The 144,179-nt window shown below is 33.0% G+C and overlaps 1 protein-coding gene across 11 annotated transcripts; it reads left to right on the top strand.

The window, feature by feature from the left end:
• Nucleotides 1-11,885: 11,885 nt before the first annotated feature.
• Nucleotides 11,886-106,642, top strand: LOC143249958 (nephrocystin-4-like). 11 transcript variants are annotated; one of them, XR_013028054.1, is made up of 20 exons: nucleotides 11,886-12,061; nucleotides 20,607-20,747; nucleotides 25,509-25,678; nucleotides 28,016-28,074; nucleotides 38,042-38,206; nucleotides 45,491-45,684; nucleotides 47,113-47,255; nucleotides 48,203-48,335; nucleotides 49,253-49,483; nucleotides 49,769-49,896; nucleotides 50,417-50,525; nucleotides 52,521-52,603; nucleotides 53,014-53,201; nucleotides 54,260-54,334; nucleotides 60,204-60,318; nucleotides 61,263-61,406; nucleotides 63,446-63,632; nucleotides 64,533-64,601; nucleotides 66,469-66,656; nucleotides 66,769-66,830. XR_013028054.1 is itself a non-coding variant. In XM_076500594.1 (17 exons), exons 2-17 carry the CDS (start codon nucleotides 53,149-53,151, stop codon nucleotides 105,055-105,057), a joined length of 2,109 nt encoding a protein of 702 aa, XP_076356709.1. In that variant the 5' UTR covers nucleotides 52,521-52,603; nucleotides 53,014-53,148; the 3' UTR covers nucleotides 105,058-106,642. The 11 variants fall into 11 exon arrangements, 4 of the variants coding, with proteins under 4 accessions (XP_076356709.1, XP_076356708.1, XP_076356711.1 ...); XR_013028049.1 differs by lacking the exons at nucleotides 11,886-12,061; nucleotides 20,607-20,747; nucleotides 25,509-25,678; ... (6 more) ...; nucleotides 49,769-49,896; nucleotides 50,417-50,525 and adding exons at nucleotides 75,763-75,961; nucleotides 76,998-77,078; nucleotides 80,404-80,545; ... (4 more) ...; nucleotides 104,993-105,415; nucleotides 105,601-106,642 and having other exon boundaries at nucleotides 66,769-66,995; XR_013028050.1 differs by lacking the exons at nucleotides 64,533-64,601; nucleotides 66,469-66,656; nucleotides 66,769-66,830 and having other exon boundaries at nucleotides 38,015-38,206.
• The last annotated feature ends 37,537 nt before the right edge of the window (nucleotides 106,643-144,179 follow it).

Here is a 144,179-nt window from a genome sequence, read left to right on the forward strand (position 1 = left end):
CAGGGTGAATACCCCATTGGTGCAAACGGTTTTAGAGAGAGAGAAGTTAAAGCCGTTTGCCGTGGTTCACTTCAGCAAACAATTGAGGGCACTTTGTAGCTACCACTCAATATACCTCATGTTTGATGACTGACGAGAAAAGATGACTGTAAAAAAGAACAGGAAAATGTTGAACCCACACAAACTTAGAATATCCTGTCCATTAGAAAATTTTTAATAAAAATGGGCAAATGGCCACGTAGCCTATATATATGGAGGCCTCACAAAATGCCATACCTCCAAGTTGTATCATAAGCTATCTCAATGTCAAAGAATACTGATACAAGATGTTGTCATTTGAGGAAGGCTTCAAGTCAAATCATGTGGACCATGGTAGAGCACTGTCGTCGGAACCCCCACTGGGTGGGTGAGAGGAGGTTGTTTGATTCAAGGAACCAAATGAGATAAGCATTAACCATTCTCTCTAAGGTCTTACAGAGACATCTCATCAAAGCAATTGGATGGTAGTTTGAATGAATCTTGGGATCCTTCCCAGACTTAGAGAAAGGTAGAACAAAGGTCTGGTGCCAGGCACCAGGAAAAACATTCTCCTGTCAGATTTGGTTAAAAACAATCAGAAGAATAGTAAGAAAAGCAGGAGAGAGATGGAGCAGCATTTTATAGTGTACATCATCAGGTCCAACCCATATACTGCCAGACTGATGAAGAGCTAGTTTTAGTTCCACCAGCGTAAAGGGACGATTACAGTCATAGAGACATTCAGCTTGAAAGGACAGAGATGATTGCTCTGCCTGAGTCTTGATGGCTAAGAAGGTGGAGGAAGAAGCAGAAGCGCTAGATACTTGGCAAAATCTTTCACTTAGAGCAGTAATTCCTAATCTTTTTTAAGCCCCGCACATCTAAAAAAATTTAATATTTTCCCGCATCCCTCACAGTAATTATTTGTTTAAGAATAAAGGTGAAGGTGGCCATAACAAATTTTTATAATTAGTTTTTTAATGATATATAAATAGAAACGAAACATTTGGAAAAGAAAAAATATTATAACAAATTAAAAGTTGCATAAACCCTACAGGGTCTACAAAAATAAATTTTCATCCACGCATGAAATGAAATTTCTTTAAATTTAAAATGTTCAAATGTCCATAAACCAATTTAAATTTACTGACTATTTTGTTCCTGTTTATTTCTTACGAGTTTTTCAAAGTGTGGCACTTTGTTCCTGATAGCAATCCGAAAGTCTGTCTGTGCACTCAAATGATTTCTAAATTTTGTCTCGATTGACAAAAGAGCACTAAATCCAAACTCACATGAGTATGTCGTCGCGAATAGGATGAGCACATTTAGTGCTTTTTCACAAAGATCTTGGAAACATGTCCATTGCCGAACACCAATATTGTTCCAAAGTTTTACTTTCAAACTGCATTTCAAGAACTCGATTTGTGACCAGTTCAATAAAATCTTTCTTCAGTTTTTCATTATCTAACATATTATCCAAATTAAAGGAGTATGGATTCATAATCCATTCTTCAGAAGTTTCCAGTTCTCCTCCAAAATATCCATCAAATGACTTTGTTAGTATTTCCAAATGATCCACAATTTTTTCACACACACATGGATTTAGGGACTCATTCCCACCTACTATTTCTTCGAGTGATGGAAAATTTGAAAAATTCCCTCTTTTAGCTCGTCGACACCAAAGATGTAACTTCTCTTTGAAAGCATTTAACTTTTTGCAGCATTTATGTTTATGTTTTTCCCTTGAAGAGATACACTCAGGTCATTCATACGAGTGAAAATATCACTCAAATAGGCTAGCATTTGGTTGAATTCTTGTGATTCTATTTATTCGGGCACATCATAGTCACGTTCCTTCAGAAAAGTTTTGACTTTTTCTCGCAGTTCAACGAAGCGCGTTATAGCTCTCCCACGTGACAGCCAGCGGACTTCTGTGTGGAAAAATCAAAACTGAATGCTCACTTTCAAAATCTTCACAAAGCGACTTGAAGAGGCGGTGGTTCAAAGCACGACCCCGAATCCAGTTGATGATCTTCACAGAAGTTTCAAGGACCTTTTTCAACTTTGAAGGCAATGTTTTTAATGCCAAAGCATGTCGATGAAGAAAACAGTGAGTACCTTGCAAGTGCAGAATCTCTTGTTTCATCAATGTAAAAAATCCTGATTTATTTCCTAGCACAGCAGGGGCACCGTAGGTACACATAGAACCAATAATTTGGATACCTTAATCATATTTTGTAAAGAAGCCCTTCACACACTGGAAGGCATTTTTCCCTTTGTGGTTGTTTTCAGATCTTCACAGAACATGAAATCTTCCATTATGGCACAATCATGGACATACCTCACTAGTGCGATGAATTGACTGCAATTTCCAACACTAGTTATTTCGTCCAATTGGAGAGAGATTTTCAAGGGACTAGCGCTGATATCTGCGATAACTTGGTCCAAAATATCCGGACTCAAATCACCAATTCAGTTTTGAATAACATTATTTGATAACGGCACTAATTTAAGCTTGTTTGAGGCTTCTTTTCCCAGAACAATTGTTGCCATTTCTAATGCACACGGTTTTATCACTTCTTTTTGCAATTGTATGGGGCTTTTTTGATTGGCTACTTTATACGCCACGTGATAGGAAGCCATCAGCAGTGGTTTGTTAGTAGATATAAAACCTAATTTTGAAAGGGTTGCTCGAGAATCAAAGCGAGCCCTTCTATCTTTCAACGATTTAACATCATGGCCTGCAACAGCTGCTCCACCATGCCGGTTGTTGAAGTGTTCCTGCAGCTTAGATGGCTTCAAATTTGCGTTTAAAAGGACAGCGCCACAAAGCATGCACTGGGGTTTTTGCAGATCCCCTGTTGTTTCGATGCAAGTAAAACCAAAATTCACATAATCATCATTCCATTTCCTTTTCTTTGACATAATGAAATTTTCTTGCACGAACACAGAATCATCAATGCACTGACTATCATAGCATCACGCATGGGTTTATATACTCTGCAAAACTTTCTAGAACATTCTCGAATATACGTCACATGACGTCATCGATTAATTCTGAATACTTCTGGAAGTTTCTCGAGTCACGATCACGTGAATATATAACATAAATAAATAATAGACACTTTAAGACGGCGTTCACGAACGTAACCTAATTAGTTGTGCCGAGTATTTAGGTCACGTTTACGTTTCGTGTGTTGTTTGTTTACAGTTGTACATTAAGGTTTCGGTCTCCGCCAATGACGGTAGAAACGATAGTTTATCGTTACAAGGTAAAAAGCTACGTCTGTAACAAGAAAAATAAGAAATAAAAATCGAACGTAATTTTTGAATATATAGGACAGTACCCTTAATATAAACAAAAAACTGAAATGTTATCTGGAACGCTATCTTGCACCCTTGGTTGGGAACCACTGACCTAGAGTATCAGAAATGCTCTAGGTATCAGCTATTTCCTGGCCATCAGAGAAAAAGATCAAGAGGAGAATGGAATGATAATGTCCACTGACCTTTTGAATTTTGTCCCTATGACTATGGAAGTGGTGGGAGAAGACATGCTGATTGTGAACTTAATCCAAGATTCTTGCTGGCTTTGATGTCTCACTTACCAAGCACGTGCACGGGTCTGCTGGGAAGCAATGCAGTGCAAGTGTGTGGGATACCTACAAAAAGTATTGCAGTCACGTTTGGGCCTTCCATGCCATGTGGAAGACAGGATTCCACCGCGTACGAGGATATCACGGAAAACATGTTGAGGTTTTAGGAATAGACTGAGCAGCTGCCTGTATATCACAGTCAGTTATTGCTGCCACACAATCGTCTATTGAGGCTTACAGACAATGGCAGGATCAAGTTCTGTGAGAGCAGTGAAAGAGGGCCAGTTTGTTTGGTCCAACTTTCACCAGGGCACGTGGGTTGGGTGGCATCGACCACGGCCAATCTTTCTCAAAATTACAGGAAAATTATCACTGCCTCATGGATTATTGTCAATCCTCCAAGAAAAATGGGAGAATAGTGAAGGGGAGCCAATTAAGAGATCAATAGCAGTAAAGAACTGACTAGGTGCATGAAAATAAGTAGAAGAAACAATAATGAAATGAGAAAGGTTGTGATCAGAGAGCATACACTCTATGGAGCAATCTCTCCTATCAACGTCATCCCAGAGGGATGATGTCCATTAAAATCCCCCAGAATTAAAAAGGGAAACAGCAACTGTTCAAGGAGAGCATCAAGGTCTGACTGATCATATGTCTCTCCAGGTGACACGTATAGAGAACAAACAGTGATGGTATGACCCAAGAAAACACGGATGGCTACGGCCTCCAAGGGTGTGTTGATTGACAAAAACAGGGTGGGTATATGCTGATCAACCAACAGTGCCACCCCTTCATGCACTCGTCCATCACACAGCTTGTCATTTCTGTACAAAGAAAACTGCCAAAAGGTGACTGTATCAGCAGGTTTCAAAAATGTTTCCTGTAAGGAGAGGCATACAGGATGGTAGGAAGCAATCAGTGTTTTGATGTCATCCAGATTAGAACTTAAATTTAGAACTCGACAGTTCCATTGTGTCAAAGTGGCCATTTTTATTAACATGTAGGTGATGTGGGTGGAGAATCCGTTTGTTTACGACCACGTATTTTCACTTTACTGTCTTTATTCGAGGGAAGTCGATCGACCTCCATGGATCCTACCCTAGGTCGATTGGGCAGGTCTATGCTGTTGGAAGAGGGTTCCGGCGACTGAGAACGTGCACAAATGATCGTTTTGCATAATGGGGTGGGAGAATAGGATGTGGAAATGCCTGTACCCAAAACCAAAGGAAGGGGATCTTGGGATTTGTTGGAATGTATGGAAGAGACAGAGATGGATGTTGAAGTTGATTCATCAACCTTTTTAACCATGGAGGTCAAAAGACTTCATTTGTTTTGAAAACGATTCTTTTGGAGCAATAGAGAGATCCTTCTGCACTCCAACTGTAATAGTGGAATGGATTTCAGCAGAATATGTCCGAGATGAATTGGTGGACAGCAACTTGCGAGCCTCAGGATAAGTAATGTTATGAATTGTTTTCAAACGTTGCACCTCTTCTCTTTTTCTTCCAACCATTTAGGGCAAAGAACGAAAGTAGGACAGGTGAAAGCCATTGCAATTGATACAATGAGGGTCCATTTTCCACTTGTAGGTATCATGAACCTTGTCACCACAACGAGCACACATTAAGGAACCACGACATGACGTCTTTGAGTGACCGAACTGCTGATACTGGAAACCTTGAAGAGGGTTTGGAATCTATGGCCGTACTCTGCAATTAAGATAACCTGCCTTGATGGAGGCAGGCAGATGTGGTAATGTAAATGTGAGAATGAGAACATTGGTCAGCATCATAATTCCATCTTTGCCAGTAGATACACGCCTCACTGCAGAAACTCCTTGAGTGGAGAAACCAGCAAAAATTCTCTGACTCAGGGATGTTCATCAAACTCCTTTCAACAATAACTCGTCGTGATGAATTCAAAGTAGCATGAGATGTAACCTTAATAGATATATCCCCAATTGTCATTGAATCTAAGAGGAGTTCACTGAGTTGAGATATGGATGTTTCCACCAATATGTCACCAGATCCATGCTTATTTACTGACTTTGGAGAGCCAACAAGTCCCTCTAGTCCCTTTTGAATGAAAAAGGGAGACATTTGCCCTAAAGGTTTGTATGAAAGTGAATGCAGTATAAGAAAATGAGTAACAACAGGTGATACAGATGGTGATGATTGCTGCTCAGAAACTTCAAGACTTGGTCGTTTACCTATAGACTGTTTTTAACTATTTTATTAAGATTTTTAATTGGAGTATCCATAATAAAAAAAAGGAAAAGTTTGGTGCTCAATGTCCCGACCCGCCATGGGACACTAGAATGTCAAACAAGGACACTGCAGCAATGCCAGGGTTTCGTGATCACTATATCCAAACACCAGTATGATATACAATGTATGTCCACAACACCTGCTGAGAACAACCAACACTGGTACTTGGTTGACCTTAGCCCAAATGGACCAGCCGATTGGCCTAAGGGGGGGGGCGCCCAGCTACAGGAATTCAAAGCCAAAGTGGTGTGTTAGGGTTGGACCCCTCAACCACCAGGATCCTCTCCTCCCCTTCACAGGTTGTCATGCACAGCAAACACGTGGGTGGATGTTTAGACCCCAGAGGAGGTAAATTGAAAGAACAGAACCTTCCCTGGGAGGTCTTCTCCCCATGAACAGGAATCCACACCGAGGGATCCCAAAGTGGAAAGACATGAACAGGGTTACAGTACATTAACCATATCTCAGCAAAATAAAAACATAAGATTTTTATTTTATGTTCTAGCTTGTTAATATTGGTAATTTAAATTTCTAACTTATACAAAATTATTGACATGGTATTTTGACATCACAAACATCTAGTTTTAAACAGTGCTGCATTCAACATACCATGTGACTCACTAAAATCTCTATTTAGGTGTGTTCTTTTAATATTTACTTTTAAATTGAGAAATTATTTCATATATAATATTAAAGTTTGAATTATAATCTACAATTTGATTCCAAAGTTACTGACATAAATTCATAAAATAGTAGCTCAATAAAACTTTGAATGCAAGTCAATAAATGTGATGACATGGCTTTTGACCCGTGACCTGGCATGAAAGGGTTACCACAATAAAAAAATAAAATTGTCACAATTATATTCGATACGAACACCTATGGGCAAGGTTAAACCGCAGAATTATAAATTGATGAGCAAGTGTTCTTCTAACTGAACTGAAAAATTAAACAAATATCTACAGCTGGTATAACACTTTGTGTTAACTTAGAATACAAAATCTATTCTACTTTATTTGATTTTGAATTTCGCACAAAGCTACTCGAGGGCTATCTGTGCTAGTCGTCCCTAATTTAGCAGTGTAAGACTAGAGGGAAGGCAGCTAGTCATCACCACCCACCGCCAACTCTTGGGCTACTCTTTTACCAACGAATAGTGGGATTGACCGTCACATTATAACGCCCCCACGGCTGGAAGGGTGAGCATGTGTGGTGCGACTGGGATTCGAACCCGCGACTCTCAGATTACGAGTCGAACGCCTTAACACGCTTGGCTATACCGGGCCGTTTTCGTGTACCCGGAATCTTTTTCAAAACATAAAAACATTGATAGGCTTGGGGGAACACGCACACAAAATCTCAAATTCAAGGATTAATAAAATTTGAGAACCTCATAATATTTCCACTACCATATTTTTCACCCAGCAAATTTTCCATATGTGTTGTTTAATATTTTAGTAATTCGTTAACTCTTCAAAGTTTTTATCAAACTACTCTTCCAAACGTGGTGTTTAATACTTTATAAACTCTTTGAATTTTCGAAAATACTTTTTAACAAGATAATCCTCTGAAGATATTGTTCGGTATTTTGATAGCTCTTTGGGTCTCCTCTAATATTTTTCAAGCTAATTTTCAGAATGTGTTGTTTAATGTTTTGGTAGCTTTTTGAATTTTTTAGAATACTTTTTATCAAGATAATCTTCTGAAGATGTTGTTAAATATTTTAATAATTCTTTGAATATTCTAGAATACTTTTTATTAAACTAATAATTTGAACGTGTTGTTTAATACTTTATTAACTCTTGAATCTGCTAGAATACTTTTTATTAACTTTATTAACTCTTGAATCTGCTAGAATACTTTTTATTAACTTTATTAACTCTTGAATCTGCTAGAATACTTTTCATCAAGACAATCTTCTGCAGGTTTTTTTTTTTTGTATTTTAGCAGTTGTTAGGATTTTCCATCGCACTTCTTTTATCAAACTATTATTTTTAACGTGTTTTATTAGTATTTTAGTAGTATTTTGAATCTACTAGAATACCTTTTATCAAACTAATTATCTGAAGATGTTTTTTAATATTTTATTAACACTTTGAACCGTCTAGAATACTTTTTATCGAGATAACCTTCTTAGGGTTTTTGAAGATTTTAGTAGTTATTTGGATCTTTTAAATTGTTTTTATCAACATAATGTTCTGACAATGTTGTTTAATATTTTAATAGCTCTTTGGATCTCCTGAAACATTTTTTTTTCAAGCTAATTTCCTGAATGTGTTTTTTTTATATTTAAGTAACAAGCAACTCTTCGAATCTGCAAACACGGCCTGGCATGGCCTAGCGCGTTAAGGCGTGCGCTTCGTAATCTGAGGGTCGCGGGTTCGCGCCCGAGTCGCGCCAAACATGCTCGCCCTTTCAACCGTGGGGGCGTTATAATGTGACGGTGAATCCCACTATTCCTTCGTAAAAGAGTAGCCCAACAGTTGGCGGTGGGCGGTGATGACTATCTGCCTTCCCTCTAGTCTTACACTGCTAAATTAGGGTCGGCTAGCACAGATAGCCCTCGAGTAGCTTTGTGCGAAATTCCAAAAAACAAACTGCAAACATATTATATATATTTTCTAGCTAATGTTTTAAAGGTGTTGTGTAATATTTTTCTGAGCCTTTGAAACTTTTAAAATGATGTTTTCCTTGCTGATCTTCTGACTATGTTGCTTAATAATATTGAGACTGTGAAGTTTCAGTTCACTGAATGAACACAACGATTGGAAAAGGTGTACAGCAATTTTTACTGAATTTGTCATTAATATTAATTTCACCTCTACATACTAGCTGGTGTTTATTTTTCACCCTTACGATACTCTCGACTCTAGCTGTAAATGTAAACAGATGTATTTTAAGTCATCTTTTATAACTATACACCAGATTCAACGAACATATAAAGTCAACTCATATACTAAGGGTAGAATTAAAAAAAAATTACCTACGTAATAATTTCAAAAACCCTGTAGCCTTAGGTCTGTTTTCGACAAATTCTGGAACTTTCGCTTTCAGAACTGACTTCATTCAATTTCCTTTCCATTAATATAGTGTCTGCAGGAAATAAAAAACCTATCGGAAAAATACTTTTAATTTTTAGGTGAAAGTCATTGTCTTGCTCAATCATTATATTAAACGTATAGTTGCTATGTGGAGCTGTTTGTTTATGGTATCTGACACATCTGAAAACACTTAACAGTAACTTTTTAACATGGTTGTGATCTAATCTGCGACCGTTAAGACAAGACGATCCATTGTATCCTACGTCATTTCCGTTTCCTCAGAGGGAACGTTTCCGTGCTTAACACGAAACATTTTAGTAAAATCGTATTTTACTGACTATATTTTTTGTGACCCAATAAAATATTGCGTTTTGTTTCTATAAGTTACGACTTTTTTTTCAGTAAGTAATGATGTAGACAAAAATAAATTATTCATATATACTTTAGATTTGGATTCGGTATTTCATGGTACAGCAATCTAGACTAGAAGAATTTAAATTCGCACAACGTAGAGAGGTTAATGCAAAAAAAAGAAAGAAAGAAAGGAAGAAAGGAAGTCACTCCAAAACGTAACGATAAAATAGAAATAAACTGATTTAATCTAATGACGTTTTTAGCAACTGCTCGTCATCAGGTTCAATATAAAAACAGAATTCATGAAAAGTATACTTTAACTTTCTTTTGTTTAGTGCAAATCTAAACAATGTGTTGTTTGTGCTCTTGGAATCGAATTAGCGTTTTAATGTTCTAAGTTTACAAACTTTTACTGACTCACCAGCTTCTCATTTTAATTAATGTACGACTGGAGACAGACAATATACATTTAACAATGAAAAGAAACATGATATGCCTTGGTTCTTATATCGATAAAAATTGGAATTTGATGGGCAGAACAGAGGTAGTCTATTATGTTGTTTTGTATGCTAACAAACAACAAAATTAAAAACGAAAAAACATTGTACAAATTAAATAATGTATCCAATATACATACGGTATTTTCGGTATATGAAGATGGAGTAAACGAACACTAAAACAATAGACAAAATATTTATTTATATATTTATGTAAATAGTTCGTTATAGAAAATAGAACAATTCGTTCACGTTGTTTGGCACTTAGTTTAAGAATAAATTTATGTTCGTTTCTTTAGCTTTTGGCCATGTTTGATAAGGCATATTTAAGCAAAAATACTGATAAATAGTTAGGGAGGGGTTGTTTGAATTTAGATATGGAAAGTAAGATTTTGATGATATATTCTTAAAGGATATTCACAGAATCGATTCCTATCTGTATGAAGTTTCTTCGATCTATAGTTTATTGCATTTGGAACAGATAGTGCAGCAAATGGTACATGTTGAGATGCAAGTGAATTATTTTTGTAATTTTTTTTTAAAACAGGGTTCACTTAGGTCCTGATACTGAGATTTTTAACTCAGTAATTTTAGAGACATTTATTGCATTTAGAATGAAATGAATTTTATTATTATTATTTTTACTTCTGAGCGAGGCGAGCTAGTAAACTATTGAGACTTGGTTAGCAGATGAAATAGGTTAGATACCTATTATAGAAAAAAATCTTTGTGAGAAGATCGTTAACGAAAACTTTAACATCTTTGTAGATTATGCGATGTTAAGTAAGTGATGTCATAAATAAAAGTATATGATCTATAGCTGTAGCTTAGAGTTTGATGTCGAGAATGTCACTACCATCACGGGAAGTGTTCAAAGCATCTGACTTGGCTGTGGGCAAGATACTTTATATAGAAAATTCCTATAACCCCAGTGCGTTATATCAAGGTGCTAATTTGACGAAAACGTTAGTTTTTTGTTGTTGTTATTTAAACAAATGCTTTTGAGCGTGAAAATAAGTTCAGATGCATGAAAATTGGAAGTTCTGAATTTGTAACTAAAGTACGAGTACACACTGTATTTTTGTCACTTCGTAAAGATTGTTCATTCCGTTTTATACTTTTATCTAGTGTCATTATTATGTTTCACACTGAAATAGTCAAATAAATGCTTTAGTGATACTCTGTAGCTGAAATTTTCATAAAATGTTTAGCTATTTAGCGGACCGTTCTCCAGTCAGACAGCTGCGAATTTACAAACATTTTGGGATACGAATTGTGACACAACACATAGCTGAAGCAAACATACAAGTTCAGCGAATCTATTCTATAACTCAAACGTATATCCAATTTTATCTACACTTAAGATGTTTGAAGAATCTTAAGGGATTGAATGAATAACGTACCGTTAAAAAATATAACAATCTTAATACAGGTGTCTTATGACAAATGTATTTCATAAACATGTTTCGTTATCTTAGAAAAACTTTTACTCCATAATAATTAGAAATTCACGAAGAGAAAAGCTACACAATGGGTTATTTCTGCTCACTATTGAAATCTGGTTTATAGCATTATAAGCCTACGGACTTATCACTAAGTAATTTGGGGTGGGGGCATAAATATTCTAGAAATAATGTTTGTTCTCTTGGAAAATTTTTAGTGCATACTGGTGGACTTTCATACTTTGATAACAGCATTAGAAAAAAAAAATACTTTTACACTCCAGATAGTTACAAGATATTTTTTAAACCGACGATTCTCCTTTGGACTTCATCGGGAATAGATTATAAAATTGTATGATATTAAAATATTTGTTTTGCACAGTTACATACGAATATTACAGTGTCATACATTTTTATGTACAAAGTCCTAAAGAGCCGCAAATGCGAAGCGTCAATTAAAATAAAAGTTCACTTATAATTATTTAAAAAGGATTTTTGTAACATTTTACAAATAATGTTTTTAAGAATAGTTCATAAAAGGCAAAACGTTGGTTAAAATAAAATTTCACTTATAATTATTTGGAATGGATTTTTTTTAACATATTTCAAATAATGTTTTTAATAATAGTTCACAAACATTACTGTAGATGGTGTTTCCGTAAGTTTATTGTTTACGTAACGGCCCATCAAAATATGGATGGAGTTGATAGAATTGTCAGGAATTCTGAATTTAGACCTATTAAATTTTTACAATTTCTTCGTAACTTAGACGATGACAAAACAAGCGATAGCGAACCAATAGGATTTTGTTTTTCATTTCATTCTGTTACTGGACTACTTGTAAAAGTAAGCTTATTTCCACTGTAGCTAGTTTTGAATGTTGCACAATTTTATTTTTTGTATGACGTGCACTTACAGTTACACCTTTTGTACTCCAACTCGCTAGAATTAATTAGAGATGTATTTCAATGTTGTTAATACAACATTGCCTGAAATATTGTATCAACATCAGTATCTGTTAAAATTAAAGATGTATATATTTGTGATTAATGCCTTGGTGGTCATATCTACAACATATTTTTTGTTTTTCTCTTTTATCAACCATTATATGCAGTTTATTATGCCCTTTTATGTTTTAAAATTTTTTATCTCATAGAGATCAGTTGTCTTTCAACTTTTATTTTGAGAAAATTGGAAACAGATAAACTTTATTGAAGTCTATAATATTATTTGGGTGACAAAGGCATCTGATAACTTTACACTAAATTATGAAGACATCAGGAAGAGATGGGTTTAAGATTAGTAAAAGATAGGTCAAACTTGAATAAAGATTTTTTTTAACAGGGCATGCAGGTTTAATGTTGATGTACCAAATGGTCTCTTGTTACCTGTACATAAGAATGCATTCATTTTCATGTCAAAAGTTCTTCAAAATGTCAGTGTTAAATGAAATAACAATTTCTGTTGGACATAGGTTTTAAAGAATGCTATTTTTGTGTAGTGAGACCAATTTCAAAGTCCACTGACTATTATTTTACAAGTACCATTTTCTTGCACAACACTATGTATTTACTACTAAGAATATGATATAAAATCTAAATAGCTTTTCCAAAACCTATTAATATCAATAATGTTTACCATGGTAAGTGTCATGGACATTTGTAACTGAAGGTTAACCGAGTACAACTGTTTTCTAAGATTTGTGGTAGGATCCCCAAAGGTTAAAGAGTTTTTCTTACTTTTATATTAAGCTAATCTTAAAAGTCCTCAAAAAAGTAATATAGTGTTTCCCCTGCATAGTTTTGTAGATCTGTCTAAGTAGATCCCAGTATGTGACAAGAGCTCTTTTCTGCCTAAAATTTCAGATGTTCACAACATATGACATATGGGCCAAATTTGGTCTATCAGCTTGTTTTATACAGTCATTTTTATGAAATAACAGTCTGCAAAATTAAATTTGTTTTTTTAACTTGTGGGAAATATTTTTTGTCATTATATTTAAGAGATCTTGCATCACAACTTAATAGAAATTTAGTTAAATAGTCTTTAGAGTTAGTAGAAAATGCAAAAAAAAAATTTCAAAAGAAGAAATATTATGGCTCTCCATTTATCAGTCACGTTCAAAGTTGGCCCCAATAAAAAAGTTGAGGTGTGTAACTATGGCCTAAATGCTTAAGCATAATAGGTCTACACATAATATGCCAAAGAGATCCTGAAAGATGTGTTTGCTTTTTATCCTTTAATCTCCAAAGTAGTGCTGTGTATATGAATAGTAACTTCTTGGTCCTGCTGCTACTGTCATTATTACCTCCAAAATGCATTACATAAAAGAGTATCTTCATTTAATTCTTCCATCTGAACTAATTGCTCTCTATAGATAATACTGATCTTTAGAAACTGATAAGCAATTTCTAGTCAGAGTTTTCCTGTCCACTTCATTGCTTTATAAATATTAATTTGATCACAGAACTTCTATGCCAGAAATGTTTGCTATCTCCCATTAACTCTTGTGCTTATAAACTGCTTTGTTAGTTTGAAACAGTTACCTGTGTGTGACTTTTACTTGCTTCTTTATTCCTAATCCTTTATTTATCATTTACAACTTTTAAACTAGAATAATCTGTCATAGATGACTCCATGAAAGTCAAAATGAAAGTGTTAAACATCTACATTTCAGTGTACTCACTTTGTTATGGTATAATTTGTTTTTTTCTTCTAAGTATCAGGTTATCCCATAAGTAATGTCTGAAAATTTAATACACAAAGTGCATCATCATTTTTGTCTTTGCAGAAGGCTTTAATGATGAAAATATGTAGTAGGATGTATACAAAAATGTTCAGACAAATAAAAAAAACAAACTCAATGTAATTTTTTCAGATCATTAATCAAATAAACTCTTATGAAGATGGATGTGTCTGAGGATCACATCAGGCATGTAATGCTTCATGAGTTCAAAAAGGCAATAGTGCAGCAGAAACTACACGAAACATTCAAGGTGTTTATGGTGCAAATTCTCTCAATGAAAGAAAATGTTGAATGTGATTTCAGAAGTTCAGATCAGGGGACTATAGCTTTGGTGATGCACCACATTCAGGTCATCCTGTTGAGTTTAATGATGACTTGCTGGTGGCAGCACTTGATGAAGATTGTGCTGTAACAGTTGAAGAACTAGCACAGAAACTTAATTCAACCCATTCAACAGTTCACTGTCATCTGCGACAGCATGGAAAAGAAAGTGTCAAAATCTGGAAAATGGGTCCTCCATAATTTGACAGAAGCCAACCTAAGAGCAAGAGTGGACATTTGCAATTCTCTGCACTCTCATGAATGTAACTCACTTTTTTTGGATAGGTTAGTGACTGGAGATGAAAAATGTACATTTTATAAAAACATTAAGCACTGCAGACAATGGCTTAGTGCAGGTAAACTGGCTAAAGCACAGCCCAAAATGGATCTCAACCCTAGGAAAGTCTTGTTAAGCATTTGGTGTGATATTGTTGGTGTGATCTACTCTGCACTGCTACTACTCATCAGACTTCTACTGTCAACAGTAGGACTGCTTAAATGTTGCATTGAAGGAAAAGAGGCCTGCTTTGATCAGTCATAAAGGTGTTGTGTTACACCAGGATAATGCACGACCCCATACAACAAGGATTACATTTGCAAAGATTGAAGAGCTAGACTGGAAAAAAAACTTCCACATCCTCCTTATTTTCCAGATCTTTCCCCATTTGATTTTCATCTATTCCATAGTTTGCAGAACTATTTTGATGGAAAATGATTGGGAACACATGAAGATGTCAAAACTACCTTCTCTACATTCTTTTCCTCCAAACTCCATAAATTTTATAAAAGTGGTATTCAGAAGCTTGTCAATTTTTGGCAGGAAGTACTTAATAATAATAGAACATACATTATTGATTAATGACATTCAAAGCATTTGAAATCCCTTCTTTTTTTATTAACCTAAAATAGGACATTACTTAACAAATGACCTGATATATTGTAGTATAATTTTTTTCCAATCTACTCAGTATATTGTAGTATACTTTTTTAAGCCTACTTAGTACATTGTAGTATAGTTTGTTTCTGTCTATTCAGTATACTGTAATATAATTTGTTTTCAGTCTACTCAGTATATTGTTCTGTAATGTGTTTTTGTCAACTGGAAAAATTTTAGCATAATCTGTTTTAGTCTACTCAGTACATTCTAGTATAATTTATTTTTAGTCTACTCAATGCATTGTAGTATAATTTGTTTTTAGTCTACTCAGTATATTGCAGTATAATTTGTATTAGTCTACTCAGTATATTGTAGTATAAAGTTTCAGACTATTCAGTATATTGTAGTATAACTTGTTTTTAGTGTATTCAGTACATTGTAGCATAATTTGTTTTAGTCTACTCAGTATATTGCAGTGTAGTTTGTTTTAGTCTACTCAGTATATTGTAGTATAATGTTTCAGACTATTCATTACATTGTTGTATAATTTGTTTTTAGTATACTCAGTGCATTGTGGTATAATTTGTCTTAGTCTACTCGGTATATTGTAGTATAATTTCTTTTAGTCTACTCAGTATATTGTAGTATAATTTGTTTCAATTCACTCAGTATATTGTAGTATACATTTTTAAGCCTACTCAGTATATTGTAGTAACAATTTTGTTCCATCTATTCAGTACATTGTAATATAATTTGTTTTTAGTCTACTCACTATATTGTAGTATAATTTTAGTCAACTCAGTACATTGCAGTATAATTTGTTTTAATCTGCTCAGTATACTGTGATATAATTTCATTTAGTCTACTTGGTATATATTGTACCATAATTTCATTTTTAGTCTGTTCAGTATATTGTTCTATAATTTGTTTTAGTTTACTTACTGCATTGTAATACAATTTGTTTTAGTCTATTCAGTATATTGTTCTGTAATTTGTTTTCATCAACTCAGTAATTTTAGCATAATTTGTTTAAGTCTACTCAGTACATTCTATTATAATTTGTTTTTAGTCTACTCAGTATATTGCAGTATAATTTGTTTTAGTCTACTCAGTATATTGTAGTATAATGTTTCAGACTATTCAGTATATTGTAGTATAACTTGTTTTTAGTGTATTCAGTACATTGTAGTATAATTTGTTTTAGTCTACTCAATATATTGTAGTATAATTTGTTTTAGTCTACTTAGTATATTGTTCTATAATTTGTTTTAGTTTACTCAGTACATTGTAGTATAACTTTGGTCTACTCAGTATATTGTAGTATTATTTGTTTCTATCTACTCAGTATATTGTAGTATAAATTTTTAAGCCTACTCATTATATTGTAGTACAATTTCTTTCCATCTACTCTCCCTTCAGTGTGGGTTTCTGTACATGGTGAGGGGGCCTCCCAGAGAAAGTTCTGTTCTTTCAGTTTACCTCCTCTGGGATCTAAACATCCACCTACGTGTTTGCCGTCCATGGCGACCCATGAATGGGAGGAGAGGATCTTGGGGTTGAGGGGTCCAACCCTAACACACCACTTTGGCCTTGAATTCCTGTAGACAGGCAGCCTAGGGGTGGTGCTCTTGGGTCAATCGGCTGGTTCACTTAGACTAGGGTCAATCAAGTACCAGTGTTGAAAGTTTTCAGCAGGTGTTGTGGACATTGTATCTGATGCCAGTATTGGGTATAGTGCTCACAAAACCCTGGCTTTGCTGCAGTGTCTTTGTTTGACATTGTAGTGCATCCCCTCGTAGGGCTCCATGGTGGATGGGGTCAGTAGGCACCCAAATTTTTCCTTTTTTATTGTGGATCCTCCAAATAAAAACATAAATAAAGTAGTGAATAACAGTCCATAGGTAAACGACCATGACTTGAAGGTTCTGAGCAGCAATCTTCAACATCTGTACAACTTGTTGTTCCTCATTTTATTATCCTACTTTCTCTTTCAGAGAAACCTTTAGTGCAAATGTCCCCTTTTTTTATTCAGAAGGGATTTGCTGGCTCTCCAAATTCAGTAATGAAGCTTCGATCTGGTGACATATTGGTGGAAACATCCACATCTCAACACAGTGAGCTTCTCTTGAATTCAAAGGCAATTGAGGATATACCTATTGAGGTTACAACTCATGCTAATTTGGATTTATCACGACGAGTTATTGTTGAGAGAGATTTGATGAACATCTCCGAGTCAGAGATTCTCTCAGGTTTCTCCATTCAAGAAGTTTCTCCAGTGAGGCGTATCTCTACTCCTAAAGATGGAGTTACATTGCCGACCAATATCCTCATTCTGACATTTACATCACCACGTCCACCTACCACCATCCAAACCCTCTCCATGTTTCCATTGTCATAGGTTCGGTCACTGAAAGACGTCATGGTTGCCTGACGTGCTTGTTGTGGTAGCAAGGACCATAATGCCTGTGAGTGTGAAATGGACCCTCATTGTGTCAATTGCAATGGCTATCACCCTACCTTCTTTTGTTTTTCCCATAAATGGTTGGAAGAAAAAAAGGTGCAGTGTTTGAAAACGATTTGTAACATTACTTATCCTCAGGTTTGAAAATTGCTGTCCACTGCTTCATCTCAGACATATGCTGCTGCACTTCATTCCACAACTACAGTGGGAGTGCAGACAGATCTCTCTGTGCCTCCAAGAGAATTGTTCTCAAAACAAATGAAAATTTTTTTTACCTCCATGGTTAAAAAGGTTGATGAACCAATTTCAACACCCATCTCTGTTCCTTCCATATATTTCAGCAAATCCCAAGATCCCCTTCCTTTGGTTTTGGTTACAAACATTTCTTCAGATACATCCTCTTCTCCCATCCCAGGTGCAAAACAATCATTCATTCGCATCCTCATTTACTGGAATCCCCTTCCAACTGCAAAGACCTACTCAATTGACCCAGGGAGGTCGATAGGCCAACCTCAAACAAGACGTGGTCGTAAACAGGAGGGCCCTCCACCTAATTCGCCTACACATCATTAAAAATGACCATCCTGATACAATGGAGCTGTCGAGGTTTATGTTCTAATCTGGATGACATCAAAACACTGATTGCTTCTTACCATCCTCTATGTCTTTCCTTACAGGAAACATTTTTGAAACCTACTGATACAGTCACCTTTTGGCAGTTTTCTTTGTACAGAAATGACAAGCTATGTGATAGATGAGTGCATGATGGGGTGGCACTGTTGGTTGATCAGTATATAACCTCAACACACCTCTTTGTCACTCAACACACTCTTGGAGGCCGTAGCCATATGTGTTTTCTTGGGTCATACTATCACGGTTTGTTCTCTCTACCTGTCACCTAGAGAAACATATGATCAATCAGACCTTGATGTTCTCATTGAACAGTCGCTGTCTCCCTTTTTAATCCTGGGGAACTTTAATGGACATCATCCCCTCTGGAGAAGTGCTGTTATTGATAGGAATGGTTGCTCTGTAGAGCATATGCTCTCTGATCACAACCTTTCTCTTTTCAATACTGGTTCTTCTATGTTGGCTCCTTTCTTAGCATATTCTCATACATGGACAATAGTTGTCGTTTTGCCATTTCCAAATAGGAGTTGGCCACCTCTACTTATCAGCTTTCCTTCTTGAAGCTGTACAGGTAGGATGGTTGATCACTTTGGAAAGGTCCTTCTTTTGTTCTCCCCAATACTTATTACATCTATGTGTTTGTTTCAACACCTATCTCAGTCATGTTCCAGTTCCTCTTCTCAGACTCCATTCTATGGAGTAGGCTATGTGGACTGACCTGTCTGCTCCTTTACTTCCTGCTGGCAAGTTTCTATATCTTTGGAGAGTTAGTCACCTCTGACACCTGTCATACCCCTTGGAACATTCAAATGCAGTTCACCTATTTAACTGTATACCTTCTTTCTACTCTTGCATGGATGTTACTACCTAGAGAGTAAGGTTTTGAAGATTGAGTAAACCAAATACAAAACTTCTCATGCATTTTTTGGGTTTTCCATCTTTTCCTTTTGATTGCTCAGATGATCTTTGTGGCATGTTTCTCCCTCTGTCCTGGGTTTTTTCTTATTGTTAGATTGTTGACAACCTATGTCATTTCAGACTTGTTCACAGTCTTAGGGGTCGAATGCATGTGATGGTCTTCCTTCAGATTCCAGAGGACACATTGCCTGGTTCCTGGTATTAGGCCACCCTTTTTGTTCATGAAGTTTTCTGAGAGGTTTCCTGTGGACTCTAGGAATTAAAGTGAAGATGGTATAGGTCCTCATTCTACCCTTGTGAGATTATGGATGTAGTTGACTTTGTGAATGTAGTGTGCCATGCCCTAGGCACTCTACATGTTGGTGCATATCATTTCTTATCCACCTTCTGTTGAATTGAGTGATTCTACTTTTTTTTATATCTCATGTGCTTTCTTCTTTATCTACCATTCTGATCCTCCTAATCTTATCACTTTCATGGTGAAGAGATATCTGGCTCAGATGTGGTGCAGTGCCCCTCCTCAGATCTTGTTATCTCTTCTTTTCAATTAAGGAGGGTTCTTTGGATTCTTACAGAGGATATGCCTGAGCTTTCTTCACATTGGTCCTTTCTCCAATTCAGTGTGGGATTCAAACTAATCTTGTGAGCAGAGAAAAAGTATCATATTGGAAGTTATAATTTTTGTATTTGAAAATGTGTTTCCAATAGGTACTTCCCTCCACTTACACTTTCCATCCTTCCTTCCCACTATTTTTCAGTGTTTCCAATAGGTACTTCCCTCCACTTATACTTCCCATCCCTCTTTCCCACTATTTTTCAGTGTTTCCGATAGGTACTTCCCTCCACTCACACTTCCCATCCCTCCTTCCCACTATTTTTCAGTGTTTCTGATAGGTACTTCCCTCCACTTATACTTCCCATCCCTCTTTCCCACTATTTTTCAGTGTTTCCGATAGGTACTTCCCTCCACTCACACTTCCCATCCCTCCTTCCCACTATTTTTCAGTGTTTCTGATAGGTACTTCCCTCCACTTACACTTCCCATCCTTCCTCCTCACTATTCTTTGGTGCTTGCGTCTTTTGCCAAACTTTGAAGTGAGAATTCGGTAGAGATGTAAAGAGGGAGCCATGTGTGTAATATGATGGTGTTGCTCTCCTGTTGGTGGTAATTTGATGCATAATGATTTGCATCAGAGATGTGTTGGGAGTTTGGATTCCAACCAAGAGAGGGTAGAAGGCTTGTGACATGAATCTAAAAAGTTTGTAAGTAGAGGGCAGCACAAAATGAGAAAGCTAATCGTGTGAGGAGAGGGAAGTAGTTATTAGATATTCATTCTCATTTAGGAAAATTATAACGTTCATAGGTTAATGGGTAATTTTATATAAATTTGATACCATTGAGCTCTGATACTATGAAAAAGTGGTTATTTCTTTTTAGAATAAAGAATCTCGTGAATACCAACTTAGAGCCTCACTTTTTGATGCAAGAAACAATCAGTTTTTTGGTAGATCTTGGAAAAGTCCTCAATTTAAAGCCAGTGGAACTAACAATCAACCAACAAGAATCATCTTTAACCAGGTATGTAAGTATTGTTTGCCGATTAGAAATGTGGAACACAGAGACTGTATAATGTATTGCTGCTACTTTCTTAAGCTGTTTCGTTAATCAGAGCTCAGCTTCTTCTTGGAGAATGGCATGGTTTTCTGCTGTGTACTTAACATGTATTAACACAACTAGGTAAGATTAATACCCTAAAGTGTAATGACGTGTCTGAAAAAGAAAGTTTACTGTTGTATTCTCTACACCATTAGATTATGATCTACACAAGTAGTGTAACACCTTAACACTTTCCTTTACAGCTGGTCTTACAGTGTATAAACTGTGATATGAAATCCTTTCTGTGACGTAAGGCTAAAAATCTAATTTTAATGTGCATTCTAAATTGGTATTTGTGATGTATCTGTATTAAACCCATAAAATTAAAATATCTCTTTATCAGTGAGAGCCATAAATTGGGCTTGTCTCTTTTTGATGGAACCACCCCATGAAATTTTGGCTGAAAATATGATGCGCATTTTTCCAGTTTGCTAATTTTTATATTAAAACATTGTGGATATGAGTTCCATATATTTTCATTCAATGAGATATTTTGTTCTACATATTTTTCATTATTCAGTTCTTTTAGTTTTTCCTTATCCAAGTGTTTATCATTTTTCTCATTTGTATTTTATGTTTTTTGTTTGCAAAATGGTTTTCCTATTCACCTTGGTTGCTTTGTTTCTGGCTAGCACTTTTATTTCTGTTTTCAGATTACTAAAAATTTTAATATAATTCAAAATGTAATTTAAAATTAACTTTTATACAGTTAATTTTATTATCTGAAAAAGAAAGTTACAATATTGTAATATATATACTGCATTTTTCTGATTATTTAGGCATTATGGTGTTTATTATATGTTTAATATCCTTTTATTGATAATGTGAATGTTTGCCCTCATGGCTATTCTGACAGATGAGGTACAAAGTGATTTTTTTGGGTATTTTTTATAGTTGTCTTGCTATTTTTTACTATTTGTTTTCTGTTTAAAAAAATAACAAATTTATATATTATATAATAAAAGTCTGAAGGCCAGACATTTCTTTCAACTGATTCAGTGGTAACTAGAAGTAATTTATCTATTCGTGGATAACATTGAGTTGTTATTCTTTTAGCTCACTGTGTGTAACATATCTCAGATTTTACTCCTGGTGAGGTATTGTTGACATCATGGATAACTTCCACAATTTTATTGAGTTGTGATGAACCATATGGTACCAACTAGTTAACTAATGATGTTCTCACTTTTGTGCATCAGACAGTTTGTTCCCTTCCAGTTTAGGTCCCTAATCGATTTTTTTCTCTGCATTCACTGGAACCTCTCTTACTATAAACAATGGCCAGCCCTTCAACTTCTGGCTTATTTTTTTTTCTAACCTGATGAGGAACAGGTACCTCCTCAATTTCTGTTTGTCGTAAGTTATGTGGTATTCAGTTTTTTTTTATCTGTATCTATTTGTCTGTTCAACTTTGTATATCTCTTTCTCTCCAAAATATGCATTGTCCCATATTTTGTTGTTGTTCATCTCTGATGTAGCCTTAGGTCATTATCCTTTGGTATTTCTTGATTCCTAGTTTTTGAATCTTGGGATGCCCTTTTCTCTTCTCTTTTATTTTTCTGCTGTCTGTTCATTTTAGTCAATCTTTACTCTTCTTTACTTCTTTAGTCTTTACTCCTTTACTCTTTACTTCTTTACTCATTACTCTTCTTCTTATTTCTCTTTTGTTAATTTCTTACTTTTATAAGAGAAACATTTAAAGACACTTTCAATTCCTATTTTATGAAATTTGTTCTCTAAGTTCGTTCTCTAATGTATTTGCCACCCATATATGAAATACAAAGTTTAATGTAGATTAGTTATTATAATATACATGTTATAAAGGCAGAGTATAATTTTTATGCCTTCAGTTTCCTTTGTTTAAAAGACGTAAATTAGAAAGTCAGAACCACTTGCATAGTCTCCCCTATCACATCCCCTCTCTCTTACAAGTAGCTCTGGCATTTTACATTATTTATAACCAATAGAAATGCAGAGTTTTAATCTATTAAATAATGTATTATTTTGTGTTTTAATGTTACAAATAAACAATTTTTAAACATCAAAATTTGTTTTCGTTTTTTAACTAGATACTCAGCTTTACAGCTTTTTCATGAGCATTCCACTAAGATGCAAATCATAACCAACAAGGATCTTTGGGGTGTGTTCTCCACATCTTGAACTCTAGAGAGGAATTTTCTTAAACTTCTTTAGTTTTCTATTTTACCCATTTCTTGTGTATCTTTTCATATTTCTTGGTTCCTATTGGGCACATCTTTTTTTACCTTTAGTAATGTGTGGATTTTCTTCAAAACCAATCATTGGGTCACTCAGGTTCTTACGCATTTTTTTTTCTTCCTTGTTTTCTTTTTTCTCATTGTTTTTCTTCACCTTGTAATTCTTAGCACTTCCACAATCTTGAGGACACAGATCTCTTGGTTTTTGACTGCCATATTATATATCACATAGACTTCTCTTGTTTATTATTTGTGTCTCTTCATTATCCCTTTGAATCCTCGTAACTTACATCACCTCATTGTACTTTTATGAACCACTTCTGATGATTCCCCTGTTTTAGGTGAATGGGATTACTTCCTCATAATAGGTTATTTTCTCTTGGCCTTTGAATGAAGACATTCCATGGCTTGGACACCTTTCTTTAAATTCCAATAGCCCTCCCATCACAACATTCCCTTTCATTTGTCCATCATGGTACAGTTTGTAATTTCAGGCTATATTCTCAGTGTTTTATTTTTTAATTTATATCAGTCTTTTTAGTATATTGTAGTATAACTTATTTCAGCCTACTTAGTATGTTGTAGTATAATTTGTTTCAGTCTACTCAGTATATTATTGTATGATTTCCTTCTGCCTATAGCTTTCACTCATTATGTCTTTATCCAAGTCATAAGGGCCTTTGCTTTTCACATCTGCTGTCACAGCCTTCATTTCCATTCATTCTTGTGCACGTCTACTCAGTGGATCTCTTCTATATCCACATCCATTATCCTTCAAGTGGCTGTTAATCTGGAATATGATCCTTGCTATCTGCCTTATCCCATATCTTGGCAATATTCTCCAACACTTCTTATCAAGTCCTGTTGCTAGCACCTTATTGAAAAGCTCTGTCTTGGTTTTCTGTTCTCTACCAACAGGCATCTCTTTGCCTTCCATCTTCAAGGTATCTCTTGCTCTAACTTTCCATATCATTCTTTCATCTGGAAGTATTGTCACTTCATCTTTATATATCGGATTGCTCATTTCTTCCTTCATGGCAATTTCTAATATTGCTTTATCATCCATTTCTATTGCTTGCTTCTTTCTTTGATGTTCTCTGTTCCCTGAAACACCACTCTTTGCCTCCAAGTTGTTCTTCTGTTGCTTGTCATTTGACTTCTTTATCACTCTTTTTGACCAGCAATTGTTGATATACACTTTAGCAGGATATTGTCAGCCATCTTTTGACCTTTACTATAGTTTAATCTTTTCTTATCTTGCTCTTCTACTGTATTCCATTCCTTCCTTCCTTTTTCTTATTTGGTCATTTGGTTGACTAGAGCCTTCTTGTTGTTCTTTACATTTTCATCCAGATATCATTTGATTCCTGGCCACTTGTTTCTTCTTTCACTTTTCTTTGAAGTCTTCTCTTCTTCTTCTGGGTTTAGGTTGTTGCCATTCTGATATTTATGCCTTGTATGCTTCCTGTACATTATTTCACATACTGTACTCCCTCTTGTTCTATGACACATGTAGGAAGCTCTTCTGTCATTTTCTCAACCAGAGTGATTTTGTGCCCCATTTTGGGTTGCTGTTCCTGCTGTGTGGCTCTTTCTTATCCAGGGATCTTTAGTTCACTACTCTTATCAGGTCATTTATTCTTCCCTAAAGGATGACATTTTCAGATTATATCGTGTCACTTCTCATAATATTTGTTCTTTACCCACTCTGTCATTTCTTGGTGGGAATTGGAAAAGATTTTAAACACAGGAAAATGGGCAACATCTAATATACCTTCTTCTTCATCTGATAGTTTCCTATCCATTTCAACTTTTCCTTCTAGTCACCATTTTTCAGTTTACATGCATGTTTTAATGGTGTAAGTACTTAATTTATTTCTTTGCCTACTTTAGTTAAAGTTTCATCTCTTCTTTGAAACCTATCCAGTATCCATTGTTGCCTCACAGAGCATACATGTTCATTCTAGACCATACTTTCTGTTGACTACCATGGGAAAAGCTAGCACTGGAGGGAAAGCCTGTTCAGTTTCCTGATTCATGCATAATGACTTTTCAAAATACTGCACTTTCTTTAGTAAATGACCTTTGCTTTGCTAAGGTCGAATTGTGTGCAGCCACTTATTCAAAGCATCAATCTCCCCCAGTTTTAAGAGTGAAGCACAGAAGACTCTTTCCTACACATGTGCTGTTTTTATCACCACTGATTAATCAGGTATCCTTTGTTTTCAGGCTTCAACCTCTAGGGTAGTTGACTTCGAGAATCCTTTATTATTTGTGCAATATTTATGTATGTGTAGCAAGATTGGAAATTGTTAAATTGTCAATGGACCATGTAGTAATTAAACCAGATGCTAACTTTTTGTATTATTCTTCATGTTGTTTATCCACTTTGAAAAATAATGTTATTTTGGTGACAAATTATGGAGTAATTAAATTATATCATTATAAATTATTCTTTCTTTTGTAGAATGTCTATGTCTGTGTAGAAACCTTGGAGGTTGATGTTACATTAGTGGTAGAGCTTGTAGGAATTAAGCCAGACAGACAGATATCTGTAGCATGGGGATTCATTTTAAACTGTTTTCATCCTTCCCAAGCAGTAGACCTGCTCAGTGGTATACCAACTCCTATACAAAAGTAGGTGTTCTTGTTCCTTAAACACACAGGTTTTTCTCTATAAAGTGCTCAGGTTAACATATTTCTTGAAATGTAAACAATTCATTTATGTACCATTAAATACTTCTCAATTTGAGCAAATGGAGACTTCTTTTTCTGTAAGAAAAATGGAAAAGTGTCTTATGTGGTGCTTTAGAAACTTACAAAATAAATGTTAACATGAGCAGTTTCTAAAGTATTTAAAATCTTACACTCATTTGGTATGGTTGTTGATTTAGTACAAAGAATATTTGTTATCAGTTTATTCTTGTAATGTTTTACCATGAAGGTTATGTAGTTTATTAAAACATGTCAATATTAAAGTTTCATAGTGAAATGTATTAGGTGTAGTAATTTTCAGATTGATATAAAATAATGATAATTGCTTTAAGGACTTCTGTTATAAACACATTTTCTCTCTTCATATTGGCTAATTCCTCATAACTGAAGCTGAAAATGTGTAATTGTACATTGTTACTTTGGTTGTTTGCTAATGTTTCTTGTCTTACTAATATTATGATCAATGAAAAATTCTGTGCAATAATAAGTACTTATGTTTCAGTTTCTTATGTATCAGTGATATCTTAGTGCATAAATGTCAGCATTTGTCAGTTTCATGTAATGTATAAGCATTGTCTGGTGTTTAAACATTACATTTCTCAGTTTCTTTTGTATCAGTAATGTCTTATTGTGTAGATTTCAGTATTTTTCACTTTGTTGTTTTGTATGAGTAGTGTCTTAGTGGGTATATTTTGATATTTTTCACTTTGTTGTTTTGTATAAGTAGTGTCTTAGTGTGTATATTTCACTATTTTTTACTGTTGTTTTGTATGAGTAGTATGTATTTCAGTATTTTCCACTTTGTTGTTTTGTATAAGTAGTGTCTTAGTGTGTAGATTTCACTATTTTTTACTGTTGTTTTGTATGAGTAGCATGTATTTCAGTATTTTCCACTTTGTTGTTTTGTATAAGTAGTGTCTTAGTGTGTAGATTTCACTATTTTTTACTGTTGTTTTGTATGAGTAGCATGTATTTCAGTATTTTCCACTTGTTGTTTTGTATAAGTAGTGTCTTAGTGTGTAGATTTCACTATTTTTTACTGTTGTTTTGTATGAGTAGCATGTATTTCAGTATTTTCCACTTTGTTGTTTTGTATAAGTAGTGTCTTAGTGTGTAGATTTCACTATTTTTTACTGTTGTTTTGTATGAGTAGCATGTATTTCAGCATTTTCCACTTTGTTGTTTTTTGTATAAGTAGTGTCTTAGTGTGTAGATTTCACTATTTTTTACTGTTGTTTTGTATGAGTAGCATGTATTTCAGTATTTTCCACTTTGTTGTTTTGTATAAGTAGTGTCTTAGTGTGTAGATTTCACTATTTTTTACTGTTGTTTTGTATGAGAAGTATGTATTTCAGTATTTTCCACTTTGTTGTTTTGTATAAGTAGTGTCTTAGTGTGTAGATTTCACTATTTTTTACTTTTATGTGATTAGTGTCTCTCTTTGTAGATTTTAGTATTTTTCTCTTTGTTAGTTTGTATAAGTAGTGTTTTGGTGTGTAGATTTCAGTATTTTTGACTTTCTTGATTTGTGAAGTAGTGTCTTGGTGTGTAGATTTCAGTATTTTTTACTGTTGTTTTATCTAAGTAGTGTCTTGGTTTCTTGATTTAAGTATTTTTCACTTTCTTATTTTGTATAAGTAGTGTCTCAGTGTGTAGATTTCAGTATTTTTCACTTTCTTATTTTGTATAAGTAGTGTCTCAGTGTGTAGATTTCGGTATTTTTGACTTGATTTGTGAAGTAGTGTATCAGTGTGTAGATTTCAATATTTTTCACTGTTGTTTTGCGTAAGTAGTGTCTTGGTGTGTAGATTTCTTTTTTTTTTTACTTTTTTTTCATATAAGTAGTGTCTTGGTTTATTGATTGAAGTATTTTTCACTTTCTTATTTTGTACAAATAGTGTCTCAGTGTGTAGATTTCAGTATTTTTCACTGTTGTTTTATATAAGTATTGTTTCAGTGTGTAGATTTCAATATTTTTGACTGTTTCATTTATAGCTGATGACTTCTTGTGTAAATCACAGTATGTTGGTTTGTTATGTGTATTTAGTGCTCTGGTATAGGAACATTAGTAATTTTCAGTTTGCTCTTCTATTGAATGAAATAATTTATTTGTAAATATTAAAGTATTTTAGTTTGAAAACTTGTACAATACGTGTCACAGTATTTTTAAATTTTAATTTTTTTTTAGTTTGATGCGTGTAACATATTTTGTCTCAGTACTTATACATAGTACTTTGCTGACGTTTTTTAAACCTATAGGTTACCATTGTATTATGGAACACCAAGAGTATTACTTCTAACCAAACAACCTATTGACAGTAAGTTATATCCCATATTTTTAGCCAGTTCATGTACATTGAGTAATAAATTTTTAACCTTAAGAACAAATGAGGTAGCTTGATGTCACTAATAACAATTCTTAAGTAATATATGTTTATAAATTGTTTTTGGTTTATTAATATCACAACATGAGAACTTGGTTTCAGATAGGTCAAGATGTTTTGATCATTTTAGTAATGTACTTGTGCATATAAGCATTAATTCTTCTGAGGTGTAGTTTGGTAGATTTATATGTAGTCACATGTAGCTGTTACTTGATATGCCACAGCTGTGGAACAAAATATGAGATTATAGAATCAATTATGACTGTTTTGTTGATCTCAACATGAGGTTGGTGAATTATAGGATCAGTTACAAGTGTTTTGTTGATCTCAAGATGAGGTTGTTTATTATAGGATCAATTACAAGTGTTTTGTTGATCTCAATCTGAGGTTGGTGAATTATATGATCAGTTACAAGTGTTTTGTTGATCTCAAGATGAGGTTGTTTATTATAGGATCAGTTACAAGTGTTTTGTTGATCTCAAGATGAGGTTTATTATGGGATCAGTTACAAGTGTTTTGTTGATCTCAAGATGATGTTGTTTATTATAGGATCAGTTACAAGTGTTTTGTTGATCTCAAGATGAGGATGTTTATTATGGCATCAGTTACAAGTGTTTTGTTGATCTCAATATGAGGTTGTTTATTATAGGATCAGTTACAAGTGTTTTGTTGATCTCAAGATGATGTTGTTTATTATAGGATCAGTTACAAGTGTTTTGTTGATCTCAAGATGAGGTTGTTTATTATAGGATCAGTTACAAGTGTTTTGTTGATCTCAAGATGAGGTTGTTTATTATAGGATCAGTTACAAGTGTTTTGTTGATCTCAAGATGAGGTTCATTATGGGATCAGTTACAAGTGTTTTGTTGATCTCAAGATGAGGTTGTTTATTATGGGATTAGTTACAAGTGTTTTGTTGATCTCAAGATGAGGTTGTTCATTGTAGGATTAGCCACAAGTGTTTTGTTGATCTCAATATGAGGTTGTTTATTACAGGATCAGTCACAAGTGTTTTGTTGATCTCAATATGAGGTTGTTTATTATGGAATCAGTTACAAGTGTTTTGTTGATCTCAAGATGAGGTTGTTTATTATGGGATCAGTTACAAGTGTTTTGTTGATCTCAAGATGAGGTTGTTTATTACAGGATCAGTTACAAGTGTTTTGTTGATCTCAAGATGAGGTTTATTATGGGATCAGTTACAAGTGTTTTGTTGATCTCAAGATGAGGTTGTTTATTATAGGATCAGTTACAAGTGTTTTGTTGATCTCAAGATGAGGTTTATTATGGGATCAGTTACAAGTGTTTTGTTGATCTCAAGATGAGGTTGTTTATTATGGGATCAGTTACAAGTGTTTTGTTGATCTCAAGATGAGGTTTATTATGGGATCAGTTACAAGTGTTTTGTTGATCTCAAGATGAGGTTTATTATGGGATCAGTTACAAGTGTTTTGTTGTTCTCAAGATGAGGTTGGTGAATCATAGGATCAGTTACAAGTGTTTTGTTGATCTCAAGATGAGGTTCTTTATTATAGATCAGTTACAAGTGTTTTGTTGATTTCAAGATGAGGTTCTTTATTATAGGATCAGTTACAAGTGTTTTGTTGATCTCAAGATGAGGTTGTTTATTATAGGATCAGTCACAAGTGTTTTGTTGATCTCAAGATGAGGTTGTTTATCATAGGATCAGTTACAAGTGTTTTGTTGATCTCAAGATGAGGTTGTTTATTATAGGATCAGTTACAAGTGTTTTGTTAATCTCAATATGAGGTTCATTATAGGATCAGCCACAAGTGTTTTGTTGATCTCAATATGAGGTTGTTTTTTATAGGATCAGTCACAAGTGTTTTGTTGATCTCAAGATGAGGTTGTTTATTATAGGATCAGTTACAAGTGTTTTGTTGATCTCAAGATGAGGTTGGTGAATTATAGGATCAGTTACAAGTGTTTTGTTGATCTCAAGATGAGGTTTATTATGGGATCAGTTACGAGGTTGTTTATTATGGGATCAGTTACAAGTGTTTTGTTGATCTCAAGATGAGGATGTTTATTATGGGATCAGTTACAAGTGTTTTGTTGATCTCAAGATGAGGTTGTTTATTATAGGATCAGTTACAAGTGTTTTGTTGATCTCAAGATGAGGTTGTTTATTATAGGATCAGTTAGAAATGTTTTGTTGATCTCAAGATGAGGTTGTTTATTATAGGATCAGTTACAAGTGTTTTGTTGATCTCAAGAGGAGGTTGTTTATTATAGGATCAGTTACAAGTGTTTTGTTGATCTCAAGATGAGGTTGTTTATTATAGGATCAGTTACAAGTGTTTTGTTGATCTCAAGATGAGGTTCATTATGGGATCAGTTACAAGTGTTTTGTTGATCTCAAGATGAGGTTGTTTATTATGGGATTAGTTACAAGTGTTTTGTTGATCTCAAGATGAGGTTGTTTATTATAGGATTAGCCACAAGTGTTTTGTTGATCTCAATATGAGGTTGTTTATTACAGGATCAGTCACAAGTGTTTTGTTGATCTCAAGATGAGGTTGTTTATTATGGAATTAGTTACAAGTGTTTTGTTGATCTCAAGATGAGGTTGTTTATTATGGGATCAGTTACAAGTGTTTTGTTGATCTCAAGATGAGGTTGTTTATTACAGGATCAGTTACAAGTGTTTTGTTGATCTCAAGATGAGGTTGTTTATTATAGGATCAGTTACAAGTGTTTTGTTGATCTCAAGATGAGGTTCTTTATTATAGATCAGTTACAAGTGTTTTGTTGATTTCAAGATGAGGTTCTTTATTATAGGATCAGTTACAAGTGTTTTGTTGATCTCAAGATGAGGTTGTTTATTATAGGATCAGTTACAAGTGTTTTGTTGATCTCAAGATGAGGTTCATTATGGGATCAGTTACAAGTGTTTTGTTGATCTCAAGATGAGGTTGTTTATTATGGGATTAGTTACAAGTGTTTTGTTGATCTCAAGATGAGGTTGTTTATTGTAGGATTAGCCACAAGTGTTTTGTTGATCTCAATATGAGGTTGTTTATTACAGGATCAGTTACAAGTGTTTTGTTGATCTCAAGATGAGGTTGTTTATTATGGAATCAGTTACAAGTGTTTTGTTGATCTCAAGATGAGGTTGTTTATTATGGGATCAGTTACAAGTGTTTTGTTGATCTCAAGATGAGGTTGTTTATTACAGGATCAGTTACAAGTGTTTTGTTGATCTCAAGATGAGGTTTATTATGGGATCAGTTACAAGTGTTTTGTTGATCTCAAGATGAGGTTGTTTATTATAGGATCAGTAACAAGTGTTTTGTTGATCTCAAGATGAGGTTTATTATGGGATCAGTTACAAGTGTTTTGTTGATCTCAAGATGAGGTTGTTTATTATGGGATCAGTTACAAGTGTTTTGTTGATCTCAAGATGAGGTTTATTATGGGATCAGTTACAAGTGTTTTGTTGATCTCAAGATGAGGTTTATTATGGGATCAGTTACAAGTGTTTTGTTGTTCTCAAGATGAGGTTGGTGAATCATAGGATCAGTTACAAGTGTTTTGTTGATCTCAAGATGAGGTTCTTTATTATAGATCAGTTACAAGTGTTTTGTTGATTTCAAGATGAGGTTCTTTATTATAGGATCAGTTACAAGTGTTTTGTTGATCTCAAGATGAGGTTGTTTATTATAGGATCAGTCACAAGTGTTTTGTTGATCTCAAGATGAGGTTGTTTATCATAGGATCAGTTACAAGTGTTTTGTTGATCTCAAGATGAGGTTGTTTATTATAGGATCAGTTACAAGTGTTTTGTTGATCTCAATATGAGGTTCATTATAGGATCAGCCACAAGTGTTTTGTTGATCTCAATATGAGGTTGTTTTTTATAGGATCAGTCACAAGTGTTTTGTTGATCTCAAGATGAGGTTGTTTATTATAGGATCAGTTACAAGTGTTTTGTTGATCTCAAGATGAGGTTGGTGAATTATAGGATCAGTTACAAGTGTTTTGTTGATCTCAAGATGAGGTTTATTATGGGATCAGTTACGAGGTTGTTTATTATGGGATCAGTTACAAGTGTTTTGTTGATCTCAAGATGAGGATGTTTATTATGGGATCAGTTACAAGTGTTTTGTTGATCTCAAGATGAGGTTGTTTATTATAGGATCAGTTACAAGTGTTTTGTTGATCTCAAGATGAGGTTGTTTATTATAGGATCAGTTAGAAATGTTTTGTTGATCTCAAGATGAGGTTGTTTATTATAGGATCAGTTACAAGTGTTTTGTTGATCTCAAGAGGAGGTTGTTTATTATAGGATCAGTTACAAGTGTTTTGTTGATCTCAAGATGAGGTTGTTTATTATAGGATCAGTTACAAGTGTTTTGTTGATCTCAAGATGAGGTTCATTATGGGATCAGTTACAAGTGTTTTGTTGATCTCAAGATGAGGTTGTTTATTATGGGATTAGTTACAAGTGTTTTGTTGATCTCAAGATGAGGTTGTTTATTATAGGATTAGCCACAAGTGTTTTGTTGATCTCAATATGAGGTTGTTTATTACAGGATCAGTCACAAGTGTTTTGTTGATCTCAAGATGAGGTTGTTTATTATGGAATTAGTTACAAGTGTTTTGTTGATCTCAAGATGAGGTTGTTTATTATGGGATCAGTTACAAGTGTTTTGTTGATCTCAAGATGAGGTTGTTTATTACAGGATCAGTTACAAGTGTTTTGTTGATCTCAAGATGAGGTTGTTTATTATAGGATCAGTTACAAGTGTTTTGTTGATCTCAAGATGAGGTTGTTTATTATAGGATCAGTTACAAGTGTTTTGTTGATCTCAAGATGAGGTTTATTATGGGATCAGTTACAAGTGTTTTGTTGATCTCAAGATGAGGTTTATTATGGGATCAGTTACAAGTGTTTTGTTGATCTCAAGATGAGGTTGTTTATTATAGGATCAGTTACAAGTGTTTTGTTGATCTCAAGATGAGGTTTATTATGTGATCAGTTACAAGTGTTTTGTTGATCTCAAGATGAGGTTTATTATGGGATCAGTTAGAAGTGTTTTGTTGATCTCAAGATGAGGTTTATTATGGGATCAATTACAAGTGTTTTGTTGATCTCAAGATGAGGTTGGTGAATCATAGGATCAGTTACAAGTGTTTTGTTGATCTCAAGATGAGGTTCTTTATTATAGATCAGTTACAAGTGTTTTGTTGATTTCAAGATGAGGTTCTTTATTATAGGATCAGTTACAAGTGTTTTGTTGATCTCAAGATGAGGTTGTTTATTATAGGATCAGTCACAATGTTTTGTTGATCTCAAGATGAGGTTGTTTATCATAGGATCAGTTACAAGTGTTTTGTTGATCTCAAGATGAGGTTGTTTATTATGGGATCAGTTACAAGTGTTTTGTTGATCTCAAGATGAGGTTGTTTATTACAGGATCAGTTACAAGTGTTTTGTTGATCTCAAGATGAGGTTGTTTATTATAGGATCAGTTACAAGTGTTTTGTTGATCTCAAGATGAGGTTGTTTATTTTAGGATCAGTTACAAGTGTTTTGTTGATCTCAAGATGAGGTTGTTTATTATATGATTAAATAGAAGAGTTTTGTTTGTTTTAAGATGAGGCTGGTATATTATAGGATCAATTGGGAGCGTTTTGTTGAACTGAAGATGAGATTGGTTATTATAGGATCACCTAGGTTTGTTTTGGTGATTTTAACACGATGATGGTGTATTAAAGGATCACCTAGAACTGGTTTGTTGATCTTAATCATATAATACACAAATCTCACCTTACGATCAACAAAAAAGTTCCAATTGATTGTATAATACACAAACCTCACCATAAAATTAACAATATAATTCTAGTTGGTCATATAATACACCATACAACCAACTAAAAATATCTTCCATTAATTTGTTTTTATATCAGTCCTGGCTTCTAACTTTTCAGACTGGCTTTTATATTTGAAAATATTTGTCAAGACTTGTCTTATGATCAACAAAAAAGTTCTAAATGATCACATAAGACAAATCTTGACAAATATTTTCAAATATAAAAGCCAGCCCAAAAGGTTAGAAGCCAGGCCTGATATAAATCAGTTAATAGAAAATATTTTTAGTTGGTTGTGCTGTTATGGTACAAGACATACCCTTTTATACTGAAAAACAAAGCTTTCATTATTAAACTTTATTATTTAACATATATACATTGAAATTAAACTTCATTATCTACAATTATTAAAATAGTAGACTGAATAACTAAAGTGGATCCTAGTGATGAACAAAAATAAAATAAGAATAATGACTGTGATATCAATAGTCCAAGTAGATTGTTTCAGAATTGGTCTGACCTACTCATCACAAGAGTAATGTACAGTTATAAGCAAGGGCCTTTTGGTGTGCCTAACCTGACTTTACTATTGTTTGTGACAGGAAATGAGGCCTCTATTTGTTTACTTTCACTGCAATGAGTGGATGCTAATGAGTACTTTATAGTGTTTCATGAATTAATTGTCTTTGGTCCTCTGACTGGTTGAATTGAGGAGAAAAAAGGAAAACAAAATGTCTCTAAATTACTAATGTGTTTTACAACCACAGAGCTTCATTCCTGAAAAAATAATCAAGCACTGAATGTACAATTAAAATTCTAGAAATAAAAAGTTTGATTTCAGATCCAAAGAATGAAATGATAGTTTTGCACCTCAAAGAGTTTATGTCTGTTCAAGTTTAAAGTTTTATATAGCACAAATAAAATAGAAGAAAATACTACGCACCACAATGAAAGTTTTAGCCACTATTATATATGTAAATAATGGCTCGTTTGGGTTGAGAAAATGTTTTACGTAGAGAAGTGAACAACGTTTCGATCTTCTTCGGTCATCGTCAGGTTCACAAAGATCGAAGAAGGTAGAAACGTTGTTCACTCCTCTACGTAAAAAATTTTCTCAACCCAAATGAGCTGTTTTTACATATATATTTCTCTACAAGTGGGTTTTCTCGACATCACTGATTATTTAGCCACTATTGCAACTTGGCACCCTGGATTTGTTGAGGTGTGTCTTAAGATGAGATTCATGTATTATAGGATCAATTATAACTGTTGTTTATCCTTAGATTTTTACAGTGGGGTCATTCCATGCCAAATCATCCAGGGGGCTGCAGGTGACCCCCACAGAATGCCTTGAAAATATTCACATGTGCTCATCTACCCATATAATGAAACATTGCCAAAGATTAGATCAATATCTCTAATAGTTTCTGATTTACAGCACTGTAAACTTTAGTGTGTTTTTTTTTTTCTTGGCAAATTCATTTTTGGGCAACTTTGGCTGCTTAAAGTTGCAAGAGTAATGGTGGTAGAAGGCTGAAATTTGCTACACTGACTGAATTAATCTCACAGAATTCAAAAATTGTCTCAAACCAAGTTTATCTCTCTTAGGATTTTCATAGTGAAGCTATAAAATAACCTGAAAATCCAAAATCGTAAAAAACATTGGTTTATTTAATAAGCCATAGCTCTAAGACTTAATATGATACAAAGCTGAATTTTGTTTTCAAATATCCAAAAACATATCATTTGATAAATCAGCAATTGTTGTAATTAAAAGTCTATTAGATCTCTGTAAAAATATGTAGTTGCATGCAACTTTTCATGATTTAGCCAAAATAGCCCTACTTCAGGCCACTGTTTGACCATGTCACCAGTTATTCAGCCTTTTCAGATTTCTACCATATATTCTTGCATCTCTCAATATGAACTACAAAAAGTCAAGATGGTGTTCAACCTACTTTTTGAGTTATAATTTTTTAAAGTATCCTCTGACCATACGTTGTTTACTTGAAAAACAACATCAATTGAGGTGTGTTACTGTGTGCAAATATATCCATACAATTTTTAAAAAAAATTATGAATCCCATCGAAATATTCTAATCAGCCTTAACCATATATTCTTACATCTCTGAACATGATCTTCAAAAATATCAAGGTTATGAAAAATAATACATTAACATAAAATAAAATAATTGATTTATTTGAATTACATATTTGTAAAAAAAAAATTGGTTGTTTGGGATTGTTGAGATCTTATTTCTGCAATCATTGTAGGAAACCGGGATCCTATTGATTGCTTCAGTTTTACTAACCAGGATCCTATTGATTGCTTCAGTTTTACTCAATTAATGTTTTGCACAAAAATTCACTTCTGGTAAAACTGTCACTTCAACTGAATATATAAATGTAATAAAGCTCAGTGGGGAAGAGTACCAGAAGTATTTGTCTATTCTTCATCAAGCTGATATTAGTTTTAACTTCAGATAAACAATACATCTGCAATATTAATTTAATTAATTATCATATATTGTATGACCACTGACTTTTTGTCTTACATCATCCTGAAACATTAGAAATCTGTCCAATCACATTTGGTTACATTGCACAAGAATGGCTAGATTCTTTTAATAATTGAAGAAATTTTGATGATGACATAATCCTAATTTATTGCACAATAATGGATTAGTATAAAAGTCAGTGACATAATGTCAGGGATCATCACACCATTATGACCAGTGAGATGGAGGGTATGCATGATTTACCTGAGTGCAGTATAGAAACTCATTTAGCTGATCCATGTCACTTAAAGAAGTATTGCCGTAAAACTGGACCAAAAAGACTGGATTCATTTTCCACTGAAGAAACTCAGCCTTATCTGCATAACTGTAATGCATACACAATATATTTGCATTGCCATGTGATCTAACTAGTTATGCCGATAAACTTGTTCAGAAATGAATTAATTCTTTCTTGTTTCTTACAACTTCATTATTTAACATTGTGAAACACTGGTTAGAATATTTCAGTGGGATTCATAAATTTCTGACAGGTATTTTTCAAAATTGTATGGATATATTTGCACACAGTGACACACCTGAATTGATTTTTTTTTGTAAACAAAAAATGTATGGTCAGAGGATACTTCAGGTCAGTGGCCTGAAGTAGGGCTACTTTTAGCTAAATCATAAAAAGTTGCATGCAACTACATATTTTTACAGGAGATCTAATAGACTTTTAATTACAACAATTGTTGATTTATCAACTGATATGTTATAGGATATTTGAAAACAAAATTCAGCTTTGTATCGTATTAAGTCTTAGAGCTATGGCTTATTAAATAAACCAATGTTTTTACGATTTTGGGTTTTTAGGTGATTTTACAGCCTCACTATGAAAATCCTAAGAGAAATAAACTTGGTTTGAGACAATTTTTGAATTCTGTGAGATTAATTCAGTCAGTGTAGCAAATTTCAGCCTTCTACCACCATTACTCTTGCAGCTTTAAGCAGCTAAAGTTGCCTGAAAATGAATTCGCCAAAAATACAAAAAAATTAACTAACAGGGCTGTAAATCAGAAACTATTAGAGATATTGATCTAATCTTTGGTAATTTTTCATTGTATGGGTAGATGAGCACATGTGAATATTTTCAAGGCATTCTGAGGGGGTCACCTGGAAAAGTTTCCAATATCTGGATGATTTGACATGGAATGATCCAGTGTCATATAGAATCAGGTTGGTGTCTTGTAGGATGCACTAGATAGGTTTTGATGACCTGGTTAACTTTACAGATGACTTATGATAAATAAGATTGATTTTATTGTGAAGATTTTCACTTCTTTCTAATTCTGTTTACATTGTGGAAATGTTTTATTCATAAGATTTTGTGTCTTGAGCTATTACACTCAAGATATATAAATACAGTATCTTAAAATAAAATTCTAGTGTACTACTACTTTGCACTGTATTTATTCTTAAAGTACTTGGTATAAGATCTTCTCCACAACATAAAGTTCTAAAATTTAAAATAATTTATACAGCCCTTCTCACAAGATGTTCACTTGCAGGACACCCTCAGTTTCAAAAAGTTCTAGGACTAGAAGTACTCTACACAGTTTCAACTCATAGAGCTTTGATGAAAGTTGCCCATCTCATACCAGATTATGTTTTGATTGGTGGTAATGAGCATGTGCCTGGATTATTGGAAGGACCAGAAGACAAAGTGACTGGAAGTTAGTCATTTTACTCAACCTATTAGAAGTGTAGGTTCTTACAGTAGTGTGGTGTACAAATCAATAAGGTTAAACAAATTTAAGTCAATTAAGTCATTTCCTTAACATTCAGCCTACAAATTCCTCTCATAAAGTAAGATAATACAGAAGAAGACATGGTACTAATAAGCACATTCTCTCATCAAGTAAGATAATATTGAAAATGGTACTAATAAGCACATTCTCTCATTCAGTAAGATAATACAGTATTGAAAATAATACTTAAAAATACATTCTCTCATCAAATAAGATAATACAGCTGTAGAAACAGTATTTATAAGCACATTCTCTCATCAAGTAAGATAATATTGAAAATGGTACTTGTAAGAACATTCTCTCATTCAGTAAGATAATACAGTATTGAAAATAATACTTAGAAATACATTATCTCATCAAATAAGATAATACAGCTGTAGAAACAGTACTTAAAAGTAACCATCAGCTGGCACATATTTCATAAAGATAATACAGTAGTAGAAATGGTACTTACAAGTAATTGTCAGTCAACACATTCACCTCAAAGTAAGATAATACAGCAGTATAAATAGTACTTACAAGAAACTGTCAGCCTACACATTCACCTCATAAGTTAAGGCAATACAGTATAAAAATGGTACCTACAAGTAACTGTCAACCTACACATTCACCTCATAAAGTAAGGCAATACAGCAGTAGATATGGTACTTACAAGTAACTGTCAACCTACACATTCACCTCATAAAGTAAGGCAATACAGCAGTAGAAATGGTACTTACAAGTAACTGTCAACCTACACATTAACCTCATAAAGTAAGGCAATACAGCAGTAGAAATGGTACTTATAAGAAACTGTCAGCCTACACATTCACCTTATAAGTTAAGGCAATACAGTATAAAAATGGTACCTACAAGTAACTGTCAACCTACACATTAACCTCATAAAGTAAGGCAATACAGCAGTAGAAATGGTACTTACAAGTAACTGTCAACCTACACATTAACCTCATAAAGTAAGGCAATACAGCAGTAGAAATGGTACTTACAAGTAAGTTATAAAGAATAAGCCTTCATTTATCTTTTGAGAGATAATTACTTTTCATAATAATTTATGCATGAAATTGCACTTTTGTTTCTACAGTTTTCAGTAAATTATATGAATTATGAAATTATCTTCAGTGTCATAAAAAACTGTTTTAGTTTCTTCCTTCTACATGAGTGGTCAGTTTCCCTTTTGATTGGCCAACTGGCATGAATCGAAGTTAACCAAAAATTAAGCACTCAAAATGCTAGTTTCGTTTAGCAAATGACAAGATTTTATTACAGTTTTAGAGAACTGGTGTAGAGAAGAGACGTTTTAACTGGTCTATTAATAAACTTTCTGTAATATTTAGGCCTACAAATAAAATAATAACAAGAAACTTGGTCATAATAATATCAGAGCTACATGGCATCTGATCTTTAGAAGTTTGAAAGATAAGGAGTTATGTAGCTTTTTGAACTTGTGTATTTTATGTTTTAAAAAGTAGTTTAATTATTTTCTGATATAACTTGTTTTTGTCTGTAATGCTAATCTGTTCATTGAATTCTGGTTGTTGGTGTGTGATGAGAACAACATAAGAATTACATGTCAATTTTCTGTACTTTTAGTCGTAATGTCACCTCGGTGTCTGTACTCCTGATGTGGTAAATTACCTAATCTTAAAGATGTAGCTATTCTTCTTCAGTGGTGCCTTCTGTATGCAGCCTTGAGCTCCCATGATCAGCATGGTTTAACAGTGCCTTACAAACAGATCACAATGCAACAACCCTCCATCAGAAGGAGTACAAAACACCTTTGTGATACATTTGCCTCCCTCAATTCTTGTTTGCTCACATCAACACATTTTTAGTTCAATTGTGTTGTTTTTTAAACTCAGGAAATTTTTAAATTTTTTTTTTCAGTGTTGATTCAACTGTTTTATTCACAAGTGGAATTTTATTCTCATTTTTCCAGTTTATGGTAACATGAGATTAATTTACTGTTTTTTTCTTCAAGATTTTAATTTATTTATTGTAACACTGTTGCATTTGTATTTTGCCTTTGATGATCAATTTGAAGTCCAAGTTTTAGTTTTGGAGGTCACACCATTTACTAGCATACTTAAATAGGTTGCAGGTATGTATGTATGTGTTGGAATTGATTATGGAATTATTGGCTCTCATTCAATGAGAAGTTGAACATTATATGAGTCAGCCTTATTCACCTGATGTGAGAAGTTGAACATTATATGAGTAGGCCTTATTCACCTGATGGGAGAAGTTCAACGACATATGAGTCAGCCTTATTCACCTGATGTGAGAAGTTCAACATCATATGAGTCAGCCTTATTCACCTGATGTGAGAAGTTCAACATCATATCAGTCAGCCTTATTCACCTGATGTGAGAAGTTCAACATCATATGAGTCAGCCTTATTCACCTGATGTGAGAAGTTCAACATTATATAAGTCAGCCTTATTCACCTGGTGTGAGAAGTTGAACCATTATATGAGTCAGCCTTATTTACCTGTTGTGAGAAGTTGAACTTTATATGAGTCAGCCTTATTCACCTGATGTGAGAAGTTGAACATTATATGAGTCAGCCTTATTCACTTGATGTGAGAAGTTGAACATTATATGAGTCAGCCTTATTCACCTGTTGTGAGAAGTTGAACTTTATATGAGTCAGCCTTATTCACCTGATGTGAGAAGTTCAACATTATATGAGTCAGCCTTATTCACCTGATGTTGTCTATTTTTCTACTGAACATGCCAAAACCTTTGAGATAAATATTTTTCAGCCTTTTTTCTCCACCTGATTCGCTTTTTCTTTTTAGGCATCTACTACAGAATTATCTAGGGTTATTACAGCTTTTTTGGACATGATTTCTTATATGTGTTTTGTTTTATAAATTTCTCCAATTTCTTATAATTATATTCCTTCTTTGTTACACAATACTAAGTTGTCTTAGTAATTTGTGTTTCTTCCTTCTTCGAATAATAGGGCTCATGCAGAGCAATTTGTTTCTCAGATGCATGAGTGGGAAAATGTGGTGCACATTTTGGATCAGTTTGCTTTATCCTGCCATTAGATTTATTTTCTTTTTCTTGATTCTCAATAGCTGGAATCTATTTTTCTCATGTAGGGGGTAGACCTTGCTAATTTTGTTCATTTGTTCCATACTAAATTTTCCCACTTTCTTCTTATCCTATTAACTCTCTTACTGTATTTGTCCACTACCCACCTCCTTTTGAAGGGGCTTCACCAAGATGTTGAGGGGGTTTTTGAATGATATCTTCTCTCTAGTTACCTCCACTTTGACACATTTGTTGTTTTATGACTCATCCCTTACACATGTTTTTTTTGTTGCTGAGATCTTTTGTGAGGAGATGCTGTTTTGTTCCAGCTTTTTTTACCACCTACTTATCTTTGGGATGTGTAAATTTTCCATTTTTGGAGATATTCCAAAATCTTTTCTGGAATCAGTGTGACACCAATCGATCCTTTTTTTCTTTGATTGATTGTTTGCCTTGTACTGAGCTTAGATGATCCTCTCTTACTGTTTCTAGTTCCACTCCTTCCCAGGTTTTACTTGTTCCTACCTCTAGATGTTCCTTCACTTGTATTATTCAATACATAAACATGTTGCTAACAGTACTTGTAACTACAGTGTGGGTTCACTTGACTGATTTTGTTCTCATGTGGCTTGATTTCATCACATATCTTTGGATTATTTGGGTATTATTCAAGGGATTTGTTAACTGTATCTTTTTATCCCCCCTCCTTTATCTCAGGTACCCATATTTTTTCTGGAGCCTAGAGATTCTATTACTAGTCAACTTCTGTCTAAGCAGTACAGAATGTTCTCTCCCAGAAAGACAACCTGTACCTCATTCTTCTCCATGCTGTTTGTGTTACTCAAGAAAACTGAGGACAGGTGGTCTGGGACTGATTTGTTCTACCTCAATCAATTTTTGGTTTTATCTTGCTTTTCTCACCTTCAGATGAACATTTTCTCCAAATGTTAGGATGATCAAGTTAGAAATCTCAAATGCTTATCTGTGTATTCCTATATTGCATCAGTTAAGGTGTTATCTTCAGTTTGTTCATTACAGGGTAGGTTATGAATTCATCCTCTACCCATCAGCCCAGTACGTCTTTTGTTGAGTGGTTAAGGGGTTTGTCAAACAGATACTTGCTTAGGGGTTGCACTTACACCACTACTTATTAGCTCATTCCACACTGGAGTCCACTCAACATACTCATCTGCTTCTTTTAGAATTAGGTCATATGGGTTGGTTAATTAAGTTAGAGAAGTCATTATTTATATCTACCTGATCTCTCATCAACTTGGGAGTTTTTTTTTAACACATCTCAGTTGGGCCCAACCTTCCCTCTTTGACTCCACGAATGGAGCTTTCATTGTTTCATTCCCTTACTTCTTTATTACTGCTTGTGAGGTGAAATTGCTTTTGGGGATATTGCCTTCTGTGGAAACACTTATCCCCTTGGGTTGAATGAATATGTGGTCTTTTCAGTGGACTTTGTCTGACCCGTGTAACCTTGCATGTGATTCCTTGGATGTTCCTTTTTCTTTCATTCTTCCCATGTTGATGATCTGCATTGGTGTTTCAAGCAGTTCACATTTTGTTTGGTGTTCCACTTTCTTCCCCTCATCTAAATTGTGCATTGGTTGATTAATAGGAAGCTTCAGTTCAGAGGTCTCTGGCCAAGTGATTTTATCATATCAATGTTATGGGGCTTTTAGCCATACTTCATGCTTTGGAATCATCTAGTCATGATTAATTTTGACAATCCTATAGTGGTAGTTTATTTCAATCACCAAGACAGCAGCACCTATTCTCCTTCTCTTAGTGATCAAACTTTAGATTTCCATTTTCATGCTCACATTCTTAGTATTTGTCTCCTTGCATGCAATGTTCCAGAAGCATTCAACTTTTTCACAGATCATCTTACCTGACAAGACAAAAAATTATCTGATGGAGTGGTTATTTGATCCTCATGTTTTCCACTGACAATGCCTTTGGTAAGATACTTCTGTACTTCTCATCTCAATGTCACAAAACAGAGGTTACTTTGTACTGAGGAAGGGTGATTCCAATCATCCACACTACTTTGATTAAAGTTCTTCTGATTGCTCCTTACAAGCTGACACAATCATTGTTTCTGCAGTTTCTCCAGCTGCAATTAACATTTCATCTAGTTCTTTGTGGTCTCCATCTTCACATCTGGTTATTATCTGTTGCTTGGTGAGAAGGCTGAATTGTCACGACGAGTGACTTTCTTTTTTTACACATTTAACTTGCCCTTCCTCTATGGATGGTTATTAACATAAATAGAACATTTTCCACTGTAGGTCTTTGAGTCAGGGTTTTTCACCAGCTTGACCCACTGTTCCTCTTCTTAGGGATTTACTCACTTGGCTGTTTGATCAAGGGACTTCTGCTTTCTCAGGAATGGGTTATTGGGTGCCTTTTCCTTCACTTTACATTTTTTCTGTTATCATAAAGTTTTTACCTATCCTACCCTCTCACTATTGTTGCATTCGTTCTGGATTAGTCGACCTCCTAGGTACACAGTTCTTCCAGGTTGATATGTCAGTGTAGTTCTTCATTGTCTTACTTTGCCTGTGTTTGAACTTTTTTCTCATGTTTTATTTTTCACACATTTATCAGGACTTTTTTTTTTCTCTTAGTCTGTGAATTTCATTAGTTTTATTTTCCATAAACATATCATTCCCCCTATGGTCAAATCCTTGTGGCTGGATTGTGGATTCAGAGCTGAACCAATCAATATGAAGCTCAAACGGGTATTACAGGTGTCTCTGTTCCATCATTCATTTGGTCTTATGTTCACTGCTACCATATTGTGGGTCATGATGGATAAACATTCAGGGTAATAAGGTTATTCCTCTTTGGCTATTCCTTAAAAGTTTTTATATACTGTGGATATTACTCTGCTCTGGGCAGCTCCTGTTGGATTGGTTTAGAATGAGATATTTCATAATATACAGGAGCATCTTTATTATTAAATCCATTTGGATGTCAGGTTCCTGGATTCCTAAACATTTTATCACATTACTATTATGTGCTTTGTTCACAGATCAGTGAGTGTGATATATTCTTTTGAACTGCTGAATTTGAGATGAAGATGGTATGATTCTCTTTCCTATCCACATCAGATGGCCAGGTTTTGTATTGTAGTTGACTTGCCAACAGTATAATTATCTTTCCTAACTCCACGTGGATGTTGGTTCCTGGTGGCTAGGTTTTGAATGCTTTTGACTTGTCACATGTGGTGTATTGTGCCTCACTACACCTTGGAGCATATCTTTTTTTTACTCTCACCCCCATTAGAGGGATTGAGCTTCCATTATCAGATGGTTTGGATCCCTGTCCAACCATTGTTTCCTCCCCATTGTATGTGCTATTCCCATTTTCTACCCACATTTATGACAACTCTTTCTACACTAGATGTAGAGCATATCTGATGCAGAAGTGCTGCAGTCTCATATGTGATTCTCTGCTGTGAGTGTATCTGCTTTTAAGAGATTCTTTGGACACTTTTGAAGGCTGGTTCTATCTTTTCCTTGCATCAGTCCATCTGTCTTCTCAATGTACAGTTCTAGCTATATCAGTGAGGAAAGGTAATGTACTTTGTCAGAAGTTATAATTCTCCTATTCTGAAAATTTATTTCCAGTAGTTACTTCTTCACTCTCACACTGAAAACTGTTGCTTCTATTTTCTGTCAAAACTTGAAGTGATGGTGCAGTAGAATTGAATAGAATGAGTCATATGCAACAGGAAGGTGTATTGCATTTCTATTGATGGAAGATTGTCACGAGGATTTACATGTGAGACACATCTGAAACATGTTCATCATAGGAGCTCAAAGCTTGTGGCATGCAAAAATATTTTTGGATATAGAGGGTAGCCCTGAATAAGAGTAGCTATGTTTGGGAGAAGAGATATTGTATCTGTTGGAAATACATATTCAATATATGAAAATTATAACTGCTGTTTTTGTAGAACTGTTAAGGTGAAAATATACTTACAATGTAATTATTATAGCTGAAGCTTCTTGTGTTTTTAAGTGAGTAAAGGATAATTAGTATTTTAAATGAACTGTAATAAATATTCAGAAGTCTTCACCTCATTTTCATTAAGAAATTCACAAAAAATGTTCTGTTTATCTCATACTTGTAGAACAAATTGTTTCGTTTCAGTTAAGGATCACTTCAGAAAACCTAAATTGCAGAAGGTGACATCATTTCAACTAGATAAAGTCACTTTAAAGATACAGCCAACAGTGGCCAGCTTTGAAGAAGAACTTTTAAACTTATTGGAACAGGAAAAGAATGAAAATGATGGGCATTCTGCTAGAGGAGTTAAATATACAGTAGTTGAAAGAAGATTACAGGTTGGTTGTGAAGTGTTGTAACAAGCATAAACCAAGTGTTAAATGTACAGTAGTTGAAAGAAGAGTGCAGTTTGGTTGTGAAGGGTCGTAACTAGCATAAACCAGGTGTTAAATATACAGTCGTTGAAAGAAGAGTGCAGGTTGGTTGTGAAGGGTCGTAACAAGCATAAACCAAGTGTTAAATGTACAGTAGTTGAAAGAAGAGTACAGGTGGGTTGTGAAGGGTCGTAACTAGCATAAACCAGGTGTTAAATATACAGTCGTTGAAAGAAGTGTGCAGGTTGGTTGTGAAGGGTCGTAACAAGCATAAACCAAGTGTTAAATGTACAGTAGTTGAAAGAAGAGTACAGGTGGGTTGTGAAGGGTCGTAACTAGCATAAACCAGGTGTTAAATATACAGTCGTTGAAAGAAGAGTGCAGGTTGGTTGTGAAGGGTCATAACAAGCATAAACCAGGTGTTAAATATACAGTCGTTGAAAGAAGAGTGCAGGTTGGTTGTGAAGGGTCGTAACAAGCATAAACCAAGTGTTAAATGTACAGTAGTTGAAAGAAGAGTGCAGGTTGGTTGTGAAGGGTCGTAACTAGCATAAACCAGGTGTTAAATATACAGTCGTTGAAAGAAGAGTGCAGGTTGGTTGTGAAGGGTCATAACGAGCATAAACCAAGTGTTAAATGTACAGTAGTTGAAAGAAGAGTACAGGTGGGTTGTGAAGGGTCGTAATTAGCATAAACCAGGAGTTAAATATACAGTAGTTGAAAGAAGAGTGCATGTTGGTTGTAAAGGTTTTTAATTTGCAGAAACCAGGGGTTAAATATTAAGTAGTTGAAAGAAATGTGCATGTTGGTTGTGAAGGGTCTTAACTTGCAAAAACCAGGGGTTAAATATACAGTAGTTGTAAGGAGAATGCAGGATGGTTGTGAAGGTTTTTAATTAGGTGAAACCAGGTGTTAAATATACAGTAGTTGGAAGGAGAATGCAGGTTGGTTGTGAAGGTTTTTAACGAGCAAAAACTAGGAGTTAAATATATTTTTGTTGAAAGAAGGATGCAGGTTTTTTGTGAAGGATTTTAACTAGCAGAAACTAGGGGTTAAATATACAGTAGTTGATAGAATGGTGCAAGCTGTTTGTGAAAGTTTTGAATAAGCAGAAACCAGGGGTTAAATGTGTAGTTATTGAAAGAAGAGTGCATGTTGGTTATGAAGGTTGTTAACTATCAGAAACCTATATTATTCACTGAACATACCATGCTTGGAACCCTTTCACATTTCTCTACAGGAGCAAAGTAACAATAAAAGGTATTTGTGAAAGTCCCACAAAATATATAAATATATATATTTTTAAATCCACCTACAAGAAAGGAGAGCATTATTTTTATATATTTTTTATTTTTAAAATTTTTTCCTTATGTATGTGTCAGTTTCTCTCAGATAGGAGTTCACAATGGATGGTGCTTTGTTACTAGTCCGGATGTCCAACAACTTCTTCCAGAACGACTTGCTCGTCGCAGCAGTTTGACAAATATATCTAATGTAAAAACCCATCATCGAACTGCCAGCACAGGTTCTAATATGTAAGTAGTTAGAGCTTAGTATATTGATACATGTGTGTGGTGTGTTTGAAGCTTTGTTGTGAAACCATTTGAACATGTTCTAATGTGTAAGCAACTAAGAGATTTATATGCTCAAATATTACTCTGGTGTTTTTATTTGTGTTTAAAGCAATGTCTTCAAACTTTCAGTACATGTTCTAATGTGTAATCATTAGAGGATTACATGCTCAAATATTGCTCTGGTGTTTTTATTTGTGCTTAAAGCAATGTCTTCAAACTTTCAGTACATGTTCTAATGTGTAATCATTAGAGGATTACATGTTCAAATATTTCTCTAGTGTTTTAAAGCACTTTGTTCTAACTGTTCATTCATAAAAAAAGAATATAAACGTTAAATTAGTCATACTGTTCACTTTTCAATTGAATTAATTAAAACTCTTCCAGTAATTTTAAGATCTAGGATTATTGGATAAAACCTTTTGTGGAGACAATGGGAGTAAAATAATGTTTTTATTTAGTAATTTATTATTCTTGTTAGAAAGTGTGTCAGAGACTTGTGTGATTTATCTTTATTGAAAAGTGTTATTGGAAATAATAAGTAAAAGGTTATTTGTTCAGGTGTTTACGATGGCAAAACAAATAAAACTGAGGCATATAAGTAACATTGAATAAAGCATTACCATGATTTAATTATTTATAATTGATAACTGCAATGAAAGTCAACAGAAAGTATCACTGGTTGTGTATTGACTAAAGTTATTTTGTGTTTTTTGTTTTCTTTAATGGCAAACTTACTAAGTATCTAAATCATTCCTGACAAACATGTTTGTTGTGTTGATTCAGGTTTAACAACAGAATCTTATTAATGGTGTTAGATTTGTAAGTCACATTTATTGCAGAATTACAGTATTAAAGTGATTGTTGTGTCACAAAATTGTCTTTTCAGTGATGTCTTTTGTTTTCTCCAGTGGCTCAACAGATTCAGTTTTGATGCTGAGGAACAAGGTGAAAATGACTGATGTTCCAAATGATCCTAAGATTGCTCTTGTCTTTATTGTCGAGGTTGGAGTTTCGTGTGAACAGGGTATGAAGGAAAGAAGGGTAAGACCTGCACCAAAGTCACAAAGACAGAGGTTTCTGAATCAGTGTTGGCAGGAAAAGATTTTATATCTATATGGTTTGCCCATTCTATAGAGAAAGTTCTGTTTTTACTAGGTAAACACTGCCTTAAAGGAAGTTCTGTTTGATGTTTTTTATCAGGCAAATACAACTTTAAAGAAAGTTATATTTTAATAGGCAAACACAACTACAGAGAAAGTTCTATTATACTAGATAGCACTACTATAGAAAAGGGTTTGTTGTTACTGGGCAATCATTGTTATAGAGAAAGTTCTATTTTACTAGGTAAGCACTATTATAGAGAATGTTTTGTTTTCTGTTTATAGTATGCAAATACTGCTATAGAGAATGTTCTGTTTTTTCTAGGCAAGCACTACAATACAGAAAGCACTGTTTTTAATTGGCAAGCAGTACTATAGAAAATGCTCTGTTTTTACTAGGCAAACACTGCTACAGAGAATGTTCTGCTTTTACTAGGCAAACACTGCTATATGGAAAGTACTGGTTTCTTCCTTTACTAAACAAGCAGAACTATAGATAATGTTCTGTTTTCACTTGGCAAACACTGGTATAGAGAAAGTATTGTTCTCTCTCTCTTTTTTTTTTTACTAGGCAATCATTGCTGAAGATAACATTCTGTTTTTACTAGGCAAGTACTACTGCAGAGAATGTTCTGTTTTTACTAGGCAAGCATTGTTACATAGAAATTACTGGTTTCTGTTTTTACTAAGTGAACACTGCTATAGAGAATGTTTTGTGTTTTTACTAGGTAAACACTGCTACAGAGAATGCTCTGTTTTATTTTTTTACTAGGTAAACATTGCTGTACAGAAAGTGCTGGTTTCTGTTTTCACTAAGTAAACGCTGCTATAGAGAATGTCCTTTTTGTGTTTTTTTAGGCAAGTACTGCCATGGGAAAAGTTCATGGACCTGTTTCTATTGTAACTGTCTTGTGGGGTTTCTGGTATCCATGGTTGCAATGTCCTAGTAGTCAGACAGAAGTTTACATTCAAATGATTGGTGGACCAAGCCGATGCCCAAACAATACTCTAGTCTTTTGTGGAAAACCTTTAGTTGACTGTGATGGAGGACGAGGAAGCCTTTGTTTTACCTTTATTCCTGGTCGAAAGGTTTGTTTACAGTTTCTGTAATATTTACTACTTCAGTCAAATTAATATTGTTTCTGTTGTATTATTTGCATATCTCGGAAAGCTTGTACATAAGCAGTTTTAGTCTAATCTTTAGCATCTCACTTTTGTTTTATCTCAATAAATCCACTCCGTAAATTTTTCTCTTAGTGATGTTTGTCTCTGATGTAAACTCTGAAAATTTTGTTTTTTTGCCAGATTTATGTTAATTCTATGTTTGGTACTCATAGGTCAATGTAAATAATGCATAATACATGTTTTCTCTAGAGAGAGAGCTCGTTACGACCAGTTAAACAGCAGTCAGCTGCATCTGAGACCAGCCAACTCTCAGCCAATAGACAAGTTGGAGTAGACTATAAGTTACAAGCTGATGATACTGTTTTTCATCACCAAAGGTTTGTGTACACATGTTGTATTAAGATGTTATGTATATAAACTGAAATACATTATGTTCTGACATTCACAACCTTTGTTTTTGTGTAGTCTTTGCATTTTGAAGAAGTTATTATATTGTGGCATGATGCACTTACTGAGAGGTTAAGATGGTTTATTTTTTATTGTTACAAATACAACTTCACTGAAGAGCTAAGACAGTTTATTTTATTTTTTGTGTTAATAGTAATATTTTGTTTTGTGTTTTTATTATTACAAACATACATTGTTTTGTATTCATTGATGATACAAATATGATGTCAAAGTCATGTATTAGTTTGTGTTTTATCATCTATGTAAATACACTTTTACCTAGAAGGTATGTTGCTAGAAAATTGATTTATTAAGATGTAAACAATGTTTCTTTTATTGTTGTTTTTTAATAATTCACTATTGTTTGATAACTAATCCTCATATTTTTTATTAAAATTATGGTATAGCTTTTATCATCCTGAAATTTCTTAAGTAAAGTGTGTCTTACAGAAGCTCTCCTGTGTCTCCTATAAAGAAGGTTCATGAATCAAAAGAACAGGTTTTCAGAAGGAAAGATCACATCTCTTTTGTAAAGGACCAAACTGAAAATAATATTAATGTAGGTTGGATTTAATCTGTGGGTAATGTAACATGTCAACAAATCTTAATCTGTGGGTAATGTAACATGTCAACAAATTTTAATCTGTGGGTAATGTAACATGCCAACTAATCTTAATCTGTGGGTAATGTAACATGTCAACCAATCTTAATCTGTGGGTAATGTAGCATGTCAACAAATCATAATCTGTGGGTAATGCAACATGTCAACAAATCTTAATCTGTGGGTAATGTAACATGTCAACAAATCTTAATCTGTGGGTAATGTAACATGTCAACTAATCTTGCTTTATAAGTATAGTGATAAAATATTTATGAAATGTCAGTAATGAGAATAGTTGTTTTAGAATTTGGAAGAATACTTGTGAAAAGTATATAACTGTGAAGGTGAAGTAATAAATACCTGTAATGTTAACTTGAAAATAGTATGCAATTACAGTATGGTTGAAATATAAAACAAATTGTATTCATTAAACTGTCTGTTCTTATTTCAAATGAGAATTAAAATTAAACATGGCTGTTAGAGCATGTGAAAGCAGAACAAAAAAAAAGTTGTATGTCTTATGAGTACTTTACTGCTTTTCTTAAATTTAAACAATTTTCTGGTTTTCCACTTAACTTGGTTCAGGTTAATGTTTTACGTTTATAATCTGTGATGACGAGCAAACCCACTTGTAGAGGAAATTATGTGTTTAAAGAAACGGCTGGTATGGGTAGAGAAAGCACTTTGTAGATGAGCGAACAACATTTCGACCTTCTTCGGTCATCATCAGAGTCACAAAATCAATTAACAAAAGTAAATATACCTCACAATTTAAAAAATCACAAAACTTTATACTGCTGCATACCATATATCCCCAACATCAGCAGAAAAATAGCCAACATTTGGCAAAAACTAGTAACAAAATACGGCATTCCAGTTAATACCAAATTTATTCAAACACCAGGCACAAAACTGAGGTCTATACTATGTAAAAACTACACTGACAAACACCACACCAACATTATTTATAAAATACAATGTGATAACTGCCACGACTTCTATATTGGAGAAACAAGTAGAAAAATGGAAACCAGATTCAAAGAACACAAAAAGTCACCTTCACACGTTTTTGAACACTGCAAATAAAAAAAACACAACATAACCATAGAAAACACCCAAATACTAAATAAAGAAACAAACATAATCAAAATTAAAGAAGCCTTACTTATACAACAACTCAAGACCAAAATAAACCAATACAAAGGAATACCTTCATACCTATATTAATAAATATAATCAAACATCTAAGCATGCCCTCTACATTCCTTCACTCACTTACACAACCCCCTTCAAACATGTGATCAGCTATCGGTCAGTTATCTCTTTCTTTCTTTGTGAATGTGATGATGACCGAAGAAAGTAGAAATGTCCACTTCCCTACATAGTACTTTCTCTATCCATACCAGCCATTTTTTACATATATAACTTTAAGTTTATGTATTTTCAGTTGTCTAACTTTATAATTCTTAAAAACTAAAAACTATTTTGCAGAAACGTTTTGAATTAAATATATTTTGATATAATGAAATAACTCTTGCTTTCTTGCCAAGATTTCAAGACTTGCATAAAAAAACTGGAACAACAGTATGATAACTCTTGTGTGAGTATCACAACAACTCTGGAAATCACGTTAAACATAGTGACAGAATGTAGGAGTCATATTTACTCTACTAACAGTGTGACATAACTCTTGTTTCAGTACTTTAATTATTTCTGGGAATTGCATCTACTCTATAAGCATACTTGATAGCACCTTGAAAAACTTTGTCAGAAAATATCCATCCTGGAAAACAGTATATGATGGATGTAAGTCAAATGACAAGGATTGGGGTAGCATAATTTACCTAGTAACGTAATAGTTATTGTGAATGTATTTTTTAAGTAAAGGTATTAAGGAGAAAGATTGTTTGTTTTTCTAGTGGAACATATTCAAAATTATTGTTTTTTAATAAGACATCTCAAGAGCTGGAGGAGATCCACCATGGAACAGGTCCTCATGTGCCTCTTCTGCCTGTGTTCTCCCAGAACGTGTTTAAGTAAGTATGTTTCTACTGAATCTTGTTATGCATGATGATACATAAAAAGCATATTAATCACAATTATAAAAACCAATAAAAAATAAGATAAGAACACTTTGTAAATTGAAACCTCTCTAGCAAGTATAGAGTAGTAACAATCACAGAAGATTTTATGTATCAACCATCTATTTTTTAACATCCTGAGCAACACTAATATGTTTATACAAGAAGTTCATTCATTGCAGTATTGTTATTTTGACTTTGACTTAAAACCACATACAAATTCTATTTAAACTTTACCAAACAGAAAACTCTCACATAGCTATAAAAAGATATAAAAACTTTAGCAACTTCCTAATATTTAACATTAGAATCAAATAACTTTTTCAACATTCTCAAAAATAAACATAAACATAATATTTCTTCAGGGGTCAGCACCTGTCCAGAGTTGCATATGGTCAGTTATATTCAGCTGGATTTCCTGTAATTCGAGATCGTCATGGACGCCACCAAATGTGCTAAATCCTATTGAACCACTTTCAGTAAACCTTAAAAAAGAAGAAATGGATATTTTGAAATGTAACCAAATAATTTTCCAGTTCCTAGCTTATACTAAGTACGTCAAGGTTTGTCTTGATTTTAAAGTTATAGAAACTCCCTTACTGTATTGTACTTTGTTCTAAAAATGAACTTTTTGGTTAAACATTTAACCTTTTACTTATTTTATGTTTGTTGTCTTATGAATCTTTATTAACCTCGACAAATTACTGTTAACCTTTTAACCTTAATAAGGTGTTACTTTCTTAATTCCAATAAGACTGTTAAGTTATTAACTGTTAATGTATTAATTTACATAAATTGTTTACCATCTGATTTTAATATACTGTTCACTTATTAACTATTAATATATTAATTTATATAAATTGTTTACCTACTAATTTTAATATACTGTTAACTTATTAACTATTAATGTAATAATTTATGTAAATTGTTTACATACTGATTTTAATATACTATTAATGTATTACTTTATATAAACTGTTTAGTTACTGAATTTAATATACTGTTAATTTATGAATTATAGCATACATTAATTTCTATTAATTGTTTACCTACTGAGTTTAATATACTGTTAACTTATTCACTATTAACATATTAATTTATATAAATTTTAAGTCACTGATTTTAATATACTATTAGTGTATTAATTTATAAATTGTTTACATACTGATTTTAATATACTGTTGACTTATTAACTATGAATACAGTAATTTATATAAATTGTTTACCTACTAATTTTAATAACTTTTAACTTATTAACCTTAACATAGTGTTACTTCCTTGGTTACAACAAAACTGTTAACTTATTAACTATTAATATATTATTTTATATGAATTGTTTAGCTACTGATTTTAATATACTGTTAACTTATTAAACTTAACATAGTGTTACGTCCTTAATTCCAACAAGACTGTTAATTTATTAACTATTAATGTATAATGTATTAATTTATACATTCTGTTTAACTTATTAAATCCAATAAGAAAGTGTACTAACATCGAGAAACTTGTTAATGCATTAAAATGTGGTACTTATTAATCTCAGTCTGATGTTAGGTAGTATTTTTCTACATTTTGTTATTTATTCTACATTCAGTTATGTTTCATCCATAGTTGTGCCAGGAAAGATCTTCATACCATATTCTTTACATTCCAATTTTATCGTTTCCCACCAATAAGAACAGAAAGGTACTGTCAGTTTTATACTCTTTTTCTTATAAGTTTCATAAACAATAAACTATTTCAGTGAAAATTAGAAATGTTTTTATCTCAATGATTACACTTTGTATGCTATTAAAAGTTTTTATGTGTTGAATTAGAACATCAAAATATCTTGTTATCAGTATAGAATAACAACTATAAAGTCTTAGTATAAATGTCATGCTAGAAAAAATCAGGAAAACAAACAGTTATAAAGTCTTTGTTTAAATACTATGCTAGTCAAATCATGAAGGACAAACATTAATATTCTTAGTATAAGTGTTACACTAGACAAATGAGAAAAGACTGTAATATTCTCAGTATAAATACTATGCTAGTCAAATCATGAAGGACAAACATTAATATTCTTGATATAAGTGTTACACTAGACAAATGAGAAAAGACTATAATATTCTCAGTATAAATACCACACTAAACAAATCATGAAAGAAATTAATATTTTTAGTATAAATGCCATGCAAGACCCCCTCGATGTGGATTCCTGTACATGGTGAGGGGACCTTCCAGAGAAGGTTCTGTTCTTTCAGTTTACCTCCTCTGGGATTTAAACATCCACCTACATGATTGCTGTGTGTGGCAACCCATGAAGGGGAGGAGAAGATTCTGGTAGTTGAGGGTTACAATTCTAACACACCACTTTGGCCTTGAATCCCTGTATATGGGTGGCCTTGGGGTGGGCCCCTTAGAGTCAGTCGGCTGGTCCACTTAGGTTAGGGTTAACTAAGTACTAGTGTTGGATGTTCTCAACAGGTGTTGCGGACATTGTATCTGATGCTGGTGTTCAGGTATAGTGCTCACGAAACTGTGGCGTTGCTGCAGTGTCTTTGTTTGGCACTGTGTTGCGACCTCTCATTGGGCTCCACAGTGGGTGGGTTCAGTGGGTACTGAAATGTAGCTTCTTTATTATGAATACCCTCTTTCTGATAAAATAAATAAAAATGAAAAAGTGAAAAAACAGATCATTGGAAAATGACCTCACATGGACGACTCTGTTGTACAGTGAATATTACAGCTAGAAAAATACTTGGGGCAGATGTCTCCATTTTTCATTCAAAAAAGATTAGAGGGACTTTCTGGCTCCCCAAAGTCAGTAAAGAAGTTGCACTCTGGAGACTTTTTGGTAGAAACATCATCACTACAACATACCAAACACCTCTTGAAATCAAAGGCTATTGGGGATATACCCATTGGGTTTACTCCCAGTGCAACTTTGAAGTTTTCCAGAGGAGTTCTAGTTGAAAGGGATTTAGAGAACGTTCCCAAGTATAAAATCCTTGCTGGTTTCTCCAGCCAAGATGTTATTGCAGTGTGCCTAATTTTCACTCGTAAAGACTGAATTATGAACTCTACCAATGTTTCGATATTAATGTATACATCATTATGTCCTTCTGCCACAGTCAAAGCAGGTTATCTGAACTGCAAGGTACAACCTCATATTCCTAACCATCACAGATGTTTCCAGTGTCAGCAGTTTGATCGCTCAAAACATCATGTCGTGGTTCTTTAATATGTGCTCATTGTAGTGGTAAAGACCATGATGCTTACAATTGTAACCTGGAACCACACTGTGTTAACTGTAGTGGCTCACACCCCTTTTTCTCTTCCACCAATTTAGGGCAAGAAATAGAGTAAAAGGGGTATGGGCCACTACAGTTAACACAGTGTGATTCCAGGTTACATATCACCTACCCAGAGGATCAGAAATTATTGTCCCCAACTCCATCTTGGACATATGCTGCTGCATTCCATTCCGCTACCACAGTGGTAGTGCAGACAGATCTTTCCGTGCCTTCAACGTAGTTATTTGCATTACATCTTAAGAATCTTGTGCCCTTCATAATTAAAGAAGATGACGAATCTATGTCCCATTCACTCCTCTCAGTGACTGCCCAGTTTTACTTTTTTCATGTTTAAGTGCTTGCTTGGGTCCATCCTCTTCTGCAACCCCGAGAAGTAAATCAACCATTTGTTCATGCCCTCAGTCATTGGAATCTTTGTCTACAGACAAAGACCTGCCTACTTGACCCAGGGCAAGATCCATGGAGGTTGATAGATTTTTGTCCATTAACGAAAAAAACATGGTCACAAACATAAGATCTCCCCACTACATTCTCCTCCACATAAGTACAATGGTCACTTTGATCCAGTGGAACTGTCAAGGTTTTCAATCAAATATAGATGACATTAAGGATTTGATTAATTCTTACCATCCCGTGTCTCTCCTTACAGGAAACATTTCTGAAACCTGCTACAGTCACCCTTTGGCAATTTTCCTTGTACAGAAATGACAGGTCGTGTGATGGACGAGTGTATTGTGGGGTGGCATTGCTGGTTGATCAGCATGTGTTCACCCTGTCTTTGTCACTTGATACATCCTTGAAGGCTGTAGCCATCCGTGTTTCCTTGGGTCATACCCTCACTATTTGTTCTCTCTACTTGAAGAGATCAATAATCAGTCAAACCTTGATGCCCTCATTTAACAGTTACCATCCCCTTTTTGCTATTGGGGGATTTTAATGGACATAATCCCCTTTGGGGTGGTGCTAGTATTAATGGGAGGGGTTGTGCTCTGGAGCATATGCTCTTGGACCACAACCTGTCTCTCATCTGTGATGACAAGAAAACCTACTTGTAGAGAAAATTATATACTTAAAAATGGCTGGTGCTTTCTCTACCTATACCAGCCATTTTTAAATATATAATTCTCCCAGAACTTGATTCTGCCATTGATAAATGACTGTGTTTTAGCAGTAACTGACTTTTTTGTCCAGGCAGCTGCTCAGTGTATTCCTAAAACCTCAACAAGGTTTCCATAGTATCTTCCTTGGTGGAATCCTGCCTGTGTCCTCTCTTACATCTCTTGGGGGACAGATTGATTTTTCATGTTAAAAATCTATCGTGCTCTTATTCAATCAAAACTAGACTGTGGGTCTGTGGTCTATGGCTCTGCCAGGAATTCAGCCAAGAAAATGTTTGACCCTGTTCAGCATCAGGGACTTCAGCTCTGCACAGGAGCCTTTTGCACTTCTCCAGTCCAGAGTTTGTACACAGAATCTCATGAACCCCCTCTGTACCTTTGGTATTTGGAACTGTCTTTAGTGTATGCATCAAAACTTCAATCTTTACCACAGTATCCCACATTGGGTTGTGTTTTCCTTTCTCAGTGGGCCACACTTTTTCTTAATAAACAATCTGCCATTGTTTCTTTTAGCCTTTGTATGCAGGTGCAGTTGGTTGAATTGGGTCTCTCTTTAGATGACAGATCAGTATCCACAGATCAGCCAATCCCACCATGGCTAATTAATATCCCCAAATGTGACCTCTCTTTGAGTCATCTGAAGAAGACAAATTCTCGTGATTGGAAGTATTGTCTTGTATTTGCCAAACATCTTTCGAACCATCCTTCCATTCCCATTTATACAGATGGTTTGAAATCATATGACTCTGTGGGCTCTGCCACTGTTTACCATGACTCGATTGTTGCATACATAATCCCCTCTACAGTTTCTATGGTCACTGCTAAATTGTACACTATTTCTCTTGCCTTGGATCACATAGAACCTATGCAGTACAGGAATTGTACTATTTATACCAATTCACTTAGCTCTCTGTTAGCCCTGGAATCGTTTCACATCAGTTCTCACCCTATTTTCATGGATATTCAAAACGGACTCGCCTATTTCTTTTTAACATCTAATTCTATCAAGTTGTTCTGGATACCAGGCCATATTGATATTCACAGTATTAAGCTCACAGACACCACAGCTAAGTCTGTATGCTCTGGCATTATCACTGCTGTGCCTATTCTATACATGGACCATGGTCTTCTATTCAAGGCTCAGCCCCGTGCCAGTTGGCAGTCAACTTGGAGTGAGCAAAGTGAAAACAAGCTTTTTCAATGCTAGACTACGCATTGGTCACAGTTTTTTAACTCATCAATTTCTTTTATCTGGAAGTGATGCACCAATGTGTTGTCTGTGTGACTCTCAAGTCACAATGAGTCACATTTTACTGTCTTGCCATCATTACGACTCTCAATAGTGGCACCATTTTCAACATGTTTTGTCCCAAAGTTTATCCGTAACATTGGACAGTGTTATCGGCAGCGATGACACTGTCCACCTAACAAATGTTTTTAGTATTTTAAAGGTCATTGACCTTTTTAACACTATTTAATTCATACATTAGACCTTTTTTTAATATGAAGTACAACTAGCTTGATATGAAATTAGAAAATGGATGTAATGTCAAATAACTCAAAACCAGGACTGGAAAGGCCAACTTCAGGTCACTAATGCTGATATTTGAACTTACCCATTGGTTATCCTGGTGAGTTATGATAATTATAATTATGTTACAGAAAGTCCTTTACAACTTGTATTACTGTAAATTTTCTCTCACTGCTGTAGACTAGATGTAAAAATTGTATTTAATGCTATTTATGTTTTTAATTCAAAAAATAAACTTTGTTATACTTTGATTCCTTTTTACTAATTTTACTTTAATTTTAACTTTTTATTAGATGTTTGGTGCAGATAGCCTAGTTGATTTGTGCCATAAAATGCCAAACCAACCAACTAACCATGCTAGACAAATCAGGAAAGATAAATAGTTATAAAGTCTTAGTGTAAATACAATTTTAGACAAACAAGGAAAGACATCAGTAATAAGTCTTAGTATAAATACTATATTGGAAAAATGAAGAAAGACAAACAGTAATAAAGTCTCAGTATAAATACTGTATTAGACAAATCAGGAAAGACAAACAGTAATAAAGTCTTAGTATAAATACTATATTAGACAAACAAGGAAAGACAAACAGTAATAAAGTCTTAGTATAAATACTATATTAGAAAAATGAGGAAAGACAAACAGTAATAAAGTCTTATTATAAATGCCATGTTAGACAAATCAGGAAAGACAAACAGTAATAAAGTCTTAGTATAAATACTATATTAGAAAAATGAGGAAAGACAAACAGTAATAAAGTCTTAGTATAAATGCCATGTTAGACAAATCAGGAAAGACAAACAGTAATAAAGTCTTAGTATAAATACTATATTAGAAAAATGAGGAAAGACAAACAGTAATAAAGTCTTAGTATAAATGCCATGTTAGACAAATCAGGAAAGAGAAATAGTAATATTCTTAGCATAAATGTCATTTGTAAATTTCTACTAAGACTTTATCAGTGTTTATCTATCCTGATGTATCTAAATAGAGTGTTATCTCTGCTGCTATTATGTTATTCAGATATTTCCAGTTTTGATATATATACTCTTTGAACAGTTCTATATATAGTTTAACAGATTGTTATCTTTATCATTGTGATCATGCTGTACAGATATTTCCAGTTTTGATATATATACTCTTTGAACAGTTCTATATATAGTTTAACAGATTGTTATCTTTATCATTGTGACCATGTTATACAGATATTTCCAGTTTTGATATATATACTCTTTGAACAGTTCTGTATATAGTTTAACAGATTATTTTTATCATTGTGACCATGTTATACAGATATTTCCAGTTTTGATATATATACTCTTTGAACAGTTCTATATATAGTTTAACAGATTATCTTTATCATTGTGATCATGTTATACAGATATTTCCAGTTTTGATATATATACTATTTGAACAGTTCTATATATAGTTTAACAGATTGTTATTTTTATCATTGTGACCATGTTATTCAGGTATTTTCAAAATGTTTTAGTTCTTCCATCTTTCTAACACAAAATTCTCAGTTTTTTGGTATTTCTTTCAGTAATTCATTGTCTCTTAAGAAATGAATAATTTTAATTTTGGAATCAGCTAAGCTCTCTTACAGGCTTTTACTGGAACAACAAGAGCCACTAGCAAGCACAGAGTCCACATCTCTTCCATATATTCTTTTTCCCATGCAATCACCAGGAGTAAAGAGGGAAGGTCCACCTGGGTATGAGGCTAGTATGAATTAATTTTTTACTAGAGGCTGTTTTTATGTAGCCAAGTCTACTGTACAGATTATGTAACAACTAATCTCTTGAAAATAATGTGAAGTTTTATGTGCCCAAGTTTAGTGTATAGATTATGTAATAACTAATCTCTTGTAAATAAGGTGAAGTTTTCGTGTGGCCAAGTCTACTGTATAGATTATGTAACAATTAATCTCTTGTAAATAATGTGAAGTTTTAATGTTGCCAAGTCTACTGTATAGATTATGTAACAATTAATCTTGTGTAAATAAGGTGAAGTTTTAATGTTGCCAAGTCTACTGTATAGATTATGTAACAACTAATCTCTTGTAAATAAGGTGAAGTTTTTATGTGCCCAAGTTTACTGTATAGATTATGTAACAATTAATCTCTTGTAAATAAGGTGAAGTGTTAATGTTGCCAAGTCTACTGTATAGATTATGTAACAACTTATCTCTTGTAAATAATGTGAAGTTTTAATGTTGCCAAGTCTACTGTATAGATTATGTAACAACTTATCTCTTGTAAATAATGTGAAGTTTTTATGTGGCCAAGTCTACTGTATAGATTATGTAACAACTAATCTCTTGTAAATAATGTGAAGTTTTTATGTGGCCCAGTACAATGTATTTTGTATATAACATCTAATCTCTCTTAAATAATGTAAAGTTTGTCGTGTGGCCTTGTACAGTTTAGTTTTTCTAACAGCTAATACCTTTGAAATAATCTGAAGTACTTTTTTCTAGTTGTGTATAATGTAATCTTTATACAGAAGTTAATCTCTCATGAATAATGTAAAGTTTGTTATGTGACTGAGTGCAATGTAGTTTGTTATACAAAAGCTTTTAAACAGTACAAAATTTGTGTTGTTGGTTGGATTGAGGACCTTTAGTAATATCATTAATTTAAAAATGTAATCAAACTTTGTATAGGTTCGTTATGACATTGATCCAGCTTCTCTCAGCAGTGGAGAAGATAAAGCTTTCTTGAAGTACTTAGCTTACCATCATCTGTATGTTGATGTTTGGGACGGCGAGTCATTGCTTTACATTGGCTCATCAGATGTTGATTTGAAGGTAGCTGCTTTTTTATTTTATAAAACAAATTATTTATGTTAAAGGTCAGGGAAAAAAATATTACTTGAAGTAGATTAACAGTGTTAGAAATCAAGAATAAATATGATGAAGAATGTTTAGGTACATTTCATTAATAAAAGATGGTTTTATTTTTATTTCAATTTTGGACTGAAACATATTGTAAATATTCTCCTTTAGTTGTAAAGCACAAATTATGAAACCACTTTATCTACATGTAGTATTGAAACAGGTATTATGAAACTGTTGTATGTACATTTAGTAGTGAAACAGGTATTATGAAACTGTTGTATGAAGCAGGTATTATGAAACTGTTGTATGAAGCAGGTATTATGAAACTGTTGTATGTACATTTAGTATTGAAACAGGTATTATGAAACTGTTGTATGTACATTTAGTATTGAAACAGGTATTATGAAACTGTTGTATGTACATTTAGTAGTGAAACAGGTATTATGAAACTGTTGTATGTACATTTAGTAGTGAAACAGGTATTATGAAACTGTTGTATGTACATTTAGTAGTGAAGCAGGTATTATGAAACTGTTGTATGTACATTTAGTAGTGAAGCAGGTGTTATGAAACTGTTGTATGTACATTTAGTAGTGAAGCAGGTGTTATGAAACTTTTGTATGTACATTTAGTAGTGAAGCAGGTGTTATGAAACTGTTGTATGTACATTTAGTAGTGAAACAGGTATTATGAAACTGTTGTATGTACATTTAGTAGTGAAGCAGGTATTATGAAACTGTTGTATGTACATTTAGTAGTGAAGCAGGTATTATGAAACTGTTGTATGTACATTTAGTAGTGAAGCAGGTGTTATGAAACTGTTGTATGTACATTTAGTAGTGAAGCAGGTGTTATGAAACTGTTGTATGTACATTTAGTAGTGAAGCAGGTGTTATGAAACTGTTGTATGTACATTTAGTAGTGAAGCAGGTGTTATGAAACTGTTGTATGTACATTTAGTAGTGAAACAGGTATTATGAAACTGTTGTATGTACATTTAGTAGTGAAGCAGGTATTATGAAACTGTTGTATGTACATTTAGTAGTGAAGCAGGTATTATGAAACTGTTGTATGTACATTTAGTAGTGAAGCAGGTGTTATGAAACTGTTGTATGTACATTTAGTAGTGAAGCAGGTATTATGAAACTGTTGTACGTACATTTAGTAGTAAAGCAGGTGTTATGAAACTGTTGTATGTACATTTAGTAGTGAAGCAGGTATTATGAAACTGTTGTATGTACATTTAGTAGTGAAACAGGTATTATGAAACTGTTGTATGTACATTTAGTAGTGAAACAGGTATTATGAAACTGTTGTATGTACATTTAGTAGTGAAACAGGTATTATGAAACTGTTGTATGTACATTTAGTAGTGAAACAGGTATTATGAAACTGTTGTATGTACATTTAATAGTGAAGCAGGTATTATGAAACTGTTGTATGTACATTTAGTAGTGAAACAGGTATTATGAAACTGTTGTATGTATTTGGTAGTGAAACAGGTATTATGAAACTGTTGTATGTATATTTAGCAGTGAAACAAGCAATTTTAAACTGCTAAATGGTGAAGAAGAATAATGTTTTATGTAATCCTTAAAAGATACCTAGAACATTCTGTGGTCAGTAAGTGGTATGAATTATAATTTCTATAACTTTAAACCCATAATAGGAAATTAAGAAGGAAGTAGTGTATTATAGTCACATAACATATAATTCCTAAAAATTATAGATTTCTTATTTCTTCAGCCTCGACCTTTTACACTTCGAAGTTTATATTTAACATCTGTACCATCTTAAGCCCTTGACATTTCAGAATACAGATTTATTTACACCTTAGAATATAAAATTATTACTTTTCAGACTAAGGTTCTCTACATTTTAGAGTATCAAATTACCACATTTCTGGCTCAGGTTCTTTACACTTCAGAGAATAGAATTATCGATATTTAGAACATTGTTATGAAGTAAATATCAAGTTGATCAGTTTAAAGGTAACTTATTTCTAATAGTTTCTATTTCGAGATGGAAAAGAGTCAGTTCAGACGACACTGGAGCTTGATATTTTGTACTGTGAGTATTTAGACATACCTTCAGAGAGAATCGTCGGTCAACCAAAACTAAGAGGTTATCTCCACCTTCGTTTAGCTAACATTGGGTCACCACTTTCAGAAGATTCAATGAGAAAAATTGAAGAGAGTGAGTTATATCAATGCTATATTATTATTAGATGTGCTTTCTAAGGGTCTTTCTGTATAATAACCTTCACTGAGATGTGTTGTTAAAATCTGTTTATCAAGAACTTTCATTGATATGTATTTTTTAAAGCCTATCTGTATCAATAACATTCACTTAAGGGTTTGCCTGTAAAAATAACTTTCAAGAGATGTGTTTTCTAAGGGTTTGTCTGTATCATTAACCTTCACCGAGATGTGTTTTATAAAATTTGTATGTATCAAGAACTTTCATTGAATTGTATTTTTAAAGGTCTGTTTGTTCATTGTCTATTCTGTATGAAATTGGAGACAAAGTACACCAAGTTTATTGTCTGTTCTGTATGTACTATATTAAATTGGAGACATAAAGTATACCAACTTTATTATATGTTCTGTATGAATCTGGCAACATAAAGAACCTCATGTTTATTGTATATTCCATATGAAACTGGAGACATAAAGTACATGTTTTTTGCCTGTTCTGTATGTACTTTACGAAACTGGAGATAAAGTACACCAAGTTTATTGTCTGTTTTCTGTCTGCAATGTTAAACTAGCTGTATTATGTGTGATGATCATTATGACTGAAAAGAATACGTGTAAGATATTGTTGTAGTGAACTTGCTAAAATCTGTATTATTTGTGAATGGGTATTTTATCATTAGATGACCTTATATTAAATCAACAGAACTATTTAGTGTGAAGTTGTTACAATATGTTTCCTTGGTGTACTTTAACATATCATATAATTAATGTGGACAGGAGAGTTTTATACATTACATTATCCAACTGTAGTAAGTAACATTATTTCTGTATTATAAATTGTTTATCATAACTCTCTATAGCTATTCATGAGTAAGAAATGTCTTTATTTTCTGTTTAGGAGAAAAGTATATTAACAAACGTCCAGTACTTCTTTCCTCTAATAAAAAGTTTACTGTGAACAGGCCAGGTTTGTATAAATATTTTGATATCTCAACTGTGTGTTTGTGGCATAAAAAATATATATTTATTGTAGTAAGTTAGGTTTTTAATTTTTTTATGAAATTCTTCCAATTTCTGCTAAGTATGCACATGTGTTGAAAGAAAGTTGTGCAGATTATGTGGTTGTTTAAGATTTATTATATTCATATATATAGTTTAACTTAGCAAAACAAAATGCTTCTGTGCATTTCCCAGTTATACTTCATGGTACATTACTTTTAAAAGAGAAAGTGTAGAAGACATTTTCCAGATTTTGTTACACTACATTATTAATATCTACTTCATTTGGAAATATCAATCAGTGTTAGAATTACACATCTTTGTTTTTTTCTTTGGTCCAGGAATATATATAGTAGATGATTAATTCTAAAATTTACTATTTAATCCCATCCTCAGTGGTGTCTCTGCAGGCTTATACTGCTAAAAACTAGATTTTGATACTCATGGTGGGCAGCACACAGACAGCCCTTTATGTAGCTTTGTGCTTAATAACCAACAACTATTTAAAGCACATTATGTTGTTATGAACCAAATTCAATAAGCTGTTTTACCCACAAATACTTCATACAATTAATATATTGCTTGAATTGTTTTTCAAGATGTTTTATGTAAAGGTATTTTAACAAATGTAAGAACAATTCATAACCCCAAGATAAAATTAATACTAGTTTCTTGTTACATTTGAATTTGTACTGAGCAGTCAATTCTTGCTGATGAGAAACCCACTTGAAATAAAAATGTTTCTCAGAATGGCTGGAATGGTTATTATCACTTTTATTGATAACAATCTTAACGTAAAGATAACCTAGGAAAGATGAAACGTTTTTAGACATTTGGTATATTTGATTATTACCACATTTATATGTTTTTGTAAGTGTGTAGCCTTAGTGAATGTTCAGGATAAGTTATTAGCTCAAGTTTCTAACTTTTATTAAAGTTTCAGATAAACTAAGCATAAATTTGTTGACCTGTGTTTAACTACTTCGATTCAGACATATAGAATTTAGTTCAATCAGGGTCAAACTCGCAGGAGTTGTGTCAACCAGAATCACATTAATAGGACTTGTATCAGAAAGGTTCAGACATACAGGGCTTGGGTTAGCCAGAATCAGTTATAGAAGGTTTGTATCAGCCAAAAATCAGACATTCAAGACTTCATTTTGCCAGGGTTGATCTATTGTATTCACTTTATTCTTGTTTACATTGAGTTGTTATATATTTTTTTCATTAATGACATTTTTATTAGATATTTTAATGTTACTTACTTACTCTCTGAATTAAAACTTAAAAATGTATCAGTTCAAGTTGTTTGTGTATGTGTACTTATCATTTCTGTATCAGTGTTTGTGCTAAGATCACTGTAGAAGTAAGATTAAAGTTTGTCTGTGTATATTTACCACTTCTGTATCAGTGTTGGTGTTAAGACCATTGTAGAAGTAAGATTAAAGTTTGTGTATATATACTTACCATTTCTCTATCAGTGTTTGTATTAAGACTTTTGTAGAAGTAAGAGTAAAGTTTGTCTGTATATAATTACCATTTCTGTATCAGTGTTTGTGTTAAGACTTCTGTGGAAGTAAGATTGAGGATTATATGGATATACTTACAATTTCTGTAAGACACTTGTTTCATTAATCATCTTTAGAATAATATACACGAGCAAATGAAATTTACAGTACAGGCTATAAGATTCAAATTAGTATTTTATAATAATAGGTAAATATGCATACAGGTTTGGTTAATGTCTTTTTTTAATAGTCTTATGTGTACAGAAAGTTCCTACATATCCAAAAGTAGCAAAAGAATGCCCATTTTGCTATTTTTCTGTAATTTAGAGTGTCATCAGGTTTCCATAGCTCGGCTTTTAGTGGAAACAGATCGTGAATTAGCATCACTTATGTCAGCAAGAGGTAGACACCATCAGAAACCAAGTGGTGAAACTTTATCATCAGAACGGAGACGAAAATTAGCTCGAATGGAAGCTGTAAGATCTCAAAGTCGGGAGCTGAACCTGCCAACTAAGGTAGCTCGTGTCACAAATCTTTCATCTTGATTTTAGTTTCTGTTTCAGTGAAATTAAAAACAATCAAATGAAATGGACTTGTGTCATTACACTATATTTTTTTAATCTTAAGGAAAATCTGCACGTGTTTAGAGCAAGAAAGAAAGATCTTCGGACATTACAGGCATACAGAGAGCACCACAAGCATGAAGAAATCCTTAATCTATTACAGCAGACAATAACAACTGAAGCTACCTTACATCCTACCCTTGGTGCTGTAGAATTCATTGAATTTGAGCTGACAAATCCTTATACATCAGATTGTAAAATCTTCATAGAAATAGATAATCCACACTTAAGGTAAGAAATCTTAATGAAACCTAAACCAAATATCATTAGTGTCTAATTAGTACCCTAAACTGATTTGACAAAATGATTTAACTGTTTTTTAGTGGTTCTTATTCACAGTTTGGGGCCTAGCATGATCTGGTGGTTGGTGCACATAATTCGTAACCTTCAGCTCATGGGGTTATAGCCTAATGCTGACTGTTTCACCAATGTGAATATTATAAAGTGATAGTGAATTCCATTGTTTGGTAATAAAGAGAATCCTAATAATTGTCAGCTGGTTGCATTCCTTGTGGTTAGCAAATCAAAATTAGGGATGGCAACAGATAGCTTTGGTAACTTTGCCATAAGCAATTGTCAGATATTAACTAATTACTCAGTATAGTACAGTGGTTCTTAACCTGGGTTCAGTCGATCCCCAGGGGTTCGGTGAGTCAGTCTCACGGGTTTGGCGGAGGTCAAGACACACACATTGTGCGTGTATTCGTTTTGTTCACCCAACTCGTATGAATCATGACGTCATGCTCCACTTGGCCATCATTGGCTGTGGCTGATCACGTCACATCACTTGGCCTTAATATCTGTGCTGCAGGAAACTTTGTGCGCTTAGCAGGCGACTTGTAATCATGCGTCATTTGTGATTTTTTTCCTAATCTTTCAATCTCTTCATACAAATTATGTCGAGCAAAAACAGAAAGTTGTGGGACGAATACGTACAATATGGATTCACATGTTAAACAGAGCATGATCGGGAGTCAACGTCCTTAATGCATGATTTGCAATGCCAAGTTGAGCACTTCTAGTCCAGCACTGGCAAAACTAAGAGAACATTCCCTAAAACTGCATGGAGATGGGAAATACAAGAACACAACACTTGCTGAATTCAAGGTAAAGAGAGCCAGATTCGATGAAATGGCTACTTTGCCTGTTCTCGCTTTTACCCATCGATAAATCAATCCTCACAGCATTGTATGAAGTTGCGTACTTGACCACAAAGCAGGGCAAACCACACACCCTTGGTGAAGCACTTGTAAAACCAGCTGCATTGAAGATAGCGAATGTCATGCTGGAAAAGCCTCTGAAAATAAGTTATCCCAAATTCCTCTTTCAAATGACACCATCAGCAGCAGAATAGATGACATGAGCAATAACATCTTGGCTCAAGTAGTTGCAGATCTGATTTCAAGCCCAGCATAATTCAGCCTCCAACTCGACGATACCACCAACGTTTCCAATCTAAGCCAGGTTGTTATATTCATGCACTATGTGAAGAACGACGAGATAAAAGAAGATTTTTTATTTTGTAAGCTTCTTACAACAACAACTAAAGCAGTCGGCATGAAGAAACTTGTGGATGACTTCTTCAGAGACAACGATCTTTCGTGGGATATGGTTTCTGCAGTTTGTTCAGATGGAGCTCGAGTCATGCTGGGATGAAACTCTGGTTTTGGTGCGCTGGTGAAAGCCGATGCACCACACATCATTGTAACACACTGTGTTCTGCACAGGCATGAGTTGGCAACAAAAACCTTGCCCTCAAAACTGGCAGAAGTATTAAAAATTGTAGTGGAATGTGTGAACTTTGTGTGAAATAGTGCCCTGAAGCACCACATCCTTAAAGAGCTGTGTAATGAAATGGGCTTTGAATTCGAGGTACTATTCTAACGTTTGGTGGTTATCCCGGAGAAAGGTGATGAATCATGTTTTTGTCATGCATATGGAATTAGCCATGTATTTTGCATGAGCACCAACATTGTCATGCAGATTGCTTTGAAAAATCTGAGTTCATTCTCATTTTGGCGTACATGGCCAATATCTTCAATGGTCTCAATCATCTCCATCAACAGATGCAGGGCGGTGGAGTCAACATCATCAAAGCGGAAAAAAACCTGAAGGCTTTTCAAAAAAAGCTACCGTTATGGAAACGACGAACAGAGAATGATAACTTCGCAAACTTTCCCCTGCTGGACAACTGTGTAAGTAAGATCGAAGATGTCTGAAATTGGAGGCATTTCTATACCTGGAGAACTGAAGCAAGCAATTGCCATGCACTTAGATGAACTTGCAAAGTCCCTCAATGGATACTTACCCACCAGAGAGTCATATCCAGCATGGGTGAGACAGCCGTTCACATTTAGTGTTGCGACAGCAAGTGTCAAAGGTGAATACCTCGACAAAATTATTGAACTTCAGCAGAGCCAGGTTCAACAACAATGCTTTCAACGTTTTGGTGTCACCAAATTGTAGCATACCCTCTTATTGCTAAGATAACCCTTAAGATAATACCATTTGTTACAACGTATCTTTGTGAGCAATCCTTTTTGAGGATGGTAGACATAAAAATGAAGAAAAGGAACAGACTTTGTTGTTAAAATGATATGAGAGTGGCACTTGCCAAGGTAAAGCCGCACATTTCTGAACTTGTCTTTGAAAGGCAACAGCAAAAAAAATCACATTGAGTTGCAGTAAATATTCATTGAGTTATGTTTTTGTTTTTGTGTGAAATTCATGTTTTGTTGGTTTTGTTCTTTCAACACAGTGACATTGTGTGCAACTGATGCATGGTTCATTTTGTGCACTAATAAAATATCTACTTATGTTTTGAATTTGAAAAAAAATCATGTTTTATTTTTTCAATTACGAAAGGTTCAGTGAATGCAAGTACGAAACTTCTGGGGTTCATGTTGAAGATTTAGCTAACATAAGTTGAATGAAATTTTGTATTTAATATAAAAACAGCCAGTATAGAAGTATATGTTGAAGATTTAACTAACATAAGTTGAATGAAATTTTGTAATTAATATAAAAACAGCCAGTAAAGAAGTGTTTGTTGAAGATTTAGCTAACATAAGTTGAATGAAATTTTGTATTTAATATAAAAACAGTCAGTAAAAAAGTATATGTTGAAGATTTAGCTGACATAAGTTGAATGAAATTTTGTATTTAATATAAAAACAGTCAGTAAAAAAGTATATGTTGAAGATTTAGCTGACATAAGTTGAATGAAATTTTATATTTAATATAAAAACAGTTAGTAAAGAAGTATATGTTGAAGATTTAGCTAACATAAGTTGAATGAAATTTTGTATTTAATATAAAAACAGTCAGTAAAAAAGTATATGTTAAAGATTTAGCTAACATACGTTGAATGAAATTTTATATTTAATATAAAAACAGTTAGTAAAGAAGTATATGTTGAAGATTTAGCTAACATAAGTTGAATGAAATTTTGTATTTAATATAAAAACAGCCAGTATAGAAGTATATGTTGAAGATTTAACTAACATAAGTTGAATGAAATTTTGTAATTAATATAAAAACAGCCAGTAAAGAAGTGTTTGTTGAAGATTTAGCTAACATAAGTTGAATGAAATTTTATATTTAATATAAAAACAGTTAGTAAAGAAGTATATGTTGAAGATTTAGCTAACATAAGTTGAATGAAATTTTGTATTTAATATAAAACAGTCAGTAAAAAAGTATATGTTAAAGATTTAGCTAACATAACGTTGAATGAAATTTTATATTTAATATAAAACAGTTAGTAAAGAAGTATATGTTGAAGATTTAGCTAACATAAGTTGAATGAAATTTTGTATTTAATATAAAAACAGCCAGTATAGAAGTATATGTTGAAGATTTAACTAACATAAGTTGAATGAAATTTTGTAATTAATATAAAAACAGCCAGTAAAGAAGTGTTTGTTGAAGATTTAGCTAACATAAGTTGAATGAAATTTTGTATTTAATATAGAAACAGTCAGAAAAGAAGTATATGTTTTTAGTTCATTGACAGAATTTTCAATCATTTCATGTCAGGTTGTAATGAATAGTTACAAAGTTCACAGTTTTTCAAACCAGATTTATCAATTATTTTAAGAATTTCTAATGCTCAGTAGGCATTAGAAATGCAACTTAACACTGGAGAAAGGTGTACAGTATAAACTTGGAAGAAATTTGGCTTCATCCCAGAAAAGAATATGTAATATAAACTTAAGAGGAAATTAGGTGGATCATGAGAAAGGGTCTGATATAAACTGAGAAGAAACATGGCCTGACTTTAAAGAGAAGTCTATGATGTAATCTGAGGAGAAATGTGACTAGACTTTGAAAATGGGTATACAATATAATCTTTGGAGAATGGTAAATAACCTGAAGAAAGGTTTTTAATATAAACTGAGGAGAAGTGTGGCTTTACTATGAAAATAGGCCTATGATGTCAAATTGGAAGTATAAGATGTGACTCTAAAAAGGGGTCTATGGTATAAACTGTAGAGAAATGTGATTTGACACTAAAGAAGGGTCTATGATGTCAAATTGGAAGTATAAGATGTGACTCTAAAAAGGGGTCTATGGTATAAACTGTAGAGAAATGTGATTTGACACTAAAGAAGGGTCTATGATGTCAAATTGGAAGTATAAGATGTGACTCTAAAAAGGGGTCTATGGTATAAACTGTAGAGAAATGTGATTTGACACTAAAGAAGGGTCTATGATGTCAAATGGGAAGAATGTTGCATGAAATATAAAACTGGTCTAGAGTATAAATCAAGAAGAAATTTACATTTTGTTCATCTCTTACCAAAGGTTTTCCTTCCATGATCAAATATTGTAACATGATACAGTGTAGTTACAGTTAGTTGTGTGATGTGCAGATTGTCCAACCTAATCCTTAGGTTGGTTACTTACAGTCGTGTGTTTATTATTATGCCATATTATGATGGCTTTTATATGTGTTTCTGGCTTGGTGATACAAAGTATATTTTCTGAATATGTATATATATAATTCAGTATATCTCATACTATGAAATACATTAATTGATCAGTACTACAAAACAATAATGAACTTAATTTAAACCAGGAACTCTGTAATAACATTGAAATAGATGCATAATTTTGAATTTCAATTTTATTTTGTTGTTTCTGGTATGTGTGTGTGTGTATATATATATATATATAGTAATATGCACATATATTTAATAAATAAAGTTTCTGAATGATAAATTTGGATTTTTACCATTATTTTACATAAAAAGCTAAAAATAAAATAAATATACTGAAATGAATAAAATTATAATAAGAAATGGATTCTTCAACATCATGAAGGGCACTGCAAGTATTGACACAGCTTAGGATGAAGTTTTCCACCAAGTGTTTAAGAAGTGTGTAAGGAAAGGTATGGCATGAAGCAGTCTACAAGACTTCAAAGACAATGTCACCAATGAAATTTTATGGTCAGTTAGAATTGCTGGATTTAGTGAAGTCAACAAGTTGAACATACAGTTGTTGATTTCTCATGAAGAGAGCCTGAGTGTAGTAGACCTAAAGGAGCTGTACAGACATGATATCATACAAGAAGACAGATTTCAATAGATTATTCCTGAAAGAAACATCACAGCCAAAGTTCTCTCTTAGAATTTATGTCAAATTTATAATGTACTGGAAATGCTCTCAGAACATCATCTTGAAGGTGTAGTGAAGCAGTACTCTCAAAACAGCTGACATGAGTGAAATCATAATGTCATTCTTGGTGAGAAGTAGAAGAAAGCAAAACAGTCTACAGTTATTCTCTCTTTTAAAAACAATGTTTGTCTTCACAAATGGAAGAGAAATTCCCAAAACTAATTCCATATCCATTCTCCCTCTAAAACTATGAATGGAGATATGGTGACTGTAGACTATGTTTACCATCATGTTTTCGTTATATGCTTTCAGGTCACAAAAGCAAAGTTTGAAGAGAAAAATAGGTCTTTTCCATTTTCTTTAGGCCTAAGCAATTGGGAAATAACATGTTATCATTTCACTTCTAAGCACTGTGCTAATTACCTTCATGTTATCATTTCACTTCTAAGCACTGTGCTAATTACCTTCATGTTATCATTTCACTTCGTGGCAGTGTGCTAATTACCTTCATGTTATCATTTCGCTTTGTGGCAGTGTGCTACTTACCTGTATGTTATCATTTCGCTTCTTGGCACTGTGCTAATTACCTTCATGTTATCATTTCACTTCTAGGCACTGTGCTAATTACCTTCATGTTATCATTTCACTTCTAGGCACTGTGCTAATTACCTTCATGTTATCATTTCACTTTGTGGCAGTGTGCTAATCACCTTCATGTTATCATTTCGCTTCTTGGCAGTGTGCTACTTACCTGCATGTTATCATTTCGCTTCTTGGCACTGTGCTAATTACATTCATGTTATCATTTCACTTGTAGGCACTGTGCTAATCACCTTCATGTTATCATTTCACTTCTAGGCACTGTGCTAATTACCTTCATGTTATCATTTCGCTTCTTGGCACTGTGCTAATTACCTTAATGTAAATTCAGCCTCTGGTCCAGTAATTGCTATTTATTTTTCTGTGAAGCAATTTGAAAGTAGCTTAATACCTATCTGTGTGTGTCTGAACAATACTAGCATCTAATATACACTCTTTTCCAATGTTATTTTTTCTGTGAAGCAATTTGAAAGTAGCTTAATACCTATCTGTGTGTGTCTGAACAATACTATCATCTAATATACACTCTTTTCCATGTTATTTTCTCTGTGAAGCAATTTGAAAGTAGCTTTATACCTATCTGTGTGTGTCTGAACAATACTAGCATCTAATATACACTCTTTTCCAATGTTATTTACCCACACATCATGAGGTATGGATAAGACTTCTCAACTTTTACTTTTTCTTGGACTTTTATGTCTACCTATTGGTCACATTAGTTCTCTCTTTCTTTTTTGTGTGTTATCTATTAATGCAATTTCTCACCTTTCATCAACAAATTGGTTCAAAAATTTTAACTGTAGAACCAATGTCAACAAACACACTGCAAGGTATTCCATAATAAATCCTAGGATTCATGGATATTTGACCTCAAATAATGAAATTCTTATCTCTCTTTTGTTAAATATAGTAATCCATCTAATTTCTATTTTTTAATATCTGGTTAGCTGTTTGTTGCTCCTTCAATCTGGTTAGGCTCTATCTCCTTGGCTGAATAACAACTGTCGGTTCCTCACAGTCTGGTTTTGTATAATTATCACAGGTTGCCTTTTTCTGGTATCCTTTGTGGTCTCTTATTTCATACATGATTTTGTCTGCAGTTCTGGGCAGCATATTCTTTACGTTACAATAGAAAGATCAGTTATCTTGTGATTTGTTTTCTTCATTATGTGTAACTATTGTCTAACTTATAATTTAAGTTCTTCTATACTAAAGAGCCCACGTTTCACTACTGATGGTTTTATAACTTCTAGATAACACCTGCAACTCTAGTGGATTCAAGTTGGAACATCAGTTGGTTTAAAGTAGACATCTACTATTTTTCAACCTAGTTCTTACATTCATGTCTACTATTGTGTATACAAATTAGTCATGTAAGAGCAAATTCAGCATCTCATATGGAGAATCCAGATAAGATAATTGGGAAAGTCTAAAAATTAGTCTAAGCTTTCTTCTTTCTTCCATGTCTTGCTCCTTGACTTTCCTCTGGATAACTGATATATCACTTTGAATGTGTTAAGATTTGGCAGCTATCAATAATTAATAGTTGTTATAGCATTCAGCTGGCAGGTTACTTTAAGTAATTGAAATTTGTGGTTCTTTTAAATGTATATAAATTGAATAACATGTTCTCTTTTTCATCTCTACACTCTGGAAAATATTTCAAACTGAGGTTGGTATGTCTCTGATGATACCATATCATCATAATCTGTTAGTTTCTCTACTGGGTAATTTTGGTGACCTGACCAGCTAAATTCTGGGATGTGATTTGGAATTTTCACCTTTGGAGCAGCAGTAAATAGTTTTAAGCTGGAATTTTTTGGCAGATAAATAAAGAGGGGTGGCTGGTTTACAACTTGCATTTATCTATTTCTTTTCTAAATGCTTTATTTTTTCATAATGTTCTTTTCTGTCATTGATTTTGCTGTTATATTGTTATATTATAAATGTCCTGTAGTGTTTTTGTTATATGCTTTGGTACTTTAATCTTGTATACTAGTTTTGTTGATCTTGTCAGTCAGATTAATTACATTTCTATTTTAATTGCTACATCTGTTACTTTTTATTCTTACTCTCCTTACCTCTCAATTTTCTTTCCATTTTTAGACTTTTTCTTCTTGACCTTGTTTTAATTGTTTCATCTATTCTCAAGTATAAATCTTGCTGATTGAAATGCTGTTTTCATATTGAATAGCCAGAGTTCTGTCTTCACAAAAATGATCAAACTTGTGATACCAGTGTTGCAAAGTGTTCTATCATTAGGTTCTTTTGGATTATTTGGTAACAATAATGCCAAGAGCAGTCTGTATATCAATAAACAATAAGCTTATTTCTTATTTAACATTTACTAGAGACTACTTTTACTTTGACACAAGTTGTAGGCCTAAGTCAACAAATAACATTTCATTAGAATTTCTTAAAATGCTGGTAATGAATTTTATTAAGCAGTTGATTCATATAAATATGATAAATGTCTTTTCTGATACTGAATAACTTTTCTGGTAATAAATAATCATTCACCAACTGAACTCATTCATAACTGATTTACTCATATTTTATGTCATGCTTTTTATGGCATTTAAATAAACTTCTATCACTATGATTATCAGTTCCTTCTAGAAAACATCTAAATTGAAGCTTAGAAATATAGTTCTCAATGATATTGTTTTATAGAAAATAATAATAATGAAAATTTATAATGCATTATTTAATAAATATACATGTCTACATAGAAACCTGAAGACAAGCAAAAATGTAGGAATTATTCTTATTTCAGTGTTGTATTTAAAAGCAGTGAATGGCAACACCTGCGACACTTGTGGAACATAAGTGGTGTTGTTGAAGAAAATTTCTTAAGAGTAGCTGATCAGGAAAGAAAATATCCAAATCTAGTCCTAAAATCTAAAGAAACGGTGCATATACCATTCAAATACCAACTCCTGGACGTTGAAGAAGAATCAGTAGAGAATTGGGAGGTAAGTAAATATTGTCAAAATATTTAAGAATTTTCTAACAATCTGAGTACATCTAACTTCTGTAGTATATATTTTAGCTGTGTATAGCCAAAGTTTCTCAGTTCATAAAACTAATTTATGTAGTATTTAGAAATGCATGGACTAAAGTTATCAGTTGATATAACTAATGTATATATTTTAGACGTGCTTAAAAACATTTTCTCTTATCCAGAATAAAAACAAATTTAAATGGACTAAACTTGTAAAGAAACTATAATTTTGATTGAAAATTTCTGTTTTTTAAACCATTCTAATGGGTGGCATAACTACAAAAAGTGGTCCCTTCCTGCATAAAAACTTATTGTGTCCCCTACATTTATTCCCCTTGTCATCAGTTCTTAACTTTGTGAGGTCTTTTATGCCTGGAATGGCATAGCCAGATGGATAAGGCACTAGACACATAATTCAAGGATTGCAGGTTTGAATCCCCATCACACCAAACATGCTCACCCTTTCAGCTGTGGGAACATTATAATGTTATGGTAAATCCCACCATTGATTGGTAAAAAAGTAGCCCAAGAGTTGGCTGTGGGTGGTAATGACTAGCTGCTTTCCTTCTAGTCATACACTGTTAAATTGTGGACGACTAGCACAGATAGCCCTCGAGTAGCTTTACGCGAAATTCAAAAACAAACCAGACCTTTACACATTTCCTCCCACACACACAATTGCAGGGACTGTGGAAGCTAGCCAAAATATTCATGACTAATCAAGGCTTAAATAGGGAGTTTTGGTGAATAATAACATGAAAATTTTGAAAAAATACAAAGGGTATTTGCAGCCTTATTAACTCTGATTGAAAAATACCTTTTTTTGATACATGTAAAAAAAGTATATATGCTGATGCAAAATTACTTTTAAATCTCCGGTTGTGTTTATTTCTCAGAAAATTGATAAAACTAAAGCATTAGAACTTTAATGAAAATAAGCATAGCAGCAGCTGGTCATCATTATAGGTCACAATTATAATAAAAGCATTTATATTTCTAATTCATAGGCAGCAACTGGTCATTATTTTCGTTCACAAGATTTAACCAACCTACAAAGTTCAAAATGTTTTTACCCTTCTACTGCTAAGGTAGGCCTATCAATTTTACTTATCTAAACACTATATTGTATATGTGTATAATTACTGGAAGAAAGTTGGACAAAAAAGTGATAAAGTTTATTCACTGAGCTGTATCATTGTGATTTTTATATGTTTGTATTCAATTGTGTTCTGATTGGTAAGAATTAGTTTACTCTCATACCTAGATGGGTGCAATCCATTTGAAGGACAAAACTGTAACAATGATTTAAAAAAATAATAGAAAGTAAACTTTTATGCATTTTTTCCCATCAGAAAACAGCTGATAATTATTTAATAAAAATATATTATTTGTTTATTTAAAGATAAAAATTGTAAAAATGTTAATATTGATTTCATTATGCTTCTAATGAAATCATTTTTGTTTATTAATATCATGAATTTTTTGTGAGCACATAGGAGAAAAGTCATAAAAGGTTTGAGCTACTTTATGAATTTATTTTGAATACAGATGTAGCTTTGTCAGTTTCTAATCATCAGCATTTTAAAACATCTGTAGTTATGGTATGATTTAATTTGTTTAATTACTTATATCTCAACTTCCAGAAAAAAGACGTAAGCTACTGAACTAAGCATGTTTTAAAGCTGTTTTCTATTCTTTTGAACTTTAAGAGCCAAAAGGGTTTACTATTCAACAAAGATTTCCATAGAGAGTAGAAAAATATAACTTAGACTGGTGATATGTTCCGAGAAGAAATAACAGATGATCAACTTCCACTACAGTTCTGATTTGTGTTTTTAAGTTTGTGTTAATGTTTTATACTTTATTTTAATTATAATGTTGCAATAAGATAGGAAAATAATTTTTTTAACAAGATGAGGTGGACTTGGGTAAATTGTTTGGCACTCAACCATATCAAATTCTGTTTCACTGATGAAGTAGCAGTGTTAGGTCTTGTATATGTTTCTACATATATATTTTTCTTTACAAGTGGGTTTTCTTGACATCACTGATTAGTGTTAGGTCTTATCAGTACAGATTATTAACTGCTTGAATGAACAAAAAAAGAAGTCCACAAAGAGAAATCTATGTGTAAATAAATATAAAACAGATTCAAACTCATTAATTATATTAAATGACAGCTTCTCATTAATTATTTTTAAAAAAGTTGGTTTGCTTTTATTTTTGGTATGATAAAAAAGAAGTTAAACTGTTTGCACATAATTTTTAATATTGAAATAGAGATAAAATTTAAAGTTTTATAAAATCAAAGCTTTATAGGAATTTAGGAAGATGTGAAAGTTTGAGATTAAAATGTTGAAAAAGGTTAAGAACTTTTAACTGTTTCTTGGAAAATATATCACAATGAAATTTGTTCAAAAATTCAAACTTGTGAATTCAAGAAGGTATCGCATATATAAATATTCACATGTAGTTTGCAGAAGCTGTGTAACTTGTAACACTGAATATTTGACCTATTTAATTTGTTAGTTTTCACAATGTTACATAACAAACAATATATCTGGTGGAGGAGAAGGTTTGCCCACTTCGGTGTTGCTTACGTTTTTGTTGTGACCCCTCAAGAGCCCAGAATGTGCAACTGTATGGCTGCATGTTGGGATCTACTCAGAAGTATATATATATATATCTTGTGATCCAATTGCCCTACCTACCAAAGTAGGATATATGGACCATGACCCTATAATTCCAACCATGAGTAGTGGGATCTTGGTTATCTGGTTGGGACCTGATCAGTGTTGGTGATAAATCATATAAAATTCCACCCACAGTACATGAATTAAGTTCTGGGTGAAGAGTGCCTCTGTTTTGGATGTAATGATGTTTCCTCAATAAGGTTCCAATCTTCTATTAACACACCCAAGATGTATGCAGTCACATGGATAATGTTCTCACTGACCCCTTCTCCTTTTTAATGTGGGGTTCTAGCTGTATGTGTCATGAGTTAACATTTTCTTAAATTGAAAATAATACTTTCCTCCCTCACACTCTCCTACCTTTCCTCCCCACTAAGAGCCAGTGTTAGAGACTGTGGATTGAGTCAGTCTCAAAATAATTATAAATTTATCTGAATGAAGTGCTTTTATACAGTACTAGGATAAAGACACTTTGATGTTGGTGGAAAGTCTCATAAGATAAATATTGCTAATGGTAATTACGTTGATGTAAAATACTGGCAAAGGAAGAAATCCTAGGAAGTTAGTAATAGTTGTAGAATGAGATGAAGCAAGGATTTAAGTAAATGTTAACTTATAGATATTAACTGAAAGTGTCACTCTTTATGTTGAAAAATATTACAAAACGTATGATTTTATAGAATTAAAAACATAGAATACTCTTGAGAAAAAGAATAGTACAATCTATTGAAAGAACAAAAATATTTTTATTGCTAACCAATTTAATCTTTGGAGCTTATCACTGACACAGTGTTAGAAGTTTTGCTATACTGTTTGAAGCTTAGCACTGACATAGTGTTAGAAGTTTTGGTATACTGTTTGAAGCTTAGCACTGACATAGTGTTAGAAATTTTGCTATACTGTTTGAAGCTTAGCACTGACATAGTGTTAGAAGTTTTGCTATACTGTTTGAAGCTTAGCACTGACATAGTGTTAAAAGTTTTGCTATACTGTTTGAAGCTTAGCACTGACATAGTGTTAGAAGTTTTGCTATACTGTTTGAAGCTTAGCACTGACATAGTGTTAGAAGTTTTGCTATATTGTTTGAAGTTTAGCACTGACATAGTGTTAGAAGTTTTGCTATACTGTTGCAGAGACTGTGTACCTAAAATTGTGTTGTTTAATAATTGTTATTAAACATGTTAGTGTGCATACAAGAAACTGTATGATATTGACAATGAAAATAAAACCAGTCATGTAAATATGGTGTGTTTGGTAAAAGGTTAACGTTCTGCTCCTTAACATACTTTATGATAGTAAACTGTATGATGCAACTGACAGAGGAACTGGTCCTGTAAATAAACTGTGGGTTAAATGTATTTTGTGTTTCCTATATACTATGTTACAAAACTGTACAACACTGATTCTAGTAGAACTGATTGTGTAAGTAAACTGTGATGAGTAAACATGTGATTTTCTTGTTTATGATATAAACTGCATACAAAACTACATGATGCAGTTCTGTTAGAACTGGTCAAGTAGATAAGCTGTGTGTTCTAAAAGTTTCTGATACAAGTATAAAATTTTGTAACAAATTGTTTTAGTGTTCAGTTTTAACGTAGATTAGGTAATGTTAGTAAGAGCACAACATTGCAAAACAATTTGTAAATGTTCACATCTGTTGTTACTTGGTGAAAGTACTGTAGTTTATTACATGAAAAGAACTAGTTCTCTTGTGCAGGTCCACTTCATTACTGAACGACAGAAAACTTTAGCAATCCTCAGTCTTCACATTCAGCACATACCTCCATTGGTTCAACAGACAATGAGGTTTCTACCACCTGAAAATTCTTTTCTTAAACAGTGGATTCGTGTACCAGCTGGTAATAAAAAATCTTTTTTTTTAAATTCAATTTACCTTTTTTTTCTTTTTGTAATAAAAACATGTTAAAAATATGTAGTGAAAGACTTTCACTTCTTGGTGTTGATAAGTTGAAATTAAAAGTTATTCATTTTAGCAGCTTTCAAACGTTTGTGAATGTTGTTATTCTCACTGGTGGAAGACAATGTTTTTTATATTCATTACAGGCAAACAATTGTTCCTATACTCAAAGGTAAACAATTGCTATCGTACTTGTTAGAGGCAAATGTTTGTTTCTATGCACATTAGAGGTAAACAATTATATACTCATTTGAGGAAAACAGTTGTTGTTAAACTTATTAGAGGTAAACAGTTGTTGTACTCATTAGAAGTAAACAGTTATTACTATACTCATTAGAGGCAAACAGTTGTTGTAATATTCATTAAAAGTTAGTGGTTATTATAATGTTTGTAAGAAGTTAGTGGTTATTGTAGTGTTTGTTAAAAGTTAGTGGTTATTATCGTGTTTGTTAAAAGTTAGTGGTTATTATAATGTTTGTTAAAAGTTAGTGTTTATTATAATGTTTGTTAAAAGTTAGTTGTTATTATAGTGTTTGTTAAAAGTTAGTGGTTATTATAGTGTTAGTAAGAAGTTAGTGGTTATTATAATGTTTGTTAAAAGTTAGTGGTTATTATAATGTTTGTAAGAAGTTAGTGGTTATTATAATGTTTGTTAAAAGTTAGTGGTTATTATAATGTTTGTTAAAAGTTAGTGGTTATTATAATGTTTGTTAAAAGTTAGTGGTTATTATAATGTTTGTTAAAAGTTAGTGGTTATTATCGTGTTTGTTAAAAGTTAGTGGTTATTATAGTGTATGTTAAAAGTTAGTGGTTATTATAGTGTTTGCTAAAGGTTAGTGGTTATAATTAAAATACAAAATTCATATCATCTTCTCTTTATTCTAGAAATTGTCAAATTACATGAGCTTTTTTGTTGAAAACTAACATTGTTTTATTCTGTTCCCAGCACTGATAAGAGAAGAAAAACTTTGCATGGTAGCAAGAAGCTCAGACAAGGACATAATCTGTAGCATCCAGCACTTGGATGGAAATTATGATGTCTATGTGAAGGTTGTAATACTTGAATAAAATGTTTTCAATACAATATTATATTCCATTCCTCTGTATGATAGTTAACACATTTTTAACGTAATAGATAAACTTGTTGGGTTATCCCAAGTCATTCTTTCGAGTTATCACTTAAAATATGGCATGTTTGGGACATCTGAGAAAGAATTGTACTTTTTCTCAGACTGGTTTAATTTTCAGAATTTCTAATAAACCTAGAAAAGATTGATTTTAACCAAGAAAACTAATACTGAGAAGTGTTTTAAATCCTTCTTACCAAATATACTTACCTTTCCTCACATTACAGCTATTATTCAACTCTCAAGTTTTCTTCCTTTCTCTATCTAAACAATTGCCTGAATTTTTTGTTGCTTGTAAAGTTTCATCCACATTGCATGAATTAAAATCCAGGTGAAAAACGTACCTATTCTGGATGTATTGCAGTTCATCCACTGGATTTTATAATGGCATGCCTATAATTTTAAGCAGATGCTTGTTGTATGGATAATGCCCTCACTGGTTCCTCCACCTTATTAATGTGGAGTTCTGGCTGTAGAGTGAGAGGAGGTGTGTTTTATGAGTTAACATTTTCTTAAATTGAAAATATAATTCAAATTATACTCCTTCCTCACACTCTTCTACCTATTCTTCCCATTAACAGCCATGTGGATTAAGTCAGTTTCAAAAATATTATAGGCAGGTGAGAAAATTCAAACAAGCAAAGGAAGAAACCCTGGCAGTAGAGTAATACCTGTAGTGTGAGGGGAGACAAGAAATATTGAAAATACATTTTTTTATTTTTCTCTGTGCATGATTAGTATTTTTTATCCTTTCATTATCTAACCTTTAGCTGTGGTCTTGTTTTTATCTCACCATTTCAGATCATGTTTTCATATTCTAACCTACAGCTGTGATTCTGATTTTATCTCTCTGTTTTGGAGTTTCCTTTCATTATCTAACCTATGGCTGCGATCCTATTTTTCGCTCACCATTTTAGATTCTGTTTTCATTATCTAACCTACAGCTGTTATCCTGTTTAATCTTACCATTTTAGGTTCTGCTTTCATTATTTGACCTACACCTATGATCCTATTTTTGTCTTACCATTGTAGATCTTTCTTTCATTATCTATCCTACAGCTGTGATCACCTTTTTATATCACCACTGTAGATCTTTCTTTCATGATCTTACCCACTGCTGTGATCCTTTTTTTATCTCACCGTTTTAGATTCTGCTTTTGTTATTTAACCTATATCTATGATCCTAATTTTATCAGTGTCAGCAGTTCAGTCACTCATAGATGTTATGTCGTGGCTTCTTAACGTGTGCTCATTGTGATGGCAAGGACCATGATGTCTATAAGTGTGAAACAGACATTCATTGCATCAATTGCAATGGCTCTCATCTGTCCTACTTTCATTCTTGCCCATAATGGCTCTCATCTGTCCTACTTTCATTCTTGCCCATAATGGTTCTCACCTGTCCTACTTTCATTCTTGCCCATAATGGCTCTCACCTGTCCTACTTTCATTCTTGCCCATAATGGTTGGAAGAAAAATATGTGCAGCATTTGGAAACAATTCATACCATTATTTATCCTAAGGCTCAAAAGTTTCTATCCTCTACTTCATTTCAGACACCTCATTCCACTACTACAGTGGGAGTACAGATCTGCCTCCAAAAGAATCATTCTCAAAACAAATGAAAAGTCTTTTGATCTCCATGGCTAAAAAAAGTTAATGAATCAATTTCAAAACCTATCTCTGTTCCTTACATACATTCCAAAAAATCCCAAGATCCACTTTTTTGGTTCCGGGTACAAGCATTTCCTTGGATACATCTTCTTTTCCCACCCCAAGATGCAAAACGATCTTTTATTTAAGTCCTCATTCACTGGAATCCTCTTCCAACAGTAAAGACTTGTCCAATCGACCCAAAGCAAGATCTATGGAGGTTGATAGACCTCTCTCGAATAAAGACACTAAAGAAAAAAGACGTCGTTGTAAACAGAAGGGTTCTCCACCAATTTCACCTAAACATAAATAAAAATGGCCACCTTGATACAATGGAACTGTCAAAGGTTATGTTCTAATCTGGTTGAAATCAAAACATTGATTGCTTTCTACCATCCTGTATGTCTTTACCTACAGTAAACATTCCTGAAACCTGCCAATACAGTCAACTTTTAGTGGTTTTCTTTGTACAAAAATGACAGGCTGTGTGGTGGATAAGTGCATGGAGGAGTGACACTGTTGGTTGATCAGCATGTGCTCACCCTGTCTTTGCTACTAGACACACCCTGAGAGATAGTAGCCATCCGTGTTTCCTTGGGTCATACCATCACTGTTTGCTCTTTCTACCTATCACCTGGAGAGACATGTGATCAATCAGACCTTGATGCTCTCATTGAACAGTTGTTGTCTCCCTTTTTAATCCTGGGGGACTTTAATGGACATCATCCCCTCTGGGGAAGTACTGATATTGATAGGAGAGGTCTCTCTGTAGAGTATATGCTCTCTGATCACAACCTTTCTCTTTTCAATACTGGTTCTTCTACTTATTTTCATGCACCTAGTCAGTCCTTTACTGCTATTGATCTTTCAATTTGCTCCCCTTCACTATTCTACCATTTTTCATGGAGGATTGACAATAATCCATGAGGCAGTAATAATTTTCTTATAATTTTGAGAGAGACTGGCCATGGTCAGTGCCACCCATCCCACATGCCCCAGTGGAAGCTGGATCACGCAAACTGGCCTTCTTTCACTCACAGAACTTGATCCTGCCATTGTCTGTAAGCCTCAATAGACAATTGTGTGGCAGCAGTAACTGACTGTGATATACAAGCAGCTGCTCAATGTATTCCTAAAAGCTTGATACATTTTCTATGATATGGTAGAATCTTGCCTGCCACATGGCACAGAAGGCTCAAAAACAGGCCTGGGATACTTTCCATAGATATCCCACACACTCAAACCACATCACTTTCCAGCAGGACTCTGCACATGCCTGTGGGTAAGATGTAAAATCCTGAATGAATCTTGGATTAAGTTCACGACCAGCATATCTTCTACCACCAGTTCCAAAGTCATATGGAACAAGATTCGAAGAGTCAGTGGCTAATATAATCCTGTTCCCCTCTCGATCTTGCTCTCTGATGGCCAGGAAGTAGCTGACACCCGGAGCATTTCAGATACTCTAGGTGAAAGCTTTTGCTGGGTATTTAGCACTTCTGCTTCTTCCTCCAGCTTCTTAGCTATCAAGACTCAGGCAGAACTATCACCTCTTTCCCTTCGAGCTGATTGTCTTTATGATTATAATCATCACTTTACACTGGTGGAACTCAAACTGGCCCTTCATAGGTCTGGCAGTACATCGGTTGGACCTGATGATGTGCACTATGAAATGCTGCACCATCTATCTTCTGCTTCTCCTGCTATCTTTCTGATTGTTTTAACCGGATCTGGCAGGAGAATGTTTTTCCTGATGCCTGGTGCCAGGCTATTTGTCCTACCTTTCTTTAAGCCTGGGAAGGATCCCAAGATTCTTTCAAACTACCATCCAGTTGCTTTGACAAGCTGTCTCTGTAAGACCTTAGAGAGGATGGTTAATGCTTGTCTTGTTTGGTTCCTCGAATCGAATAACATCCTCTTGCCCACCCAGTGTAGGGTCCGATGACAGCTCTCCACCATAGACCACTTGATTTGACTTGAAATGTCAATCAGAAAAGCCTTTCTCAAACAATAGCATCTTGTATCAAAATTCTTTGACATTGAGTAGGCTTATGATAAAACATGTAGGTATGGCATTTTGCGAGTCCTCCATATATATGGTTTACATAGCCATTTGCCCATTTTTATTAAAATTTTTAATGGACAGGACATTCCAAGTTTGTGTGGGTTCAACACATTCCTGTTCTTTTCTACAGGAACTTGAGGTCCCTCAGGGCTGTGTTTCAAGTGTCACACTTTTCAGTATAAAGATTAATGCCATCACTGAACAACTCCCTCTCACTGTTGCAAACGGGCTCTTTGTTGAAGACTTTCACATCTCGTGTCAGTCGTCGAACATGAAGTATATTGAGTGGCAGCTATTACTGTCCTCAGTCGTTTACTGAAGCGGATCACAGCAAATGTCTTTAACTTCTTTCTCTCTAAAACTGTTTGCCTGCACTTCTGCCACATATGGGGTGTTTACCCTGATCCTTAACTCCGTGTTGGTGATTTTGTGCTGCCTGTGGTTCCTGAGACAAAGTTCTTAGAGCTTATCTTTGACTGTAAGCTGACCTTTATACCACACATCAAGTAGCTACAGGTCAAATGTTCAAGAGCACTGAACATCCTCCATGTCTTCTCTTCCACCACTTGGGGAGCGGATCAATGTTTTATGCTAAAGGTATATTGTGCTCTTATTAAATTGAAACTCAACCCTGGATCACTGGTTTACAGCTCTGCTAGAACCTCAGCCTTAAAGATGCTGGACCCCATTATTATCAAGACTTCGGCTCTGCACTGGGGCTTTCTGCACTTATCCAGTTCAGAGCTTATACATAGAATCTCATGAACCTCCTTTCCACCTCTGCTATTTGCAACTGTCATTACTATATGCTTGAAAACTTAGTTTCTTACCAGAGCATCTCACCTGGGGTTGTGTTTTCCTTCCTTGGTGGGCCATACTTTTTCAGACCAGATTGTCTGCCATTGCTTTTTTTGGTCTTCATATCCAGGTGCAGTTGGATGAATTGGGTCTGTCCTTAGATAACATTGATGTATCCATTGGTCGACCCATCCCACCATGGCCTCTTACACACACCAATTGTGACCTTTCCTTAAGCCATCTGAGAAAAGCAGACACTCCTGATTGGATATACTGTCTGTTATTTGCTTAAAATCTTTCAAACCATCCTTCCATTCCTATTTATACAGATGGTTTGAAATCAGGTGACTGTGTGGGCTCTGCCTTGGTTTATTGTGGTTTGGTAGTTGCTTGCAGAATCCCCTCTGCAGCTTCTGTGTTCACTGCTGAACTGTATGCCATTTCTCCTGCCCTGGATCACACATAAGCCAAGCAGTACTCAAACTGCACTGTTTATACTGACTTGCTTAGTTCTCTACTGGCCCTGGAATTGTTTCATGTTGGTTCACACTCTGTTCTTGCCGATATTCAAAACCAACTGGCCCATTTCTCTTTAACATCTACTTCTATCCAGTTTTTCTGGATACTGGGCCATAAGGAGCTCACTGACACCACAGCTAAATCTATCTGCTCTGGTGCTATCACTACTTTGCCTGTTCCATACATGGACTATGGTCCTGTATTCAAGACCTCTAATAGTTCTTATGTTGTGTTATAGATCCATTAATTGTCTTTTATGTTGTAATACAGATCCTGTAATAGTTTTAATGTTGTCTATAGATCCATTAATTATCTTTTATGGTGTATTATAGATCTTGTAATAGCTTTTATGTTGTATTATAGATTTATTAATAGTTATTTTCCTACTGTTTTCATAACTTGAGTGGCATTACATATCCTACATTTTTTCCCCTTGTTTAGAAATCTGTGTTTGTGTTCCTACCTTGGGAGTGGTGCTACAAAATAACTTTAAATGGAAACCTGTCTTTAATTTTTTTCCCTAAATGTAAATCCTACTGTGGTTTTGTTTCATTCAATGGAGATCTTATTTTAATTTTCTCTTTTTAAATTGCAATCTTCAGTTTTTCTTACCTTAAATGAAGATCCCACTTTAGTTTTATTACCTTATCTTATATGAATATCCCACTTTAGTTTTATTACCTTACCTTAAATGATTATCCTAATTTGGTTTTCTTTCCTTAAATGGAGATACGACTTAGTATTACCTTAAATGATAATTCTGCATTCATAATCTTGTTTTAAATGAAGATCTTACTTTAGTTTCTTACTTTAGATGTAAATCTTACTTTAGTTTTTTACTTTAGATGTAAATCCTACTTTAGTTGTTTTTTTCTTAAATGAAGATCCTACTTTTGTTTCTTACTTTAGATGTAAATCCTACTTTAGTTCCTTTAGATATAAATCATACTTTAGTTTTCTTTTTTAAAAGAAGATCCTACTTCAGTTTTCTTACCTTGTGATATTTTATTCCCACCATTTTCATTGTCCCCAAGAAAACCAGGTATTTGTGGCTGATAGTTGATTTATTTCACCTCAACTGTATCTTTTTACTATCCCAGGTCACAATGGAGTATTTATGCACTCTGAGGTGGGCATTTTTTTCTGGGTTGTGAATAACATAAAGGTATTTCTCCAAAGTTTCCTACTTGTACATCTGGCACTTCAGTCACATCCTTATCATTGCTTTATCCATCTCAGGATGGTTTAACAGTTTCCTTGTGTCTCTACCTTACTTGTATTGGTGTATCTATCTCAGGATGGTTTAACGGTTTCCTTGTGTCTTTACCTTACATGTATTGGTGTATCTATCTCAGGATGGTTTAACAGTTCCCTTGTGTCTCTACCTTATATGTATTGGTTTATCCATCTCAGGATGGTTTATCAGTTCCCTTGTGTCTCTACCTTATATGTATTGGTTTATCCATCTCAGCATGGTTTAACAGTTCCCTTGTGTCTCTACCTTATATGTATTGGTTTATCCATCTCAGCATGGTTTAACAGTTCCCTTGTGTCTCTACCTTATATGTATTGGTTTATCCATCTCAGCATGGTTTAACAGTTTATGTCTCTACCTTACATGTATTGGCTTATCCATCTCAGCATGGTTTAACAGTTTATGTCTCTACCTTACATGTATTGGCTTATCCATCTTGGGATTGTTTAACAGTTTTCTTGTGTCTCTGCTTTACATGTTTGATCAAATTATCTGAGTTTTTGTACTGCATCTTCATGCTCAGGAGCTGCGATTTCACCTTTACTTGGACAACTAGCTTATTTTGGTTCATACCTAACAGGAACTGGCCAATTCTACATGGGAACTACTTTCTTTGGTGGCTTGGGTAACCTAGTGATTCAAATTGGAGAAATCCTTCCTAGAACCCACTCAACATCTTGTCCATTTGTGAAGCCTTTTTCAACATGAATATCAGTCAGTATTACCTTGTCTTTCCAACCTATTTGAAATAAACTTTTAGTTCGCTATGCCTTCTCAGTTTTGTTACTTACTGTTCACATAGTTTTATCATTTTATGGGATGTGGTCTTCCATGATGACACTGGTTGTGCCCATATGAGATGTATTCTGTGGGTACTTCATGAACAATGTAACATTGATTGGTATCCTTTTTCCACCCCCAATTCCCTTCCTTCTTCCATACACAACAATCCTCTTTTGTGGCTGGACTAAGCCTGTATTTCAGCTGGTGTACTGCTTCTTTTCATGAACACATTCCTTTGGGAATGGAGAGTATGGATCAATCCCTGGGGAACTTCAGGCCATTGTTCTGTTGACAAATGTGATTTTCATTTCACTGTTCTAGAACTTCTGTGTGTTTGTTGGGCCTTATGTCATTTCCTTCTTCTCACCCAACATTATCTTGGATAATTTCTTCAGATGTTTCTATATGATCGCACATTATTGCCCACACACAGAGCACCCAGTCATAGATCTAAGTTTCTGGCCATTGAATCTCTTATTCTGGACCACATTCTTCATATTCATTTTATTACATGTCATATGCATGCTGCTTTCTGTCTCATTACTGATTATCTTTCATGCCCAGCTTGATATATCCCATGGAGTGGGCATTACATTTTATCAATATTTTTAACATTAGTTTGGTTCTCCTCTAAGGAGTTGCTTTTGCTACAGGCTTTAACACAATGTTACCTCTCTTTTGGTCACCTGTATATCATACACTGCCTCTGACAGTTGATATCTTCAACTTGAATTTGTCACTGATGTATCTTTATGTGTACCCATCCACTCCATTACTTCATCACATGATTTTTCTTGTTCACTTCACTCATTGTAATCTCTGCCTGACTGTACCCTCTTGGTCATCTCAGCCTTGGTTTTCAAAGTTTCATCAACTCCTTCATCTCTCATCTGTTTCTTCCTCTTTTTGTTGCTCTCGTTCACATGTCCTACACCCCAACCTTCACATTCTACTTTTTGACTCCTGGCCTTCATTCAGTCCTTGGTAAGGTGATCCAGTTTCACATGTTGACTCACATTCTTGTTAGGTAGTTCAATCCATACATCTTCCATGGCAGTGCACCTATGCGGGGTAAATGTATTCAACACTTGGTAACCCACCAGGGAATTTCCTGCTGCCAAGGGTAATGTAATTTATGTGGGGATCATTTCTCACCTAGCTCTTTAACTGTAATTATTCAGTCTATTTGCTTTCTGGACATTGGATGGCTATCTATTTGTTAACTTTCATTTTCCAATGTCAGGTTTTACTTCCCCATGTCCTTATTCTGCTCATACACTCCTTCCAGATACTTCTTTCCTAGCATCTTAAGCTTCTGAATTGGGTCATTTTGGTGTCCAACATTCCTTTGGTTTACCTTTGTTTGAACCACTTCCTTGTGCTCCATGTATTTTCTTTTCCATTAAACATGATTCCTTCTCTTTGCCTGTTGTCATTTACAGTTGTATTTGTTTGGCATTGGTGTCTCATGTAATTTTTATCACTATACCCATCTTCTCTTTTATCTGGATTATTTCTTTCTCTCAAAGACCTTGGTAACTTGGGGTGGCTGTTCCCACTTTCTCCTATTTCCATCTAATTTCTATCTTTACCCTCCCTGAGACCTGGATATGTTTCTGATTCTGATTCATACTGTTGATTCTTATATAGCCCACATTGATCCCATCTGTGGTAATATTCCTGACTCTTGATTCCTTGGCAATTCTACTCCCATAATGATCTTTCACATTCTACCCTTCCCACAAGGATTCCATCTTGTGGTTTATTTGGCTTATTCCTTTCTATCTTTTTCCTTCTGGACTTGGTTTTAGTTGTCCTTCCATCAGATCCAACACACACTTTCCCTTGCTTCTCATCCTCATCATCCAGTAGAGGAGATTATGCAGTCTGACATGTGGACCATTCCCAATACATTCATTTCTCACTGCCTCCATCATGTCGTAGTTTGCTCTTCATTAGAGTTTTGTATAGCACCTATGGTTATGCTTAAAAATTTGGTGCACATGGTGCCTGACCAGGTATTTGTTAACTCCAAATCCATACTGTATAGCTGTGTTGACTCACATTTTATCTTCCATGTCTCTGCAATGTTCACCATTCATATGGAGTGTTTCACAAGATGGCTTGTAGGTGAATAACCTCACAGTGTTTTCCTACATAAATATGTCCTTTCTGGATTGTACCATGTATATGAGACATAGTCTTAAGAGGAGTTGAGCTGTCACCTTGCTAGATGACATGGCCTTCTGATAACATTTACACAACCACTGTTCACCTATTTGACTGGGAGCCTTAATCCTACCACTTCATGAATATTAGTATCCTATATACTAGTACTGCATTTAGAGTGATCCAATAAACACAAGTTTTAGGTTGTCTATCTTTCTTCCTTGATTATTATGTCTGTTTTGTGGATCAGAGTGGTGGGTTTGTTCTAGTTAAGAACTTGGGTATCTCTCATTCTCTGTTCTTATGGAGATATTAATGCCATTTGGATGGTTCAGGCTAGTTTTATGATTAAAGGAGTTGACTGCACATGATAGAATCCTTTTGATGCTGAATATGAAGTTTCTGGATCAATAGCTCAGACCTAATTCTTGTGTCACACCCAGGAAACAATGATTCTCAACTCCTTGGTTCTTGAGTTTGAGGTGAAGACAGTATGATTCCATCCTACTTTCACACTGATATTGGTACTCTGCAAGGAGGTTTTAGATGCAGTTGACTTGCTGAATACAGTCCACTTCACTCTGGCCATCATACAGCCAGAAAGACATCCTTGTTTACCCACTTTTCTCGTTGCGGGAGTGATTTACAATATCTTTCTTATGGTTGAGATCACTTTACTATCACATTCTCTCTCTCACTCATATGTGCTCCATTCTTTTTCCACACTGACTTTTATACATTCTACACATGAGCAGAGAGTATACCTGGTCAGTAGTGATGCAGTTTTTCTCTTCAGATTTTCCAATATGACTCTGTCATCTACAGAGGTATCCTTTGAACACTTTTAGAGGATGCATTATTCTTTGATGCACCAGTCCCTCCTCCTAATCATTGTGGGATGCTAGCTAATGTTATGAGTGAAGAAAAGTACCATATTGAAAAGTATGTTTCTTCTATACTGGAAATTTATTTCATATAATTATTTTTCTCCACTCACATTCATATCTCCCCCCCCCACCTTATGATTGTTCTATCTTTTCTCTAAACTTTAGTGATAGTTTGGAAGAGGCACATAGAGAGAGTCACATGTGTCATGTGATTGTACTATGCTCCTATTGATGGAGAGATGGCACATGAAAAATGCATTGGAATCTCTTGATTCCAATAGAAGGAAGCAGAAAGCTTGTGGGATGCATAAATAAGAAGTTCAAATTATAGGGAGCAGCACTGAACAAGGATAGCTAATCTTGTGTCACATTATAGGGAGCAGCACTGAACAAGGATAGCTAATCTTGTGTCACATTATAGGGAGCAGCACTGAACAAGGATAGCTAATCTTGTGTCACATTATAGGGAGCAGCACTGAACAAGGATAGCTAATCTTGTGTCACATTATAGGAGCAGCACTGAACAAGGATAGCTAATCTTGTGTCACATTATAGGGAGCAGCACTGAACAAGGATAGCTAATCTTGTGTCACATTATAGGGAGCAGCACTGAACAAGGACAGCTAATCTTGTGTCACATTATAGGGAGCAGCACTGAACAAGGATAGCTAATCTTGTGTCATATTATAGGGAGCAGCACTGAACAAGGATAGCTAATCTTGTGTCACATTATAGGAGCAGCACTGAACAAGGATAGCTAATCTTGTGTCACATTATAGGAGCAGCACTGAACAAGGATAGCTAATCTTGTGTCACATTATAGGGAGCAGCACTAAACAAGGATAGCTAATCTTGTGTCACATTATAGGGAGCAGCACTGAACAAGGATAGCTAATCTTGTGAGAGGAAGAAAGTAACTATCTGAAATACGTTTTCAGTATAGGAAACTTGTAACTGAAACAATAGGAAGGAATAAGAATGCTTTTCTCCAAATTTCATGACATAATTCAGAATAAAATTGATAGAGATCAGCAGAAACAGTATTTCCTATATCATGCAGTAAACAATGACTGGAGTATGTGATACTTTGTGAATAAATTCTGGGAAATCAGTTAAAAATATATTAAGAAATGCCTGCCTAACTTAACTTTTTGAAATAGTTTTTGAAACATGGAGAATGCCTGTGCTATCACAGAAGTCTTTAAGCTATGTATGGAGAATGCCTGTGCTATCACAGAAGTCTTTAAGCTGTGTTTTTTATAGATCAACAGAAGTTTTTTACTATGACTACTTTGTAGACAAAATACAACTTTATAAATTTGACCTTGCAGGCTTCATGTGGTAATTCTGGCTCTAAGAAAAGGTTCTACATCTTTGTCTACAGCGACTCATATTTGTCTCAACCTGTACAAACGTGGGAGGTGTGGGTTCATCCCCAAAGAAGGGTTGACCTGTCATGTGTCATTGGCCAGTCTATGCAAACATCACTGATTATCAGGTAACAAGAAAGTTAAAGTAACCTATAGTTTAGATTTTTACTTTCTGTACACATGTAGTAGGGTGGATTGATGTCTTGCAGACAGTTTATCTTTTTGTGTTGTTGGTTTATTTCTCCATTGACATTTATATAGGCCAACTTTACAGTTGTACACTTTTGTAACTTGTAGGTTTGAGTTTAAAATAATTCTTCAATAGAGGGTTCCATAATAATACTGCAACTAACATACAAGTAAACTTCTAAAAGTTAATTGGTCAAGTAACTGATTATGTGGATAACTAATACTGATTTATATACTTCACTGAATAACTGACACTTTATCAAGTGAAAGACTAACTTGATCAACAATGACTCAGCATTCATGTGATGAATATTTCATTTTGGCATTTATTACTACTTCAATAATTTGTATTTATAACTGATGTCTAACTTCTTGAAATTCATAAAAGTTGCTAGATTTTTATAAAATCATCCAGAATATTCAAAGTGTTCTAGGCCTACTTTAATATCATGCACCCTGTAATTAATAACATTGAAAATATAGCTTACAGCAGTGCCTCCTTCCTGAATTGCAGAACCCCTTGATCAATCTTGATATAAAGACAAAGCACTACACTAAACTCTCCACTCATTGTGGTTTTCACTGCCCATGGCATACAAACAAAATAATCTCTTGTCCCTTGTCATCACTGTCTGTTTTGCCACTGGGCTAGTCTTCTTCAGTAGGTTAAATTTTTGCTAACAAACTCTTTGTTGGAGTTACCCCGTCAAAACTTCCCTCATTGACATACCTTCGAAGATGATCACCATGAATGACATTTGAGTTGGATTGTCTAATACTTCTGTGTTTAAACCACATCATTAATTCTGTTCAGAATAGTGCATGGCTGTTTTCAGCACCATAACGTTAGGTTTTTTTCCTCTCCTGAAACAAGGTTTATGTAGCTATGTTATGTCATCTTGATAGAATTCATTTTTATCAGAATTATAATCATATCACTAGTTGATTTAAGTCTTTGTAGGTAACACACGTAAATGAGATCAGTGGTGTGCATACAATGTATATTTTTACTTTGCTATCAGATGATGGATGAAGGGCTTTTGTCCTTGATTTTTTATGCCAAAACTGAGTCAAGTTTTTGTGTATGAAAACACATAACATCCCTGGTATCAAAACACAAGGATAAAAGCCCTTTATATTTATCAAGTGTTAAAAGTCAATTTGTTGCCAAAGTTTCTTTTTTGAGTGTGTGTTTTGGTTAGGAATAGTGTGTAATTCTGTTCTTTTCATGAAATAGTCCATCATAGCTGTAAAATGTTTATTCCCACGTTTACTCTATGGCAAAGGACCAACCAGCTTTCTTGAATGGTTCTGTAGTACATTACTGCTTTAGCTACCCATACTGCTTTTTTATAGACCTTTTCACTTTTAACACGGTTGGAATCTTTTGTATGAATTTTGTACAGGTAACTGGCATTACATTCAATAACAGCTTTTTATTATTTACTCCAGTATAATCATTTTTCTTTCCACTGGTATTTTACTATTTTTTGCCATAACAAGCTCTCTTAGAAGCAGAAAAGGATCCCACTGTGCCCAATACATCCTTGTCTTCAGACTGTTTGGAGCAACTGTTTGTCTTGATGGTTCTGCTCTGTTCTTGATTTTTAGTATAATTCATTTCAAACTCACATCATTTTCATAAGCATCTTTCATTTGAAAGTTTGACAATCTTAGTTTTCCATTTTCATTTCTGGATGTCACATCTCGAACTGTACTTTGTTGTATTTTAATTTGGCTATCTTTACTAGCTTGTGCTTTCCTCTTTTCAATGTTTACACTTTTATCATGTGATGTTCAGGATAATACAGCAGCATGTATATGCTACATCTTGCTATTGGGCCTTCTGGATTTTAAAATTCACTAATCACTTCGAGGCTTTATGATCTCTGGACTTTTGACCATATAAGTAAATATGGAAATGATGTAGAGCTCAAACAACACATGGTTACTCTTTATGGGTTTTATAATATAAATATGGAAATGATGTGGAGCTCAAACAACACATGGTTACTCTTTATGGGTTTTATAATATCTTCTTTCTGTAGCATACATTATCTTGTTATAGCTGGTGATTACATGAGGAACACAAAAAAGAACTTGTATCTGTATCTGATATGGGTGAATCTTCAGTAGTTGTGTGTACTAATATGGAAGTTGGGGTATTTATATAGTAGTTGTCTGTGCTCAAATAGGAGTTGTGTATACTTATACAGGAGTTGTGAATAGTTGGTTTTTGTTCAGGTTTCTAAATACTTGTTCACAGTCGACAATCCAACAAAATTTATTTGGCTGTCAAGTAGTATATGTATGGTATTAATTATGTTATAAAATATTACAAACTGGCAATATTAAGAAGTCATAACTGATTCAGATATTGAGAAAGGTGATCTTTATTGGATGTGTAGACATTTTATCTTTCAAATATATAGAAGCTTGCATGTTGATAAAATAATTCACAATATTTTGGGATTCAGTTTAAGGTTTTCTTTTCTTAAATGATCCAGAGTTTTCATTAATTCATCCTATATATTATGAAAGATCCTCCAATGTGGAAGTATGTTATTCAAGTAGATAAATACAATAAAAGTTTGGAAACTGCTTGAATTTGTAATGAAGAAACTTTGTTATAAATTTACAACAATTTGACAAAATTATGTCATCACTGGGTACCTGAAAGATTGAAATCACAGTTACAAAGAAAAACATAAACTAAAATACTTCAGAAAAAATAATTTTTTTTATTCCCAATGTTTCAGCTTATGCCCTTCTCAAAAGATTACAGTCACATATATATAAATTGAGAATTGAAAATGTATCTCAGAATGGTTGGTATGGGTATTAACACTTTAATTGATGGGTCAAAATGTTGTTCTCTGCTTATCAGTAAAAATGTAAACACCCATACCAGCCGTTCTGAGATACATTTTTATTTCAAGTGGGTTTCTTGTCGTTGAGAATTGAAAAGAACACATCTAACAATATAAATTTTATTGAACAATAGTAATGTCCACACCATTGTACTCAGGTATCTGTATGTAACATTTAAAGCATGCTGTGAAAATATTGTCAAAGAAGGTACACTTTTCCATTCAGAACCATGCTTAATAAAACATTTTTAATGGAATGAGCATCCAACACAAATGACACAATACTGTTGTCATCACATGGAAGCTTCCACTTCAACTTTACACTAAATACAATTGTTGTGGGATTTCTTGACTTATTTAAATCTAAAATACACATGCATGGATTGTTCATAACTGCATATCACTTTGTGAACACCCATTCAGAAGTTTCTGCATAATCAGCTACGTTTGTCTTCATTACAACTTTATATTTGCAATAATTTAGCTTCAGCAGCATATTTCTTAGACTTATATAAATACATTTTAACTACTCATTTCTTTAGTACAGGTTTTATAGTTGAATTTTGTATGTTTCGTTGTTTCAGCTCATAAAACTGTCACACTGAATGCTCATAACTAGTTCACACTCTGTATAAGATTATAAACATCACTACTTTACTTTATTGTTTACTTCATGTTAAGTAAGTTTACATATGTGTTGTTTTATTAAACAAGGTTGCATGAGTGTCTTTATCAGACCTTCTATAAAAAGTTAAAACTAGACCAGGTTTTATTGACCTAACACATAATACCTGTAAGAAAGCATAGCTTAAATGTTTTTAGACTGATAAAATAAGCATAATTCAAGCAAATGACATTAAAACTGCTGTAAATGTTTTTTTCTCAGCCAGTTTGTCATTTTTCATTTTCTTTATTTCATTGCTTGCCGTTTTCTGTTGCTTAGTCATTTGATTTCTATTTAACATGACAAAGCAGGTTTAAATTGTTACATTTGTTCTTTTCAGTCAGCAGTTAGTATTTTTACATGATTTTACATGATTTGACTTAAACTGAAATATCAGGTCTCAATAAAATCATTCTTTTCTGAAGTTTGTTAGTCACTTTGATGCAACCCCCCAGTGGCACAGCAGTATGGCTGCAGACTTACAAAGCTAGAAACCAGATTTTGATACCTGTGATAGGCAAAGTACAGCTAGTCCATTGTGTAGCTTTGTGCTTAACTTCAAACAAACTTGAATGTAAACAATAACAGATTAGTTCATTTCTTCCTTACATTTGTACAGGCTACCTTCACATGTACGTTATTGTAACTTGTAGGCTTAAGTTTACAAGAAATGCATTAAGAGAAATGTTTTACTGCAGGTATGATTGCTAATTGACAAGTACACTTGTAGAATATCATGGTAATTGGTTGAGTAATTGAATATATAGATAACTAACACTGATTCCTACACTTTACTGAACGTCTGGCCGAGCTGTTTTTGGTAAAATATAAGACATTTAATTTTTCTAAAGAATTCTTTTTTGCTTTAGGTTATAAAATTGTGTACATCTTTCTGTACCAAAACAACTATCTAAGATTGATTCTGTTGAAATCTTCTCTGTGGATTGGATGGAAACAAATATAACCTTGCCAAAATGTTAATTCTGAGTCAGAATAACCATTAGAACATGAGAATGAATCAACTTCTGCTTAAAAAATCCTTAAAGGAATATTTAAATATGTTTTAAGATAATGCACTGTATTTTTGTTCACACCTCACTTAAGAGTCTCACATAGGATTAAATAAACAGTCTTTTGTTTCATTGTTTGAAAAACTTGTTAAAGGTTTTCTTTTAAATATTTCAGAGGTACTCATTCAACACGACTGGTTAAGTGTTTTACTTCTCATCCTGAAGAAGTGAATTTGTATCCTTCAGAACCATTTGTTCTTGTTCCTGGAACTGTTCATGAACTTCAGTTGGTCATCAGGCCATTACACCCTGAACACAGGTACCATAATAACTAGTACATAGAGTAGATTTTTGTTACATATACTATATCAAGATATCATATGAGTTAATGTAAATGGTAAGTCTTTATCTTTTCTGTACAGGAACCATAATAGTTAGTATATAGAGTAGACATGTTTTATTGTTAATGTTCGAACTTCCTAGATCATCTTTAGGTTGAAACATTGTTCTTTGCTTAGCAATAAAAGTGTTAGTACCCATACCAGCCATTCTGAGATACGTTTTTATTTCAAGTGGGTTTCTTGTCATCAAGAATTATTCACATCTTAGTAAACCAGGAAGGCTGGAGATTAAAATGTTTCTATTTTGTAAGTTACTAAAAAATTGTATTGTTGAAGTGAACAGATATCATGTGATAGAAGAATGGTGATGGAGAATTTTGTTATTAAAAATGTTACTGAAAATGTATTCATACAGTATGTTTGCTGTCAAGTTCATTTACTTACATGGATATCTTGTGGTGAACTGAAATATTCAGTGCCAGAGAATACCAAGCTAGTTCAGAACCTAAATAGTTTATTTTCTACCAGTTTTAGCAGCAAGAACCCAAGGATTATGATGTGTCAGGACAGAATTTGGTGCAATTGAATCTTTTAAAGATTGTACAGTGTCACATAATTGTGTCATCAAACAGCCCTTGGAAGCATGATGAAACTCATTCTTCCATTCATACCAATTCCTCACTACAACCACCTAAGTTATCATATTGCACTAAACAGGACAGCTACATGAACAGTCATATTAATTTATGTTCATCATTCATCTTAAGCTGTCCAGGCAAGAATGTGCCAGTCGTTGATTGAGACAATGTAACCTTGACTCAGCTGCGACGAATGTGGATGTCTGTTCCCATTATTACCAATTCAGTGAGTGAACTGACTTGGAGAATCATATCTTCTTAATGTTAAGTAGACTCATTAAGAGATTTGCACCTGTTTGGTCACATTGGTAAACAGGCTAGTTATTTAGAACTGTAATGTAGTGCTAAACATAGAGTGAATCTCCTTGAATTCACAAATACCTGTTTATCTAAACACAGAGTTAGTTTCTTTTGGTTTACACATAATTGTTTAACTTTTAAGTGAAAAGTGAATTTCCTTTAGATTACAAACAGCTAATTATGTAAACAGAGAGCAAGTCTACTTCAATTTACAAACAACTGTTTATCTAAACAGATAATTTCCTTCAATTTACAAAAGTGGTCTATATTTGAGTGAAAAGTGAATTTCCTTTAGTTTATAAATAGCTGTTTACCCAAATAGAGAGTTTCCACACAATTGTTTATGTTTGAGTGAAAATGGAATCTTTTTCAGTTCACAAACAGCTAAACAGAGAGAGAGTTTCTTTCAGTTTGTATTTATTTCTTTATCTCTCATCAGTAAATGAGTTTTTTTTTCATTTTCCTCAAATTGAAGTGAAAAAAGTGTATGAAGAAGAGTAACTGATTTTGTGTTATATGAAATCACAGCTGACAATCTGAACTGTTAGTGTTTAATTAGGTAATGTGTTATATGAAATCACAGCTGACAATCTGAACTGTTAGTTGTTTAATTAGGTAATGTGTTATATGAAATCACAGCTGACAATCTGAACTGTTAGTGTTTAATTAGGTAATGTGTTATATGAAATCACAGCTGACAATCTGAACTGTTAGTGTTTAATTAGGTAATGTGTTATATGAAATCACAGCTGACAATCTGAACTGTTAGTGTTTAATTAGGTAATGTGTTATATGAAATCACAGCTGACAATCTGAACTGTTAGTGTTTAATTAGGTAATGTGTTATATGAAATCACAGCTGACAATTTGAACTGTTAGTGTTTAATTAGGTAACATGTTATATGAAATCACAGCTGACAATCTAAACTGTTTGTGTTTAATTAGGTAATGTGTTATATGAAATCACAGCTAACAATTTGAACTGTTAGTGTTTAATTAGGTAATGTGTTATATGAAATCACAGCTGACAATCTAAACGGTTAGAGTTTAATTAGGTAATGTCTTATAGGAAGTCACAGCTGACAATCTAAACTGTTTGTGTTTAATTAGGTAATGTGTTATATGAAATCACAGCTGACAATTTGAACTGTTAGTTTTTAATTAGGTAATGTGTTATACGAAATCACAGCTGACAATTTAAACTGCAACATCCATTGTTAGTTTTTAATTAGGTAATGTGTTATACATATCACAGCTGACAATTTAAACTGCAACATCCACTGTTAGTTTTTAATTAGGTAATGTGTTATACAAAATCACAGCTGACAATCTAAACTGCAACATCCACTGTTAGTGTTTAATCAGAATAGTACAGAATATTTTAATGATTCCATTCTTTATAAGCCAGCTTAGATATACATCTTTATGTATGTTCAATCCACAGGCACTTACTTGTTAATGTGGTTGACACTGATTGTCAACTGTCACTCTACACTTGGTTAATAATATTGATGTGCCAAAAACCACCAGTCACCAAGGGGTTTCAGATAAACTTGCCTATAACCAAGACAACAACCAAGGTATGGAACCCTATAGTTTTTTATAAAGTCATTTTTGGCAGTTTAAGAAGCATCTGTTTCTTCTCTATAAAATTAAACTTAATTAATTTAGTGTAAACATGAAGTAGCAATAAAAAATGAACTATATTTGATTCTAAAACATTAGGCATAATAGTGTTGGTAACAGGCAACTGTTGTTTACTGTTGAGTATTTATTTCTAGGCTACATATACAAAGTGTTGGAGTTAAGTGTTCACAGTTAGATGCAATAACTGGGTTTATTTGGAATGTGGGACTAGTGAGTAGTTTTAAGGAAGCTACTAGTAGTAGTGAAGATGTGCAATTTGTAAGTGAGAGTGGAAGTTGTGAACTATTGTAATTACAGTAGAGACATTAGATAAAGAGAAGTGTAGTTTGTGGAAAATGGATAACTTGGAAGCTATCATTACTAAAGTAGAGGCAATAGATAAAGAGAAGTGTAGTTTGTGGAAAATGAAAAAGTTGGAAGCTATCATTACTAAAGTAGAGGCAATAGATAAAGAGAAGTGTAGTTTGTGGAAAAATGGATAACTTGGAAGCTATCATTACTAAAGTAGAGGCAATAGATAAAGAGAAGTGTAGTTTGTGGAAAATGAAAAAGTTGGAAGCTATTATTACTAAAGTAAAGGCAATAGATAAAGAGAAGTGTAGTTTGTGGAAAATAGAAAAGTTGGAAGCTATCATTACTAAAGTAGAGGCAATAGATAAAGAGAAGTGTAGTTTGTGGAAAATGAAAAAGTTGGAAGCTATCATTACTAAAGTAGAGGCAATAGATAAAGAGAAGTGTAGTTTGTAGAAAATGGATAACTTGGAAGCTATCATTACTAAAGTAGAGGCAATAGATAAAGAGAAGTGTAGTTTGTAGAAAATGGATATCTTGGAAGCTATCATTACTAAAATAGAGGCAATAGATAAAGAGAAGTGTAGTTTGTAGAAAATGGATAACTTGGAAGCTATCATTACTAAAGTAGAGGCAATAGATAAAGAGAAGTGTAGTTTGTAGAAAATGGATATCTTGGAAGCTATCATTACTAAAATAGAGGCAATAGATAAAGAGAAGTGTAGTTTGTAGAAAATGGATAACTTGGAAGCTATCATTACTAAAATAGAGGCAATAGATAAAGAGAAGTGTAGTTTGTGGAAAATGGAAAAGTTGGAAGCTATCATAATTAAAGTTGAGACAATATATGAAGAGAAGTGTAGACTATGGGTATTGGCAGCAGGATTCCAAGAGGAGCTTATGCTTTTATATGCAAAGAATACAAACAATTACTTTCAGGAAGTTAGAGTACTATTAGGGCTAAAATTAGTGGATTTCAGCCCTTGGCGTCTTTAGGTGAGGAATTATTGGAGATAAGGAAAAGAAAAATGTCAGAAAAGGATATGAATGATAATGAGGTTATAGGTGAGTACTTGTCAAGACATGTGAATAGGATAGTATGTGAGGTAATTAGGAAGAAAATAATCAGTTCATGTTACTCAGGAACAGGTGAAAGATAAAACTGACAGAGTAAGAAATGTCATGAAGCAATTATGCAGTTTTTGTGGTGCATGTAGGGGCTAATGATGTTGGTGAGGTAGATCAGAGGAGCTGATTAATAGGTATAAGTAGTTGATAAAGGTATTTAAATAAATAGGTTATAACTTAATAGTGTAAGGACTACTGCCCAGAATTAACTGTGGAAATGAAGTTATAAGTAGGTCACTATGGTTAAATGCTAGACTTAGGTTAGTATGTAAGACTGAGCAGAGTGGTTAGTTGAACTTTGGGATCAGTTCAATAGGAGAAGCATCTAGCATGTTTGCAAGGGCTATTAATTCAGCCATAAGGAAAGGTTTAAACTAGGACTAGACAATGGTGACAGAAAGGATAAACTAAATATAAAAAATAACATGTAGAAAACTTTAGCATAGAAAATAAGTACAGATGAGCTTAATCGTTACTACTGTAATGCTAGCAGGATAAAATAGATGATTTTATGGCACTGGTAGAAATGGTAGATTTTGATATAATGGGAATAAGTTAAGCATGGGTGACTGTGACAACAGTAATTTTTTGATATAAGTGATTACAAGCTATTTAATTTGGATAAAGCATTAAAGGTGGAGAAGCAATGGCTTTATATGTAAACTGTGAGTTACATCTGTTGAGGTTACCAAAGATAATATCATATAAAGGGAATAGGTTTATAGTGGGAATATGTTACAGACAACCAACTGATACTGGTGGAATTAGTGAGAAACTTTACAGTGAAATGAATATTTTAGCGATTATTGTAGTTGTAATTATGGGTAAATTTTAATTTCAAGCACATAAATTGAGAAATTATAAAGTCAAACCATGAGGAAAGAAAGATTTCTGGAAACTATTTAGGATGGCTTTCTTCTCCAATTAATCAAGAAACTTACTAGAAGCAATGCTATTTTAAATTTATTTTTAACTTCAAATACAGAAATGATCAAGAGGGTGGGAATATCTTGGTGCAAGTTCTCATTGCTCTGTGAAAAGGTTACTACTTATGTAGATTAGGGTAAGCTTGTAAAATGAACTATCTCCACAGGTTAGTTAATTAGATAGAAGAGTGACTGGATAAAAGAAAACAGAGTGTTGTTACAAATGGAGTTCAGTCACACTTGTTGAATGTCACAAATGGAGTATCTCAGGGTTCAGTCTTAAGACCTTTGTTTTTTCTTATTTACATTGATGAAGAAGTGGTTAATAAATTACTGAAATTTGCAGACAGCATTAAGGGTTTAGGTATTGTTAGCTGTGAAGAGGTGTTTCTGCTTTACAGAAAAAATTAGATCATTTATTTAATTGGGCAAATAAATGGCAGATGGGTTTTAATTATAATAAATGCAAGATAATGTTGTGGTTTATCATAATTTGAATTATAGGTGTATTTTAGATGGGAATAACCTTAACAGTGTCATGAAAGGAAAGGATTTGGTGTAATAGTTGATCAGTCTCTCAAACCATCCAAGCAGTGTGCTGTTACTAGTGGTAGGACAAACAGGATTTTAGGTTGTATCTATAGAAATATTAAATACAAGTCTAAAGAGGTTATAATTTCATTGTAAAGATCACTGGTTAGGCTACATTTGGAATACTCTGTTTGGTCTTGGGCTCCTTTCCTTAGGAAAACGTTAATTTATTGGAAAGGGTTCAGAGATGGGTTACTAGAATGGTTCGTGGGATAGAGGGGTTGTCATACAAGTAGATCCTGAAATCTCTCTCAAATTGTGTATTCTTGAAAAATGAAGAGTTGGAGGAAACTGATTGAAATGTTTAAGATTATAAAATGAATTGATATTGTTGATGTGTTATTATTTTCATATTTAATAGCAGGACTAGGGGGACACATGTATAAATATTGGCAGGGTAGGAATCACCTAAGACAGTTTTATACTTTTGACAAGGTGGTTGGTCTCTGGAATTGGTTGCCTTTGGATGTTGTGAAAGAAGTAAATTTAAGTGAGTTTAAGAGAAATTTTGATAAGTGTATAAATGGTAAGGGTTGGTTTTAAGATTTTCAAATATTTATTTATTCATAGTTTTAGTTTACCTTAACCAAGATAGACCAATAGGATTCAAGATGTCCCTAAATATTATGTTTTTATATACTGCTGTAAAAAATCTGTTTTCACATGTTGATGACTCATCTTTCAGTGATATACGTTTTCTTTCCTGTAAGGACTGTGTTGTTCCATTAATGTGTTTGTTTGCTTTTCTTAGCTAACATGTTCCTTTTATGAAGTGTTGTTTTTTTTCAATTATGTGAAGGTTGGTACAGTTGAGCTGTTGTTAAATGTTCATGGTGTTTGAAACTTTGCAATTTTGTCTTTTTGTTTTTATCATAAAGTATAATATTTCTTTTTGGAATTTGTTAATTTCATGTATAATATCATATTCAAATGCATAAAATTGACACTAGTATAAAAAGTTATTGTAAGTTATTAGGCAAAAATATAACTTCAAAAAAGTGATAATTTTGAATATTTTCTGTGGAACAGTCACAAACATAATTTATTGAAAGTACATTTTATACTATTAACTAACATTCTTGATTCTGTGTATTGATAACTGTAATAATAATATATTACTTGTAACATATAAAAGCCTTAGTGTTTTACCATAGTTTCTTTTGGTAGTGGATCTCTTACAAAAATCCTTATGCTGTGTCCAAGATGTTTACCGTTTACTGCAGCAGACCTGATCTTGTACAACCTCTGGACAAGCCATTTAACCTACAGCCTGGTGAGACTCACATGATTGGGTTAACTTTCTTGCCACAGCATCAGCCAACCACAGAGGAAGTGTTTGTGTTCATTAACAACGAAAAAGATAAAAATGAAGAAACATTTTCTGTTGAGATAACTTATTTGTGAATTTCATGGGTAACATCTTCACTGTACTGGATTTTAATGTACAGTTTGAATTGTGACATCAGTCTTACCAACATGTGTAAGTTATGAACATTTTCATATTGTTGTATCAGCAACAACATATTTAAATATTAAAGTCAGGAAAGTTGAATAGTACTAACTTATTTAAAGCCTACAGATAACATCAAGGTAGTTGACCAGCACTAACTTATTTAAAGCCTGCAGGTAACAAGGTAGTTGACTAGTACTGACTTATTTAAAGCCTACAGATAACATCAAGGTAGTTGACTAGCACTGACTTATTTAAAGCCTACAGATAACATCAAGGTAGTTGACCAGCACTAACTTATTTAAAGCCTACAGAAAACATCAAGGTAGTTGACCAGCACTAACTTATTTAAAGCCTGCAGAAAACATAAAGGTAGTTGACCAGCACTAACTTATTTGAAGCCTGCAGATAACAAGGTAGTTGACTAGTACTGACTTATTTAAAGCCTACAGATAACATCAAGGTAGTTGACCAGCACTAACTTGTTTAAAGTCTACAGATAACATCAAGGTAGTTGACCAGCACTAACTTGTTTAAAGCCTACAGATAACATCAAGGTAGTTGACCAGCACTAACTTGTTTAAAGCCTACAGGTAACATCAAGGTAGTGTATTGGTATGATTATTATTAACAGCAACATATTTATATCTTAAAGATAACATGACAGTAATAGATTAGCACTAATTTATTTAAATCATGCATATCACATCACACTAGTACATTTGCAGCATCATTTTAAAATCATGAAGATAGCATCATGGTAAAATGTTCAAATTTTATAAATTTTGTAAGAAAGCATGCTTATGTTACTTAATGTTTATGAAAAAAAACTGTGTTCATAAGAAAAATATAATACATTGTCAGGAACTTCAATGATTTTTATTACCATACTATTCCTTTAACTTGTCCTTATTAAATATCCTACTGCCTCTGTCTTGTTTTACTATTACAAATATACAATGTAATTTTTTTCAAATGTCATATCGCTGTTTTTTTACTTTATGGTTCAGAGTGACAAAGAGAAGCACCTTACTGGTTACTTTGTTAGTGACTTGAATGATTTTCAATATTGGAGATAAAGAAAATTTTTTTCTGTGAGGACAGTATAAGTAAAGATAGTGAAAACTGTACAAATGGTTACAGATGAGAACAGTTTTAATATAAAAATGTAAATTCTATCATTTATACAAATGAAAGGTAGGAGTGAAAAACTCATGTTAGTACTTGGTCTTCAAACTCTCGCTAAGTGTCAGACTACACATTTACTGAGGTATAGTGGGATCAAATTTACTGTTAAAAAGGAAAACATATTAACAAACATGCAAGGCTTGTAAGGTGTTATGTACAATAAATATTTTGATTTACTACATGTTGAGAACTCTGTCTCTTTCAGGGAATCTGAACTGTGATAAGTAAACTTCAGTGACATAACAAAATGAGAGTTAAACTAGATGACAGATTGAACTACATGTTTATTTCTTAAAAAGATGGACAGCTTATCCAGCTAAATAATATACAATAATTTATTTGTATGGTTATAAACATATATCCTTAGCCATATGAACATAGTCATCTTATTGGTCACTGGGCTGAACATTGTCATCTTATTGATCACGAGCTGAACATAGTCATCTTATCTACTGTGGATTTGAGATTCTAAGGTTTGCTATTTATTTTACCAACAAAAAATATGTGCTCTGCTCTTTGGAGTTTGTGGATGATTTATACAAGTGACAGTAAAATTCAATTATAATAGCACATGAATTGGCAGAAAATTATGTTTACTAATTGCCTTATCTCACAATTTGTAGGTTGAGAGATTTGACCCTGTCATTTACCATGCTTGTATTTTCTATCATAGCGTTATTATTATATGATTGTTAGTCAAACTATTTGTTTATAAATAATAGCCCAGGCTTTTGCTGTGGCTGTTATAGGCTATCTACTTTCCTTGTGTTTAGAAAATATATAGGTGTGTGAAAAAGATTAAACAGAATAAATACCAGAAGAACCACAAACTACCAAATCCCTCTAATCTTCTATGTGGTGAAAACACTTCACAATTAGGGGCAGGTAGCATAGGTAAAATTCAATAAAAGCATGTCGCATTTTCAAAGCGAAACTAAAAATGAAACAAGTAATTAGTGTTGTTGATTATATCACCCTACCAATGTTAATGTTTACATAGGTTAGAATACATTATTTCATCAGTTTGGTATCCGTAGTGTTGATGTTAGTATTGGTCGTTATCCCAAAACTATCTCACGAGATTCAGCCAGCATAGGAGATTTAGACTATTTCTAAATATGTGTATTAAGTAAACAATGCAGAGCAATCCGTACAATAAGAATATAAGATATGAAAAGTAAATTGTAAAGTAATAAATTTAATTACATTAACAATCGAATCGATAAAATTAATCAAAAGTAAGAAAAATAAATTGAATTGTAGAAAATAGATAAATCTATAAACAAACTGTTTCAACAAGATTGGAAAGTACAGAAGAGTGGAAGAACTCCAAATTACCAGAATCATCTAATGTGGTTGAAACACTTAAAAATAACATCATAACACCTTAACAGTGTCAAAACATATATTTACTTTTTTTTTCAGTCCCGTTTCATGTAATTTTAACGATTTTGGTCTCATTAGTTGTTGACTGGCAGAGCCAAATCACGAAACAAAGTTTGAAAATGAAATGTTATTGCTATCTCAAGATATGGCACGAAAATCACCTGTCGACCTTTATTTTTATTTAAAACTCAAGAATTCTGTGATTCTTTTCAAACGTAGAAACACAATTTTTAAAAATAAAATACATCCTCGATTAGAAAGATTACACACGAATTAAGAATAGCTTGTTGCGTATAAATTAAAAAGCATCTATTTTATCATATTGCAAATAACATGAATAGGAATAAGGACATGCTATATAGGTAAGTAAACCTTCAAGGACATGCCAATTCAATTGACAAGTTCAGATTTGTTAGCTAAAAACCGTGGGCGGTGTTACCGAAAATTACTAACTAACACACAACATGAATTAATATGATATACTGTAGTAATTAATTAGAAAAGAAAATTAAACAAAATACAAGTTGCTACCGATTGTGCCAATAAAACACACATAAAATGGCATGGTCTACCTATTACAGATAGAATCGTCGAGTTAGACATTCACAGACTATCAACAAAGTTGGTGAACCCATCATAATTTTGTACTAAGTCTAATACTCATTTTTAAGCAAGCTGGTGCTATTGTTGATGAATAGTTCTCTACTCAAGGATCTACATGGAGAACTCGATAAAACCGATATTCCCAAGATGTAAGAATGAGACGCAATTTTTTCTCGTCTAAAGAAAAATATGAAAACCTTACATATTTTCGAAGATTAATAACGAATCTGAAATGCTCTAAAAGAATCACAACTACGTGAAAAGATTTAACCTATATGATAGACTGAACTGCACAATTGCAACGTTGAACAACTAATCTAGATAAATAATATACAAGAATTAATTAGTATGGTTCTATACGAATATACTTAAATTTTTAATACTGATAATGGGTTAATGTAGGAATGAAAGACATTTAAACACACTAGTCATATAATATACACTACGACACTGTATGAGGACCACTTTTAACTTTTTTACAATTTTTGCGATAGTTTACGGATGATAGGTGAAATTGCTTTAAAGTAATATAATTTAGTAATATGTAGTGAAACAAAATATTGATTTCCATGAACTATATCGTACAGGTTTACATGACAACAGAGACCGAATCAAAATATTAATTTCCATGAACTATATCGTACAGGTTCACTTAACAACAGAGACCGAATCAAAATATTGATTTCCATCAGTTATATTGGACAAGTTAACTTGATAACTAGAGATTGAGTAATAATATTGATTAGGAAGTAATACTAAATCTTTTAATAACCTAGTTTGTATAAATACAATAATGTTCTCGACACAAACTAAGATACATTTTCTTTAAAAACATATACAGAATGTAACTTTGAAATCATGTTGCATTAGTTTTCTCTCAGTAGAATTTTTCCCCCAACGTTTCTCACTTCCCAATAAACTTTGCTGTTATCCAGAGTGACTGGCGTTTAACAACTTCCCGTTTACAACAATGATTATCTGTGAGAGCTGATAAAAGAACTAAGGCAACGAGAACAAAATGAGCTGAATGGCTTTCTCGACTGCCAAAGGAACGTCAAAAAATTCAAATCTTTAATTATCTTGTTACGGAGTAAAAATCGAGCAGTAGAAGAGTTCAGCACCAATTTTTAATGTACTTATAATTAGTGTGTTGAAAATCTCTGAAAGAAAAGGAAAGGGATATTTTAAACAGGTATGCAAACAACTAAATATAACAAAATACGATGTGTCAACATTTTTCCTTCCTGCTTTTTTCATGCTGTTTATTACATTTTATTTTGTACAGTTATTAAGTAGCTGTAGTTTCTTAATTGACTCCAACTGAACACGAATCTTAAATTTCATATCACTTTTCATGCTCTTCTCACCTGGGAGTATTTTTCAACACATTTCTCAATCGGTCTGAATTTTCTTTCTTTTCATTTAGATTGATGCAGTCTTAATCTGTCTACTAGTGAAGTAATTTCTTTACTGGAGGTAATAGCTGTAATGGAAGTCCTTATACCTTTGAGTCACACTCACTTTCACATCTGTCACTGAGTATGACAGAATCAATGGAACCTGGTATCCATTACTCAATACCTATAAGATCCTTTGTACAGTGAGTTCTTTCAATACCCAAGTGTTCTGATAGTTATCTAATTAGTGAAATACTCAACCTCTGTACACATTTCCTACCCATATCAGAAATAAAGGTCATAACTTTTTGGTTCCTAGTAACACATTGTTCTGCTTAGATGGTAAATTGATTCTATCAAGATTAGATCAAGTTACCTATACGAGGTCTGTTCAGAAAATACGCGGACTGTTTGAATTGAGCGGCTCCAGTTGGTTCCAGGGGAATCCGCTTGGTGTCGCTAGGTTCGCACAGATCAGCCGATTACGACGCCATTTCCCGATTGCAGATATCTTCATTTGTGCATTAGCTACGCGGTTTTAAGTCCAAACGTGGCTTTTGGACTAACTATACATATAGCTTATTTACTTTTCATTTCCATATATCATTTTTCCTTTGTGGTATACTAGAGAATGTTATAACTGGCGGGTACAATCTCCTACCGGTTATTTTGGGGTAAAACTGGTTTTAGAAAAGTACTGCACCAACCAAATAATGTTAGTTGGTTAAAAAAAAACCCTGTCATATTTTCTGCAAAAGGTTGATTCCCTGGTGGTCTGGTATAGAAAGGAGATAGACTAGTCTAGATGTACAGTGTTGGTTAGGATACCACACATTACCACAGGAAAGGTGGACCAACCATCATATCTACAATTAAGGATGTCATCCTCTTTTTAACACCCAGTTTAGTGAAACGTACTATCAAGATGGGCGAAGACTGTATCTGGTTATGAGCGTTCTCCCACATGTGTATTCCTCTAAGTTAAGATGTCACACTCCATTGAGATGAATATGGACACTTTCTGAAAGGTGGTCATCTAAGTAAATTGTACAAAGTTTCCTCAACCAAGTCAATGTGAGTTTAGGTAAGATATCGTAATAATTTCTTACACTGATATCTCGACTCACACTTCTGGTGCTTCTTTTCTTGGAAGCATCTGCGACACTAGAAGTAGTCACGTTCCTGTTGAAACCTTGGGTAGGTAGCACTAGTGGCGGTAGAAACTGAACTGTAAAGCCATCTTATGAGAAGTGGTATCTATCTGAAATATATTTACGGTGCATGAGAATATTAAATTTTCATAAATTCACAATCAACGTACAATAGCTTTTTATTTTAAAAATATAGACACTACAGATGTAAAGCAAAGCTGAAAATCGACATTACCAAAACTGTATTCAACTTTTATGTGTGTAATCTAGTGTATATATAAATAACTATAGATAAACGTATTTACTGGTCCTTCTGTTTGTAAGTTCAAAAGTAGAATTGTTTGGTTTTCTTTATACAAAATACTTACCATCATAACTTATCAGTATGTTTAACCTGTAAAGGCAGATCACAGATATAATGATACATTTAAATGATATAACAGTAATATCTGATTCCATGTAGTCCAAAACATCAATTATGGGAAGGATATTGTTGAAACATTTTACTCAGAAGAGATTCAAAGATATTATATTCACATGTTCAGATTATTTATTGATATGAATAATTGAAATCATGTATATGTTTTTGCAATAAGATTTTATCAAAACTGTAGGTGTGCTGTATAAATATAATTATAAAAAACAACTAAAGTCTGAATTCTTTAAACAGTGAACAGACAGTCTGTATGATATATTTTAATTATAATGGTTCTTAACCAACATGAGGAATGTCTCTACATTTGTTAATTTCAATACAACCATGTGCTAAAAGTATAAAGTACTAACTAATTTAGATTTTATCATATCTTTGTATAGTTCTACTATTATTAGATAGGCTTGTTTAAAAGATTCTAACAAACAAGTTTTTAAATCTTCATAACATGTTCGATCCTACCTGATTCTTTCAATACTAAATTATTATTTAACAAAAACTGATCAAGAAAACATTTCTATATTCACTAAAATATTAAAATTGTTCATGTATGATGATTTAATACGATCACATTTCATATATTTTAGTCGTATGCACAGGGTTCAGAATGCTATATTAAAACAATTTTGAATCACCAAATCAACACCTCTAATATCAGGTTTCAGTGGTACAGTAGCAACATTGTTTGTATGTCGTATCAAGTTACAAAGAAACAACACATACATTTCTTCTTGTATGTACTTTGTTTGTATGATGTATCAAGTTACAAAGAAACAACATATACATTTCTTCTGCTTCTTGTATGTGCTTTGTTTGTATGACATATCAAGTTCAAATATGACAAATTCATTGAAAGTTTGGAAGATATATTTAAAAATTCTTTGTTATATTTGCAATTAAAAAATCTAAATGAGCTCTGTCTCATATGTAATACTTTTCTTGTTAAGCTTCAGTAAGCATCACTAACAACGTTTACAAATTATCGTACAAAAATATAAAGTTACAATACTTCTTTGGAATTATGTTCAGTGTTTGTTTGAATTTCTTACAGAGTCCTGTTAGTATTACACAATTTATGTTAACCATGAGATCTGGATGTTTCAACATAGATAAATCTCTACAATTGATTATGGTTTATGCAATTTCGTTGGTGAAATACATGGTGTTAAAATCCACAAAAAAAAAAAAAAAATGGTAAAGCTAAACATAACCTGCTTTACTATTATAGAGCTGAACTTAAAAATAAAATTTATTTTGATTGATTAAGATCTAAATATAAGGATCTAATACAGACGTTTATTCAATGGTATGTTGAGGTTGGTGTGACTGGAGATAAGCTACACATTAAAATAACTTAATTAAATGTAGGAGATTCAAATATATGTATGAAGGTAGTTTACTAGTATCTTGGATGAGTGTAGTAGAAAAAAAGTGCCACTTACCATATGAGAGGTACCAGAAACGCTACCTGATGTATCCTAGTTTTCAAACATTTATAACTTTACGAACTTACTGTACGTAAATATCTCCGTGCATTAATAGTAGAACCAGCACACTACCAATGACAGTCAGCAATGTAGTAATGGATAAAATTTATGGTTTGAAAATTTAGTGAAGGGTAGTACCTGTGAAGTGGACAGAAATTATGTAAATTCATGATAAAAGAAAGGTTATCGCAGAACAGGAAAGCTGCTTCCCTGATAAGTAATTGTGAAAAAACGCAAAAAACACCCATAAAAACTGAAAACTCGTATGTCTATTCACATAAAACCCACAAACCTCCATAGTGTTCTTACTGACAATCCTTTCACATCCTGGATTGTTTTGATTACATTTTTGAATTGCACGAAAAGCTACATGAGGGTTATCTATACTAGCCGTCCCTAATTTATCCATGTAAGACTAGATGGAAGCTAGCTAATCATTACCACTTACCATCAACTCTTGGGCTACTCTTTTACCAACAAATAGTAGTTTTAATACTCCCATCTACCTCTATATGTTTAATGTGAATCAGCTGTGCTGTAAACAATCACATAAATACCCTCAACCAACAGGAGTGTGATATACCTTTCTCAGGCAACTACCTCTCCCTGGAGATTAGGTACCAATAACAAAAAATACTATGTGGGAATGAAGAGTGGGAAGTGTAAAGAGAGGTAACTAGTTATCGGTAACACATTTACTGCACAAAAAAATTTACTGCACCTAACATGTGAACATGAGAAGATAATATAGTTGTAAAATATTTGTCATTGAGGTGACCTCAGTGATTCATAACATTCTCATGTTCTAGTTTCACTGTAATTATCTGTAATATCTATTTTCTTTTAACTTTTCCAGTACATAAAATTATGTAATCATGTATTGGTGAAAATAATAAGTAATAAGTGTGTTGATTTGATAAATATAAAATGTATTGTTGAATGAATTTAATAAAGTTATTTTTTTTATATATTTTTATGATGTATTCAGTGTATTTTATACCAAGATTCTGATAACAAACAAATCAAACTGTAACAACAGAATAAAACGTACTCACTTGGAATTCCCTAATTATATTTATCACAAATATAAAGCGTTAGTTAAAATGGTAAACTGACTCTGGTTCCAAGTCTTGTTCTCAGATTTTACTCATTATTCATATCACATTACAATTAGTAGTGAGTATAAATATCCACTGACAATACTGTTCACAAAAAGTTATCATTTGACAACCCTATAGATACAACTATAGTATAGAGATGTTGGGATGTTTGAATACTAGTTTAAATAATTGTTAATGTTACATAATAAATTTCTTTTATTTTATAATGTTAATAAAGACTATAACACATATTTGGGCTCATTGCAAAACTATAAAGCTTACCTAACAATAAAAATTATAATGAATAATTTGAAATATGAAAGAAACTAAAGAATGACCAAAAAGTGCCATAAATGGACATAAACATTTACAAAAACATGTTTAAAACTACAGAAATTAACATTATCAGAGGTTAACATATACTGCAGTTGTGTACAGAATTCAGAAGTAATTATTAAACATCTCTACCAGCGACAAATTATGGCAATGTGAACTCAATGTGTACTTGTTTTTCTTACCATTCTGGGGAACGTTCTTGCATTTAAGCATACAATAATGAATATATAAATTCCTGAATGATCTAATATTATAAAGAATTATATTTTGGCTGCACAGTTTATACTTACTTGTACAGTACCAGAAAGTTATCAAACTCCCTGTATGCTTCCTAGATGATACCGTCTTGTGTAACATGGAGACCTACAGCACTAACTACCCATTCAGAAACACTCCAGACATTTGTTATGTCATCTTTCACCTTCATGCCAGTGATAGAGCATATTGTAACTAGAGAGGCACAGCTAATGACCTTCTAATTCCATATTTGTTGCTAGTTTGTGATACACTTTGATAATGTTCAAAATATCTTCATTACGTGAAATATGTTACTCTAATACAAAAGTCAAAAACAAAACTTTATGATTAAGAAAATAATACAATGGGATAACAAATGGGGTGATATGGATTTATAACAGTTAACTTTTGTCTGATATACTATAGTACCAGGATTTACAGAGAACGCAGTAAAATAAATACAAAAAACACCTAATTTATTTATATACATTTTCATTTTATTTGGAAAAAAAATCAAAGGCCAACATATGTGTTTCAAATTAATACTTGTACTCTAGTTTTAGACTAGGAAACATGTGAGTGAGTTATCATTTATCTTTAAGAAAGTGGTCTGTAGAGCCAATGTAGCAATACTTCCCTAGGATAACTCAAAGTAAGCAAAAATATTGTTCCAAAGTTACACATTTAAAAAGATAACTATAATAACAAAATTTAATAACTAGCAATGTTTTCTAAATGTCTAATAATGTATATTATATATGTATATATATACATGTACACACACACATTCTTACATGTTGGAAATATAATTAAACAGTGAAACAAATGTTTTACTGAATAAAACAACTACGTTAAATAATTCTTCAGAATTAGTTTTTTAACTGATTTCTTTTATTATCACTTTTTGTGTCTGTTGAATATAAAACTTGTATAAAATTTTTCTTTCCAGGTTGAACTTAAAATGAAACTTGCTAAGTAGTTAGTACAATACCTCCATATGCCTGAAACAAGACAGGGTCTTCTTTAATATTTAAATCAATGTATTTTAAATATTCAGGATGATGTGAAAATTATCATGATAGCTGTAAATGAGTAAAAATTATCCTGTGAAAAATAAGAAAGTTTAATTGAACTTTATCAGAAATACAAGAAAAACTGTCACAACTACTTTATATAAAGGTAGAAATCTTAAATCATGATACAACCACTCCTCCTATTCATTTACCACCTTCAATATTTCTCTGTAGAACGTTAGAAATTTCAGATGTTTTCTGTTTCTGAATTGAGAGAAGTAGATATGCTGCAATCAATTTTATTAAAATTCAAAGTTCTTTGGTGGTTATTACAAACTAACAAAAGAACTGTGATACACAAAATAAAAGTAGATACTGAAAGTAATATTTCTTTATTTTTTAAATATTTCTTTATGAGAATAAAAACTTAAAATTTGTATATTGTTAATGCTTTATTTATTAACTATGTTGTGACATCACACTTTTTATATCCATTGATAATACCATAAATTATTTAAATTTTGAATGCATAACACTGTAAAGGGCTGTGAAAAGTACATGTTGACCTACATGATACAAAAGTAGATATTTTAATACAACACAATAATATTAAAGTGATAAGTTTTATTTTGATTGCCTTTTATGTCAATTAAACATCAAGATATAGCCTAAATTTTAACTTTAATCTATAAGACATGATTAATACTCTTGAATTAAGTTTTTACACTGAATTTAGACTTGCTTGATGTACATAATACAAACTAAGAGAGACTATAGCTAGGTTGTCCCATGAAAGTTACAGTCCTACTCATTATTTAAAATGACTATTTTTAGTTTAATGTGTGTATTTGTAACATTCCTCTTAATACTTAAAATAATAATAATATATTTATAACAGTTTTTAAAGGTGGATTACACATATCATGAGGTTTTACAGAGTTACATTCAGAATTTAATTAAAAACATTATTATCAATTTATGTTAATAAATGTGTTGTCAAAACATTAGTTAACAAGTTAAATTTTAATATTACAGAATATTTAATTTATGTTTAATTTATATTAATAAATGTGTTGTCAAAACATTAGTTAATAAGTTAAATTTTAATATTACAGAATATTTAATTTATGTTTAATTTATATTAATAAATGTGTTGTCAAAACATTAGTTAATAAGTTAAATTTTAATATTACAGAATATTTAATTTATATTTATATGTTTAATTTATGTTAATAAATGTGTTGTCAAAACATTAGTTAATAAGTTAAATTTTAATATTACAGAATATTTAACTTATGTTTATATGTTTAATTTATGTTAATAAATGTGTTGTCAAAACATTAGTTAATAAGTTAAATTTTAATATTACAGAATATTTAATTTATGTTTAATTTATGTTAATAAATGTGTTGTCAAAACATTAGTTAATAAGTTAAATTTTAATATTACAGAATATTTAATTTATATTTATATGTTTAATTTATGTTTATATGTTTAATTTATGTTTATATGTTTAATTTATGTTTATAAATGTGTTGTCAAAACATTAGTTGATAAGTTAAATTTTAATATTACACAATATTTAATTTATCAATTTGAAAAGGAAATAAACTCTTAACCTTTCCTTCACATGACACTGATTTGATCAAAATTGTTCATTTAAACATTCTCAAGCCCTGTCTGAGCTCCTTATGTTTAATAAAATTAAAATTTTCTGCTAAATATATTATTGAGACAATCTTACAGCTTCCAGTCATTTTGATTTTCAGAAATATAAATCGTAAAGTGAAACCCTTCTATCATATCCTGTCTTTCAGAAAAATAATGTTTGCTACAACATTATTAACAACAAAAACAGAAAGTTTAAATTTACTGCATAGTGTATAATGTTATCTCATTGTGGTGATAGCTTTTGAATTGTTCAGTTTACAGAGTCACAGATGACATCACTGCATTCACCTTAAACATGGTTTGGACATTACTTTAAAGCACTTATAGTTTATTTCAATGGACTATTAAATTATGATAGTTACAGGACATTGTGTATGTTGATATTTTGTGTTCTAAAGTTGAATGTTTGAAATTCAGTAAAGTGCTAACCACAATCATGAGTAACTTTTTATCAACCTTCAAATGCCAAAACAAAAGTACATGGCCCACATGTAAGCACTAAATTCCTTTTTTATGTATGTTTTTTACTTATTGTTATAAAAATATAAAAAGTGTAAAAACTGGAGCATTGCGAGTTATGTAAGAAAGTAAGAATTAAATAGAAAACAAAATAAAATCATTTCTCATCAAGATAAGCAAAAGAGTTGTACTTGAATTATGTATGTCAACAGTTTTTCTTAGCTTGAGCCATGTCTTTGCTTAAACTTATTTCACTTTTTGTGGTGGTTACAAGGTTGGTCAAAGGAACCAAGCTCATATAGTGTTAGGGTTAAGAAAACAGCAGACAAAATATAAGTTTAGACATAATTATCTTTTATAATAATTTAGAAGGTTCCAGAAATTATGTAGTCAGTCTAATTAAAATGTGCATGAGGCTGACCAAATTCAAAGACAAATATTTAGTAGAAATACTTTGTTAAACATTCTAAATTACTTTTGTATACAATATGTTTACTAAAAGTGTACCTATTTCTGTAAAGATATGTTAAGTAAACTTAGAATTAAAAGTAGTTATATTAAATATTTAAATACCTGTTTTAAGTATCAATGTTAGTTTATACATTACACCTTATTGATTGTAGGAAATTTATTGTAACATTAGATTACAGTTGTAACTATTACTAGAACCTGAACTGTTCTAGTATATAACTGTTCTGTGGTGAAGAATATTCATGAGTTTATTCAGGATTTTTAAAACATATAAAACTTAACAAAACATTTTTAAAATAAACACATAAAATGCTTTTAACAATTCTTTAGATATCTCATAAAATTACAGTTCTGGATGCTTGGTTGACTTGTTTCAACACCTAGTGAATAATTATACAAAATGTTAATGTTCAAACACATCTATTTCTTCTTTTGAAATATGTAACTGATTCTTTTTGATGAACTTATTATCTATAATACTGTATGATGAAAATCACTGTGTAACATAGCTATTTACTAGGTTGTTTTACATGCATATTTGTAATAGTTTACGATCAGTCAGTCTTCATGCATATAAAAGAGTTAGGCTAAGGACCCTATGTTAGATCACTATGTTAAAAGAATTAGTTAAGTTAAAAACATTATCTAATGTATCAAATATAATACAAAGAGATAGTATTTGTCCCACTCAATATATGAAATGTATTCATTATGTACATATAGTAATTTGTGTAGCAGTTGTTTAAAAAACATTTTACAAAGACATTGAAGTCATGTTCATATAAGTGAATGAACAATACAGTCACCAATAAATACAGTAAGGTTCACTAACTTCCAGTGATGTCAGAAATACAGTTTGTGATATATATCAACAAAGTAACAAATAAGTTAGAATTAACATAAAAGACCAATCTTGTGTGTTTACAAGTGGCAAGTTACATAACTTCTTCAGTCCACTGAATACAGTCCACATAAGAAAATCCTTTGATAATGCTTGTCATCTCCATGTGTCCTAAACAAAGTAAATTAATAGTTGAAAGTACATTAAATACAAGATCAGTGTTTTCAATAAACATCTTATGAAGGTTCTTACATTAAATATTACATTTTGCTACAGATAAGTAATCTTTGGTAACTAATAACAAGAGGGCATTCTCAACAGCCATGGCACTTGAAATTTGTTTAGGCAGGATTAGAGTAAATTAATCTAAGAAACCATTTTTTCCCATTTCTGTTAGCTATACTTTTGTGCACCAGTAATATCAAGCATGGGACACATGTATACTCAGTGAATTAGAATAAATTAATCTACATGACCTTGGACATGGTCAAATATATCAATTAGAAGGGTTTGTCCTCCTGAATCCAAATGTGTATTTAGATCTCATATTGAACAAGAGTTGCTGAAGTTACAAGCTAATATTTTGTACTTGACAAAACAAATAAAAAACTAAAAGTTCTATGAATTGCTATGCTGTGGCTAAAAACGTTACATTAGAGAAAGATGTATAAATCACTATTCATAATTAGCTTTTAAAGGTCAGAAAAAAACTGCTTGATCAATAGCATGGTACAACCACAAAGATCTGCTGGATATATGAAAATTTAATAGCAAATAGCTTGGTAGAGAAAAATTATTTTAAACAGCAAGTATCTACCAAATATATAAAATTGAACAGCAAATAGCATGGTAGGGTAAACTGTTTGATTAAGCAAGCATACCGACTTAATGTAGAAAATCTATCAAACCAATTGATTAATTACCCAGCATAGTTAACACTTAAAGAACACCTAACATCCAGAAGCAAGCAGTCCAGTAAACAAACTATTTGGCACATGGGCTAACAGGCAAACCATTTGGCACAGCAAATATCTATATTGTGTTTGGCTGGACATTCCACATACATACAGCCTAATAATAGGTTAGTTGCAATAATTGAAAAAAATAGTAAGTTATTGACATGGCTTTTAATACACAGAACGGACTTCACACTTCACAATTTTAAGTGCAGTGTTATATAAGTTTATATAAGTTATAAACTACATCATCAAATAAAGTGATAAAGTTCTGTGATGTTTAATTCAATCTTATAAAAGACTAAATTATTTCTAGCAAATATCTGTAGATATAACCTGAAATCCTATTTATCCCACCACTAACAACTGAGATGGTACCTGTAAAACTACCTACGTAGACAAGACTTCCCATTACTTATCAATACACACCTTGGAACACATGAAAGTTTCTAACAAAACTGTAGTTAAAATTCAAATCCTACCTAACTTTCCTATATATTTTCACAATGAAGTGCCATCTTCACTACCCACTTCCTTGAAAGATGTTTAATTATAACTTATGGATGTTATAATCACAAATTGTTGCTAAAATGAAATTTACATATTATGAATGAAAGTTCAAGCATCAATAGATATTCAAATTGATTCCCTCTTGTATTTCCTTCTTTCTATATTGAAAGATTTATTGATATTTATAACAGTTTATTGTATGTTTATATTAATATTTATAACACCGTTTATTGTATGTTTATATTAATATTTATAACACCGTTTATTGTATGTTTATATTAATATTTATAACACCGTTTATTGTATGTTTATATTAATATTTATACTAAAGATTGTTTAATTCATTAACTTTATTGATGCATTGAAGTTGAAATATGTGTAATTCAAAACATTCATTATAGATGTTTACATATGTTACCATGGCTCTACAACTCATCAGTTTTGTTTCTATGCTTTAAAAATCAAGTTCTGATTGCTGGAGAAAGTATTTTTACACAAAATGAAAATGAACAAAAATACAACACACATCACAGTGTTAAGTCACAAGGAAAGCTTTCCAACTGCTTAAACCAACAAGTTCCACTGTACATACTAAACACAAATTATCAGCTCATAATAACCCCCAACTTGAATATGTCTTGTACTTCAGGTATTAATGACACAAACACAGTCAAATAAGCCTTGATATAATATTGTGTAGCAGGTACTCTTTTATAATCTATTCTTTATTGCTGAGTCACAGAAACAGAAATAAGTATCATGATATCTTGGTCAGTCTGTAGACATGTGATATATGAAAATATAATTTCACACAATTAATGTTTAAAATTCCTATTTTAATTAGTGTTTTAGTGAACCATATTTAAATCAACATAAGCCATTGAAGTTTATGAAAAAAAATAAGTCAGTGTGACAAATCTCATAATGTAGTTTAACTTATCATAATTGTAATTTTCCAACTAATTTAAACATCCAAAGTATAATAATACAAAGTGTTGAGTAGTTTAACTTGTAATAACTAAGTTTCCAACTAAGTTTTGAACATTCAAAGATATTAATATAAAGTGTCGTGTATTTCACCTTTTCTAAACATGTAGGTCAAAAGACTTTTCATTTGGTTTGAGAACGATTTTTGTGGAGGCACAGAAAGATCCATCTGCACTCCCACTGTAGTAATAGTAGAATGAAGTGCAGCAGCATACATCCAATATGAAGAGGCAGACAGCAACTTTTGAGCTTGAGTGAAAGTAATGTTATGAAGCATTTTCAAATGCTGCACCTCTTTTTCTTCCAACCATTTAGGGCAAGAACAAAAGTAGGATGGGTGATAGCCAATGCAATTGACGTAATGAATATCCATTTCACACACATAGGCATCATGGTCCTTCTCACTGCAACAAGCACATGTCAAGGAACCACTTCATGATGTCTTTGTGAGACCAAACCGCTGACACTCGAAACATCCGAGAAGGTTTGGTATGTATGGCAGTACCCTGTAATTAAGATAACTTGCCCTGATGGTGGTAGGTGGACGTGGTGATGTAAATATCAGAATGAGGACATTGGTCATCATCATAATTCCATCTTTGAGAGCAGAAATACACCTCACTGCAGAAATCCCTACGGTGGAGAAGCCAGCGAGAATCTCCTACTGGGATGTTTTACAAATCCCTTTCAACAATAACTCCTTGTGACGAATTCAAAGTAGCATGAAGCGTAATCTCAATAGGTGTATCCCCAATCACCTTTGAATGCAAGAGGAGTTCACTGTGTTGAGATGTGGATATTTCCCCAACATGTCACCAGAGCAAAGCTTTTTGACTAACTATGGAGAGCCAGCAAGTCCCTCTAGTCCCTTCTGAATGAAAAAGTGAGACATCTGCACTAAAGGTTTGTCTGAGAGAGAATGTAATACAAGAAAATGAGGTACAACAGGTGTTACAGATTTTGAAGATTACTGCTCAGAATTTTCAAGATGTGGTTATTTACCTATGGACTGTTTTCTCATTATTTTACTAAGTTTTTATTTGGAGGATCCATAATAAAAAAATAAATATTTCAGTGCCCACTGACCCCACCAACTATGAAGCCCTATAAGGGGATGCATTACAATGTCAAACAAGGACATTGTAACAATCCCAGGGTTTTATGAGCACTATACCCAAACACCAGCATCAGATACAATGTCCACAACACATGCTGAAAACATCCAACACTGGTACTTGGTTGACCTTAGCCCAGGTGGACCAGCTGATTTCTCTAAGGGGGGCCAACCCAAGCTGCCCCTCTACAGGAATTCAAGGCCAAAGTGGTATGTTCGGGTTGGACCCCTGAACCACCAGAGTCCTCTCCTCCCATTTACGGGTCACCATGCATGGCAAACATGTGGGTGGATGTTCAGATCCCAGAGGAGGTAAACTGAAAGAAGAGAATCTCTCACCATGTACAGGAATCCACACCAAAGGGTTCTGTAGAACAACAGAAGTTTCAAATGTATTGTTTCTGCTTTACTAGAAGTAGAAATACTGCAATAAAATCTCTTAAAATCAAAGTTCTTTGCCAGATTTTACAGAAGAATACTGATACACAAGATATAAAGCAGAAATTGAAATTAACACTTCCATAACTGGTTTGTGTATTTAACATGAACTTGTAACCACCATGTAATTATGAATATATATGCACCATAACAGTAATATGGCTTCACAAAACTTGGCATACAATATACAAGTCCTTTGTAGACAAACAAAATTAGAATTTTCAATTAATTTTTTTTTTAAATTTCTCCATAACTAGATGGAGTAAGATGGTTGACCAGTCCAAATGCAATATGGTTTTAATGTTAAAATAAAAAATATTTTCTTCATCTGAAACTTTTCAAACTTCATTTGTATAATCTCTGAAATTTTCTAAATAAACATGAAATGTCTTGTTTTTAGAAACATTTTGTATAATTTCTGTTGTGTTCTCTACCATAACACTATACTGGGTTGGTAACTATAAAGTTACTGTAAAGTTAAGAAATAAATATAAATTACCCTTTTTCTCTCTAAAATGATTAAAATTGTAAGTAAAACTGTTTTATTTTAAATACCTTATAACTTGTAACAGTACAGAAATACTTAATGTTATTGTTTATCGCACCTTGAATGTTGTGTAACTAATAATTATACCACACAAGTTGTAAATCACTGAACAAATATACAATGAACATTAATATATCAAATTATGTAATCCATGAGCTGCTCACATTCATACCATATAAAAGAAGTTTTTCTTTGTTACTTTACCTTATCTCATAAGTTACTACTTTTTTACATGTTACTCACTGAAATAAATAATAAATAAAAACACACATGAAAAAAAGAAAAGACCCAGATGAATATTATATTATTTAATTTTCATGTGTGTTTTTTATTTATTATTTATATCAGTGATAAACTATTAAAAATAAAAAACCTATTAGATAAGGCAAAGTAATGAACAAAAAATCTTTAATAGGGTATGCTTGTGAGCAACTCATGGATTATATAATTTGATATGTTAATGTTAGTTCAACTGCCATGAAATAATCACTTACTTTTTCATGTACGAAAGGTATTAATACAATCAATAATGTTTTCATGTAATTAAATAATACAACTAAGAACACAGAATAATAATACACAGAAATCACTGTCCTATAAATATGATAATTTTCTGCCTTTCTAACTATGTAATAATATACATAAAGAAATTCAGCTAAGCTCTCTAATGTAATTCGTAATTTCCATAAAAAGAAAACTGAAACCAGATGCTAAAACAGACAGCACTGCATAAAGAAAAACAACATACATATCACTTGATAGATTACAACTTTAGTTTTCTATTTGGTGTAAATAATATAGTGTGACACACTAAAGATAATTACTGGCATTTGTGAAAGATTATCTGATTTGTTAGAGCTATAAAAATTATACCTTGTCTAGATTATAATGAGCAACTTATGTTACATTTCTTATTTCTCAGAAAGATGTTCAATAAACTAGAGAATAGGAAAAACCTACAGAGCAAATGACACAATTCTCATACTAGGAATGAATGAGAATTTTTTAAACATTTTTTATGAGGTTAAGAACTTAAAACTGATATAATATTAAAATTTGGTTAACTAACTATGTTTTTATACCAAATGTATTTATGTGCATTGATTAAAAACAGGTTGATTTAAATTTTGAAAATAGTCTTTAAAAATTTGTGTATGCTTTGAGCTACATGAAGTGAAATTATTAACTGAGTAGATGTCTTTATGGCCTGGCATGACCAGGTGGGTTACGGCATTTGACTTGTAATCTGAGGGTCAAGAGTTCGAATCCAGGTTACACCAAACATGTTCACCCTTTCAGATGTGGGGATATTATAATGTGACGGTCAATCCCACTATTAGTTGGTAAAAGAATAGCCCAAGAGTTTGCTGTGGGTGGTGATGACTAGCTGCCTTCCCTCTAGTCTTACGCTGCTAAATTAGGGACAGCTAGCACAGATAGCCTTTGAGAAGCTATGTGCAAAATTAAAAAACAAACAGATGTCTTTACACAGAGTCATCACAAAACTATTAAAACTAAACAAGTTCTGTAAGAACACTTAATATATCATTAAAAAGCAGACAAATCCCTTTAAGTATCACAATTTTTCTGGCTTTTAAATTTTGTTTGTTAGGAGGTGGGTCAAATTAACCAACATTGTATGGAGAAAATAACAGATAAAATATAAAGTTTTACTAATGACAAACATTTGAAATCTTTTAAGAAAATTATGCAAATGATGTATGATATTTTGAAACAAAGGTTATTTCTAATCTTAACATGAAAATCACCTTACACACGGACTAGTGATAAAAATACTCAATTTATTCACAGAATTAAAATTTAAGTTGTTAAAGAGCAGTCCCATTAATCAAATATTAGTTTCAGTACATAGGCTTTGTAGGAATTATTGTCAAGGACACTACAAATATTTAAGTCTTTCACTACATGTAAAAATACTGTATAAACACTGGTAATGTCAACATTCAAACGTGTGAAGCTTCTGAAGAAAAATAGAAGTGTTCTTAAAAAAATTAAACATTTAGTAACACACATGGTGAACACAGTATGGTTGAAATACTATTATTATATCTTCAACTAATTCTTGAATCTAAGGGACTAGATACAGCATGTAGTGTTTAAAACTGCAACTGACCTGTTACTAATGTTTTAAGGTAAGTATAATTAATTATAATCATGTATTACTAGCATCTAAACCTTAAAAAGCAAAGTAATCCTGATATTGGGTTAGCTAACTCGACTAACAATAAAGTAATTAGTTACTTTAGAAGACAGAGTAACTGACTTGTTAATAACACTGTTACTCATTCAGTTGACAAGGCTGACATTTAAAAACTTTAACATCTTAAAAACAGCATGATAAAACCTGGTGGTAAATAAGGTACAAAAGATTGACAAAAATCTGTTACTCAATCAGGCAAAAAGAGTGATAAAAACTTAATACTGTATCAATAAACAAAACTGATAGAGAAATTGGTGAAAATTATGTGAAAAGACTAATAAAGAAAACTGGGTTTCAGTTGGAATAACACTGACAATAAACAATTTCAGTACTTTTGAAAACAGCAGGGTTTAAAATAAAGAAATTTGGTACTAAATCAGGTGTAGAGATTAATAAGGAAAATATGTACTACATTAGGTGAAAACACTGATAAAGAGAACTGGTACTACATTAGGTGAAAACACTGATAAAAAGAACTGATACTACATTAGGTGAAAAGATTGATAAAGAGAACTGATACTACATTAGGTGAAAACACTGATAAAAAGAACTGGTACTACATTAGGTGAAAACACTGATAAAGAGAAGTGGAACTACATTAGGTGAAAACACTGATAAAGAGAACTGGTACTACATTAGGTGAAAACACTGATAAAGAGAACTGGTAGAATATTATGTGAAAAGACTGATAAAGAGAACTGGTAGAATATTATGTGAAAAGACTGATAAAGAGAACTGGTACTAATTTAGGTGAAAAGACTGATAAATAGAACTGGTACTACATTAGGTGAAAGGACTGATAAATAGAACTGGTATTAAATAAGTCAACAAGATTCACAACAAAAACATGTGGAACTGAAAATTAATAAAGTATTAAAGAGTCATAAAAATATGTCACATTGATATATAAGTATACATACAGTTATTACAATAAATAATATACATAAAACATTTCATACCTTGTAACGTATTTATTTGGTCACCATAGTTTACTACATAACTATCAAATGATTATTTTTTTAAATAATACAAATTGTTAACCTCAGTTTTGTTACTCAAAATCATGTTTATATAAGTCACTGGACAACACAGTATCAAAATCATGTTTATACATGTGACTGCACAATCCAGTTGCAAATTAAAAATCTGTTAAGTTAGTTAACTTCCAGTAATGTTAGACTATTTTTATTATTTGTCAAAAACCTAATGATAAAGCTATAATTGAGACAAAAGATCAATATTATTGCTCGTAAGTGGTGACAAACCTTCTTCCATCTCAAAATTAATAGGTTTTCTCCTATTGTTTCTGGCTAGTCAGTGGCTGAATACAGTCCACATAACAAAACTCTCTGTTTCTGGTCAGTCAGTGGCTGAATACAGTCCACATAACAAAACTCTTTGGTAATACTTGTCATCTCCATGCAACCTGAATAAATAAAATAAACAGTTGAAAGTACATTAAATACAAGATCAATGATTTCAACAAATGTTTTATGAAGGTTCTTACTTTAAATATTACTTGTTTCACTACAGATAAGTAAACTTCAGTAACCAATAACAAGAGGGTATCCTCAGTTGCTATGGTACTTGAAAGTCTTTTAGGCAAAACAAATTAATCTTAGAGACCATTTTTCCTTTCTATAAGCCACATTTTCTGCACCAGCAATACCAAGCATGGAGCACATGTGTTCTAAGTTAAATTTTATTACTCATCAGAATCTGTACTAGCTTACCCTTAAATTAAGATTCTTATAGGTAGGATTAGAATAAATTAACTTGAGCATGGTTAAGTACATCAATTGAAAGGTTTGTCCTCCTGAAACCAAAACTGTAACTAAATATTAAATTGGACAAGAGATAATGGAGTTATGAGCTAAAATGTTTTACTTTGTAAAACAAACAAAAAACTCAGTCATTCTGCTATGCTGTTGCTAAAACCTCCACATTAGAAAAGATATATATATATAAATCATTATTTATAATTAGCTATTAAGGGTAGGGAAGACTGTTCAAATTATGTAACCACAAAGACCTACTGAGTGTATAAAATTTAATAGTAAATACTCTGATATAAAAACTATTTTACACAGCAAATACTTGCTAAATAAGTAAAAATTCAACAACTAACAGTCTAAATGACAAATTACCTAGCATAGCAAATACCTAAAAAACATGAATCATTTAAAAGCAAACATACCAGTAAACAACCTATTTGGCATATCAAATATCTATATCATGTGCAAAGTTTAACAGCATACTATTTGGCACAGTATATATCTATCAAAAATATATCCAATATGGCAAACAGCCCTGTGAGCAAACTATACATCAAAGCAAGTATCTTCTGTGTGTGTAAAAATCCAACAGCAAACAACCTGGTAAACAAACTGTTTTCCACAACAAAGATCTATTGATCATGTAAAATATTTCAATAGACACCAAACAAACAACCTACTTTTCACAACAAATATCTATTAGTTATGTAAACATTTAACAGTTAAACATCTCAGTGGACAACCTACTTTTCACAACAAAGGTTCATCAGTTATAAACATTTAACAACAGATAGCTTGACAGACATACAATTTAGTACAATGAAAATCAGCTGCATATTTATTTGCCACAATACACAACAAAAGCTAGTGATCAACTTTCCAGGTTTATAAGACTGTTGCTTAGGCTTTGTTTTATCCATCATTTATGTCCCAGTGGGGTGATGCTACCTCGTCTTAAAAGTAAAATAAGCCAAGAAGTATTAACTGACAATCAAACATTGTGAAGCTGCATGAGAAAAATTAAATGATTGGTGTTGACTGGGCATGAAAATTTTGATAAAGGTTAGCTTTATTTGTTTATAATAAATGCACAAGCACATACAAAAATGTGTGTGTGGCTAGCAGTTCCATATACATACAGCTTAATAATAGGCTACTTGTAATAAATAGTAAGTTGTTAACATGGCTTTTATTACAAATTACACACTTCATACATTACAGTTTTAAGTGCAGTGTTAGTATAAATTTATATAACTTATAAACGACAGTATCAAATAAAGTGATAAAGTTCTGTGACATCTAATGATATTCTGAATGACTGAACTGATGCACAATATTTATATTTGTATTCAATATTTCTGTAGATATAACCTGAAATGATATTTGTTCTATCACTAGCAACACAGATTATAGATGTAAAACTCCAAACACAAGAGAAACTCCTTGTCACTTACAAATACATACCTTGGTAACTATGAAAGTTTTTAACAGAACTGGAGTTAAAATTAAAACTACACCTAACTTTTCTACATGTTCTCATGATAAACCATCATCATCACCACCCATTTCTTGAGAAGATTTTTCAGTAATAACTTATGAATGTAATGATCACAAACTGTTGATAAAATAAAGTTTACATACTATAAATGAAAGTTCAACTTCAAATATAAATTCAAACTCATTCCCCTTACATTTTCTTCTTTCTATATTGAAAGATTTATAACACTGTTTATTATATGTTTATATTAATATTTATAACACTGTTTCTTGCATGTTTATATTAATATTTATAACACTGTTTCTTGTATGTTTATATTAATATTTATAACACTGTTTACTGTATGTTTATATTAATATTTATAACACTGTTTACTGTATGTTTATATTAATATTTATAACACTGTTTACTGTATGTTCATATTAATATTTATAACACTGTTTACTGTATGTTTATATTAATATTTATAACACTGTTTATTATATGTTTATATTAATATTTATAACTCTGTTTCTTGCATGTTTATATTAATATTTATAACTCTGTTTCTTGTATGTTCATATTAATATTTATAACACTGTTTCTTGTATGTTTATATTAATATTTATAACACTGTTTCTTGTATATTTATATTAATATTTATGACACTGTTTACTGTATGTTTATATTAATATTTATAACACTGTTTACTGTACGTCTATATTAATATTTATATCACTGTTTCTTCCATGTTTATATTAATATTTTATATTAATATTTATAACTCTGTTTCTTGTATGTTCATATTAATATTTATAACACTGTTTCTTGTATGTTTATATTAATATTTATAACACTGTTTCTTGTATGTTTATATTAATATTTATGACACTGTTTACTGTATGTTTATATTAATATTTATAACACTGTTTACTGTATGTTCATATTAATATTTATAACACTGTTTACTGTATGTTTATATTAATATTTATAACACTGTTTATTGTATGTTTATATTAATATTTATAACACTGTTTACTGTATGTTCATATTAATATTTATAACACTGTTTACTGTATGTTTATATTAATATTTATAACAGTTTACTGTATGTTTATATTAATATTTATAACAGTTTATTGTATGTTTATGTTAATATTTATACTATAGATTGTTTAATTCATTAATTTTATTGATTTGTTGAAGATGGAATATGTGTAATGTAATTCAAAAACATTCATTACAGATGTTGACATGGCTCTATTATTTATCATCAGCTTTGTTTCTATGCTTTAAAAATCAAGTTTTGACTGCAAAAGAGAAAGTATTTTTACACAAGATTAAAATGAGTAAAAATACAACACACATCACAGTGTTAAGTCACAATGAAAGCTTCCTAATTATTTAAATCCACAAGTTCCACTGTACATACAAAACACAAATTATCAGCTCCTAATAACCCCTCAACCTGAGTATGTCTTGTACTCCAGGTATTGATAACACAAAGAGTCAAACAAGCCTGAATAAAATATTTTGTGTAATAAGTAAACTTTTATAATCTATTCTTTATTGCTGAGTCACAGAAACTGAAATGAGTATCACCATATTTAGGTCAGTCAGTAGACATGTAATTTCAAACATTAGTAAACAATATTTAAATCAACATAAGCCATTGAAATTTATGAAAACAGAATGATAAGTCAATGTGACAAACTTCATTATGTAGTTAAACTAATTATAATTGTCAAGTTTCCAACAAAGTTAAACATCTAATGTATAACAGTACAAGGTGTTGAGTGTTTTAAATAATTATAATTGTCAAGTTTCCAACAAATTTAAACATATAATGTATAATAATACAAAGCATTGAGTAATTTACATTACAACAATTTTTAATACACAAATCAGTGAGTCACATGTAACCCCAACTGATATAAAATATTATAAAACTGACCTTTAATAAGTACAACTGTATTTCCTTTGTTCTAAACAGGCAATCAAAAATACGTAGTATCATTTTGTATGAAACTTCTTGACTCAAAGTTCCATAATAATGGTTGTAATGGTCTATCTACATTACTCTTAATGTTACATTAGCATGTAGAACTATAAGCATCTGTTGCTTCTCTTAAATAAATTGTGTGCATATCATCCAAACAAAGGATTAACACACGTAGATTCAACAATCAGATTACCACAGTAATAAGTAGAACTGTAAACATCTACGGTTTCTCTATGGTGACATTCATCCATATCATCTGAACAAAAAACTAACACATCTCAATTCAACAAACAAATTATATGGTTTTGAATTGTGTGTAAAGCTACACTAGGGCTGTCTGTGCTAGTCTTCCCTAATTTAGCAGTGTAAGACTAGAGGGAAGGCAGCTAGTCATCACTACCTACTGCCAATTCTTAGGCTACTCTTTTATCAACAAATAGTGGGATTGACCTTCACATTATAATGCCCCCATGTCTTAAAGGGCGAACACATTTGGTGCAACTGGGATTCGAACCTGCAACCCTCAGATCATGAGTAGAGAGCCTTAACCACCTGACCATGCTGGGCCCAACAAACAAATAGTAATATCAATATACAGAACTATAAGAATTTATCATTTTTCTTAATGCATTGTGTGTTTATCATATGAACAAAGAATTAACAGAACTAGATCCAACTTAATTTGTGAAAGTCAGTATATCTAAATAGGCATTTCCAAAAACAAAAGAGATGGATGTGACCAACTTGTTTGATTCTCTAAATATAATAATTTATCATAAAACAAATAAAACAGGAGGTTCTTATTTTACATTCTATCTTGTAAATATTGGTAATTTAAGTTTCTATTTCTTAAAAAACTACAGACTTTGTCTTTGGATATCACAAACAAATAATTAAAGCCAAAGATGTATGCAGTTCATCACATGACACATAAAAACCAATATTTATTAATTTTTTTTAATATTAATATTTAAATGAATTAACTACTAACCTTTATGGGTCTGACAAATATTAAGTTTTCAGTGTTTATGGCAGTATCAGCCTGAGGTAAGTTTAGGTTCAACAATCAGTCTTTTGTGAAAGAAAACTTCAAAGTGCTATTACTACAACAGCTTCATCACACTTGAATACTGTTACGTTATTCATCAGTTTATTTTATACATTCTGCTAATAAATTACTGTATTGTGGTTTATATGATTAACCTTCTTTTCCATTATTTTCGAAGATGTATGTATAAGTTCTCATTAGCATCCTGAACCAACCTAACCTAACATGTGAGCCTGAATAAGCAGTATGGCTGTGAAACTTTTGTCACTGAGGTGATCTCAGTGATTTATTATAACATTATGTTCTAATTTCACTATAAAAACTGGTACTATCCATTTCTTTTACCTTTTCCTGAATACAAAATTATGTAATCAGTGTTAGCTATAAATAAGAAATACATGTGTTGAATTGATAAATATAAAATGTATTGCTGAAAGAATTTAATAAAGTTATTTTTTTATACATTTTTATGACGTATTCAGTGTATTTTACACCAAGATTCTGATAACAAACAAATCAAACTATAACAACAGAATAAAACCTACTCACTTGGAATTCCCTAAGTATATTTATCACAAATATAAAGCATTAGTTAAAATGGTAAACTGACTCTGGTTCCAAGTCTTGTTCTCAGATTTTACTCATTATTCATATCACATTACAATTAGTAGTGAGTATAAATATCTACTGACAATACTGTTCACAAAAAGTTATCATTTGACAACCCTATAGATACAACTATAGTATAGAGATGTTGGGATGTTTGAATACTAGTTTAAATAATTGTTGATAATAAATTACTTTTATTTTATAATGTTAATAAAGACTATACACACATGTGGGCTCATTCCAAAACTATAAAGCTTACCTAACAATAAAAATTATAATGAATAATTTGAAATATGAAAGAAACTAAAGAATGACCAAAACGTGCCATAAATAGACAAACATTTACAAGAACATGTTTTATTAAACTATAGAAATTAACATTATCAGAAGTCAACATATACTGCAAAGTTGTGTCTGGAATCCAGAAGTAATTATTACACACCTCAACAGGCAACAATTTATATCAATGTTAACCCAATGTGATCTTGTTTTTCTTACCATCCTGGAGAGCTTTATAGCATTTAAGCAAGCAACAATAGACATATAACCTCTTTACAATATTAGATCTTTCAAGAATTATATTTTGTCTACATATTTTATAAACTTACTTGTACAGTACCATGAAAGGTAACTTCAAACTCCCTGTATGCTTCACAGATGATATCACCTTGTGTAACATGGAGACCTACAGCACTAACTTAATATGTATCTTTCATTATGGATAAAATACTTACTACCTCTGTTATCTTAATATTTAAGATGTAGTAACACCCTCATAAACATTACCTTTCATAGCTAGATAATTTCTAAAATGCACACATATATACTTATTTACAGTATCTGTATTTTATAAACAAAATCAGATCTACACAACTGTTAATCATACCATTTACAGTAACATATATTAAAAATTGCTCACAAAATTCAAATAATGATGGTTTATGAAACTGTTAACTCTTCCTAAATAAGAATAAATAATGTTAATTTTTCAGAAGTATACATAATTATCAGATGTTAATACTTACAGTTTAATTATATCAGACACAGATGATGTAACATTACAGAAATAATGTTTTCCTGTTTATAGGTAACAATTCTACTGATACAGTTTCTTTATCCAGCTACATTCACCTATCAACATGTAACATTTTCAGTGTCTATATGTAATAAAAACATGCCAATAAAGTTTTACAGACCACATACAAATACTTAACTAATTAATATAAAATTTACAAAGATATGTTGTAACACATTTTTACTGCTTTCTTTCTTATGTAGAACTTTCATTATTTCTACAGAACTTATCACAAGGTGACATTAAAAACGTTTAAGTGTTCATTATCATAGTTTTTGTACCATGTTATTTATATCAAAGTTAAGTTCACTGACTTGTAAATGGTGATTTGATAAATTTAATAACCCTAACAATGTCCTGTTCGATATACTCAAATCTGGATACATGTAAATATTAATGTGTCAGTACACATATTAAAAGTCTCATACAGGTAACTATGAACAGAAATTTTTTATATCAGTGAAATACATTTTTGTAATATACACCTTTTCATATTAATCATAAAAGAATAATGTTAACTGTTATTATATTTAGTACTTACACAGATGGCCCCTCAATGTGGATTCCTGTACGTGATGAGGGGACCTCCCAGAGAATGTTCTGTTCTTACAGTTTATTTCTTCGGGGATCTAAACATCCACCTACGTGTTTGCCATGTGTGGTAATCCATGAAGGGGAGGTGAGAATCCTGGTGGTTGAGGGGTGCAACTGCAACAGACCACTTTGGCCTTGAATTCCTGTAAACGGCAGTCTTCGAGTGGCCCCCCCAGGATCAATCAACCAGCTTAGGCCAAAATCAACTAAGTACCAGCATAGGACGTCCACAACGGGTGTTGTAGACACTGTGTCTGACACTGGTGTTTAGGAATAGTCATTGATACCCCAAAAACTAAACAAACAACTTGTCCGTGCCCTTAATCATTAGTATTTATACCGATAAATTCAGACCCGACCATTCGAGCTAGAGCAGGATCCATAGAGGGCGACAGACCCACATCCAGTAAAGAAAAAAATACAGTTGTAAGCAGAAGGGCTCTCTACCGTCTTCTCCTCTGAAATAATTACACATAGCCACACTAATTCAATGGAACTGTCAAGGTTTCCAGTCAAATGTGACTGACATCAAAGATGTGATCGACTTTTATCATCCCATAAGTCTTTCTTTGCAGGAAACATTTCTACAGCCTACAAATGCAGTTACTATCCGCCACTATTCATTATACTGGAACGACAGGCTATGTGTAGGATGGGGACATGGGGGAGTTGCACTGCTGGCTGATCAGCATGTGCCCACCTGATTTCCCTATCATTGACCACACCCTTGGAGGCAGATGCCATCCATGTCTCCTTGGGTTGTACCATCACTATTTGCTCTCTATACCTTACACCTGAAATCCATTATAAACAATCAGACCTCAATACCCTCATTGAGCAACTGCCTACCCCCTTTTTAATCTTGGGAGATTTCAATGGGCATAATCCCCTCTGGGGTGGCTCCCGTATTGATATGAGAGGGCGCACCATAGAGTATATGCTCCTGAACCACAACATGGCTCTACTCAATACTGGCTCTTACACATATTTTCATGCACCTTGTCAGACATTTACAGCTATAGATTTCTCTGACTGTTCGCTACTCACTCACTTTTCCTGGTAGTGATCATTTTCCCATCATCTTACGAGAGATTGGCCGTGATCAGTACCACCTGATCCATGTACCTTGGTAGAAGTTGGTCCCTGCCAACTGGCCTTCTTTCACTACTCTCTTGGAACTGGGTCCTGCCATCTTATGTAAATCATCCATAGATGATTGTGTAGCAGCAGTAACCAACAGTATTATACAAGCTGCTACTTGATACACCTCTTAAACCTCGACATGTTCCCCACAGCACCCCTGCCCTTGGTGGAATTCTGCCTGTTCTACAACATGGAAAACTCAGAAGCATGCTTGGGATAAATTTTGAAGATACTCCACGCTCTCAAGTCACATTGCATTTCAGCAAGCCTGTGCACATGCTCGGCAAGTTAGACGTCAAAGCCAGAAGGAATCTTGGATTAAATACACCTTCAGCATTTTTCAACCACCAGCACAAAAGTTATATTGGATAAGATCCAGAGGGTGAGTGGAAGATATACTTCTGCCCCTCTCTATCTTAATATCTGATGGTCACGAAGTTGCAGATGCACAGAGCATTGCCAATACTCTTGGGGACTTCTTCTCTCGTGTATCTAGCTTATCCCCTTCCTTTTTAGCCATTAAAACACAGGCAGAGCATCTGCCTCTTTTCTTTTCAACTGACCATTCCTATGACTACAATTGCCCTCTTACACTGATGGAACTCAAACTTGCTATTCATCGGTCTGGCAATACATTAGTCAGAGCTGATAATATACATTATGAGATGTTACTCCACCTTTCCCAGAACTCTCTCACTATTCTCCTAGCTCTCATTAATTGGATATGGCAGGAAAATATCTATCCAGATGCTTGGTGACAAGCTATCATACATCCTATTCTGAAACCTGGGAAGGATCCAACGATTCCTTTGAATTACTGTCCCATTACTTTGACAAGTTGTCTCAGTAAGATCTTAGAGAGGATAATCAATGCCTGCCTCGTTTGGTTTCTTGAATTAAACAACCTCCTCTCACCTACTCAGTGTAGGTTCAAAAGACAACACTCTATGAATAGACCACTTAATTGACCTTGAAACATAAATCAGAGAAGCCTTTTTAAGGCAACAACATCTTGATAATGTTTTTTTTATTCAGAAAAAGCTTACGATACAACATGGAGATATGACATCTTACGAGACCTTCACTCATATGGATTGCGTGGAAACTTACCCCTTTTCATCCAGCAATTCTTTTATCCCACTGGAACTTGGAGTCCCTCATGGCTTTATTCTGAGTGTCACACTTTTCATTATAAAGATTAATGCCATTGGCAAATGATTTTAAACTTTCACTCTCTAAAACCATTTGTGTACACTTCTGCCGCAAACCGAGAATCCACCCAGATCCAGAACTCTGTCTTGATAATGTTGTACTTCCTGTCATCCCTGAAGCAAAGTTCCAGGCCTTATATTTGATTCTAAATTAAATTTTATATCGCATATCAAGCAACTTCGTATCAAATGTCTAAAAGTATTGAACATTCTCCGTGTCCTCCCTTCTACTTTTTGGTGAGCAGATCAATACTCCATGCTCAAAATTTATCATGCCCTCATCCAATCCAAACTTGACTATGGGTCTTTGGTTTATGGTTCTTCCAGAACCTCAGCACTGAAAATGTTGGATCCTGTTCATCACCAAGGGCTTCAGCTTTGCATTTGAACTTTCGTACTTCTCCCTTGCAAAGTCTGTAAGTGGAATCTCATGGAATCCCCTCTATATATTCACCATTTGCAACTGTCTGTTATGTATGCTTCCAAACTTCGATCCTTACCACAGCATCCTACCTGGAATCATGTTTTCTAACCACAGTGGACCACACTTTTTAACAACAGAAAATCTGCCATTGTTCCTTTTAGTCTCCATATCCAAACACAATTAGAAGATTTGGATTTATCCTTGAATAACATTACAATTTCTTCAAATTAGCCTATTCCACTATGACAAATTACTGTCCCCAATTGTAAACTATCTTTGAGTCATCTGAAGAAAGCAGATACACCCGATTGGAAATATCGCTCTTTCTTTGCTGAACATCTTTCATATAATCCATCCATTCCTATATATACAGATGGTTCCAAATCGGGTGACTCAGTGGGCTCAGCCATGGTTTGTGACAGTTCGATTGTGGAACACAGACTCCCCATACAGTTTCTATTTTCACTGCCGAATTATATGCCATCTCTCTTCAGTCTTCCTGGGAAGTCTTAATTTTACACATTTTAGTTTTTATTTTTATTTTGAACTGAACCCAGGACTGGAAAGGCCAACTTCAGGTGACTGTCAGCAAGGGTGTACTTCTTGCTTCAGTCTTCCTGGCAGTTCATAATTTTACATATTTTACTTTTTACCTCAACTGCCCTATACCTATACTGTACCACATCTTGTCTGGCACAGATAGCCTTGTAGCTTTGTGCCAATAAACACTGAATACCTACCTACCTTACACAGATGGTCACATACATCTCTTTCAAACAACTCAGCAACACTCTCTCTTTAGCTTCAGACATGACAAGTTTGGACTCATCAGTTAACTAATCCACCCACAGGTCTAAAGAAGTAGGATAAAATTAAATACAGAACAAACAAATCAGAATCCAAAAGACTTTGTTAACTACTAGAAGTTAGATTAAGATATAATTTAATGTTCATGTTTAAAGTTCAGTTTAATTCATGCAGAATAATAAGTAGTTAGTATTGACTAACTACTTTTCTATAGAATGGAAACTTTAAATATCTCAAGGTGAACAAAAGGATCAGATCATGTTTAACATCCATAAGTATTTTTGTAAGTATACTGTGTAAGTTATTGTAATTTGTGTGGATATCAAGAAGTTCTCCATGAATTTATTCAATTTGTAACCATGTTCCACAGAGTTAAAGATCCTTTGTCCATGGTTTAATCACAACAGAACTGACCAGTAACCCTCAAACAAAAGATTATTTTGAACCCCTTAAGAATTCATGGAATGTTGACAGAGCTGATAAAAATTAAATTAACATAACATTTGTTTTGTTTAAAAATTACCTTTGATGTTAAAATGTAATTCAAGTAATTATTACAAGCAGTAAAATAATGTGTAATTAACTTATCAAATGATCTTTTTAACCAGGTCTGTTTCTTTCTCTGGTATTTTAGGATATCATTCATTCACAAACTATTTCACAGTTTATGAAACTTATCCCTATCACAAATCTCTATCAACTCTCTTCAGATCTCTCCTTATCAGTAATGGTTTACTTTTATTCCTTGTTTCTTTATGTACAAAACATGTGTGGCTAAACAGAATGATAAAATGTGTTTTCCCCTGTACTCTCACCATCACTTTTACTATTCAGTAAACATTCTGAACTGAGTTAGGATTCTACAGTATTACCTCATCAGAAATGAGTCATTCTATTGACAACACAATTGTCTCTTCATACACTTGAACACTAGTATCTTCATATCATGTAGATATGCTACTTGCTACTATTGTTATACTGTGAAACAAGAATTACAGTTTATGATATATTTCCAGTGAGTCACTGTTTTATTACATTACATTCCAACTGATTCATAATTTGTATATATCACTGAATGACAATGTTCAAGTTGGTATAAATATCTCTTTCATGTAGATCCATTTCATTTTACTTGTTCAGTGTTACTGTTTGTTTAGTACCTGGGTCTGTGGTGGTCTAAGTACAAGTAATGTGATGTTAAAAAACATATCCAATAACTGTATACGTACTGTTACTTAGTTTATGTATTACACATTATTCTGGTGTGAACAGAGTTCTTAGTTTTGGTATTATCCACTGTATTATTACAGCAGTCAAATTACTGGAGTTGTTACTTCAGTTAGGAAATTACCATGTATATTACATTGTTATAGGGTGGTGACCAATTTGCTGAAACACACCATGACTATTACCCATTTTACATTTTAGTAAAAGACCTTTTCAAGCAGTATTGTGCTCTTTGAACTGATAGCTCTATGGACATAAATGTTCAGGCTGTCTGTTTAAGAACAACAAACAACCAGGAATAGAATCTGAAATGACCCACAGATTCTACTGTACTTTTGGAAAGAAGTTTCTGATTTGCTTCTGACAGAAAATGGCAGAATATGGGTTTCCCTAAGAGAGGGAAAGGAACTGGAAAAGGAGTTAAGGGAGAAAGAGTGTGGATATGAAGTGAGCATTCTACTAATAAGACTTTTAACACTCAAGATTGGTGGGAAAAGTTCTCTAAAAATGGACATTCTTGTATTGCTTGGTCCCCATTGATCCTATACAAAACCAAGTTGTTACTGAAACCAGTTACAGCAGATGGATTGGCAACAAAAAATAAGACAACTTGAGTCAGAAGCTTGGACAAAATGAGCTGATCAGGGAACAGAATGGGAGGGAGAGGAACAGGGAAATATTGAGAAAGATGAGAAGCAAAGGAGTATAAGGAAAACTGAAGATGAGATGACTTCACTCAAGACTCCAATGACTAAGAGATGCTTCCAAAACAGACATATAAAAAAGGAGCCATATGTAAATGTGTAAATATATTGAAGATGAGAGGAATAAACACATCCATGTCAAAAGTGAATTCTGCCCAACTACACTAGAGCTAAGGAAAACATATGGGATAATGTACACAACAACAGTGAATGGCCACTTTCCTAAAAATCCTCAATGGAATGATAGGGAGGTAACTTAGAAGGGAGATTAAAGATAAACAAAAATGGGAATACTAAGCACATGCAGTATCAAGGTGTTAAACCTAAACTAGGATTAAGAAATCCAACCATGGAGAATATAAAACAGAATTTGAATCCCAGTGACATACCAAACCATAAGCATGGTAAGATATCAGACAAGGGAGAGTACACAAGCTGTTCAGTAAAAAGATGTAAGTAAAGTAATAAAAGATAGTTTATACAATACAGAGGATGAGAACAAGACATAAAAATCCTGTCTATATCTTCATCTTCTTGTCCAACATCCCTAGGGGGTAAGGAACAAAGACTGAGGGTCAGAAGAATCGACAAACTGCAAGAACAATTCCATATCTCTGTAAATAAGTGCCAAAACTCCTCTGCCAAAAATGTTTACTTGTGATCACAGCAACAGATGGTTTATCTGAGGTAGTAGTTGTAGATGAAGTCATAACAATAAAATGCAAATTCATAGCTATATCTGAAATGAGTATATAACTCAAGATAAAAAATCTTAGTAAAAAAAATCTAGCTCACACGCAACTGCTTTTAAACTATCAAAGTTAGAAGTTAAACACCTAAACTAAGTTCAAAACTATGAACAAAGTTAAGTAAAATTGAAAAACTCACAGCATAGCAAGACATAAGTTTAAACACTTAAAAAAATGATGTGTAATTTAAAAAACAATTTACAATTTCACAAGGTAATGATGTCTTTATACACTGTTATTTTATTCTGCAGAAGTTACTAAATGCTCTTTTTCAATCAAAATGTGCAGTTATTCAGTTTTAAAATTTTAACCTTATGAAACTATGTAACTATTTTTGCTGGGACTTAAATAGTTATTTTTGAACACAAAATTTTGTTGGTGTAAAATGAAATAGCTGTATTTGTGTGATATATATCAAACTGTCCACTTGTTATTCTACATTTGTTTAATTCCTTGGTAGGTTAGAAAATAGCAAGGTGTTTCTTATGATGAACATTTCTATATTTTATGTTTTAAATCACATCAGGAACATGTTAAGCAACATATACATTTCCCCTCTACATCACATGTGGTGTAATAATGTTATAAATGTCATTACTTTCTCTTCTGAAAATGCATTTCCATGCACTACTTACCCTATCTTATATAAATAGCGATTCACATGCATTGCTGCCCTCTATATGCAAAACATTCTTAGACACATGCCACAAGCCTTCTGCCTCCCCTCCATTAGAAATGATTTATTCTAATGTGTGTCTCATGCAAATTATCAGGACAACCCTCAACTAATGAGATTGCCACATACTTTGGTTACCCATGTTATTTCCTCTTGAATTTTACCAGAATATCACTATGAATTTTGCTATAAATTGGAATATTCTGCTTTAAACAAGAAAGTGAGAGGTGTGATAGGAGTTAAGTACCTATCGAAAATACAATTTTAGTATCTGAAAATTATAATATTATACCTGTGTTCACATAAATACCTAAAATTCATATTCCACAGCTAAAATGGCCAGAGCGATGGAATAAAAGAAGCATCCTTTGAAAGCATAGAAGAAAGACATCTGGAAACGAGAGAATAAGATACAAAGAACTGATGAGAGAAATTGTACTACAATTGGACTCTTTGCCCATTGAAGAAAATTGTGGTACATGTGGATGGAAAACAGTGTCAAAGTGGTGTGTGAAAAAACAATGGAACTTCTTCCAGGAGTAGAGTGGCTAAGGCACAACAGACAACTCTCAGCAAGCCAACTACATCCAAACCCCATGTTACTGGGAACTGACATCCATACAGTGACAGGGTGAGGAGCATACTGTCTACACTTCAAGTTCAGAAGGTGCAATAACATTAATAACAAGTAATTCCCATCAAAAGGTAAATGAGATCCCTGAACAATTTAAGAATAATAAAAAGTCACATGGAAATTTGAAGAGTTGTTACACATCAAAGAAGACAGCCCAAAGAGGATGAAATGGTGATGCTATACAAACAGCGAGAGACGAATGTGTTAGAAGTTGTCAACTTGTACAGTTGAAGTTCTTCCAGAGGATCACAAAGATGAAATACAAGAGAAAAGGTAAGACATCAAACATGATGAGAATAAATATAAAACAAAAAAGTACAGGACGACAACAAAAGAGACGAATAAACCAACTGAATCAAAAGCCTTGTCCCCATTGGTGAGGCTGAAAAGAGAAATATGACAAACACAGAATAGTTACAAAGGTATAAAGAGAAGGGAACAAGCACTACAGATGACAGTTGTATGAGTAATGAAACATTGAAGATCACATACAGAATGCCTGGAGAAGATATATGATAAAGGTTAATAATGGAAGGAAGGTAGATCAACAAGTTATCCTCACAAGCTACTGTTGTTTTGGGGAGGAAAGAATGATTCAGATAAAAGAGAAATATGTAGGATGATAAAGAGATAATAGCACATTGAATATAAATGTTGCAGGAAAATTAACTTGTGTTAAGATCATAGGATAAAATAACTGATGTCCCAATGTAATGACTGAGAATGACTGTAGTACATGCCAGAAGCATGAAAACAGTATCAATGTGGCTATATTGGTATGTACAAAACTCTAACAAAGTTAGCCCTGTAATGTGTGAGCTACACAGATCCAATGCAATGTACATAGAACACATTTATCAGCTGTGTCCACACATCTCAGACAAACCCTTAGTTCACTGGCTTGACCAGGAAACTGGAGATGAAACCAATGAGTCAGAGGACTAAAACATTGTTTCTAATTGTTACATCCTGCATGAGAATAGACAAAGGAAACTGTACTTGTATAGAACATCTGAAGATTAAAAAGAGAAAACATCAGAAGAAAGGACAGCAGAAAGCTAACGTAGTTTATCCAAATATTAGATGGAATATAATTAAAGGCCAATTTATGATAGAGGAACAATCACAGCCATAACAACCCAAACAACCAGTACCAGGCACAAATCATAAGGTGTGTTATCATGTAATTTGTCCTGGTGTTCAGAGGTACTGAGAGAAGTAAGATAAAAATGACAGTGGAGGGTACAACATCTAACTAGTTTAACCTCCATATTGTCAGCCTCACATGATTAAGACAGAAATTGAGCAAATGTGGAAAGGTGGATGTTCACAAAAACTAAATAAATAAAATGAAACAAAAAAATAATAAATTATAAAGAAAACAACATCACTCCAACAAGGGAGACAGCAACTGTCCTTGAATTTAGCATTTCAGCTCTCAATACAATATTTTGACATAAATAACAAAGTATTAGGATGTTACTATACTGAACCCAACCTACATTATAAATATAGTTCCCATCCTGCACCCTTTCCATGTTACCATCTGAAAATTCAATGGTTCTAAAGAGATCCACACAGTAGCAGGTATTATGTAAAGTTAATAATATAAAGCAAAAAAAAGATATTGTATACATGCATAATAACTTGTCTGTAATGCTATTTGAGATTCTCCCTCATAAAAAAGTACCCCTCTAGAAAATGTTGTTAAGTTGTTATATCTTTCATTAGATATCAAAACATAAGTAAAACTATATGTTTTTAACATGGACTCAATAAGATCTGTTCAAATATGATCTCAAATCCTAATTTCAACATTATTCAAGGTGGACTCCTGAATGCCACTGGGTGCAGAAGACTCAGAAGCTATATACACACCTCAGTTATTTTTAAAACCTCAAATGGATAATACAGTAATGTATCATATTCAAGTTCCTAGATTTGGGAAGATATCCCCCACCAACAGTTCACACATCAATAAAAAAAATATTTCCAGTAGCTTCTCAGCATAAACACCACATATGGTAGTTTGGTAATATCCAAATAACATGTAGTATATGCTTAGTAATAACATAACTTCATAACATTTAGGCATTACACAATTAGCACGTAATAATATTACATTTTTTCTACGCAGTCAGAATGTAATCTTTTGATGTATAGTACCAACTATGCTCTGCCCACCACTGTATCCAAACTAGGT

The sequence above is a fragment of the Tachypleus tridentatus genome, chromosome 4, assembly GCF_004210375.1.
Source record: "Tachypleus tridentatus isolate NWPU-2018 chromosome 4, ASM421037v1, whole genome shotgun sequence".
Lineage (NCBI taxonomy): Eukaryota > Metazoa > Arthropoda > Merostomata > Xiphosura > Limulidae > Tachypleus > Tachypleus tridentatus.

Excerpts from the sequence above, each read along its gene's own strand:
- LOC143249958 (XM_076500593.1), top strand. The coding sequence starts at position 53,149 with ATGGATATTTTGAAATGTAACCAAATAATTTTCCAGTTCCTAGCTTAT. Across the intron at positions 93,359-98,138 it reads CAAACATCACTGATTATCAG|AGGTACTCATTCAACACGAC; the intron begins GTAACAAGAAAG and ends TAAATATTTCAG. Across the intron at positions 100,823-104,992 it reads TAACCAAGACAACAACCAAG|TGGATCTCTTACAAAAATCC; the intron begins GTATGGAACCCT and ends TTCTTTTGGTAG.